Source organism: Choloepus didactylus, chromosome 1 (assembly GCF_015220235.1).
Source record: "Choloepus didactylus isolate mChoDid1 chromosome 1, mChoDid1.pri, whole genome shotgun sequence".
NCBI lineage: Eukaryota > Metazoa > Chordata > Mammalia > Pilosa > Megalonychidae > Choloepus > Choloepus didactylus.
In genome coordinates, this window is record NC_051307.1 from 111877002 (window position 1) to 112021180 (window position 144179).

The 144179-nt window shown below is 36.3% G+C and overlaps 1 protein-coding gene and 1 pseudogene across 4 annotated transcripts; both read right to left on the reverse strand.

Annotated features, from left to right (window-relative positions):
• Positions 1–8598: 8598 nt before the first annotated feature.
• FXR1 (FMR1 autosomal homolog 1) lies at positions 8599–90470 on the reverse strand. Of its 4 annotated transcripts, XM_037839881.1 has the most exons (18): positions 90255–90470; positions 52554–52606; positions 50953–51046; positions 38495–38566; positions 37938–38086; positions 37618–37711; positions 37108–37224; positions 36093–36263; positions 34412–34490; positions 30545–30654; positions 22858–22944; positions 21464–21521; positions 21314–21376; positions 16084–16287; positions 14180–14380; positions 13410–13490; positions 9731–9822; positions 8599–9029 (listed from the first exon to the last, which is right to left on the reverse strand). In XM_037839881.1, the coding sequence occupies exons 1-18, from the start codon at positions 90303–90305 to the stop codon at positions 8859–8861; spliced, it is 1947 nt and encodes a 648-aa protein (XP_037695809.1). In that variant the 5' UTR covers positions 90306–90470; the 3' UTR covers positions 8599–8858. The 4 variants fall into 4 exon arrangements, with proteins under 4 accessions (XP_037695809.1, XP_037695801.1, XP_037695797.1 ...); XM_037839873.1 differs by lacking the exon at positions 13410–13490 and having other exon boundaries at positions 90255–90465; XM_037839869.1 differs by lacking the exon at positions 13410–13490 and having other exon boundaries at positions 21314–21521; positions 90255–90466.
• Positions 90471–132110: 41640 nt separating this feature from the next.
• Positions 132111–133323, reverse strand: LOC119521221 (annotated as a pseudogene).
• Positions 133324–144179: the final 10856 nt, after the last annotated feature.

Consider the following 144179-nt stretch of genomic DNA (forward strand, 5'->3'; position numbering starts at 1 on the left):
GTGGGATACAAGATTAATGCACATAAGTCAGTAATGTTTCTATATGCTAGAAATGAACAAACTGAAGAGACACTCAAGAAAAAGATACCATTTTCAATAGCAACTAAAAAAATGAAGTACCTAGGAATAAACTTAACCAAAGATGTAAAAGACCTATACAAAGAAAACTCCATAACTATACTGAAAGAAATAGAAGGGGACCTTAAAAGATGGAAAAATATTCCATGTTCATGGATAGGAAGGCTAAATGTCATTAAGATGTCAATTCTACCCAAACTCATCTACAGATTCAATGCAATCCCAATCAAAATTCCAACAACCTACTTTGCAGACTTAGAAAAGTTAGTTATCAAATTTATTTGGAAACGGAAGATGCCTTGAATTGCTAAAGACACTCTAAAAAAGAAAAACGAAGTGGGAGGACTTACACTCCCTGACTTGAAAGCTTATTATAAAGCCACAGTTGTCAAAACAGCATGGTAACTGGCACAAAGATAGACATATAGATCAATGGAATTGAATTGAGAATTCGGAGATAGACCCCCAGCTCTATGACTGACTGATCTTTGATAAAGGCCCCCAAAGTCACTGAACTGGGTCATAATGGTATTTTCAACAAATGGGGCTGGGACAGTTGGATATCCATATCCAAAAGAATGAAAGAGGACCCCTACCTCACAACCTACACAAAACTTGACTCAAAATGGACCAAAGATCTCAATGTAAAAGATAATACCATAAAACTCCAAGAAGATAATGTAGGAAAACATGTTCAAGACCTTGTATTAGGCGGCCACTTCCTAGACTTTACACCCAAATCACAAGCAACAAAAGAAAAAGTAGATAAATGGGAACTCCTCAAGCTTAGACGTTTCTGTAACTCAAAGGAATTTCTCAAAAAGGTAAAGAGGCAGCCAACTCAATGGGAAAAAAATTTTGGAAACGATGTATCTGACAAAAGACTGATATCTTGCATATATAAAGAAATCCTACAACTCAATGACGATAGTACAGACAGCCCAACTATAAAATCGGCAAAAGATACGAAAAGACAGTTCTCTGAAGAGGAAATACAAATGGCCAAGAAACACAGAAAAAAAGTTCAGCTTCACTAGCTATTAGAGAGATGCAAATTAAGACCACGATGAGATACCATCTCATGCCAATTAGAATGGCTGCCATTAAACAAACAGGGAACTACAAATGCTGGAGGGGATGTGGAGAAATTGGAACTCTTATTCATTGTTGGTGGGACTGTATAATGGTTCAGCCACTCTGGAAGTCAGTGTGGCAGTTCCTTAGAAAACTAGATATAGTGTTACCGTTCAATCCAGGGATTGCACTTCTCGGTATATACCCGGAAGATCGGAAAGCAGTGACACAAACAGATAACTGCACGCCAATGTTCGTAGCAGCATGATTCAGAATTGCCAAGAGATGGGAACAACCCAAATGTCCTTCAACAGATGAGTGGATAAATAAAATGTATATACACACAATGGAATGCTACACGGCAAAAAGAAGGAACGATTTTGTGAAACATATGACAACATGGATGAACCTTGAAGACATAATGCTAAGTGAAATAAGCCAGGCACAAAAAGACAAATATTAGATGCTACCACTAATGTGAACTTTGAAAAATGTAAAACAAATGGTTTATAATGTAGAATGTAGGGGAACTAGCAATAGAGAGCAATTAAGGAAGGGGGAACAATAATCCAAGAACAGATAAGCTATCATGGGTAAAGTTAACGTTCTGGGAATGCTCAGGAATGACTATGGTCTGTTAACTTCTGATGGGTATAGTAGGAACAAGTTCACAGAAATGTTGCTATATTAGGTAACTTTCTTAGGGTAGAGTAGGAACATGTTGGAAGTAGTTAGGTTAGTTGTCTTTTTCTTACTTCCTTGTTATGGTCTCTTTGAAATGTTCTTTTATTGTATGTTTTTTTCATACAGTTGATTTAAAAAAAAAAAAAAGTTAAAAAAAAAAAAAAAAGGAAAAAAATATGTAGAGCCCCCTTGAGGAGCCTGTGGAGAATGCAGGTGTATTGGCCTACCCCACCTCTATGGTTGCTAACATAACCACAGACATAGGGGACTGGTGGTTTGACGAGTTGAGCCCTCTACCACAGGATTTACCCTCCCCACTGTTGCTGCAAAGGAGAGGCTAGGCCTCCCTATAATTGTGCCTAAGAGCCTCCTCCCGAGTGCCTCTTTGTTGCTCAGATGTGGCCCTCTCTCTCTACCTAAGCCAACTTGAAAGGTGAAATCACTGCCCTCCCCACTACGTGGGATCAGACACCCAGGGAAGTGAATCTCCCTGGCAATGTGGAATATGACTCCCGGGGAGGAATGTAGACCCGGCATCGTGGGATGGAGAGCATTTTCATGACCAAAAGGGGGATGTGAAAGGAAATGAAATAAGCTACAGTGGCAGAGAGATTCCAAAAGGAGCTAAGAGGTCACTCTGGTGGGCACTCGTAAGCACAATTTAGACCACCCTCTTTTTAGGTTCTAAAGTTGGGGTAGCTGGTGGTAGATACCTGAAACTTGAAACTACAACCCAGAACCCATGAATTTCAAAGATAATTGTATAAAAATGTAGCTTATGAGGGGTGACAGTGGGATTGGGAAAGCCATAAGGACCACACTCCCCTTTGTCTAGTTTAAGGATAGATGAGTAGAAAAATAGGGGAAGGAAACAAACAGGCAAAGGTACCCAGTGTTCTTTTTTGCTTTAATTGCTCTTTTTCACTTTATTGTTCTTATTTTTGTGTGTGTGCTAATGACGGTGTCAGAGATTGATTTAGGTGATCAATGTACAACTATGTAACGGTACTATGAACAATCGAATGTACGATTTGGTTTGTATGTGTGGTATGTGAATATATCTCAATAAAATGAAGATTTTTTTTTTTTAAAGGAAAGGACAATGGCTAATTAGACAATTGTGAGGATTCCCCCACGTTTTATGAATAAGGAAACTAAAAGCCAGAGCAAATGGTTTCCTAGGTTACACAGCTAATCAAACTAGAATAAGCCTGAGTGTTTTGTCTAGTTCACTATGTTCATTTGTAACTTGGTTCTGTATGTATTAGTCAATACAAAATAATACCTCAATTGGTACTGTTTTGTAGCATTCCTACACACAGCCTTAATATTTACATACCAGAAGTTTGTATGTTCCTATTTAATCCCCTCCCTTTTGCCCTCCTGAGCCTCTGGACTGACATTGTATGACTCCTCAACTGCTTTAAAACAAAACAAAACAAAAAAAACTTCCATTTGCCTGTAATGAAGATGGGCCTATGATGAGTGGTTCTGGAAGTGAAATATCTTTTCCTACCTTTAGAGCTTTAACCAAATTCTCTTTCAACTACTTTGCAAATGATGAACAATATAGAGAATTTATGCAGATCAATATTACAGGAGACTGAAACCACTCAAACTATTGAGGACCCTTGTATGAAAATAGGTGACACATAAGCCCATACCTATATGGGTTTATTCCAGAAATTTGGTTATATGGTTTCTCCGCCATCCTTAATTTGTTGTACTTTAAAAATTACAACAGAAGCAGGGAGGTTAGACGAAAAAAGCATTGAGAACTGGGAAAAATTTAAGGAACTTTTTAATACAAGGGAAAAGCCCTGAACATGTCACACTGAAAAGTTACCTTGTGTTCAGCATACTGAAAAAATATGCCCTACCTTAGAAAAAACCTTACATCAAAAATATTTAAGAAATTCATTCACACAGAATGAATCATTCAAAAGAATTTAGTAGCATTATGTTTCAACACTTTAGGCTAGAAAACGGAGTTGTTTCAATTACAGAGTTTATAAGGCATCTTTCGGGTGACAGTGACCTATAGTTTGTTTTGCAATTCAGAAGCTAATAGTAGGGCCATATTTTATTAAGCTTAAATGAGCCCCCCGAGCCCCCATGTTAATTTCAATGAAAATGTAATTTCGCTCCCAAAGTTCAAGTAACAGAAGGGGGGGGAGAGGGGGACTACTATAAATTTGAGATTAAAGACACTAGAATGCTATAGTACGTTTCTGGTTATCTAAACAATCCTGGACTGAGTATCAGAAAACATCTATGACCCTAGCTCTGCTTTTTGTTGTTGCACTGTTGTTCAGAGTGCTATATTTCTGCCTAGAGCCAACTGCTGCCTTGGCAACAGGATATAAGAGCTTTTATCCCATTATTTATTATTTTAACCCAATTGTTAAAGTATATAAACTGGAACATTAACACTTGCTACCACTTTAGTGCTGCTTCAATTAATGGAATTTCAAATTAATCTATTTACATGACAGTTTTCTTTACAACATGAAGTTGAAAAATGAAGATCAAAGAGGTGGGGTATAAACTCCAGGCAACAATTAAGTATGAAATGTTTATCTAGAAAAACCAGAGGGGAAAATTTTTTTAATGAAAATGGACTCTAAACTAGAAAATGAGCAGGTACATTTTACAGTTAATCCATTAGGTAAAAAGAGTATAAAACATAATGAAAATATCCATATAATTTCACCCTTAAAAAGAAAATACCAATTAGTAAAATACAAAGAAGTTTCAGGAACTATTGGGTGGCACTTTTAATAGTGGAACTGTTAAAACTGAGCAGAATAAATGAAAAATAATTATTTTGCCCTTGTTTTGTGTATCTTTAGATTACATTCAGCCTAGCTGGAAATGGTATAGATATGTGTTTTTAATAAAACACAATTTTTAGTTTAGCATACTCCTTGAGGATACTTGGGAATATGATTAAAGGTTAACCATACCACATATAACTAGACTGAAGTTATCAGAAGGACCCTCAAGAGATCAACTAGTCCAACTGTCTTCTGGTTAGAAAATGAAATTGAAACCATAGAGACTAAGTTAGCAGAACTAGGATAGTGACTCCCAATTTTCTGTATGGATATCTTTTCAAATTATCAAATGACAAAATCAACAAACCAATGGACTGGAAATCATCTTTATCAAGTTGTAGTTTCTCCAGGAGCATTTTTTATGCATTTTACTTCAGTACTCGAAATATTAATATAGAAGATAACAGATGAATCTAAAGTGATCCACTGATAAATCACTTTAGGAAACAAACTAAAAATATTTTCTTATAGATTATATGTACCACTCTCATCCAGTAATAAGTTTTCTGGATGTATGGATTCTTCCCTGGGTTTTCTACAGTTAATGCACATTAGTTTAACTTCCTTGTATTTAACTTATTTCAGCCAGCAGAAGCATAGTTTCAAGTTAACAGCACCCGTCAAAAATCTGACTATATCAAGTTGTGATTACTGCTTTATAGCAAGACTTCCTGCAATAAAAATCAAATACAGTCCTAGGTTATCCATGGGCCATCTAAGACACCATAATCCCATGAACACCACCACGTAATAAAGAACTAAAATTTTAAAATAAAAGGACAACAAATTTACTTTACCAATAGCAAAGACGGAAAGATGAATAGGAAGACTTCACAACATTCTGTTCTCTTCCTTTAGGCACTTGCCAACTCTTAACACACCCAGAGCAAATCCAAGTTCCTTGAACTTTTCTAGGAAATGCAACTGTTAAAACAATTTTCCTTTACTGTCATTTCCAATAACCACCAATTATCTGACACAGGCTTTACTGCATTAATAGCCATAGTTTTTCTATTTCTCTCTTCTTAGCAGACTACAACTTCATTGTTAGGCATAGACTGTAAGAATACTAACTAGTTGGCTTGAATTCATCAATTAGACCAGAATCGGGGTTTGTCATTTGTTTTTCAAACGTTGTCAGGTTTTCATTAGTTGGTCGTTAGTTAGCAGGAATCCTCGACAGAAGACACGAATGGTGCTCTTTCCCAATGTAAGTGCCACATACACTTAATAATGTACAAACTTTACAGGGAGCCTTCTCAGGTTACTACAAGTAACTACAAAAATACCTGTGACTTTGCATAAAGGTAACAGAACCCTGCCATTTCCCACAAAGGAATGGGCAACATGAACAGGGATCCAGAATACATGAGTTTTTAAAAGACCAGCTGCTTTTGCTTCATCACTACCTTAGTGTTTCCCTGTTCAGTTCTGTTGCCTTATCTGCATTATCATCTGTTCTGTTTTTTTTTTTTGAAAATTACTCCTTTAAGCAACCTCCCTCAGCATAGTCCTAAGTAATGTCCTAGTTAGGTTTCCAGGAACTCAATGGTTTGATGTGATACCCTCAACTCCACATTAAAATATTTAACAATTAAGAAAGATCTGTTTGTATTCCCTACCATTTTACTAATTATGGCTGACCTGTCACCAAGCACAATTTTGCAAAACAATTTTAGATCCACTGAAGGCTTTGAAAAGGTGAAGAACTCCAAGGTTTTCCAAGGTTTCAGAAAAGGTAGATCATATTTGCTCCATGTAATCTCAGCTCTTACTACATAATTAAGCTCAGGTTTCATATGATTTCACATGTATATGCTGGAAAAGCATTTGAGCTGCACAGATCCTTCTGAAATATATATATATTTAAGTTTAGTGTCTTTGTTTAGCAATCCACTTATGGCACATTTTCCCACAGCAACATTTCCTATAACGAGGACAATAGCCAAAACGATGCACCGCTCGAAGTGTGGAAGACTACCAAAATCAACAATGGTTACCTCCAAAGTTGGCCTTTCACCTGTTGACACTTAAAAATTTGAACATGTGTTGCTTCATTTTTCAAAACCTGCCCATCATGATTCTTCAGCTTACATACTTTTAAAAGATTTAACCCAATCTTACATCCTACAGTATGACTATTAAATTATAAAATACTTACCAATACAGGACTAAAATTCTTGATAGCTTACAGGTAATAGCTAATCCAATTATGCAAGAGAACTAAGAATAAAAAGGCTAAAAAGTTTACTTGTTTCTAACTGTCATGGATTAAAAACAATGCATAAAAAACACTTGTGGGTAAAGTTTTTAAAAGTCAGGATATGAAATTACCTGGTATCTTTATGCAAAATGCGAGAAGCACACAATTAACCCCTTATTAAAATTCTCAGTATTCAGTTACCAGGGATCAAACATTAAGAAGTAGATTTCAGGAAAAAAGCATTTAATACCATCATACCCCTTAACCTCAACTAGAATAAATTTGAGCATTAGACTTATAAATGCTGAACTGCTGACTTTACATGTTTACCCCCTTGCTTCTAGTTCAGTTCATATGAATTAAAATCACTTAACATTTTTTAAGTACATAGAAAATTAACACAAATTATGCATGGAAAAAAAACTTTCCACATGCCAAATGACAGAAATAAGAAAGGGCTGTCGTTTTTGCTTTATGATCCATGTAATTTCATGGTGCAAAACCCTCCCATATAATCCTCAATTACTTGACTAGACCTGACAAGTAGCTGCATAAATTACTGTATTGTTACTCTGTAGAACAAATTTCATGTGAAACAATTTATCTTTGTAAAATTATCTATAATAAACTTATATACAGAAAAAATGCCCGATTACTGATTTTTAATGATTATTGGAACGAAAGCCTTCAAAATTAAGAATCAAACGAAAAAGCACATTATTTCCCTATATGCTCCTTATTAAAAAATTTCTCATAGTTCTTTGTAAAAATAATTTTTAATAAAGAATCAAAGGCAAAAATAAAATTCTGGCTTGTACCATATCACTGCCTTTCTCAAAAAGTGCCTTTGAGTTGAATTCTATTTTACAAAGATTTTTTTCACAATAGCCAAAGGTATGTTCAATTCCCTAAGCCATTCTCTTCTAACAGCCTAAATTTTAGTGTTAAGATTCTAAAGGGTTCATTACAAAATGATTAAATAGCCTACAAATATTTTAATGTTTATAAGCAAGTATAAATGCTTTATAAAAATCAATTCAAGGGTACTATTCTAGTCCTCTAAGCTGCTTCAGCTACCTTGCAATAATTGGTGTAAAAAGTAGAAAGTTAAAAATCAGCAAATGGAAGATCAAAGTTTATTTACTACCTGCATACAAAAACATATTGCACATCAAACAACCAAAATTAAAAAAAAAAAAAAAAAAAAAGATATTCTATTGAAGACTAACATGTAGTTTATACAGAATAAACCTTCTGGAAATTGTACTTTTTTCAGTAGTTCAGGTTATGTCTGAATGGACATGACTAATTCAGCTTAGTGTTTTAAGTAAAGCTATGTTTGATTTTTAAATACTGTACACTTTAATAAATAAACCAAACAAAGCTTCAGTGTAGAACAGTCACTGCCATTATCACTCAGTGTCCCTGCAGATGAGTTTAACAAATGTATTCCAGTGGTCTGCAGATTTTCCTCTACATACAGCATTTTAAAAACACATGAAAACAGACCAATTTCCAAGACTAAACTAATAGAGAAATTACAATTCAGTGCAAAATATTTTAGACTGCATTTCATTATAGTTTTCCTCAGGTGAAGAAGTGGTTGCATATTATTAAAAATGTAACAAAAGCAGCTAATGCTTTCATAAAGAATATTAGGTTAGGGATCCCACCCCACCCACCTCCCCCATCTCTGCCATATTTTGAAAACAAAATAACATGTCCTATAGCCAGCAACTTTTTTTAATGTTACATATACTATTCTCAAGGCACATCTGATGATAATATTTTATAACACAGTAGGTGTCAAAGTATGTTTAACATATGATTTCTTCAGGATCCCTCCCCTTTCTGAATTCCAAATGGAGGAACTGAAAGTGCGATGTAAAGACTGGCGATCCATATTCTATCTTTGGCAAGCTTGTACAAGCACTATTGTAAAATGTAATGTAAAAGAACTGTAAACTAGGAACTTCTTCAGTTTATGAAACACCATTCAGGACTGCTGCTTCTTGAGTATTTTCTTCTTTTAAGGTATTAATCTTTTCTTCTCCTGGAGTACGCTGTAGCTTAGAAATTTCATCGCCAGAAGCACTAGTTGGGCCATTTATTGCCTTTTCTGAAGGACCATGCTCTTCAATCACATCTTTTGCCTGCCAAAGGGAGACAACTTTTCAACTTCTTTAATAAATGCAATCTATAACTGAGGAGGAAAATGACTACATAAACATTAAACAGCTAGTAAATAATTTGTTTCATTTACCAGAATGGATCAAAGAATTTAAAGGATCTTAAAATTTAAAACAATACCAACGTACTCCACACCTCTGGGTCCTTCAACTCTATATCCCTAGTACCTAGCAGTGCCCAAACCATGGGAAGCATTTGTACTTGTTTACTGAAACCTGTAACTAATATTTTAAACCACTGGAGAGCTCACCATGTAAAGGATATAAACAGTTAATACCTAAATAAAGCAAATAATCACCTACTTTACTCACCTTTGAAAAAAAATGACATTTACATATAAAATCCCTTCTACCATTTAAAAAAACTGCATCTTAAAGGCCTATCACTGAAAAGTGGTATATATTCTATATATATTCTACTGCTCCCCAAAAAAGTAATAGTTGCTATTTTCAGTTACCTTTGGGCAGACTAAATTTTACAAATGCTATTTGAAGTTTTAATTGAATAGTATTTCAGGCTCAAGCATGCAATGCATATCTTCAGTTACCTGGGGCCAAGAACAAAATCCAGTCTTCTTTAAAATATTCATCAACTTGGGGAAACAAGTGATCATACAATAAGGAGGAAAAAAAAACAAAACACCTACAGGTTAAATTCTCCTTACCATTTCTTTCTTGTTTTTAGCCAAAGTTTCCCTTGGGAGGTTTCTTTGTCTGCTCTGAGACTCAGCTCTAGAAATATAATCTGCAACTGTGACTGTTAAAGATGAAAAAAAAATTACAGGTGTTGAAAAAATATTTCTAAAGTTAATTTATGGATAAAGAGTAATTTCACTATTAAAATAAACTAATGGTGGGTCACCCAATTTCAAACTTTTCTTAAGCTTGGGTACCACACCTCCAACCAAAAACAAGCTTGAAAAATTTGCCTTTAATGCTGACGACAGAAAATTTCTAGCTGGAGATTGGGGAAGCCTAGATTAAAGTCCTCTTTCCCAAGAATCCAGCCTAAGTTGAATCAAAGGTTGTGGGATAAGTTTGGTGTAGAAATCCACAACCAAGAAAAGAATATGCAGTATTCTAAGACCAGACAGCATTTGAAATGATCAATGGGAAAAACTGGGTAAAATCTAGTGCAAATCATGGTGATATACTTTAATTTGAAAATTTCAGAGATATAAAATATTTATTCAAAGTTTTTTTTTTTTCTTAAGGCAGAATTAAATAAAACATCCAAATGTGGCATTTTGTGGTTCCTTTCTAACACTCCACACGAGAAAACCTTCTGAATGCCCAAAAATAAACTTCAAGTAAACTAAAGATGACAGGACACCACCTAAAAATGTGCACATTGATCAGAGTGGGAAAACTAAGAGTGAATTAAGTGGCAGCCTCTCTCCCTTTGCCAATTTTGCCAGAGACCAACTAAAAGGTATGTGTGTGAACATGTCTGCAGAAAAGGGTATGAATAGGAAAGAAGACTAACCCCAACTAGCATCCTACTACCAACCTAAGAGCAACAAATGACCTTGTTCCACAAGTACTCTGGACTGGCTTCACTTAGAACCTAAGAAATCCTCAATCCTTATCCTTCTTCAAGGATCCTCAATTTTTAATTCACTGATTTGGAGAAATTTCAAAATAATCACTCTCTCTCAAAGATAATTCTTTCCTATAACAAATGAAATCCCTGAAACAGTGCATTTTACATTATGGGAGTAAATTAATTCTGTGAAGAATTGAAAACTGAAGTAAATTTTAAATTATTTAGAATCACTAGCAAGTTGGTCTATCAGGTTCAAATTTTATGCAAGTATTTAGATCATTTTGATGTAATTAATAAACTACATAATATTTACATTTTTTATTATGAATTAATGTTATCAGTTTTATAAGATCCAAGATGATTCTAGAAACTATTTAAATGAATTTTAAAATTGTGAACAAATCATTTCAGAACCTACATAATTTTTTATTAGAAACACCACTAAAGATGTTTCATGACCAAAACTGACTACTTTTCCTTCCAAGTTAAAAGAAATTCAGTATGCTCATTTTGAAGGCTTTTAAATTGTTTAACCATTGTTTGTGAATTTATAAATGTGTTTAATAGTTCTAACAAACTATTAATAATCCACTTTTATGACATTCAATTCATTATTATGATACATACATGGTAGCAAAACTCTTCTGAGAATGATTCTAGCCATAATCTTGAGGGCAGTGTAATAAATTCATTCTTTTTCCATGGTTCAGTCCTCAATGAAACCTAGAATAACTCAGCTACTTGGAAACCCTCCTGCCAAGATGGGTATGATGCTAAATTTGAGTAAATGTTGAAACAATTCTTAGCAGCCTTCACCCACTATGTACAGACAGGAATAATATACTTTGGTATAGTTTTTAAATTAAGAGGCACTGAGCTGGAAAGGTGTAGACTTACCAGCCTCCCATTCCCCAACCAAATAAAAGGGAAGGGCTAAAACAAAACACAATCAAGACTGATTCAGGGAAAAACCTGTTTGTAGCCAATCCTTATAACAAAAGCCCCTTATAAGTTCAATACAAAGCCTACGATTAATGTTTTATAATTTCTAGAAAAAATACAGGCAATTTGTGTAGCTTAGTTAGGACTCCAGAATTCTCTCTAAGAGGCCCAGGTTAATCAACTGGACACCAGTGTATATTTTAAAGAACAGGAGAAAATATTCACTGCTTAATTTACACAAAGGGCAGAAATTCTGGACAGATGAAAGTAAACTGAAACAAGTTTAATTTTGGTTTATTTAAGAGAATGCTGACATTAACTTTAGATGAAGGCAACCTCCCTAGAACCACAAGCTAGGAAACAATGTTGTGTAGCATCCCCATACCTTCCTTGTTTTCAAGGGGTGGAGAATAGAAGGGAGAGGCGTTCGTAGAAGAGTTAAAGCAGTTATCCCAAAATACAGCATAAAATAGGAAAAGATACAGTATGGAATACAAATCATTGTCAGATTATTGGAAACTCCAAATGACTCAATTTCCAATTAATGCACCTTCATGTTTTCAAACCCGGGAATATACAGATATCTAGTATTCTGTACTTTATGTCAAAAACTACACTGGCTGCAAGAAACTCCACTACTCTTTTTGTGTCCATTGACTTCATAAATAAAATGCCATCTACCTAGTTTAATAAAATGATATGTTTATTTTATTCCATGTTAAAGCCATATTGATAGCCTAAATTTTCTTATTTATAAAGTAGGCCAGAAAATGTATTCACTGCTATGCCACCTACAAAAAAATGAAATAAATATGATCTCTTGATCTAAAGTATATTTCTAAAATAAAGAGGTAGGGAAAAGAAACAAAGGGAAAACAAGAAAAAATATTTTCTGGATACTAATTTTTGACAATATAACTCCTTTTAAAATTTCCAACTATCTTTAAAACAGGAACTATCTTCTAAAATGGGAACTAATATCCCTTTATCAGTTTTCCCAAATGTCTCTTCAACCATTAACATACTATACATACTAAAGATACCAGAATTTACTTTAACTGGGAAAAACACATAAAAGGATTTGTTTTGGAAAGAATGCAAAATTGATTAGTTTGAAAGGGGTTTATTTCTGGTGCACACAATTTCTTCACTGTGAATATACATATGATTCTCTGTACACAGAAAATGGAATTATGTCCAAATAATAAAGACACAGCAAACAAGTTCCTCTGCAGTTACTAAAAATAATGACTACTTAAATAAATTAACATTCTAAAACTAAGTAAGTACTATTAATTTAAGTAGTTAGTAAGTGTAAGGGAAAAGGCATCACACAATAACCAAACGAAAACATAACATGCATTCCTCTTATTAGGAAAAAGACACAAAGTATTTTTCTCCTTTGTACTTTTTTTTGTTTGTTTAAACTGGGGGCACTGCAATTCTCACAAAAATGAGGTGCTGAATCCAGATATGGGAAGCAGTCACCATGCAAAAGCTGCCCGGGTTTTGCCAATCAACCTTAATCACAATCTACAACATAGTCCCCGGGATGGCAGGCCCCATCTCAAGTATGAAGAATCTGCCAAGTCAACAAAATAATGGTCTTCTCAGAAGTATTTCCATGTAAAAAACTGATATACAACATTAGCTCAATTAGACAGGTTACTAAACACATTGTGAAGGAAGAATGCATTTTTTAAGAGTAGTCATATTAGTTGAGTAAACAATTTATGCAATGTAAATCTTGAATGTATATGCACACGTGTACAAGTATAATATATTTAAAAAGCAGACACATGACATTTTTTTTCATGCTTGTGACCTGATGTTGTCAACAGGCCCACTCAAGTTACCTGGCTGTCTATCTTCTGCCTGACCCCTGAAACGACGCCTGCGGCTACGATTGCGTCGCTGGGGTTTTTTGTCACTATCATCTGTAATTGCAAAGTTCACCATGAACTATTCTGACAAAAAAACTAAAAACAAAAACAAAAAACACCTTCTTTCTTTCAAAGATTTAAAGGAGGGAAAAGAGGAACTTTTAAACAACAAATTAAAAAAAAATACATTACAGAAAATATGTTTGTAGTGTTAGGCATTCCAAATAGATAAAATGAAATATCATCTGGAAATTAAAAGGTTTTTAATTCATAACTAAACACTCAGACAATTTAAATTACCACCATTCAGAGGATAAAGTTTTCCTCTCCAATACAGTTTGGTTTTTACCAAAGTTAACGACACTTGGAAATCAATGTCTACTCTTAATATACACACCTTCACTAGTGACAATTTATAATAATTTTTAAGGAAGCAAGCTGAAAGCCCAATCTTGGTTTAAGAAACAAGAGCATAAGTCCCTCTTAGCATGAATATCTGTAGTAATTTAATGGCATATCAAACAGCACTTTAACAAACCCTCCCAGTTTTAGTCAAATAATTTGGCTATGACCAACCTGAGAACTAGACATTTATTCAGGAGATAAACAAAGCTATTTACACCTGATCTGAAGTAAACACTAAGAAAACTTCAATTTGCAAACTGCATACTTTTTTTTGGAGGGGGGGGTTCATATTAACATTATACAATAATAAATATCTTCTCCCTTAAGTGCTTACATACCTAACCCATTTTCATTAACTGAAGCTGTATCAGATTCAGTCATTCCATCCATCAGAACAGCATCTTCATCAGTCCTTCGTCTACGAGACCGCCTACGACGGTTAGTACTGTGATGAGATTCGCTGGCATCAGTGTCTGCAGTCTGATCTGATTCTGTATTATCAAGTAAGCTGTATGGATTGCTGTCTGGATCTTTGAGCACTATATGCATGTCAGAGGCAAGAAATATTTGTTTAAGAGAGCTGCAGTTACTATGTTTTGATCTAAACTGAAGTACATCAATTAATGGTAAATAAACCTCAATTTCCCCCAATAAAGAACATTTTATCTTCAAATAAAACGTTTCTTGTATCATTATTTTAACTGGAAAATAACAAAGATGATTAAATATGAAAACACTTTAAATGGGATGAAAAATTAAAGCAAAAACAGAGAGGAGACTCCTCAGCTTCCTAACATTTCTCTGACTTGTTTTGAAAATAGGTACTATAAAATTGAGTATTACATGCTAATTTTGACACTGACATTCCTAACTAATCCTAGTCTTGAGGCTAGAGAAATAAATATAAAGCTAATATGAGTTATTCTAAGAAAAAGTTTTTGCCCCCTTTACTGAGCTCAAGGGGACTGCTGCTTCTTTGTGCTGATGTTAAGGGACTATTTCCAAATAATTTTCAACACCTGCACTCCATGACATAACAGAAGTCTGTTACTATGAAATAAAGCCATCAAAACAAGTCCAGACAAAGGAGTAAACTAAAAAAAGGTTGAAATGCCAACGTTACAGAAAAGGAAAATGTTGAAATGAATGTTGATTAGTACTCCATCTCAAGAAACAGTAAAGGCGGGGTAAGGTGGGGTAAGGTGAGGTGAGGGTGGAAAGGGAAAAATTTTAAGATATAATTCATAAGAAAAATACCCATCTTACCTATGTGCATTTATTGCTTCCAACAATCAAATTATAGAAGAAAATTCACCTAATCACGATTTTTCCTAAGTTTCCTTTGGCAACAGCTAGCAAGCTAGCATCTTTGCAAAAGATACTAAGTTTATCCATCCATCATAAACACTAGGTAGAGTAAAGTAAATTTATTTTGCAAGTCAGCATACTATAATCTTATAAACCTTTGTAACAGTACACTGTATTAAAATATAACTATTTCTCTAAAAGCCTGTAAGTTAAACTTTAGGCTCAGAGAGCATCACTGCAGAATTAGAGAGCACTTAAGAAAGTCCCTAAATTTTTTAATTCCTCTGGCAATTCTCCCTGCCCATTATAAGCATAAACATTCTGGCATCTCCTACAATTCCGCTTATCAGCATTAAAAACTTCCTTAAAAAGGCATGAGTAAAAAGACACCTCAAATCTCTAGAGATATTTAAATACCCTTCAGCTCAATTTCTCAACCAAATTTTCTTGAAAAGTTGATTCCACAATTTTTCCCTGTTCCCATAATAATACATCATTTGACAATGACTGCTTTACAGTTCATTTTCAGTATAATATACAAAGGTACAAAGGTACTTAGAGCTCTCTGTGCATCAGGATTCTCTCGGTCTGCCTGGCAAACAGAAATACATAATCCAACAATTCCAGAAAAAAAAATTCCAACTACATAACCCCCCATCCCACCTCCCGAAATTAAAGGAATGACACCTGACCCTTGAAACATATAAAGAACCAGCCAACTAAAGTTTCTGACTTAAAATATTCTAGGTAAAATTTCACTGAGAAACATCCTACAGGGCTTTTCCTTCTACTATTATACGGTCCACTATTTTCTATAGGACAGTTAGTGGAAAGAGAAAGTCCCAAGTATGAGTGGTCCTGGGAGATGAATTAATTCTTATAAGGTTATACTGTTTGCAAAGTAAGAATGCTGACATAGTACATAAAAGACTACCAGAACTGATGGAGGATTTGCCACCACGTGGTCCACCACGACCTCGACCCCCTGAAACACTTCTGCCCCTTCCTCCTGGGCGTCTCCTGCTGTCACGCTGATGCCGGCTTTCTCGATCATCTTCTCCCGCCAATGACCAATCACTCAGCTCGTCTTTTCGCTCAGATTCTGTTTCAGAGGGGTTAGACAGCTCAGAGTTTGTACCTTGGAAAAGAAGAGAGCATAATCTAATCGGATTCCTATAAAGAAAAAAAGGCTTGAAATTTTTCAAAATCATTTCATGTAAATTACTGTTTAAATAAGCATAGTGATTGGCTGCTTCAAAGAAAGTTTTATAAAATTTGAAATGAATTTAATAAGTTTGAAATTTAATAACTAAGGAAAAACCAAATGTTAATTATAAGTTTTATTACTAGTATAATATCTACTAGTCAGAAGATGAAAAGTTGTTTCAATGTAAAGACACAGCTAAGAGAACCATCATAGAAAACACAAAACATTACAAATACAATATAAAAAGGCACTAAATATGAATATTCAAATTTTCACCCATTTTTAGTCTCAAAAACCTAGATTAGTATCACGTGAAAACAAATACCCAACATTTAAAAGTAAATTTAGTCATATTTAGAAAAATGAAGTCTGATTGTATGGTGTAGTAGTCTATCTCCATTTCATTGTGCATTTTTTTCACATTTTAACATCTCTGAAATTAGGACAATTCTTATAACTGATAATGTCTTATAAACGGAGTATTTTTTAGTAGTACATAAATGATAGCAGTTTTACCAGCAATTGTCTTAAAACTTATTTCAAATTACTGAACAAAATTCTTAAAAGGTTTCTCGGAGAAGACAAATTTCACCTGACAACTAATTAAATTGAAGCCATTATCAGTGAGATGAAATTTCAACACACCTTTGTAAGTTTCAAACCATTTCTAACATTTCAACAACCTATTTTAATGGTGATCTTTACAAATTCAGTGAAAGCTGAAAAGATTTTATAAAATAACCACAGTATCATTATTATTATATTCTTAAGTGTCATATCATACTTATTCCAACTTCCGTTACTTAGGGATACTACTTCCTCTCATCATATATCCAAATACACCTCCTTCACATTTAGTTCAATTTCTAGCTTCAAGCACATTTAACTGAAACAGACCTATCCCCTTATTTCTTTAAAAGTGCTGTATATCCATCAAGCAGTGTCATGTGTTGTTTGCTCTATTTTCCCCTTTGGAATTACTTCCAAATTGGCCTATGATAAGCAATAGGATATTCTAAAAGAACCTGCACATTTCTGATACCTCTAAATGCCTCTAGGTACCTAGCAATGTGCATAACATTTAAGGCTCTTGATAAACGAATGTGTCCCTTGAGTTTGAAGTTCATTTGCTAAACTCTCAAACAAGAATGATTCCATGCAATACCTAAAAGTTCCCTACATTTAAATCCCAGCCATTTGGGCATAAAAGCAAAACAGAAGGGCTTTTCAAACACACAATGCTCTAAGCAATCAGGTGCAGGGAACAAAAAGAAATGTCAAGTGCCTACCAACTTACTTTCTTCTTTAAAGAAACTCGTGCATGTTTTCCCTTTTCTCCACATCCTGTTAAACGTGGTTATGACTAAGTCAATTATATAAGAATAGCTTAAGTAGCTGGAAGTATATTTCAGAAAGAACATGGCAAGTTTCCATTATTCATAATAGTTCTTTTTTTGGGAATGAGACTCTCACAAATGGAACTGAATGCCCCAACACTTATTTCTCCAAATGGCAAAAAAAGTACTTTAACTAGATGTCATGGTTTGTAAGAGAGGCATTTATCTTTTGAAATGTTTAAGAGTTTCTGGATTTACTTACAAATATATACCCTGCCTGAAAGACAATATCAAATTTTGAAGGCAGATGGTGAGTATCTCATTTTTAAAGACATTTTTAAAAGTTCCCGCTGAGCTCTCCTTAGAAATCCAATGTAGTATCTAACCTAGAGTCCCAAACAAAGAAATTCTTGCATAAATTTAACCTAAAACTACATTCGAGTGTCTAAATCATAGATTTCAGTAAATGGAACAGGTATTGAGCCAAAAAGAAACAAAAACTAATGAATTGGGTAGTACTTAGATTTAATCATATTGAACATGTTTGTGAAATAGAGCTTCTCTTTGTGGCTCTGTGTGGTAGGCAGAACAATGGTCCCTCCAAAATGCCCATGTCCTAATATGCAGAAATTGTAGGTATGTTACCTTACATGGTAAAAGTGACTTAGCAGGTGTGATTAAGGCAAAGGTCCCTGAGATGGGAAGATTATCCTAGATTATCCAAGATGGACTCAACCTAATCACAAGTCCTTAAAAACGGAGAACCTTTACCAGCCAAAGAGAAATGCGTATGGCAGCGTGAGAAGGACTTGCCGCCATTCCTGGCCCTAAAGATGGTGGAATGGGGCCACATGTTAAGGAATGAATGCAGGATGCTTCTAGAAGCTGGAAAAGTTAAGGAAACAGATTCTATCCCTACAGCCTCCAGAAAGGAATGCTGCCCTGAGACTCAAGCTGGTCTTCTTTCAGACCTCTAAGATAATAAATTTGTGTTGTATAAGCTTCTAAGTTTGTGGTAATTTGTGACAGCAATGACTGAAACTAATTCACTTTTAAAACCACTGCAACCATTCAATCTCTCAATTTTGTAAAAAACTTCATGATTCAAAAATTAGAAAGAACAGCTTTAAAAATGATTCATGACACTGATCCAATTTTTAATGACTCCAACAAATAAAAAACCTGTTTCTTTAACTGAAGTTCACATTAAAAATTTTCCCCTCTAAAATTTCTAAAATTACCTTATTGAGAAGATGGTTCACATCTTTAACAGCTTTAAAAAAAAAAAGCCACATTTTATCAAATCCAAGATGCCACCAACTGTAAGATATATTACTTATGTCATTAAAAAAGAGAAAATGCCAATTAAAGTCATAAGGCATCATCGATTATAAGACAAACCAATTCAGAGATGTTACACTGGAAAAGAGATGTTTCTTACAGAACTGATGATATATATTACCACCTAAAAATCCTTCTGATATTAAATTTACAAGAACATCCAAAACCAAATTCAAATGCTTCTTCTCCTAATCCCATTCAACTTAAACAGCTATTTCAAGAAATACAGTGCTACTAGTTCTTCAAAGATTCAGAGGTAAGGGTGCCATCTACTGAACAATTTAGTTTCAATCCAGACAATGTTTCTTTACCATTTTTATATAAATTTATTTTGTATATTTACTCTTGATAAGCACATTTTGTCAAAGAGTGACCCTCTCATTGACAAGCAGATGTCTCACATGTAATGGAAATGAAATTTTTCAATGGATTGTCATCATCCAAAAACCCAAATTTCATTATTTGTGCTAATAATAGATACGATGCCTTAAAAATCAATCAAAATGTTTAATTTCTATTTAATTACTAGCTAATTGCCTTTTTAATCATATTTTTATTGTGGAATATAACATATGTATTACACAGAAGTGATAACTTTCCAACGGCAATTTAGTAAGTAGTTAAGAGAGCAAATTTCAAAGAATGTCTTGGGTTACAGTTCCAGTTTCAGTTATTTCCTTACTGTGAAATATAACATATACGCAAAAAGGTAATAACTTTCAAAGTACAATTTAACTAGCTATATAGGAAATTTCCAAAATGTTATGAGTTACAGTACCATAGTTTCAGTTATTTCATTCTTGTGAAATATAACGTATATATAAAAGGTGATAACTTTCAAATTATAATTTAACAAGTATCTATAGAGCAAATTTCAAAGAATGCTATGGGTTACAATTCCACAATTTCAACTTTTTCCTTCTAACTATTCCAGTACCCTAGCAACTAAGAAAATTATACAGGGATTCAGTATTCATAATCCTTTGTTAAATTCCATCTTGTCTGTTGCTACCCCTTCCTCTAGTTTAATCATTTTCCCAATCTTCAGGGATATCTAGGCAGTGACCACCCTAACTTGTTAATTGTCTCTTGCTTTAAATAAATTTCCAGGACTACAAACTGTTTGCAATTCTCACCCCACTGCTTTATCTTATTTTGCTTTTCAGTTTTCAATACAGGGTTAACTAAAAGAATAAAAAATATCAAGAAGATGAAAAAAACACAGCTATAAGGATGTGATAATGGGGGAAGCCATAATTAACTTTCTAAGGATAAAACAAATGAAAGACAGCAAAAGTTCAATATAACTCTAGCATCATTAAATGATCCTACAGTAATAACATGCAATTTGGATCTCAAATCTGCACACTATAAACGTTCATGTATTTCTATTTTCCCTTAAATGTTCTAGTTATCTGTATTTTGGAAAAGGTTTATGAAAGATTTTTTTAAACAGATGAACACAGGGAAGTAGAGAAAGAAAGAAAGAAAGAAAAAGGGGCAGAAGGGAATGGGAAGCGAAGAAAACGAAGAAAAATATCAGGTCACTGCTAAGATCCAAGTCCAAACGCAGAAAAATGGAACAATTCCAAGGCTGAAGAAGAATAAGTGAGAATTTTGGATTAGAGAAATATTGACCATCACCACTTCAATGGCCCCTTCCTAACCAGGTTAAGCCCCAATCCCCACAGTGAATTACATTTTAGAAAAATGTCCATTTATAAAACTTTCAACTAAGTTCTATGCTTTTAAAACACTTATTTTAGTGAAATGCTGTATTACACAAAATGATTCTGGATCTGAGCTATTAGTATTCCAAACTGTCGAGTGAGCCAGTAGAGCACAGAAAAGCTAGTAAAGATTTGCTATATGCACTCCTGGCACAGCGATTAGCATAACTTTCATTTTTATGTTTCTTACAGAGTAGGCAAAAGATGAGCCCTAGCAGTACCACCACTAATACTGAGTTTTTATTGGGAAATGTGTAAAATTCTACTAGGAACAATTTGGAAAGTAAATTGCATATATTTATTCTGAATATTTAGAATAAACACAATCATGAACTACCAAATCAGCAAAAACGTTTCATTTCAAGACTGCTTGAGAATCACACACCCTATATTGTCATTAACATAAAGTGTGCTACTACTATTCTTAAGACATAAACCTTGAAACTACATCCTACTCTCAAAGCCAAGAGTGATGAACTAACTAAATAACAGTAAGCAAAAGGTACTGCAGCACCTAAACTAAAATTAAAACAAAAAAATTTTTTTTACCATAACCGGAGGTGTAATTAGGGCCCCGACGACCTCTGCCTCTTCCACTATAAGACCTAGAACCTTGTACAGAAGAGACGGTACTTTCATCAGTGGCATATCCTTTCTCTTTTTCAGGCCCTCTGGTGGAAGAAGGTCTGAAACCCATACCAATCTGTCGCAGTTGTTCATCAATCTGTAGGCGTTCCATTCTTAGCTGCTCTACTTCCTATAATCAAAATGAAAAAGGGTAAGGTAAGTTCTTCTCACGCAACTATCTGTCTTTTTATAACCTTAGACTACACTCCCTTACCCATGAAAGAAGCTGTGACTTTGGGCAATTATTTTGGTAAACAAAGCAGCATCACCCTAGAAAATACATTTTAGAAAGTCATTTGCTGCTTCAATTCAACAAACATTTACTGAATGCCTCAAAGTGTGCAAACCATGCTAAGTGCCATAGGCATACAATATAAAGACATGGACACTTCCCTTCAAGGGAATGTTTATTTTAAACAGAAAAGCTTTAAAATCACTTATTTAATTAAACAGCTAATGTAGATTACATGGTATTATCAGATTTTGCTCTCAAGGAGTTAAAACTGCTAAATGAGGTACCATTAACAAGCTAGGTTCCTTTCAATGTACTGACACCTAAGTTGTGACCCAGATGGACTGGTAGGCCTGATCATAAAAAAATTGAGGTCATAAAAGGATGTGAAGGTAAGGTATCTAGATAAAAGTTCTTGGATGAAAGGGAGTAGAGTACTGGGAGATAAAGCATGAGCTTAGAATTAAGGATGAGTTCAGACTTAATCAAGATGGCTTTCAATGAAAATGAATGACATCAGGATTGCTTTCAAAATATTAGCAAAGCAGAAATGTGTATGAGAGAGAAACAAATATATACTAGAGGCAGAGAGCAACTGAGGATGTTACTATATCCTAGGCAAGAGAAACTATTATAATAGCAGGAACAAAAGGAAGGGAAAGAGTAGCAGTAATAGTAATCAATTCTAATAAAATGTTCACTAGTAATAAAATGTTTAATAATTTATAGGGCATTTGTTTGCTAAAACCTTTGCTCTTTCTGTAAAAATCTGAATAGACTTTTAGGTAGCAATAGTTAAGAGGTATCAAATGTCTATGGGGGTGGTACAGCTGAACAAACGCATGATTACCAAGGAAGCCTAACCTCACTCCTCCAGGTTCTGTACCCTCTTTGCATGTAAAATATGAAAGAGAAAAGCAAAACAGGTCCGCTATAGAGCAAGAAGATGCATAAGTGATGATAGTCCAGTGTCAAATTATATGAATAGAAAGAGTGACTGTTTCTTAAATAAGGAAATAAATGTACAAGCTCAGAGGGAAGGAGAGAACTGAATGAGGACAATCATTTTATTATGGAACAGGGCTTTTTGTTTTAAAATTCTTATATTTAAAAAATAAGGTAAATCTGAAGCTGAATTAAAAATATTTAAAGACTTGAAACTTACTACAAATATAAAAAGTCTAATGTGTAGAGCAAGAATGGTATGAACATGAAATGTGAACAGTATACAAACCTTTAGATAAGCAATATGATACTCTAAAAGAACTTGCACATTTCCGATGCTTTCTTTAGTGCCAACAAATACAAATGGAACCATTCCCTGTAAGAAAACACAATGTCCTCTTGGTATTTAACATTTTAACAAAATTCTAGTCTGTATGTGACATTCCAATATATAATCTAGAAAACTTCTAAAACACGTAGCAGTTGACATCTACTAAACTTGAAGATTTAAAAGAAAAACCTTGCTAAAATCAGTAATTTGAAATACACCAATTTCCAATAACATATTTGTGCCACAATTTTCATCATTTAAGTGTCCTAAAAATTTAAGAATTAAAAATCATTAAAAAAAATCCACCAGGTTTTCTGAGTTCTCAACTTTAAAGAAAATTTCCTTCCAACTGGCATGAACTTTCAGGCTAGATTTGTCAGTTCAGTAGTATCAGCTTTAAAACATAGTGAAACACTTTAACCAACTTATCCTTATGTCATGTGCTTAAATAATATCTTGAGTGCCTGTACATTGGAAGGCGTGCTTCCTGACCATTAAGAAGTACAACCTATAGAGTACAAATATTTACACAATGTAAAATAAAGGAATTACTGATATGGGCAGATACTCAGTCACAGGTATTAAAACAAATTAAAAGATTAATCGAGACATTGTTTACTTTGCTGAGGATTTTCTTTCTTTGAAAAGAGTAACAAAAAAATACTTCCAGCTTCCTACTGAGAAAAATGGATTAAAACCTAAATGAACTCCCCAAATCAGTTTCAATGTCTTGTCATACTTTCTTCATTTTACAAAATTCCTGACAATTATTTCAACAGACTGGCTTAAAAATTCTTGGTTCTAAATATGAACTAAGTGTGGCTTTTAGTTCAATATATGAAACTACTCTCTGATGTGTTTTCAAACACATTTTTAAAAAATGATAACTGATGAATTTTAGGTTTGGGAAGATCAAAAAGTAGACAGGCAACAGGGCAGGTATTAGGGATACAGCACAGAACACAGCTAGCATGGAACTTAAATTTGTAAAGCTATCAAGACTGAAGAAGTAATTAAAAACAAGAAGGCATGAAAACAAGGGAGCTGAAGCTTAGGAAGTGAGGAAGTCTTGGCCTTGTCCTCAGGGATTCAAAGTCAAATTAAGAGGACACTCAAAGTGAATAAAAAACCAAGGTGGGAAAAATGGGATTTAAACATTTTTAAGCATGTACCATTTTTCTGGGACTATATTTTGAATTCTACATCTGTACCTTATTTAATGCTCATTAAAAAGTAACTTTAAGAAATAAATGTTATTCCAATCTTATAACAGGAAGATTAGGGTATCAAAATAATTTGCTTAAAAGTCACAAAATAAGCAACTGACAAATCCAATTCCACACCCAGGCACCTAAATCCAAACATCTATTTATTAATTGCCAGCATCTATGCTATGGAATAGTCAAAGATAATCACGATCTCAGAAAAGATACTAAACATTCTGGTAATAATCTCATTGTATAGCATTAGTGATATGAACAAAAAACACAGGACTATAGCTAGAATGTGAATTATTCTACTACACATGTGAAAAATCACAGGAATTCATATGAATTGTTATTACTTAAAGTGGACATTAAAAACAAATACAATTTGCTAAGTAGATCAAGAAGGGAAAGATAAAGAGGGATCTGCAGGGAATAAGAGAAATACAATGCCATAACTTGAGTGGGAGATGTTATAGCCAATACTTAACCCCAAAGGAGGTGAAAAGAATCCTTAAAGGAACAAATTTTACAGAATATTTAAATGGCTCTTCTAAAGCCTATTAAAGAAAAATATTTAGAGTAAAAAGATTTATTACTGAATACAAGAGTTCAATTCAAACAGTTATTTCAGTGAAATGTTAGAACTTTTTTGAAATGCTAAAAATTGATCCACAAGTACTAAGGCAAAACACTAAAAAATTAAATATAAAATTTTTTTAAACTTCTGCACAAAGAAAAAATTAACTTAAAAGAAATAAGTCAAATTGTCATATGTACTAACAGACAAAGGGCTAACTTCCTTAAAATGAAAAAAGTTCTCATAGCCTAGTAATAATAAAGGAAATTAAAAATGTGCAAAGGAGAAATAGGCCACTGACAGAAAAATAAAAATGTTTCTTACACATATGGAAGAAACGTATACCTTCTGAAATGGCAATAATTAAAGTTTGATAAAACTCAGTATTGACAAATATGTAGGGAAGGAGACATTTCCTACACTGTTGGAGACAATATACGGGAGAATAATTTAAAAGATCTAAAAATTTAAATGACATATACTCTTTGATCTAATGTCCACTTCCAGGAATTTACCCTGCAGTTATACTTGGCCAAGAGTCACAAGGGGTATTCACTGCAGAACTGTTTGTAACAGCAAAACAAAGACATGAAAAGGCATTTAGGGTGACAAAAGTCTAAAATCTGTAAGTCATGATGGAGAGGGAAGGAGAGATGTGGACCGGGTACAAATACATTTATTTTTCATGCTATACCCTTCTGTGCTATTCTAATTTTTACATGGACATATTTCTTTCATAATACAAACTCAAACCTAATTTTTAAAATCTAATTGGTTAAGTGATTTAAAATATATACCAAGTACCCACTGTATAAAATTCTTATGCAAGGAGAAAATGGAGAATGAGAGAATTCAGATTTGACGTCTTGATTTCAAGGAGTTCATAACCTGGTTTGGAGATATAAGATATACCAGAAAACAAAACAATCCAAGACTGAAAGAAAATCATTAAATATCCAATTATACATACAATAACTACTATAGTATACAGGTGGAAAAGATCACCTCAGGCTAGGGTGGATTATCAGAGGCTTCAGAGTACACAAGTTACGAACTGAGTCTCGCCAGAGGATTTGTATAGCTTAAACTGTGAAATGATAGCCCCCCAATAAGCCAAAACCAACCTTCAGATCTGTTTCGTTTAGCAGGCACTATTTTGAAAAACTGAAAAAGTTTGTATAGAAACAACAGTTTTCCAGCTTCTCTTAAAAGTACGATTCCATCTAGCAATATGTAAGGCATGCATTCCCACATGGCAAGCAGACCAGAGCTGAGCAGAATCTGCTCCTTTTATGCAAAGGCACCATCCCCTTCATTCCCATCTTGTATATCCCAAACCTGCTCAACCATTTACATTATCTACTTGGCCTCTGTAAGCATTTAAGGCTAGCAGAGAAAGAGCAGTAATGATGACCAAATCTACAAATATAGGAAAATACACCAAATTCTTATTGATGAAGGAAGATACAGAAGATTTAGCTTACATAATGGCACATACTGGAGAGTAACTGGAGATGATAAGGGAAGACTGGAACAGCAATTAAAATCAACCTTAGAAACTTATATTTCAGCCGTTTAATGGTCCTGGACAGTAAAACATCATGATCATCAGGCCAATTTTTAGGCAGTGGGAGTATGTGAAATGATCGGCATTTTATATCACAAGTAGAGAGGGAAGAATCACTAATTATAATGGGAAGGCACCAATTTTAGGCCTTATCTCAAATGCATCTTAAAATAATGAAAAGCATGAAGGGAAAAAAAGGTTACTTAAGAAGAGGTAAGTTACTTGAGATTTATAGCACTTTCTGAAGGTGTATAGAATGAAATCACTGCAAATCACATCCCAAGCTACAAGTACTCATTTGAATAAGAGTAACATTTGTTTTTCTTATTCATTTTTAAGTGTATATTCATCTGCACATTGTACCTGATCTTTTTTTTTTTACCTGAGCTGCACCTTTATTTTATTTTCAAATAAATTCAAAGTTACATGAATAATTGCAAAACCAATACTAGCCCTATACACAGAATTCCATCATACCCTGATCCCCCTCCCCTGATAGCTCAATCCACCAACTTTAACATGCTGTCACATCACTATTTCTTTCCCTCCCTCCCTCCTCCCTCCCTATCATCCATCATATATTTCTGTCTTCTGAACATGAGTTAGCTGCACACATCCTTGAACATACACTATAATTCACGTATGTACTTCCCATGAACAAGAACATTGTTTTATGTAATTCCATTAAGCACAGCTAAGAAGTATGAGAGATTCAACAATGATACAACGCTTACATTCTATATTTCCTTTTCCTTATGTCTCAACTGTGTCCCTTCGAGCCACCTGTCCTCCACCCTCCAATCCCATCCAAGTTCATCCTTAGCATTCAATTGTCGTCTAGTTAGACTTTTTTTTTTTTTCCTTTTTTCAGTTGTGGAAACATATATACAGCCTAAATCTTCCCATTCCATCCCCTCCCTAGCCTTCCATTAGTGGGATTAATCACATTTAGAATGATGTTATGCTCTTTACCACCATCCATTGCTAGAAATTTCCCTTCACCTCAAACAGCAACCCTACACTCCTTTCTTAACTTCCCATTGCCCCTTCCCCAATTTCTCTTAACCCAAACTCTAATTTCATCTCTATGGTTATATTCTCTGATAATTTCTTTGTGTTTACTGTGGGGCTTAAAATTAATCTCTTAAATCCCTATCAATCTTGTTTTTCTTTGATACCACCTTCACTTCAATAGGACACATAAACTATGTTCCTATACTCCTTCATTCCCCCACCTTTATACAGTTGTCTAAAACTACAAATTTTACATTGAGTTCAAAATCACTGATTTGTCCTCAGTCTGTGTATTTTTTATCATGTAGGAAGTAAATAGTGGAGTTATAGTTCAAAAATTATTGACTTCTATTTGTATTCCATTGTGGTTGGAGAATGTGCTTTGAGTATATTCAATTTTTTTTTTTTTTTTTTAATTTCTTGAGGCTTGTTTTATGTCCCAGTTTATGGTCCCTTCTGGAGAAAGATCTGTGATCACTAAAGAAAAATGAGTGTCCTGGTGATTTGGGATGTAAGGTACTATACATGTCTGTTAAAATTCTCTATATCTCTTTCTCCTTTCTTTGTCTCTCTGTTGGTAGGGCTTCCTTTAGAATCTGAAGTAGGGCAGGTCTTTTATTGGCAAAGTCTCTCAGCATTTGTTTGTGAAAAATTTAAGCTCTCCCTCAAATCTGAAGGAGAGTTTTGCTGGATAAAGTATTCTTGGCTGGAAATTTTTCTCTCTCAAAATTTTAATTATGTCATGCCACTGCCAACTTGCCTCCATAGTGGCCACTGAGTAGTCACTACTTAGTCTTATATTGTTTCCTTTGTATGTGGTGAATTGCTTTTCTCTTGCTGCTTTCAGAACTTGCTCCTTCTCTTCAGTATTTGAGAGTCTGGTCAGAATATGTCTTGGGGTGGGCTTATTTGGATTTATTCTATTTGGAGTTCGCTGGGCATTTATGCTTTGTGTGTTTATATTGTGTAGAAGGTTGGGGAAGCTTTCCCCAACAATTTCTTTGAATCCTCTTTCTAGACCTTTACCCTTCTCTTCCCCTTCTGGGACACCAATGAGTCTTAAGTTTGGACATTTTATTTTACCTATCATATCCCTGAGATCCATTGCGATTTTTTCAATTTTTTTCTCCATTCTTTCTTTTGTTCTTTCATTTTCTGTTCTGTGGATTTCTAGGACACTGAGATGTTGTTCAGCTTCCTCTAGTCTTGTATTGTGAATATCCAGAATCTTTTTAATTTGGCCAACAGTTTATTTCCATAAGACCTTCTATTTTTTTATTTACTCTTGCAATGTCTTCTTTATGCTCTTCTAGGGTCTTTTTTATGGTGCTTATATCCTGGGCCATGGTCCTCTTGATGTCCTTTAAATCCTGTGCCATGTTTTTGTTCTTTGATTGTAGTTCTTTAATTAAATTTGCGAGGCATAATGTTTCTTCTGAAATCTTGATTTGTGTTTGGAGCTGGATTCTCCATATCATCTGGTTTTATCATATGCATTAAGATTTTCTGTTGTTTTTGGCCTCTTGGCATTCGTTTTGCTTGATAGGGCTCTTTCAAGTTGTATTAAAAAAAAAAAAAGGGATATCGATCTAATTTTTCAGAGACACAGTTTGGTGACGTACACTTTCTCTAAGTAAACAGCAGATGGCGTCCGTGAGCCACCTATATCCCTCCAGTCAGTTCTCCCGTAGTGAGGGGAAATGATTCTTGTGTGTTCAGTTGGAGAGCTCAGCCTGGGCGCACCGCTGGAGTCACCTGCCCTGAATGTGGGGTGCACGCACAGGTGGCCAGGGAGGAAGGGCAGCTCTCTCTCGGTGTCCCATAAACCACCGGACTTGGCGTAGTGCCCCGGGGTTCTCCAAGCAGATCCCCCCTCCCAGCCGTGATCCTCCCTCAGCCAAGGCGGATGCCATGCTACGTCATCAGTGTGCGCTGTCCCTCTAGGGAAGCCCTGGGCCGCTTGGCTGTGCTGCGGGGCTCTCAGCTCGTTTCAGAATACAGAGTGTGTGAGGCTGTCTTTACTGCAACGCCTTGTGGGCTGAGAGCAGCTGAGGTTTTCTCCAGAGAAAGTGTGAGAGAGAGAATATTCTCCCCAATTCTCCCAAGGTCAGTTGTCACCAAAAGCCTCTGTCTGCTTGTTGAGGATTCGCTGTCTGTATTGAGCAGTTATTATTAAAACCTCACTTGAAGCTGGGCTGAGAAAGTGCACGGCGCGGCTTCCGTGAGGGAGGGGCTCCCGGCTCTAGGTTCTTGGCTCTCAGCACAGGTCCGCAATTTTAATTACAGATTTTATGCTGTGACCTCGGGCATTCCTCCCAATTCATGTCGGTGGAAGTTGAGTGTACTGTCAGGTTTGTCTCCCCGCTACCATTCCAGGTTATTTACTGGTTTTCTGTTCACTTACGAATTGTTCTGGGGGAGACTAAGTCTTCCACTTCTTTCTATGCTGCCATCTTCCCAGAATCCCTCTAACTGATCTTTAACAGGCTTGCCTACAACAACCAATACTTGGTGTGAGATGATTTATGTGGGCTAAATGTCTACAGCTCTCTTTATCTCTTATTTCAAAAGACTGACTGTATCCAATAGCCTAACTCCCCAAAGCATACTCTAATGTGCAAAACTGAACTTGTGACTGCTCTACTTTCTTGGGATAATTTAGGAGAAATCCTCGCCTTATATACAGGCAACAAGATTTCAATCAGAAATACAGACCTGACCACTGGAGCCACGGATGTGAGTGAGCTCCTTAAAAGTGATGTATAAGTAGGAAGCACAAAATTGTGTATGGTATATTGACATGTTAGAATATAGAGATTGTAAAAAAAACCCTAAAAGTTCAGATTAGAATTACTAACAAGATAAAAGTTTAAAGGAATTTCAATTAAGAAATGGTCAATGCTTTCTGATTCTACAAAAAAAGGTCAAGGAGAGTGTGATGTATCTATCAAGAATTTTCCTGTAACAGTCTTATGAGTATCAAACATAAAGCAGCACTGTCAAACTGAAACCTTTATATCAACAATCAGCTTTTCACTGAAGGACTGAGAAACCAACTAAGAACCCAAGACCCACACAACTGAAAGCTGACTTGTTTTCTAATATTATAAGGCCCAGAAAATAGAAAAAAAAAAGACAACCCCATTATATCAAAGTATAAGTAGCTCACTAGACATAACTTTCTAAAATGATATTCAAAATATAAAATAACATATTAAGTCAGTTGAGAAAGGAACAAGGCAGGGGTAGGCAAAATGACATTGCATTTGAAATACTTACATCTTCCCTGGGTAGTTTATTTTCATTGTCTCCTTCGATTCTCACCCGAACCACACCAGATTTGTCCACTATTTCTTGAATCACTTTGCCATTTTTTCCAATTACTTTTCCTTTAATGAGAGAAAAAAATATAAGTTAAAAACCAATACTGCTATTCTTTCAATACCAACTCAAACAATTTATAACCTGTTATCAAATTACACTAACCAAGCAAAGCTCCATCTTTTTACTTTCAATTAACTCACCCTAAACACTACCAAGGAATTTGTCCTTAATCTGGCACTTCCTTTTCTTCAGTATGTCTAAGGCTATATTAACCGGGACTGACAATGATACTGACATATAAGACATTTTCAAAGTCTAAATATTTTTTAATATGTCATACATCATTTTTTTAAATATATGAAATATTCATAAAGTCTATCTGACTTCAAAAGCTTGGATATATACATAAAGGCTAATAAAACTTAATTTGTCATTAATCATATCAATTTATGTTAATTATATACGATTGTTCACAAAATAAATTCATCAATCTTGCTTTTATTTTCATGTTTATTTGTCCAAAAGATACCTGTAACTTGAAGATACCTTTAAGATGAATAGTCTCTTCAATAAAATTAAAAGTTCACATTGAACAAGTATTACATTTGAAACAAGAAGCCAAGTGTTTAAAGTACTCCACAGTTACATAAATACATACAGCATGATATATGATATGCTGTCTTGCTAGGTATGGAAACACTGTAAAATGACATAAAATTCAAATTATTTACCTTCTCCACATTTAACTTGTGAGTCTGTCAAACAGCAGTTATTGGGTGTTCAATAATTAAATGAGAAACTACAAGGGGGCACGAAACTCTCTTCCTGAGGAACTTACTATCTAGTTATAAAGACAGATACACACATAAAACAAAGCAGTAATGGGTAATGTCACCTAGTAACACAAGTATATATTCAGATAATCTTCACTTTATGGAATAGATGTATCCCTTGTAAACTTAATACCACCATCATATCTGTTAAAAGTTCACACCCCCAACTAATTATTCTACTAGAACAGCAATTCATTTCCACAGAAAAATTCCCACAAAAGCACAAATTTTGTTTCAGAGGAGTTAAAATGGAAGTTCTGTCTACTGCATACTTGAAAGGACAGTTTCCATTAGAGAATGAATAATCAAACAATGGGTACAGTAAACCAGTCAACACAGCAAAGGCATTATCCTACACGGCATTTTCTCACTCTCCTATACCAAACTGCCAAACTTCTTCCCCATTAATAACCTTAAATTTTAAAGAAGCAGCAATTGAACAGGTTAAAAAAAAAAACATGAGTAAAGACAGAGAGAATTCATGAGGTATCTCTTTTCTGAACAACCCTAGAGGCAGCACATAAAATTAATCTTCACTGTCCACATAGTAAAGCGCAAGCAGCAATTCCATCCTTGACCATATTAAAAATATGTAAATATCTTTTCTAAAACACAAAAATCAGGTTGCTATACCATAATCCCTCCCCCAAAATCTCTGTCTCTTCCTTCTTATGAACTATTTCAGCAGTGAGTGAGCATCCATCAGCCTTCTAGGGTCCTTGGCAGGGTCCTACCGGCAAGTTTTATTTAGTTCTACCAGAGACCATCAATACTTTAATTGGTTATTTCCATAGTTTAAATTCTGGGGCACACTGACAAAACGAAGCAGACCTGTAGTATAAATTAAGCATAAATGCTGAAGGAACAGAGAAGGGATTAAGGAAGGCTTCCATGATTTTAAAGGTTTTGATCCATTATCAAATCAATGTTCCCATGGTTTTTTGGTCTGTTTTGCTTTGGTAGGGATGGGAATGGTCAAGTACTGGAACTACTGGAATCTAACTAAAAGGCAATCTTATCTGGGACTTACCCAACAAGTGGTCCTCATTCCCTTTTATTCCTTAGTCCTCTTTTTCTCTTTCACTTCTACTGAGTGCACTATTTATTAAAAGAATACTTCACTCATAAAACATTTTGGAGGGAGATACAGTACTATTATGCATGACAGCCAATGGAAATCTTTACACTACTCAACAGTATTTCTCCAACACGTACAGTTAGTGTTAATGTGTATTCCTTAAAGAGCACAAAAACATCCCAAATAACCAAAGCTAACCAATACACGGTAGAGGAAAAAGTAGACAGAACAGGTACTCATATAAGTGAATAGAGAAGAATCAGAACTACAAATATATCCAATTCCCTTATTTATGAAGTAACAGTAATGTTTACTCACAATTAACACTACTAGAAACTCTGTAAGGCCAAGGCTATTTTCAGTACAATTGTAGGGTTAGAAAGAATCGTAATTCTCCTGCACACACCCACCTATGAATAATTTTTACAAGTGAGAAAATCTAGGAAAGTTAAATTATATTCTGTAGAGCAGCTACCATGTTACTACTACTGAAAGATGTCAATAATTGAGTATAATTTAAAAACAAAAAGGGACATTTTCAAAAGTACCTTTCTTGTTGAAGGTGATCTCATTTGATAATATTTTGTATCTTAATATTTTAAAATTCCTCAAGCTTATATTCAATTTTAACATCTCAACTCATCTCTCTAGTAGATCAGTCTAACTGAATAATGGTATACCAAGAACTGATCAAGTGCAGCTTACGTAACTGGAGTATGTCATACCTATCCAACTGTTTGGGCAGAACTTCAGTAGTTACGTAACTACTTAGCACTGAATTCCAAGAAACTGCTCAAATTCTTATGCTATAAACTATTTTCCCTGGATATACTACTTCTACTGGCTATAACAAACATCTTTTTTTAACAGTGGGTTTTTTTCCTACTGTTTGTTTCACAAGACTTTACAAATAGACCTACAGCTAAGAAATAATTTCCTAAAGACAGAATCAGCCCAATTATACAAAAATGGTGCACAAGGTACTGACTCCTTAAGATCAAAAAACTAATGAGAAACAAAAGAGCATAACCACACATCACCCTCCTAGTAAATCTCACCACATTATGCTGATGCTTCTTTGTACATTAAATTTTTTTAGGACAATCACTGAGTATTTAATATTTAACATCTTTTTTTGAAGTTTTCCCATTTATCTCAAATCACATTTAAAAGGATAGTTACAATAGCAAAGACTTAGGGCATATTAACAGAAATATTAAACAACTCACACCAAGTTATAATGCTCATGTAAGTATAGCTTCAACCTCAAATTTTTGTCACTTAACTTATACCCCATGTCTACAATAGTTTTCATTGATGGTGTTTAAAGCTTAATAGTGAAACCTCCCCTCAAATCATCACCATGCTTCTCTCCTGTCCATGACTTCTTACCTTATTCTATGCCTTTGCAACAACCAATTATTATTTATTCAGGGCCTACTGTGTAGAAGTTTATTACCCTATTGTTAGTCCACTGTTACTTTTTCTTCTGCACTAAACAAAAGAAAAAAATTATCACAAACACCTTCGCAAAAAATACTATCACAATCTGATGGATACATGAATGATAAAAAGACACTTAAGAGAATGAGAATAGTAAGAAAGAGCCCAAAGGACGAAAAGGCTTTAGAAAAACTGGAATGACAAACTGCTGTTATAAAAATCATGAGTCAGTCTTATTATTAATGGGTCACCCTGTACAGAAAAAAAGAAAGTATCTTTACTTTTTAACACAGGACAGTAACTAAGTACAGTCACATACAGTGGTATCGCAAAAAGAAAAGTCTTACTAACCAAATATTCTACATAACTAAGTAGAATCAGTTATCAAACAAAATTAATTTTCAATTCAGTCACTGTATACAACTACATAAATGTTTAACTTATTTAATATTTAGTTGAATTACCTACCAACAAGATTCCTAGGAACCTGAATAAAATCCTCCACAAATTCCAAGAAACCTCTAGCTTTTTTTACGGCATCAGCACTCTGCAGATGAGGGGGGGAAACACACATGAAATCCAACCCTGAAACAATCCACAACCCACAACAGAAACATGAAAGAGAAAAACCTCAATTAGTCTTATGTTCTACTAAAAGATTCTGCTCATCCCAGTGGAGTGACATTTTAAGTAATTCATTAAGTCCTTAAAAAAAAATTCAGAGTAATCATTAAAAAGTAAGGCTAAAAGATAATAAAATTGTCAGCACTATTAGAACTAAAAAAATGTTAGACATCTCTAAGGTCCCTTTAAATTTGCTAAGTATATTACTAACAGATTAAATTACTTACGTTACACAGCTACTGAGTAGCTAAATTTTAACCCTATCTTAAATATCCTGGTCCATACTCCCATGTTATATGTCTACAGATGAATGTTAAATACAAATTGTTCAAATTATCCGAACTGTCTGCACTGTTTTTTATTGATTCTCAACATCAGAAGTTATATAAAAAGATGTTTTTGCCAAGATTTTTTTTTTTAAGTACTTACCAATGAGATCATTAAAATTCATCATCTCTCACATGAACCTGATTTTAAAGCACTGGATGGTAAGAGGGTCTCTAAAGGGAATATATGGTACTCAAGTAATTTAAGCTCTACTTTTAATATTTATGCTTTAATAACCCTGCGTCAAATTTCTTTTCTGTTTCACATGCCACAAGCAATAAATATTTTTAAAAACTTATCCAATCCTCACAAACTGTAAGTTAATAGCTATTACTGTCCTCATCATTTTACAAGGAGGTAAATTAGGCAGGGAGGTTAATTAACTTGCTCCAAAGCCCCCTCAGTGGTAGAGACAGGACTCCAACCAGGCAGTATACTCTAAACCCCTTACTCTTAACTACGATGTTAAAACTGTTCCTTTCTAAAGATTACAGAAACAAAAATAAGGCCTCTAGTTTGATTTACTAAGGCTTCTACTCTACTTTACTATGTGACCTAGGGTTTTCATAAGAAGAGCTATGTTCAAAACATAAGACTTAAAAAACTACCACCTCAAAAAAGAATGCGTGCATCCAGTTTTGAGGTGATTAAAATGCGTTAAAAACAAAACAAAACAAAAACTACTAATCCATTTATTCTAACTGGAAAATGGTGTCAATGAAAACTCTGAATTTTATATATATATATTTTTAAATGACTTATTTTCATGTCCATATAAATGTCAGTTTAACCAGTGATAGAGCATTATCCAAATTCAAATTCTACAAAGCTTTTTGATTATATGCTATTTACTACTGATAGTGCCTGACACATAGTAAGTACTCAAAATATCTGAGTAAATTATTTGTAATGGGCATATATCTGAGTTAAACTCAGAATGAGTTAGTTAAGGAACTTCTGAAAATAATATATACTAATCACTCAGAAAATCTTTCATTCCCCCATATAGTAAAAAATCAACTTTAATCTTCTCATGTAACTAATGATTATTAGCTGACTGATTATAAATGAATAAATTTTACTTCAAGGGTCTTTCACTGGCCAGTTGAAATTCCAAATAAAAGTAAACATAATCAAATAATGGATTGTTAATAAACACTTCAAAGTGCTCTGAGGGAGGAGGCAGATGACAGCTTACCTCTCCGTAGATTCTAAATGTTCCAGTATCTTCATCTAGCTCAATAGCTGTAACTCCAGGAACCTTCCTAGCTTGCTGTATGTTACTACCATGTGTTCCTATTGCCAGGCCCATTAAATCTTCTCTCACAACAAATTCCTCATGAAAAGCTGCTGCAAGTTGTTTTGTGCACTAGTAAAAGAAATAAATTAGAATTGTATTATGAACGATCACAAAAGTGTGATCAGTCTATTTAATCATGGTCACAGAAAACAGCAGTTCAAAGACAACTTTCCACAATTACGGATATAGGCAGTTATCCGATTCAGATGGCTGTTTCGAAATTCATTTGCATGTCTCTTCTTGGAACTTTTAAATTAACTAATAACACTGCCATATATGTCCTAAGAATAAACACACCTCCATTTCTTTAAGTCAAGATAGTATCTGCATGCATGTATGTTATCCTGGGGTGTGGGGTTGGGGGTAGTACCCTAGCAGTGAGAACAGGAAAAAAGCAGAATATCCAAGCACAGGACAGGGAAGCAATGATGAGTGATAGTTTTTTAAAAAATCTACATGCTACCTGATGCCCTACTTGGAGCCCTCCTCTCCTCTTACAAAAGAGTTGTCAGAGTCAACCAGTTACTGATGGAAATGTATTAGATGGACAGGTGATGGGGGAGAAAAAAGGTTAAGGACAGAGTAAAGGCACAAGCACCTCATATCCTCCCAAGAACTAGCAACGCAGTTCTACCAGATATTCCTACTGAGTTTCTAAACTCTTTGGCACCTTTCACTTAGGTCCTATCAAAAGAAATCAACAGACATTTAGCAACAAAAAAAAGGCTATGTTTGAGAAAAGAAACACAGAAAAGCAATTCTGGTAAGGAAACAATGACCCCAGATATTAGCCACAAAATAGGTTTTCAGTTGCCTTAACTGACATAAAGCAGTTTGAACCAAAAAACTTGAAGAACATACTTATGAAATAAATGGAACCCACAAAAAACCCACTAAGGATAAATTCACTCACTTCTAAATGCTTAGTGGCCTCTTCATTTCTGGACATAAGCATCAACTTTGTACGGATACTTCGCAAATGCATGTCACTTAAAATATTTACTCTCTTCACAGTTGCTTCACTGGCAGACTGTACATAAACAAGTTAATCACTCAAAAGTTTAAGCATTTTTAAAGACAACACAAACAAGATTTTCCACTGAAGCCTTCCTTAATTCTCATCTGCTGCCCTTCTCCCTTCACCTAATACCTCCTATCCCAAAAGTAATCTTTTTTTCCTTTCTGAATTCCCATATTATTCAGATCTGCTTTTCAGAATATGTTGGGGGGGGGGGGGAATCCAGGATCCCACATGTTAAAAACATTATGATGTTAAGGATTTTTTCTCTTTAGTTCAGAAGATCAAAAAAGCAATCACTGTGCACCAAGTTTATCTTAGCTTTAATCTTTTTCAAAGATAAAATATCTAATAAAAAAATATGCACAATACTCATCATTATCTAAAATATGGTGTTAATCTTACCAGTATCATTAGCTGTGTGGTTTCTGGATGGTAGAAAATTCTGCATGCTCCTACTGCTTTCTTAAAATCTTTATGTGCATTTTCATTAGCACACCTAGAAAGAAATTTAATTATTGTGTAGGACCTCAATAACAGATTAAATTTAGAGGGCAATTGTAATACAAACTCAATTATTTCTGACATCCTCCATTAAAACCGTTGTTTATTAAAAAGATTTTCTATCAGAAGATTTTTATTGGACATTTGGAGGAAAAAGATTTTATAGCACTGAAAAATCCTCTTAATCTGCAAAGCAATTTATAGTAAATAAAATTACTCACGCCTCTCTCAAATCCTCAGGAACATCCACAGTGCATTTAAAGAAGGTATTTTTTTTGACAGTTTTATTTTGATTGACAGGTCGAAGTCTTTCAAATGTGACTATTTCATTGTAAGTGGCATCACAAGCAGCATATTCAATGACATAAAACTAAAAGACATCAAAATACTTTAAAAATCCCATCTGAACAAAAACAATGAACTTTAAATGACGTTCTAATTACCTTGCTCAGCTTAACGAGCAGACACCCCCCACCCCTCCACCTTGTGACATAAATACTAAACACAGTTTAGTTACATCAATCTGCTCTGCCTAAACCAGGTTCTTCCAGGGCACGTGAGCCTTGGAAGGTACACCTCTGGAAAACAGCTTTAGTGTTTCCAAATAAAGAACACAAGCAGAAATTAATGGTCTAATTAATTTTTAAAATATGTACTCAACTGTGCCTCAAGTAGGCTTTCAGAAACAAAACTAGGAGTTGGAGTAATATTTACAGAAACAAAAAGTTAAGATATTTCCTAACAAACTAGTCACGAAGCCTGTGTTAACATCACTTACTTCTCCTTTCATCATTCGAACTTTAGCCAACCACCATCCACATGGTTCTTGGTCATTTGCTCTAGAATAAACCTGAGAAGAAAAAAAAAGCCTGTATCTATTCATTCCAAAAGGTAGCAACACTGTAAATCAAGACTTGTTATAAATGCCAAATCCCATGAAACTCTAGAAACACAAAAATGTTACTACCCTGAAATTGATATACTGAACACAGTTTTATGAAAGTGGTAAGTACACTTAAAGTTTACTACTTAAAATAAAACTGAAACCTTTTTAGCTGATTGCTTGGAAATCCAAACAACGCATCCCCCTTTATCCCACATTCACAGTGATTTAGCAAACATAAGTAACATTCAGATTTTAAAGAAATGTTTCTTACATAGCATAAGACATGGGTCTTTTTAGTTTCTGTCAACACTGTTCATCAAAATTAACAACTGATTATCAGGAAGTGATAAGCCCCATTTTAAAATTCACCCAAGGGTATACCAACTTAGGTATCTTGCTAAGGAACTTAAACGCACTAAAACTGTTTAGCTGAAAAATTACACACCACATTTTGTCCATAGAGTTGAGTACTTAAGTACCTCGTAAAAATTCACATCTCCAAAAAATTAAGTCTTATATGTTTTGTATCTGTAAATATTAACCAATTTTATTAACATTATAATGGCATAACTGAGTTTATAGTAGGAATTAAAGTTAACGCTTTTGCTACAATTGCTTGTTGGATGTACTTATAATATAGTGAAAATGTGGGGTCAGTGGGGTGGAGAATGAGAAGAGACAACTAAGAGGTATCCTACAAAAACCCTGATTATAGCAACTAAGATTCTTGGAGAGGTAGCCAGGAAAATCTACAGTGGATGTTTACAGCTATCTGCTAGATAAATGCAAACAATTAATAGACGGGAAAATAGGTTTGGAAAACCTAAAGCTTCTATCAAGATGATCTGAGAGTAATCTTGGGAGTGGAGGAATATTGGAACTGTATGTGAATAAGCCAAAACCTAATTATGAACTGTACTGCACACCAAGATTAGTAAAAAGCTGGGGGAGGGGGGAACCCAAGGGCCAATATACCAACGGGGGTCCAGTGGAGCCAATTTTAGCTTTTGAATTTCTTTTCTGAACAGATCTAACTATTCCTAAATGTTAATATTCCGAAATATTCCTCAAGTATTGCATTCTGAACAATCCAAGTGAAAGATCCAGAAATAATAAGCTAGAACTTTTTAGAAATGCATTTTAAATCGGAAACCAGTATTCCTAAGTCGGATATGTTCCAGGTTTGTACATTACAGCTGATAAGCAGTTAGTTAAATTTAGAGGACTTTATCCTTCTGGGATAATATGCAATAAAACACTGGATTTGCCATGTTTAAATTCTTATTAAATTATCTAATAATGATGCACTTCATTACTACCATTTTTCTGTAAAATTATTTGGAAAATGACTTAAAATATATTTTCTGCAGTTCAGTTAAGCAGGAGATGGTGTTGGTGATCTACAGTACGGAGATGGCTCAAAACTTCATTTTCTGAAAGGGGTCTTCTTTTTTTATGCAATTTTATTGAGATATATTCACACATCATATAATCCATCCAAGGAATATAATCAGTGGCTCACAGTATCACCACATAGCTGTGCATTCATCACCACAATCAATTTTAGAACATTTTCATTACTTAAAAAAAATGAAAATAAAAATAAAAAAGAACACCCAAAGCATCCCATACCCCTTACTCCCCATTTATTTATTTATTTACCTATTTACTTAATTTGTCTTTATTACTCATCTGCTCATATACTAGATAACGGTAGTTATCAGTCACAAGTTTTTCACAATCAAGCAGTCACCTCATAAAAGCTATCTAGTTATACTATCATCATCAAGAATCAAGGCTACTGGATTACAGTTCCACTGTTTTACGTATTTCCTTCTATCTAAAAAAGGGTCTTAAAACTAACAAAATCCCTTTGTTGTGATCCTATTTGCACCAAAACAAAAACTTCTAGGAATATGGCTTCCGATGTAGCTTTCCTACAAAACAGAGAATAAACCATTCTGGTTTGCCCGGAGACTTTATTTCTCATTGCACATTACAATGTTGGATTCTATTTTATACTTACATCCACCTCTGCTAAGCTTTGTTAATAACTTTACCACTGAAATGCAAAGTCGCTCTCATAATGCCAACTAAATCCTGAGTCTGGATCAAAATACTAAGAATTCTGGCTCCACTTCAGTGCTGTGGGTCATATAACAGCCTTTACAAAACGTTGTTTGTATCACACACAAACAACACTGCAATAACTCAGCATTAAAACTGGGTCCTAGTGTATTATGTTCCAAATGCTGGATTACTGAATCTATTTATGAATATATCTTTGTAATAAAAGCACCCCACAGGAATCCCCTTTTTTCAGATTTTACTTAAATCTCCACACTATTCCAGGGTAGCAATTTGCACTCTGAAGCACTGACCCTCATTCCTCTACCATGGGCAGCTTCTTAAGATCCCAGAAGAGCCTGAACAGCAAGAGATAAAGGAGTGACCATGAGAAACTTATAGCACTGGGATTGAATAAGGCCACCATTCCATGGTGAAGGATGGAATAAAAAGAATGGAATTTCAAAAGCCTGCTTCAGGATTCTTTCCACCAAATAACCCCAAGTTAAACCCTGTTACAACAGTCTCCAAAGTCTAACCACACAACCAAAATGTGACTTCAACGGAATTCTAAACAGTCTGGATCCTAAAGCTATTAATTATTCATTCACATTAATAAAGTTCAACTACACCTTTAGAAATAACAACTTACTATAGGTAACATGAACATCAAAAGTAGGGTTTTTACCAGTTTTCACCAAATTAACTGTATTTCCACTATTCTCTTCTAAAGAAAACTGCCAAATAATATTAACTTATTAAACTGAAATAATTAATTATAATGACCCATTTTCCCAACCACAGGAGATACATATGGGTTACTGTTCCTATGTATCACCAATTTCATGCCATTAAACAATCTATGGAGAAACTGAAAGAAACATTAGAGAAACAAGCTTAACAGCTGGGATACACTATGACTTCTCTACCTACACAATAGTATTATCTCATTTGTATTTATGTTTCCTACTTTAACAACTAGAAGTTGTAATGGTTGATTTTGCTAACTAAAGACTGCTAAGAAAATATGCTCAGTATATAAAGTTGACTGTGAAAGTTCAGTTTTCTACATTTTCTTAAGCAGGATTTATAATATAACTTACTTTATGATATTCCAAGCCATGGAAATTAGCCAATAACCAAGAGAGAAAAATACAAGTAACAGAATATGGTCCCCTCTCCTTTAATGTGTGAGCACTTCCCAAACAGTAGAGAATAACAATGGAACTAGTATCAGCAAATAGAATAAGAGTGAATACAGACAGCAAAAAACTTCAGATTAGTTGTAAGAGTCTAACCCAAAACCTTCTTAAAGGTAGGGGGTGCAGACTATACACTTTAATCAAATATTTTTTAAAAAAATATAGTTGTAAGATAAGGGACTGTGTTGGTTAACTTCATGTCAACTTCTAGTTTATGGTGTTGTGCTGGTTTGGTCAAGGAATCACTGGCCTGTTACTGTGAGAGTATTTTGTAGATGGATTTAAATCAGTAGTCAGTTGATTGGATCTATTGCTGATCACATCTATAATCAACAAAAGGAGACTGGCTTCAGCAATGAGGAGTCTCCAATCAGTTGCAGATCTTAAAGTAAGAACATTCAGCAGTTAAAAAAAAGAATTTCTATACATCTACTTCAGACAGCTTGCTTCTCCTGGAGAACTCAACATCACCTTTATCAGTTTCCAACTTAGGGGCCATTCTACAGAATTTGGACTTGCCAATCTCCATAGTCACATGAACCAATTCATATAATAAATCACTTAACATTTACATATATATAGTCTCTTTCTCTGGAGAACCCTGAGACTATCCTGTCTCAAATTATTCTTATTCCTATTCTTTATCCAATTTATCTGAAGGCAACTATCATGACACTATAGCCAAAATTTATGAATGTACAATCAAAATGCCTGACAATCCACCACATAAGTCGGAAGGAAGGGCATATATCACATCAACAAAAATGACATGTAAGCTTGACAATTTTTACTTCAACTAGTGATACTAAATCAGAAAATTTCACAATTCAAAAGCAATTTTAGCTTTGCTGTAGATTTTTCCAGATTTTCTCATATAGAATCACATCATCTGCAAAAAAACAAAGTTTTACTTCTTCCTCTCCAATTTGGATGCCTTTTTGTTCTAGTTTGCTAATGCTGCTGGAATGCAAAACACCAGAGATGGATTGGCTTTTATAAAAGGGGGTTTCTTTGGTTACACAGTTACAGTCTTAAGACCATAAAGTGTCCAAGGTAACACATCAGCAATCGGGTACCTTCACTGGAGGATGGCCAGTGGTGTCCAGAAAACCTCTGTTAGCTGGGAAAGCATGTGGCTGGCGCCTGCTCCAAAGTTCTGGTTTCAAAATGGCTTTCTCCCAGGACGTTCCTCTTTAGGCTGCAGTTCCTCAAAAATGTCACTCTTAGTTGCACTTGGGGTATCTGTCCTCTCTTACCTTCTCCGGAGCAAGAGTCTGCTTTCAACAGCCATCTTCTAAATGTCTCTCAACTGCAGCTCCTATGCTTTCTTTAAATTGTCCCTCTTGGCTGTAGCTCCTCTTCAAAAGTTCACTCTCAGCTGCACTGAGTTCCCTCTGCCCGTCAGCTCATTTATATAGCTCCACTGATCAAGGCCCACCCTGAATGGGTGGGGCCACGCCTCCATGGAAATATCTACTCAGTTATCACCTACAGTTGGGTGGGGCACATTCCATGGAAACACTCAAAGAATTCCAATCTAATCAGCACTAAAATGTCTGCCCCACAAGACTGCATCAAAGATAATGGCGTCTGGGGGACATAATACATTCAAACTGGCACACTTTTATTTCTTCTTGAGTGATCGCTCTAGCTAGAACTTGAGCATAATATGTTGAATAACAATGGTGACAGTGGGCATCCCTGTCTTGTGCCTGATCTTAGAGGAAAGCTTTCAGTCTTTCCCCAATAAGTATGATGTTAGCTCTGGGTTTTTCATATACTTAAGTCTCCCCTGAGTACCTCTTGGTTGCTCAGATGTGGCCCTCTCTCTCCAGCTAACCCAACTCTGTAGGTAAACTTGCTGCCCTCAAAGGGGTATAAATCTCCCTGGCAATGCAAAATGACTCCCGGGGATGAATCTGGACCCGGCATCGTGGGACTGAGAACATCTTCTTGATCAAAAGGGGGATGCAAAATAAAACAAAATAAAGCTTCAGTGGCTGAGAGATTTCAAATTGAGTCTAGAGGTCACTATGTTGGACATTCTTATGCACTATATACATAACACTTTTTAGGTTTTAATGTATTGGAATAGCTAGAAGCAAATACCTGGAACTACGAAACTCCAACCCAGTAGCCTTGATTCTTGAAGGCGACTGTGTAACAATGTAGATTACAAGGGGTAACAGTGTGATTGTGAAAACCTTGTGGATTGCACTCCCTTTACCCAGTGTACGGACAGATGAGTAGAAAAATGGGGACATAAACTAAATGAAAAATAGGGTGTGGGAGTGATTTGGGTGTTCTTTCTTACTTTTATTTTTTATTCTTATTTTTACTTTTTCTGGTGTAAGGAAAATGTTCAAAAAACAGGTTGGGGTGATGAATGTGCAACTATATGATGGTACTGTGAACAGCTGACTGTACACCATGGATGACTTGTATGGTATGTAAATATATCTTGCTAAAACTGAATTTTAAAAAAATCACTATGCTAAGTGAAACACACACACACACTATTTTAATTTCAAATATGCTAACCCAAGAGAAAAACTTAAAAAAGCTTCAAAAATTTTATATATGCCTGAAATGTCCTCCCTGTGTGGCACGGATATACATGAAAATACATATGTGTGTATACATATACATTTTAAAGAAAATCTCCTACAACATTTTACTTAGGTATCTATAATGAAAGACAAGGGAAGTCACTAATGTTAAATCATTGGGGGAAAAAAAAAACAGACTTCTACTGCCCCCGAAATAGCCCAGATCATTATTATTATATATCCTGCTTAAGAGAATCTACAAAACTCATTTGCACAGTCAACTTTATAAACTGAGCATATTTTCTTAGCAATCCTTAGTTAGCAAAACCAACCATAAAGCAAATATTTGCAAATAAATTTAATGTATTAAATTTTTTAGATTTAAAAGGTTACACAACCACTTTTTGAAAAAGTCAAATGAAAAGCCATTAATAGGGTTTAAAAAACAAACACCTGAATTTTAAAACTATTCAAACCCAACTTTATACTACAATTCATATAGTGGCTTCCTGAGGCCATCAGTAGACCATGACAATGATTTATGTGCTATAACTTCATCTAAATCTCATAAGCTGGAAGGAAATATGAACCTAGTATTCAAGCAGCCAAACATACTTTGTAAAGTAATAAAATTTTAGGGTAACCATATGAAATTGTGAATATTCAACCATTCCTGACACACAAGAATGAAAAAATCAAGTAATTTAAATAAATGCCTAAAGACCTTAATGGAGAGCTCTCTTGGGTTATTTTTGTTCTGTATTACTGACGGTGAGCTGCAGAAGAAGAGTTGAGATTCCAGCACAAAACTGACCATAACCTGTGAATACAGTATTATGTATTCGAGAATACATTCAGAAGCACAAAACTGAAAACTGGTTATCAGCTTCCCAACCTCAAGTTTATAAGACCTGGACCAGTCAAAGTACTCAGAGTTTAGAAGGAGCTCTCAAGAGACTTAAACTGAGATAATCTGTTTAAAAAACATGTTCGTGCTATATAAGGTCAGCTGTTAACACTGCTACTGTAATATTTGTGACAAGTAGAAAGAAGAATGGCTGATAACTTAAATAAAAACTAATATAATAAAAACAATATACTATGCAATAAATTATCCTGGAAAAAAGAGAGAAGTATCAAATTAGGAAGATTAAAAACCTAAATACTTAAGGAAAAAAGACAGACACACACACCAGTAGAAATAAAATCTTGGAAGATACACACACAAAAAACTGGCAGATGTTAACAGATAAAAATGTAACAACAGTAAAAGCCACCAGTTTTTTCTTAAAAACTACCTGGGAAAAAACACAATATATAACAGATAAGCATTGGTCATAAAATACAGATTTCCTATATCAAAAACTACATGGAAATAAAAGAACAGAAAAGTCACAAAAACAGACTAACAGCCAATCAACTATATTAAAAGAAGATATCACTTGTGATCAAAGAAATGAAAATTTGGAAGACACTGGCTTCCATCTATCAGATGTGCAAAACTTTACAGAATAATCATCCAATCTATAGGGAAAGTGACACTTTCAAAGAATCACTACAATTATGAAGTGGTAATTTTTTTAAGGCATATTTGGAGGGCAAATTTTAAATATGATAGATAAAATAAAACATCCAAATTTAAGACTCATTGGTGTCCCAGAAGGGGAAGAGAAGAGTAAAGGTCTAGAAAGAGTATTCAAAGAAATTGCTGAGGAAAACTTCTCAAACCTTCTACACAATAAATACACAAAGCATAAATGCCCAGCAAACTCCAAATAGAGTAAATCCAAATAAACCCACTCCAAGAGATATTCTGATCAGACTGTCAAATACTGAAGAGAAGGAGCAAGTTCTGAAAGCAGCAAGAGAAAAGCAATTTACCATATACAAAGGAAACAACATAAGATTAAGCAGTGACTACTCAGCGGCCACCATGGAGGCGAGAATGCAGTGGCATGACATAATTAAAATTCTGAGAGAGAAAAATTTCCAACCAAGAATACTTTATCCAGCAAAACTCTCCTTCAAATTTGAGGGAGAGCTTAAATTTTTCACAGACAAACAAATGCTGAGAGATTTTGCTAATAAAAGACCTGCCCTACTCAGATACTAAAGGGAGCCCTACCGACAGAGAAACAAAGAAAGGGGAGAGGGAAAGCGGGAGGGAGGGAGGGAGGGAGAGAGAGAGAGAGAATTTTAACAGACATATATAGAACCTTACATTCCAAATCACCAGGACACACATTTTTCTCTAGAGATCATGGATCTTTCTCCAGAATAGACCATATGCTAGGACATAAAACAAGCTTCGAATTAAAAAAAAAAAAAAAAACAATTGAATATATTCAAAGCACATTCTCTGACCACAATGGAATACAAATAGAAGTCAATAATTTTTGATTTGTAACTCCACTACTTACTTCCTACAGGATATAAAATACACAAACTCTAATGACAAATCAGTGGTTTTGGACTCAATGTAAAATATGTAATTTTTGACAAGAATTATAAAAGGTGGGGGAATGGAGGAATATAGGAACAGTTTAGGTGTCCTATTGAAGTTAAGTTGGTATCAAAGAAAACCAAGATTGTTATGGATTTAAGAGGTTAATTCTAAGCCACACAGTAAATACAAAGAAATTAACTGAGAATATGACCACAGAGATGAAAAGTAGAGTATGGGTTATGAGAAGTGGGTAAAGGCGCAATGGGGAGTTAAGAAATGAGTGTAGGGTTGCTGTTTGAGGTGAAAGGAAATTTCTAGTAATGGATGATGGGAAGGTGATAGCATTACAACATTCTAAATGTGATTAATCCCACTAATGGAATGCTAGAGAGGGGGTGGAATGGGAAGATTTAGGCTGTATATATGTTTCCACAATTGAAAAAATAAAAAAAGACAATCTAAATAGATGACAACTGAATGCCAAGGATGATCCTGGATGGGTTCTGAGGATGGAGGACAGGAGGCTCAAAGGGACACAGTTTGGACATAAGAAAATAAAAAGTAAAAACAGAATGTAAGCTTTGTATCCATGTTGAATTTCTTGAACTTCTTAGCTGTGCTTAATGGAATTGCATAAAAGAATGTTCTTGTTCATGGGAATTGTATAAGTGAATTACAGTGTTTGTTCAAGGATGTGTGCAGCTTGCTCTCATACGTTCAGAAGACAGAGCAATAGATGATGGATGATAGGGAGGGAGGGAAAGAAAGAAATGGCAGTGTGACAGCATGTTAAAGTTGGTGGATTGGGTATCGGGGGGGGTCAGGGTATGCTGTGTATGAGGTTTGTATTGTTTTTACAACTGTTCCTGTAACTTTCAATTTATTTCAAAACAAAATTTAAGACTACCTACAGAATGGGATAAGATATTTGTATCCACATATCCAACAACGGTTTCATATCCAGAATATATACAGAAATCTTACAACTAAACAACAAAAAGACAACACAATTTAAAAATGGGCAAAAGATTTGAACAAACATTTCTCCAAAGAAGATACACAAATGGCAAATCAGCCCACGAAAAGATGTCCACTATCATCTGACATTAGGAAAATGCAAAACAAAACCACAGCAAGATTCCATTTCACACCCACTAGACTGGCAACTACTAAAAAACAACAACAAAAAAAAACAGAAAACAAAACAAAACAAAAACTAGGAAGTGTTGGAAAGGATCTAGAGAAATAAGACAACTCGTTCATTGTTGGTGGGAATATAAAATGGTGCAGTCACAATGGAAAAGTCTGGTGGTTCTTCAGAAAGCTAAGTATGGAATTATCTTATGACCCAGCAATCTCAATTCTAAGTATATACCCAAAAAGAATTGAAAGTAAGGACTCAAGCAGTTATTTACACACAAATGTTCACAGTGGCATTATTCACAATTGCCAAAAAGAAGTAATTCAAGTGTCCATCAACAGATGAATGGATAAAAAAAAATGTGGTATATACACACAATGGAATACCATAGAGCCATAAAAAGGAATAAAGTTCTGATACATGCAACAACATGAATGAACCCTGAACATATGTGAGGTAATAAAAGCCAGCAAAAAAGGATAAATACTGTACGAACTCACTAATATGAAATAACCAGAATAAGCCAATTCAGAGGGTCAGAAACTAAAATACAGGTTATCAGGGGCTGGGGTGGGGGTAGGGAAGGGGTACAGAGTTTGGAGTAATAGAAAAGTTTTGGTGATGGATGGTATTGATGGTAGCACAAACATTGTGAATGTAATTATCACCACTGAATTATGTATTTTAATGTGGTCAAAAGGGGAAATTTTAGGTTGTATGTATGTTGGCAGAATAAATACTTAAAAAAAAAAAAAAGAAAAAAAAGAACTGTATAAGACAATGAACCCTAACGTAAACTATGGACTGTAAGTAGCATAACTACAATATTGTTTCATCATTTGTAACAAAGGTTCCACACTAATGCAAAGTATTAATACGGAATGGGATGTGTATGAGAAGAATATATGGAATTATGTATTTTCTCCAGGAAAATTAACTAAAAAGATAAACAAAACAAAACAAACAAAAAAAACAGGGAGGGTACTTTCAAAAGTTACCTGGTCCAAAAATAAAGCACCAGCAACCAGAATTCTTAAATATTCTAAGTTACAGAATGAATTTTGTAACAAATGGTGGCAAATAATTTAAAAAAAAAAAAAAAATCCACAGGCAGCAAGATTAATCTCTTCCCTAATATGTATTTTCAGTAACATCTTAATTTCAAGGCATCACTCTACAAATCGTAAGAAGCAAATCCAGAAACATTTCCAAACCTAAGTCATTCATTGGTTGACATGACTCATCTCCAGAATCTCAAAGGAAAAAAACTTATCTACAACAGAAATAAATTTTGAAAACATCAAGTTCCTTTCCTCATAGAAAGAAGTTCACTGGAAAAGGATTTAATACTGGAAAAAACATTTCCAATTTAAGTCCAGGTGAACAAAGTACAGTGATCAGCAGTGTCACTCAATAATCAAGTTCCCTTACTTCACACTCTATTACTCAGCAGTCACATTGGAACTTCGTTTCCTGTCTTCTCATACCATCAGTGACAATTCCCTCAAGAACAAAAACACACTTAGACTCTGGTTCTAGGTCTCCTTTACAAAAAAGCTTAGTACCCACTTTTGGTGGAAGTATAAAACAAAAAAGATGAGTAGAGTGAATGCTGTAACATAAAGGGGAGTGGGCTCAAAAAGCCATGACACAACAATTTATAACATGCTCTAATTTAGCAAAAGCAAAATAATACACTGAACCAAGAGCAAGTAATTAAATCCAGGCAAAATTCAAAAATGGAAATCAGTTTATGTTGTCAGGAGTTACAAGTATTACAATTCTTTGGCTTCCTAACATAAAGTCTATGATTAATGGGAGTGCAAAGAAAATTTATCATTAAAAAGTACTAAAAAGGTATCACTGAAATTGGCAGGTAAGTAAATGAGTTCACTTGCAAAGTGCTTACAACGGCATATGGCACAGAGTATGTACCATGTATGTAAAAAAAAAATTAGAGCGGTATTTCACTAGTAAAGTTCCCTCATTCTCCCAATTCCTCTACCCTACTTTCAACTAGGTACAAAAGAGATTTGAAAATCTATCCCTTTCAATACTATCAAGCCAACTTCCTGTGAGAAATATATTTAGGATATTAGAGCACCTTAGAGGAATGGTATTTATTTCCCAAAAACTGAAAATCAAATTTTGTTATCTCTATGAAACTCATTACGCCAAAATAGTGTGACAATTATTTACAAAGTTTCTCTTTATGTAACAGCAAGCATGTTAAAAGTAAAATACTGAAGACAGACATCCAGGATCCACAAAGTATGAAAAAAGCATGCTACAGTGTAGTAGTATAATATGATCCCATCGTATCTTAAAAAGGGGAGGAGGGGGCCAGAGAGAGGAGCTTGGAAAGATGCGCAAGATACGAGTAATGGTTTTTATCTCTGTGTGGGGTAATTACCTTTTCTGTACTTAAAAATTTTTCCACAACCATTTCTAGAATATTCAACAAGGCAGTGCATCATTGATTAAAATATTTCATATTATTACATATGAACTATACTGATAATCAATATACTAAACAGTTATAATTACCAATATTTTCTAGATACTGAAGCAGAAGTCACAAAGCAAATTTTAAAGTAATTAGCAAAAAGGAGAAAAATACCAACTAATACTACATGGTTCTCTGTGCCAGATTCTGTACAAAACATTTCAAACACTTTATCTTTAACTCTAAAATCATTTTCATTTTAGTGATACAGAAATTTGACCAAGGCCACAAAGTTAAAAATTATAGAACTGGGACATGAATCCAGTTCTGACTCCAAAACTAAACACGTCTACATTGATTATATAGCCATTACTGATAGGAAGAATGAGAGAAAAGGAATTAGACTTATTTTCCATCGGCTAAACAGATTTTCCAGCAATAATTATTTATATAATACAAAAAGTAGGCACCACAAAAACATAAACTTAAAAATACATACCTCTACTTCATCTCCTTCACTAATTTCTTTTTTTATATCAGGTGGTGGTGGTAATCTAACTTCATTAAATGGAACCTGGCGTTCTGGTTGCCAACTGAAGGATTGGAAAAGGAATTAACGATTTTAAAATATATTATTCTGTTAGTCCCTAACAAGGAAGCTAAACAGTCTATGCTTATTGTTGTATATTTATCAAGTTAATTTATCATTTAGCTTTCCATAAAAAAAAAGAGCCTTCATATTATGTATTTTTCCAAGTGATTAGCTGTCAAAGTAGAACAGATTCTGCATGATTCTTGATGACATTTACAAATTAACACTGTCGATAATAATTTCATTATCTTCCAAATTACTCATCCTAAACATTCTGAAATGAAATACAATTAGGTTCATAGTAATAACTTACTTAAATTTGAAATAATGCTACATCTACACAGCTGCCAAAATAAACAGCAGTTGGATCAACTTATTAAACTTCCATAAATATAAGACCTGTTAAAAAGGAACAATTTAATAGTACATTACAAAACAATATTAACAGCTTAATTCCTTTTCAATATACACATTCAAATACAGAAAATTAACCACTCATTTTGAATACTTGAATAACAAATTTAATTTTCTCACATTAAAACTATCAGTTCTACAGTGAACACATACATTATAATAAAAAACTAAAAAAAGCTTCCCTTTTAATCTTAGTAACAAGTATAAATGTATTAAAATTCTTATTTAGCTGTTGCTTGACTGGTATTTTTGTATTGTATTTTATGAGCTGAGTTGATAAAAGTTAAACATTCTTCCCTACTCTGTTCTCCTAGGTAATTTACATACCTCGGATATACCAGCACATAAAATGTTCTAAAGCTTCTGTCAATGCTGTGCAATACAGCAGCTGACACGTAAAAGATTTCTGAATGCCTTCTTTTCACCATTACTCTTTAAAGGGCAGCTGCTAAAAGACAAGTCATCTCAGCACTTATTTCTACGTGAAGCAGCTGTTAGGGGAGATTTCAGGCAGATCTAGAAGCAGTTTAGAAAGTAGAAGTTTAACAGTTCTTTTCTAACCTTCAATTAAACAGTGCTTTTCCATTACGCTTACTAACCAAACCAAGCATATTGTATTTTTTCCATTTTTAGAATACCATTTTAAGGTTACCTAGCCCTCATAATATCTATAGAAGTGATATGTGATATTATTCCCTATTAATAATATCAAGTAATTCAAAGATGATCTAATACTTACTCTAAGTCTACCAGTAGCCTTTGGAGAGTTTTCCACACTATTTCAACATTCTGGGTTATTAAAATTAAGCATACTATTATCTCATTTGCACCATCTATTTCTGTATACACTGATTCATGTCCATATAGGTTTTGGCAAAGAAGAGAGTTATGAAAAAAATGATGATTACACTGTGAGCAGAAATATAGGTGAAGGTTTATCAAATAGTTATATGAACTCATAAGATGATCAAACAACGAAAGGCCACCTCCCAAAAGCAAAATCATTTTCTACTGGTAATAGGAATACCCAAAAGCAAGCAGTTCAGTCCTACCAATTTTTAAAATTAAGACTGCTATCAACAAAAACAACTTACTTATTTTCGAAAACAACTGTGAGGGAGTCTTCATGAACATCTTTGATAAATCCCTGCAAGAAACAAAACTTATTAAAAGTGTATCAATATTTAAACATTAAAAGCTGGATTAGAGATACATATCCATATTACATATCCAAAAGACAATACGGAATACTGAAAAAACACAGAGTTTCCAATTACAGATCTGTATTTGACGTCTATTGCCACCATTTCTGAAATGTATACCTTATGAAGTTAACCTCTCTGAACCTCAGTTTATCACCTACCTCAGAAGGGAATGAGAAAAGATTTACAAATCCCTGGATCATAGGAATTAGCTGAAAGTCAAACTGAATGAGGCAGTATTTACTATTGTGACTAAGAGTACAGAATCTAGAGTCAGGGTGCCAGGATTTACATTCAAGCTCTACTACTTATATCATCTTTTAACAGTTTTGACCTAAAGGAGTTAACTATAATGATCTCCTCATGGAACTGTGAGATTTAAATGAAATAATGTTTAGCATAGTGCCTGGCACACACTAAGTACTTGATTTTATTATAAATTAATTAGTTATAAACATTAAATTATAGCCCACTTTCAGTTAATAAAAAGCATTACTATTTTCTGAGTACTAACTTTCCGATAGTCTTATTTTTCCTTAATTTTATTTTACCCTTTCACTAAAAACAAAACAAAGCAAAATAAAACCATCCAGGTGAGTACCTTGCCTAAAAACTATTTTGGAATGAATATAAATAGATTACCAATAAAAATCAGTGGTCATTTTGTAGTTTTAAAATCAATTTTAAAATTAGTCTTCCCTACTCTATTTTTATTTGATTAAAACAGATGAAAGCAGCTGTTTCAAGATCTGACATAATAAAAAGCAAAGGATTTAGGTGCAGAATAACTAGTTCAAATACCTGCTCCACCAATATATGTAATCTTTGGCAAGCAGTCCCTGGCACTTACATAATTACAATTTATTTTAAATGACACTTTATATCACTGTCAATCAGAACTTCAAATTCCTCACCCTTAAGTCAAGTGCTCACACATATATCTTGAACCAGTGAGTACTTCAGAATACTTTTCTGAAACATCATCATGCTAGACTCCACAATGTTCACTAAAAACTAAATATATGCATGCACTGGCATTACTTGGTTAAAACATGGCCAAAATGGACACATCTGTTTACATCATTTCCTTCCCAAAAGACCAATAAATAACAGTAAAGAGATTTTTAAGGCACAAACCCATAAGAAAAAAAAATTATATATATATATATGTATATATATATATATATATAATATGTAACCCTTTGTAATTTTGGTAATTTACAATGAAAATGGGAAAGTAATCACAGTAAAAAAAAAAAAAAAAAGGAACTATTCCTAATTTTTATGTGCTTACTATGTGTCAGACATTATTCTAAGCAAATTAGCAAACCTAAAACAATGAAACAATCTGGCAGTGGGAAAACCCAAAAGCAAGCAGATCAGCACTACAACTCCAAGAAAGTCCATAGAACTGAAGACAAAATCTTGGGAGATAGGGTTGAAAATAAAATCTGTTATAACATAGGATCTCCAACCACAGAATGTAATCAACTCCGTAAATCTAGTCTTTCAACTCCCCCCACCCACCCACATATGCTACACAACTGTGTTATTCTGTAATTTGGTTCCAATCTCTCTTGAGCTCTGACTGCCTATTACGTGATTTGTGGTGCCATGAGACATCTCCAGGCAAATATCCTAATGTGAGACATAAAACTCAAGACACATTCCTTTTCAAGAGTTTTATCCCTATACTTCCTGACTTTCAATTCTGGAGACAATTTTTCTTCCTCTCTGTTCCCTTGAATCTAAAAATTAGTAACAGCCACTCCACTTTGGGTTCTGAATATCTGACCTTACTATATAATACAATGACTTCCTTCCTGTCCAGTTTCTCTATTTCTAGTAGTGTACACCCTGCACATTCACTTTCAGCAATCATTTTGGTCAGTACTTTCCTAGTTATGGTAACAGCATATCTATCTATATAATACTCTAGCAATTTTAAAGAAATATTCCAGAAACATAACTTTCAAATCCATGAATACAATAAAACATATCTTTACATCAGAGGTTAGTTATATTGTCAAATTTCATTAACATTTTCTAGTCCTTGACAAAACTTTCTAAGAGTCTGTAAAGTTTCCAAAATTGTTCTCTTTTATGTATATAATACACAGTGGATTAGTTCAAATGAGAACTCCAAGTTACTGAGAAATTCTGCTTTTCATTACAATAAAAATCCATCTTCTATCTAAAAATTAGTGCTTATATCTCTTTTATTTTCACCACAAACATTAGCACGGTGCACATTTTTCACATTTTTTTTTTTTTAAAGAGAAAAAAACAGCTCCAGACATCTCATTGCTAAATTTCGACCATGAGATTAACTAGATTAAGAACTTCACACCTGGTCCTTAAAAATAAAGTGTATTCAATTGCCAAGAGATGGAAACAACCCAAATGTCCTTCAACAGATGAGTGGATAAACAAAATGTGGTATATACACACAATGGAATACTACACGGCAGTAAGAAGGAACGATATCGTGAAACCTGACAACATGGATGAACTTTGAAGATATAATGCCGAGCGAAATAAGCAAGGCACAAAAAGAGAAATATTATATGCTACCACTAATGTGAACGTTGAAAAATATAAAACAAATGGTTTATAATGTAGAATGTAGGGGAACTAGTGACAGACAGCAATTAAGGAAGGAGGAATGATAATCCAATAAGAACAGATAAACTATCGTGGGTAAATTTAACATTCTGGGAATGCCCAGGAATGACTATGGTCGTTAATTTCTGATGGGTATAGTAGGAACAAGTTCACAGAAATGTTGCTATATTAGGTTATTTTCTTAGGGTAGAGTAGGAACATGTTGGAAGTAAAGTAGTTTTCTTAGATTGTCTTTTTCTTACTCCCTTCTTATGGTCTCTTTGAAATGTTTTTTTATTGTATGTTTTTTAAATTAATTTATTTTTACTTTTTATATAGTTGATTTAAAAAAAAAAATTCAAAAAAAAAAAAAAAAAAGAAAAAAATATGCCAAGCCCCCTTGAAGAGCTGGTGGAGAATGCAGGGGTATTGGGCTTCCCCACCTTGATGGTTGCTAATGTGCTCAAAGATGTAGAGAACTGGTAGTTTGATGGGTTGAGCCCTCTACCACAGGACTTGAGACTGTTGCTGCAAAGGAGAAGCTAGGCCTCCCTACAATTGTGTCTAAGAGCCTCCTCCCAAATACCTCTTTGTTGCTCAGATGTGGCCCTCTCTCTCTAACTAAGTCAACTTGGCAGGTGAAATCACTGCCTTCCCCACTACATGGGATCAGACACCCAGAGGAATGAATCTCCCTGGCACTGTGGAATATGACTCCCAGGGAGGAATGTAGACCTGGCATCGTGGGATGGAGAGCATCTTCATGACCAAAAGGGGGATGTGAAAGGAAATGAAATAAGCTACAGTGGCAGAGAGATTCCAAAAAGAGCCGAGAGGTCACTCTGGTGGGCACTCTTACGCACAATATAGACAACCCTTTTTAGGTTCTAGTGAATTGGAGTAGCTGGCAGTCAATACCTGAAACTATCAAACTACAACCCAGAACCCATGAATCTTGAAGATGATTGTATAAAAATGTAGCTCATAAGGGGTGACAATGTGATTCGGAAAGCCATATGGACCACACTGCCCTTTGTCTAGTTCATGGATGGATGAGTAGAAAAAATGGAAGAAGGAAAAAAACAAAGGCACCCAGTGTTCTTTTTTACTTTAATTACTATTCTTGTTAGTTTTGTGTGTGTGGTAATGAAGGTGTCAGGGATTGATTTTGGTGATGAATGCACAACTATGTAATGGTACTATGAACAATCGAACGTTCGCTTTGTTTTGTATGACTGCATGGTATGTTTATATATCTCAATAAAATGAATTTAAAAAAAGAGAAAAGAAAAAGAAAAAAATAAAGTGTATCTAAACTGTAGTGAACAATTAGGAAAATATGTTCTAATCCCCAAACCGTACATTCTAGGAATAAGGTGTTTCCAAATCCCAGATTCTAGGGACAAGTAATTCTCGTTGCCAGATCTCAATAAAATTTGAGTCCATTTGCTGCAGGACACAGTTAATACTAAGGGTTTTATTCCTTTTTAAGTCTCTATAACTTCTATTCTCCATGTGTTCAAGGACTTTTGTCTCTCTTCCTATTCACATTCATATTCCTCTGGCCCAGGCCCCTTATTTCTCAGAACAAGACCTTTGACAGTTCTTTATCTTCTTCCCATACATATGGCAAACATGAAAGACTCCAAGGCATAATTATAAAATAGTGATGTCACTAATATGTTCATTCAGAGTCCAATATATGCTTACATTCAAAACTCTTAATTTAAAATAATCATCAGCAAATAACAAGGCATATATCTGAAGAGTGATTAAATATCCTAAAATTTTATCCCCATAACCCTGACAAAATATGACATCATGCATTAAAAAAAAAAAAAAAACAGAAATGCCACAAAATAAGTGTAAATGTGGGTGGGGGCAGAGAGAAGGCTGGGGGGAGTAGCAAGAATCAGAGCACTCTAAGCAATATCTGAAGAACTAATTTTTCAAAAGCAATCTAACCGAAATAAGGCTTTTTTTTTTTAAACTCCTAGTCAAAAATTCAGTAAGGTGGCCAGCTGACATACAACAATCAATTTAGTTTTCTAGATATAAATAATAAGCAGCTGACAAACAAAACGGATGCAAAATACTCTACTTAAAACAATAAAAAAATAAAATCCTAGAAATGCACTCAACAAATGAGTTATGTGAAATCTACGAATGAACATAAGAAAACGCAGAACACCATCATGCTCTTAGATAGATCTTGATATTGCAAAATTTTTCAATTTGCCTCTAAAATTAATCTTTAATTTCAATGGAATCCCACTAAAATAGCAAGGAAGTGTGCTTTATTTATACGAAACTACCTCAAAAAAACATAGCATAGCACCCAAAAAGGAAACTTTTAAGATAGGGGAAGGGGATAATAACAAAACACAGCTCTACCAAATTAGAGCTTTTTTTTTTTAAAGCTACCACAATGAAAACATACAGAAAAGTCACTCATTTAAAGGAATAGAACAGATCCCAAAATAAGCCTATGTCATTGAAGAATTTATAAACTGAGGATTGGATTATTTTAGAATGCTATTGGAATATTTGGATAATTAATGGGGAAAAGTATAAAAATGGATGCCTTCATCAAAATAAAATCAGTGAACAGAAGATTTAGAGTTCTTTGAACCAATAAAGTTTCTGGGAGAAAGCCATGAGGTAAATAATTTATAACTTTGGAGTGAGGAAAACCTTTCTAACCAACCCCCCCCACAAAAAAAAATAAAGTTTGATAAAATTACATACCTAAAAACTAAAATATGATAGGCAAGCAATACCACATCAAGTTAAAAAAAAAAAAAAAGGAAAATGGGTTAAACAACACTCAAAGGATTAAAAACCTGATTTACAATATTCTGTTAGTAAAGACAAGCCAAACAAGCTGATAAAAAAGGTTAACAATGAATACATGAACTATGTGAATAGGTGGGCAAGTCATGAAAAAAAAGTTGTAATTTAAAACATATAAATCCTCTTTAAAAATTTACTGCAATTTGTTCTGAACACAGCTTTTTTCCTCCCACTTTATATCTTGAAGATTTTTCCTTATCAGGATATAAATATTAACCTCTACTTTTTGAGTATAACCTCTACTTTTTGAGTACCTGCCTAAAGCGCTTAGCAACTCTAAGGTGAGAACTTAAATGGCCTGTGGAAAGAATAAAATTGCATAGGATATCTGCCTAACTTAAGGATACGGTTTTTGAGACTAAAGAAAAATACATCTGAAAAAGTTTGACAGTTTGATGGGAGTAGTCATGGAAAAAAAAAATTCTACAGGGTTTTAGGTTATAAATATTGAATTTAAAACCTCATTTCTCTAGGGCACTTTTCATTAAATCATAATGAGCCAGATGATAAATGTTTTTGTGAATTTGTATAATTTTAAACTCTAAAAGATTAAGTCTGTTGGCAATACTAATTCAGAGAAATAAGACACCTTTCATAATAAGCTATTTGAAGCAAGGTTCTAGAACGAAATAGCAAAATCAAATTCACAACTGGAAAGGCTAAGGTTAACTTGTCCAAAACATGGGCTCCTGTCAAAATAAAATTTTAATGTCTCCAATACTGATAAATTGCTTGAGCTTAGTTCTGAAACCTAAAGATGCATAAAGCCCTTTCAGAACATTGCCAGAGTGACATCATCAACATGGCAACGTAAAAAAACTACTAAAAACTTCTCTCCAGAGATTCAATGAAAAAAAGGACAATTTTGAATTGTTTGAAACTCTGGAGGAAGATATAGAATGGAAATAGACCCTACAAATGCAGAATTGAAGAAAGAAGAAATATCCGGTAGGAATCTTCCGTCCTCTCCCCCTCATTTGGTCTCTTGAGGCACAGAATCAGCAGACAAAACCCCTCCCAACAGGGACACTGATTTTAAAATCTCTCACACCGTGAAAAAATACCCTCAGTTTGAAGACCTGGTGGACAGGGGAGGACATTTCAAGGTCCAAATCTGTGAGGGACAAAGACACTGAGAAAACGTGGACAGAGAGAGACTGTTTTCAGCCCTGGAGCTGAAAGCCCTTCCCCCACCCTTGAGGGAAGCAGCAGCCAGTGGCTGTTTCCTTGCCGTGGAGATAACTGGAGCGCTGAGTCAGGTGAGGGAGTACTTTGCCACAGGTGGAGCCCCACATGAGCCAGATTTTGGGCGGCAAAATGAGGGCACAGGAACCCCCCAGTTTCAGCCCTGCTGGGTCAGTCTGTGCTAGGAGGCAAAGCAGCCTCTGAGGACGATTAACTTACCAAACAGCACCATCTGCTGGACAGTCAGAAAGTGCAAATACTTTTAAAATACTTTTTAAAAGATGCTAAAGACCCTTTCTTAGGAGCACAGGAGCTGGTCTCATGCCCTGCACAGAAATCCAGCCCTGTTTTGGCTGAGAAATAGGGAAGATCCAACTGTTAAAGGAGGACTCCAAAACAAACCCAGGTCTTGCTAGGGGGTGGGAAACAGAACACCACTGGCAGCCAGCAGATTTGTATTACCACACAGTGAACTTGCTGGGGTGCCCAGGGCTTACCTCCCATCCCTGTGGCAGGCCACAGTGGTTGCCTGATTTTGGGGGAAGACTGGGGGGCAGAGTCAATCTGACAACTGGCCAGGGAGAGAAACAAAGAAAAGATATAGATCAAAGCCAACCAACAAGAAGACCTTAGGCAAAAGAGAGAAACAACCTCCAGAACAAACCAGTCAAGACAATCAGATGCCTAGGCAGCAGAAAAATTAAGCCAAATCAGGAAACAAGAAGATACTGCCCAGTCAAAGGAGAAATTAACACCTCACCGGGACTCGCGAGTTGAAACAACTAATTACAGATGTTCAAACAAACCTTTTAAATCAAATAAACAAGGTGAGAGAATATGACAAAAGAGATGAAGGATATAAAGATGACACTGGGTGATCATAAGGAAGAATTCATAAGCTTGAAAAAAAATGGCAGCACTTATGGGAATGAAAGGCACAACAGAAGAGATGAAAAACACAATGGAGACACAACAGCAGACTTGGAGAGGCAGAAGAAAGGATCAGTGAGCTGGAGGACAGGTCATTTGAAATCCTGCACACAGAGGAACAAATAGGGAAAAGAATGGAAAATGTTAGCAGGGTCTCTGAGAACTGAATGACAACATGAAGTGCACAAATATGACTGTTATAAGTGTTCCAGAAGGAGAAGGAAAAAGGGACAGAAAGAATAATGGAAGAAATAATCAATGAAAATTTCCCAACTCTTGTGAAAGATATAAAATTACAGGTCCAAGAAGCACAGAGTACCCAACCAGAATTGATCAAAATATACCTATTCCAAGACACTTACTAATCAGACGGTCAAATGTCAAAGACAGAGAGAATTCTGAAAGCAGCAAGAGAAAAGCAATTCATCACATACAAGGGAAGCTCGATAAGACTAAGGGTAGATCTCTCAGCAGAAACCATGGAGACAAGGAGGCAGTGGTATGATACATTCAAGATACTGGAAGAGAAAAACTGACAACCAAGAATCCTATATCTAGCAAAACTGTCCTTCAAACATGAGGGAAAGTTTAAAATGTTTACAGATAGACACTGAGAGTGTGTGAACAAGGGAACTCCTCTACAAGAAATACTAAATGGTGTGCTACAGAGAGAGGTTTGGAGAAGAGTGTAGAAATGAAAATATCAGGAGATAGAAAAAGGATAGAGATTGGACATTTGATGTTGAACTGAGTATAAAACATTCTAGTGGACTGACTGTTGTGCTGGTTTGAATGTATTATGTCCCCCAGAAAAAGCCATATTCTTTGATGCAATCTTGTGGGGTAGATATATTAGTGGGGATTAAATTGGAACATTTGGATTAGGTTGTTTGCATGGAAAGGTGCCCCACCCAACTGTAGGTGATAACTCTGATGAGATATTTCCATGGAGGCGTGGCCCCACCCATTCAGGGTGGGCCTTGATCAGTGGAGCTATATAAATGAGCTGACATAACAGAAGGAACTCAGTGCAGCTGTGAGTGACATTTTGAAGAGGAGCTACAACCAAGAGGGACACTTTGAAGAAAGCACAGAAGCTGCAGATGAGAGACAACTGGAAGACAGCCGCTGAAAGCAGACTTGTGCTCTGGAGAAGCTGAGAGAAGACAAATATCCGCAGTGGAACCAAGAGTGACATTTCTGAGGAACTGCAGTCTAGAGAGGAGCATCCTGGGAGAAAGCCATTTTGAAACCAGAACTTTGGAGCAGATGCCAGCCACGTGCTTTCCCAGCTAACAGAGGTTTTCTGGACACCACTGGCCATCCTCCAGTGAAGGTAACCGATTGCTGATGTGTTACCTTGGACACTTTATGGCCTTAAGACTGTAACTGTGTAACAAATAAACCCCCTTTTATAAAAGCCAATCCATCTCTGGTGTTTTGCATTCTGGCAGCACTGGCAAACTAGAACAATTGTATGGGTACAGAAATGGATAACACAATACTTTGTGATAGTAGCACAATACTGTAAGTACACTGAAAAAAAAGATGACTGTGAAAACAGCTGAAAGAGGAAGGTTAGGGGTTTGTATGACACCAGAAAGAAAGATAGAAGATCAAGACTGGGACTGCATAACTTAGTGAAACCTCGAGGGGTCAATGATTGTGATTAAATGTACAAATACAAGAATGCTTTTACATGAGGGAGCAGCAAAAAGGAATGAAGTTGTGAGGTATGCAACTAGGTGAATAGACCATAAGGACAGTAGGTTGAGTGAAATAAGCCAGAAATGAAGACAAACATAACGCCTCACTAATATGGACTAATAATAATGTGCAAACTCAGAACAGATTCTGAGAGCATGGGTTATCAGGGGAAGGCTTGTGTAAAGGTTCCTAGATTGTAAGTTCTTACAGCAGTCAAATCTATTCATGAGTTGGAAGTTATTTCTAAATTTTGAGATGCTGAGCTGTTTTGTGTGTGACATAGTTGGTTCCTGGAGCTCTGGGTGTCTGTGTAGCACCTGCAACTTGGAGCCAAAGTTTGGCAGCTGTAAGTGTCAGCACTGCACCATGAAACAACTGCTGAAGAGGCTGAAAAGGAGATCAGACTTCGATTGGAGATATGAATGAAATGGACTTGGTTGAGATTGGAGTAGATCAGACAAAAGGCAGAGGATGATACTGACTGTTTTAAAACTGTGGCTTCTGTAAAGGACCAAAGGAAGAGATATTTATTTGGTGCAAAATCTGTACTTTCTGTAGCATACTATATAATTTAACTTGTATAGTCAGTTTACTCAAATACCATAATTACATGGAACCTTGACGAGGGAGTGAGAGCTTACTGGGTTTGTACAGGATAGCATGAAGCCCTGCTACAACCCAGAGTAATTTGGGAAGAGAATAAAAAGTATTTGCAAAGCCCCCTTGAGAGACTGGGAGAAAATGTGGAATTATTAAATTTCCCCAGCTAGGGAGTTCTGCTGTTCTTGTAAGCACTGGGGACTGCCAGCTTGGTGGGCCGAGACCTCGATCCTGGGGCTTGCCCTTATGAAGCTTGTTACTTCAAAGGAGAGACTAAGCCTCCTTATAACTGTGCCTAAGAGTCACCCCCAGAGAACCTCTTTTGTTGCTCAATTGTGGCCTCTCTCTCTAAGCCAACTCAGCAGGTAATTCACTGCCCTCCCCACTATGTGGGACATGACTCTGGGGGATGAGACTGGACCCTGCGTCACGTGATTGAGAAAATCTTCTGGATCAAAAGGGAGAAGAGAAATGTAACAAAGTCAAGTTCCAGTGGCTGATAGATTTCAAATGAAGTCCAGAGGTCATTCTGGAGGTAACTCTTATGCATTACATGGATATCCCTTTTTAGTTTTTAGTTTATTAGAATAGTTAGAAGGAAACATCTGAAACTATTGAACTGCAATGCAATCCAGTATCCTCGATTCTTGAAGGTGAGCATATAACTATATAGCTTATATAGTGTGACCGTGTGATTGTGAAATCACAATGAGTAGAAAACTGGGGAAAAAAAGTAAATGAATATTACGGGGGAGGAGGGGTATGGGATTATTTGGGTGTTCTTTTTACTTTTATCCTTAATTTTATTTTTTGGAGTAATGAAAATGTTCAAAAATTGGTTTTGGTGATAAATGCACAATTATATGATGATACTGTGAACAATTATTTTACACTTTGCATGACCGCATGGTATATTTCAATAAAATTAAAAAAAAAAAAAATCCCATTAAGCTCATTAAAAACATATGCTAGTCTAAAAAAATTTCTTTCACTGGAAGTAAATATCCTTTCAAATTTACTTACCAAAAGTGTCCCCAAATACCTAGGTCCCTACCTGAGACTCCATAAAAGATTCACTAAGTTTTACCTCTCAGATTTACTTAAATCCACGAGAGTGTTCCTATGCCAGACAAGTACTACAACCCAGAGGCAACAGCACCTTTAAGAACAATCAGATGCAGCATCCTTCCCCACAATGTCAATAACCCCTTTCAATATGAACAAGTTAGGATGCTCACTGCCTAGGCACCCCTGAAGATGGAGAAAGAGATTAAGTGAGAGGAAGGGGTAGCAACAAACAAGATAAGATTTAACAAAGGTCTAAGAATACTGAAATTTTATATAAATATATAGCTATATTTTGGATGCTGGGGTGTTGGAATAGCTGGAGGGAGGTAGATGACCTGGTGGAAATGTGGCCTATGGTATCCTTTGAGGTTTGCTCTCTGGCTGCTCATTGAATTGTGCTTTGAGGGTCTTCACCTTTCTGTATATGCCCTATGTTGCATAACAAGTAAATAACTGAAACTGTGGGAACCGTGACCATGGCATTTTTTGGGATTGCCTATGTAACTGTTGACCTGTACATCCAAAGTTAACAACTTTCTGTTTGTATATTATACTTTACAACAATGGAAATGGCTGAAGTTGTGGAACTGTGACCCATAACATTCTTTGAGATTTTCTCTCTACTTGTTGGGTCGTTCTTTGAAAGTTATCACTCTTGTGTATATATGTTGAAGTTCACAATTTAAAAAATGCATTAAAAAATGAAAAGAAAAAATACACTATTGACTTCCTTTTATTGCAATTCTTTAGTCATTATAAATTAAAGCCTGGAAACACTAAATTTACATTCCTCATAAAGGGGAAACAGGAACTTAAAACCCTTAATGCTCAGCAAACTATCAACCAAAAAATCAAAAACTAGACAGCTTGAATCCTCAAAGCAAGGTTTAGAATAGAAACCTAGATCGAAAAATCTAAGCTTTACACTAAAATCACGTTAACTGTTACACAGATATCAAAAGTTTTGTTAAAAGAGTTTACTAATCGGCAATAGGTTAAACAAAAGAACCAGCAAAAAAAAAAAAAGTAATCTTTCCAAGTGGAGGTTAGAAACTATCCTTAGCTCACTAAGCTAACTTTCTAATAACTCCAATCTCAAAATTCTAACCTATAAAAATTTTCATGATGAAAGCAGTGAACCCATCAGGTATCAAGCTACTAGTTCACATTCATTCTGGTAAGCAAGCAAAAGGAAGTATCAGAAACATAATTTCCTTCTTCAAATCTGACCATGTCCTTTGACATCAACGGACCATTGTTTTCATAAGATTCACTCTAGCCTTAATACTTTTCTGAAAGTTTTTCTTTTTAACCTCTTTTCTTATGGATCATTGGCATAAAATTTATAGGAAAGATCTTCCCAGGTTTATTTAATGCAACAGTCAAAAATAACTTTATTACATTGTTTATGCCTTTTCAAATCTGTTAAATCATTGCAGTTGATAGTTTAATTACTAAAGCAAAGTTGTGGTAAACTAATGTTTCTAAAAATATTGAGAGATGAAAAACAATTAAGTGCTTCACTTAATATTAAAGGCACTGGGCTCAGGTTGTTAAATGCTGTAGGGCCTTTTCTTTAGGTTAACTACATTTTCCCCAATTACCTCAATTAAACACTACTGCTGTCGATAAACCTGCCTACAAAAATTTAACCCATGGAAAAAGTTACTAGCATAATTTATGCAAAATTCACCATAGGCTTTTATTTTTCAAGAACTGCTACAATGGATTTATCATCTGCTATGCCCTGATCAATTACCAATTTATTTATTAAATCATTTTCTGGCCCCAGTCTACCTTCCCAACCCATCAAAATTTAACATCTCTACAATCAGCATACCTCTAACAACTGATGGTACCTTAGAATAGCTGATAGAAATACAGCAGCCAGGAAATAAACGTTACTGCTTAGGCATGCTCAAACTTGGTGTGCCACTTTGAATGTATTATGCCCCCCAAAACACCATTATCTTTGATACAATCTTGTGTGGGCAGACATATAAGTGTTGATTAGATTATAATTCTTTGAGTGTTTCCATGGAGATGTGACCCACCCAACTGTAGGTGACAATTCTGACTGGATAAGGATAATTTACATGGAGGTGCAGCCCTGCCTTTTCAGCATGGGCCTGGATTAGTTTACTAGGGCACTATGCAAGCTCAGACAGAAGGAGTGAGCTTGCTACAGCCAAGAGGGACACTCTGAAGAATACACAGGAGCTGAGAATGGAGCTGCAGTTTACAGAGACATTTTGGAGACAGCCTTTGAAAGCAGACTTTTGCTGCGGAAAAGTTAAGAGAGAAATAGGCGGGGCAAGATGGCAGACTGGTGAGCTGTATGTTTTAGTTACTCCTCCAGGAAAGTAGGTAGAAAGCTAGGAACTGCGTGGACTGGACACCACAGAGCAATCTGACTTTGGGCATACTTCATACAACACTCATGAAAACGTGGAACTGCTGAGATCAGCGAAATCTGTAAGTTTCTGCGGCCAGGGGACCCGCGCCCCTCCCTGCCAGGCTCAGTCCCGTGGGAGGAAGGGCTGTCAGCTCCGGGAAGGAGAAGGGAGAACTGCAGTGGCTGCTCTTATCGGAAATTCATTCTGCTGATTCAAACTCAAACCATAGATAGATGGAGACCAGACACCAGAGAATCTGAGAGCAGCCAGCCCAGCAGAGAGGAGACAGGCATAGAAAACAAACAACACGAAAAACTCCAAAATAAAAGCGGAGGATTTTTGGAGTTCTGGTGAACACACAAAGGGGAAGGGCAGAGCTCAGGCTGGAGCTCAGGCCCTGAGGCGCATATGCAAATCCCGAAGAAAAGCTGACCTCTCTGCCCTGTGGACCTTTCCTTAATGGCCCTGGTTGCTTTGTCTCTTAGCATTTCAATAACCCATTAGATCTCTGAGGAGGGCCTTTTTTTTTTTTTTTTTAATCCTTTTTTCTTTTTCTAAAACAATTACTCTAAGAAGCCCAATACAGAAAGCTTCAAAGACTTGCTATTTGGGCAGGTCAAGACAAGAGCAGAACTAGGAGAGCTCTGAGACAAAACGCAATAATCCAGTGGCTGAGAAAATTCACTAAACACCACAACTTCCCAAGAAAAGGGGGGTGTCCGCTCACAGCCATCATCCTGGTGGACAGGAAACACTCCTGCCCATCGCCAGCCCCATAGCCCAGAACTGCTCCAGACAACCCAGTGTGACGGAAGTGCTTCAAGTAACAGGCACACACCACAAAACTGGGTGTGGACATTAGCCTTCCCTGCAACCTCAGCTGATAGTCCCAGAGTTGGGAAGGTAGAGCAGTGTGAATTCACAAAGCCCCATTCAGCCATCATTTCAGCAGACTGGGAGCCTCCCTACACAGCCCAGCAGCCCAGAACTGCCCTGGGGGGGACGGCACTCACCTGTGACATAGCACAGTCATCCCTCAACAGAGGACCCGGGGTGCACGGCCTGGAAGAGGGACCCACTTGCAGGTCTCAGGAGCCATACGCCAATACCAAGGACTTGTGGGTCACTGGCAGAGACAAACTGTGCCAGGACTGAACTGAAGGATTAGACTATTGCAGCAGCTTTAAAACTCTAGGATCACCAGGGAGATTTGATTGTTAGAGCCACCCTCCCCTCCCTGACTGCCCAGAAACACGCCCCATATACAGGGCAGGCAACACCAACTACACACGCAAGCTTGGTACACCAATTGGACCCCACAAGACTCACTCCCCCACTCACCAAAAAGGCTAAGCAGGGGAGAACTGGCTTGTGGAGAACAGGTGGCTCGTGGACGCCCACTGCTGGTTAGTTAGAGAAAGTGTACTCCACGAAGCAGTAGATCTGATAAATTAGAGATAAGGACTTCAATTGGTCTACAAATCCTAAAAGAACCCTATCAAGTTCAGCAAATGCCACGAGGCCAAAAACAGCAGAAAATTATAAAGCATATGAAAAAACTAGACGATATGGATAACCCAAGCCCAAGCACCCAAATCAAAAGATCGGAAGAGACACAGCACCTAGAGCAGCTACACAAAGAACTAAAGATGAACAATGAGACCATAGTACAGGAGACAAAGGAAATCAAGAAGACCCTAGAAGAGCATAAAGAAGACATTGCAAGACTAAATAAAAAAATGGACGATCTTATGGAAATTAAAGAAACTGTTGACCAAATTAAAAAGATTCTGGACACTCATAGTACAACACTAGAGGAAGTTGAACAACGAATCAGTGACCTCGAAGATGACAGAATGGAAAATGAAAGCATAAAAGAAAGAATGGGGAAAAAAATTGAAAAAATCGAAATGGACCTCAGGGATATGATAGATAATATGAAACATCCAAATATAAGACTCACTGGTGTCCCAGAAGGGGAAGAAAAGGGTAAAGGTCTAGGAAGAGTATTCAAAGAAATTGTTGGGGAAAACTTCCCAAATCTTCTAAACAACATAAATACACAAATCATAAATGCTCAGCGAACCCCAAATAGAATAAATCCAAATAAACCCACTCCGAGACATATACTGATCACACTGTCAAACACAGAAGAGAAGGAGCAACTTCTGAAAGCAGCAAGAGAAAAGCAATTCACCACATACAAAGGAAACAGCATAAGACTAAGTAGTGACTACTCAGCAGCCACCATGGAGGTGAGAAGGCAGTGGCACGATATATTTAAAATTCTGAGTGAGAAAAATTTCCAGCCAAGAATACTTTATCCAGCAAAGCTCTCCTTCAAATTGGAGGGAGAGCTTAAATTTTTCACAGACAAACAAATGCTGAGAGAATTTGCTAACAAGAGACCTGCCCTACTGAAGATACTCAAGGGAGCCCTACAGACAGAGAAACAAAGAAAGGACAGAGAGACTTGGAGAAAGGTTCAGTACTAAAGAGATTCGGTATGGGTACAATAAAAGATATTAATAGACAGAGGGGAAAAATATGACAAACATAAACCAAAGGATAAGATGGCCGATTCAAGAAATGCCTTCACGGTTATAACGTTGAATGTAAATGGATTAAACTCCCCAATTAAAAGATATAGATTCGCAGAATGGATCAAAAAAAATGAACCATCAATATGTTGCATACAAGAGACTCATCTTAGACACAGGGACACAAAGAAACTGAAAGTGAAAGGATGGAAAAAAATATTTCATGCAAGCTACAGCCAAAAGAAAGCAGGTGTAGCAATATTAATCTCAGATAAAATAGACTTCAAATGCAGGGATGTTTTGAAAGACAAAGAAGGCCACTACATACTAATAAAAGGGGCAATTCAGCAAGAAGAAATAACAATCGTAAATGTCTATGCACCCAATCAAGGTGCCACAAAATACATGAGAGAAACACTGGCAAAACTAAAGGAAGCAATTGATGTTTCCACAATAATTGTGGGAGACTTCAACACATCACTCTCACCTATAGATAGATCAACCAGACAGAAGACCAATAAGGAAATTGAAAACCTAAACAATCTGATAAATGAATTAGATTTAACAGACATATACAGGACATTACATCCCAAATCACCAGGATACACATACTTTTCTAGTGCTCATGGAACTTTCTCCAGAATAGATCATATGCTGGGACATAAAACAAGCCTCAATAAATTTAAAAAGATTGAAATTATTCAAAGCACATTCTCTGACCACAATGGAATACAATTAGAAGTCAATAACCATCAGAGTCTTAGAAAATTCACAAATACCTGGAGGTTAAACAACACACTCCTAAACAATCAGTGGGTTAAAGAAGAAACAGCAAGAGAAATTGCTAAATATATAGAGACGAATGAAAATGAGAACACAACATACCAAAACCTATGGGATGCAGCAAAAGCAGTGCTAAGGGGGAAATTTATAGCACTAAATTAAAAAGGAAGAAAGAGCCAAAATCAAAGAACTAATGGATCAACTGAAGAAGCTAGAAAATGAACAGCAAACCAATCCTAAACCAAGTACAAGAAAAGAAATAACAAGGATTAAAACAGAAATAAATGACATAGAGAACAAAAAAACAATAGAGAGGATAAATATCACAAGTTGGTTCTTTGAGAAGATCAACAAGATTGACAAGCCCCTAGCTAGACTGACAAAATCAAAAAGAGAGAAGACCCATATAAACAAAATAATGAATGAAAAAGGTGACATAACTGCAGATCCTGAAGAAATTAAGAAAATTATAAGAGGATACTATGAACAACTGTATGGCAACAAAGTGGATAATGTAGAAGAAATGGACAATTTCCTGGAAACATATGAACAACCTAGACTGACCAGCGAAGAAACAGAAGACCTCAGTCAACCCATCACAAGCAAAGAGATCCAATCAGTCATCAAAAATCTTCCCACAAATAAATGCCCAGGGCCAGATGGCTTCACAGGGGAATTCTACCAAACTTTCCAGAAAGAACTGACACCAATCTTACTCAAACTCTTTCAAAACATTGAAAAAAATGGAACACTACCTAACTCATTTTATGAAGCTAACATCAATCTAATACCAAAACCAGGCAAAGATGCTACAAAAAAGGAAAACTACCGGCCAATCTCCCTAATGAATATAGATGCAAAAATCCTCAACAAAATACTTGCAATTCGAATCCAAAGACACATTAAAAAAATCATACACCATGACCAAGTGGGGTTCATTCCAGGCATGCAAGGATGGTTCACCATAAGAAAAACAATCAATGTATTACAACACATTAAAAACTCGAAAGGGAAAAATCAATTGATCATCTCAATAGATGCTGAAAAAGCATTTGACAAAATCCAATATCCCTTTTTGATAAAAACACTTCAAAAGGTAGGAATTGAAGGAAACTTCCTCAACATGATAAAGAGCATACATGAAAAACCCACAGCCAGCATAGTACTCAATGGTGAGAGACTGAAAGCCTTCCCTCTAAGATCAGGAACAAGACAAGGATGCCCGCTGTCACCACTGTTATTCAACATTGTGCTGGAAGTGCTAGCCAGGGCAATCCGGCAAGACAAAGAAATAAAAGGCATCCAAATTGGAAAAGAAGAAGTAAAACTGTCATTGTTTGCAGATGATATGATCTTATATCTAGAAAACCCTGAGAAATCGACGATACAGCTACTAGAGCTCATAAACAAATTTAGCAAAGTAGCGGGATACAAGATTAATGCACATAAGTCAGTAATGTTTCTATATGCTAGAAATGAACAAACTGAAGAGACACTCAAGAAAAAGATACCATTTTCAATAGCAACTAAAAAAATCAAGTACCTAGGAATAAACTTAACCAAAGATGTAAAAGACCTATACAAAGAAAACTATATAACTCTACTAAAAGAAATAGAAGGGGACCTTAAAAGATGGAAAAATATTCCATGTTCATGCATAGGAAGACTAAATGTCATTAAGATGTCAATTCTACCCAAACTCATCTACAGATTCAATGCAATCCCAATCAAAATTCCAACAACCTACTTTGCAGACTTGGAAAAGCTAGTTATCAAATTTATTTGGAAAGGGAAGATGCCTCGAATTGCTAAAGACACTCTAAAAAAGAAAAACGAAGTGGGAGGACTTACACTCCCTGACTTTGAAGCTTATTATAAAGCCACAGTTGCCAAAACAGCATGGTACTGGCACAAAGACAGACATATAGATCAATGGAATCGAATTGAGAATTCAGAGATAGACCCTCAGATCTATGGCTGACTGATCTTTGATAAGGCCCCCAAAGTCACTGAATTGGGTCATAATGGTCTTTTCAACAAATGGGGCTGGGAGAGTTGGATATCCATATCCAAAAGAATGAAAGAGGACCCCTACCTCACCCCCTACACAAAAATTAACTCAAAATGGACCAAAGATCTCCATATAAAAGAAAGTACCATAAAACTCCTAGAAGATAATGTAGGAAAACATCTTCAAGACCTTGTATTAGGCAGCCACTTCCTAGACTTTACACCCAAAGCACAAGCAACAAAAGAGAAAATAGATAAATGGGAACTCCTCAAGCTTAGAAGTTTCTGCACCTCAAAGGAATTTCTCAAAAAGGTAAAGAGGCAGCCAACTCAATGGGAAAAAATTTTTGGAAACCATGTATCTGACAAAAGACTGATATCTTGCATATATAAAGAAATCCTACAACTCAATGACAATAGTACAGTCGGCCCAATTATAAAATGGGCAAAAGATATGAAAAGACAGTTCTCTGAAGAGGAAATACAAATGGCCAAGAAACACATGAAAAAATGTTCAGCTTCACTAGCTATTAGAGAGATGCAAATTAAGACCACAATGAGATACCATCTAACACCGGTTAGAATGGCTGCCATTAAACAAACAGGAAACTACAAATGCTGGAGGGGATGTGGAGAAATTGGAACTCTTATTCACTGTTGGTGGGACTGTATAATGATTCAGCCACTCTGGAAGTCAGTCTGGCAGTTCCTTAGAAAACTAGATACAGAGTTACCATTTGATCCAGCGATTGCACTTCTCGGTATATACCCGGAAGGTCGGAAAGCAGTGACACGAACAGATATCTGCACGCCAATGTTCATAGCAGCATTATTCACAATTGCCAAGAGATGGAAACAACCCAAATGTCCTTCAACAGATGAGTGGATAAATAAAATGTGGTATATACACACGATGGAATACTACGCGGCAGTAAGAAGGAACGATCTCGTGAAACATATGACAACATGGATGAACCTTGAAGACATAATGCTGAGCAAAATAAGCCAGGCACAAAAAGAGAAATATTATATGCTACCACTAATGTGAACTTTGAAAAATGTAAAACAAATGGTTTATAATGCAGAATGTAGGGGAACTAGCAATAGAGAGCAATTAAGGAAGGGGGAACAATAATCCAAAAAGAACAGATAAGCTATTTAACGTTCTGGGGATGCCCAGGAATGACTATGGTCTCTTAATTTCTGATGGATATAGTAGGAGCAAGTTCACAGAAATGTTGCTATATTAGGTAACTTTCTTGCGGTAAAGTAGGAACATGTTGGAAGTTAAGCAGTTATCTTAGGTTAGTTGTCTTTTTCTTACTCCCTTGTTATGGTCTCTTTGAAATGTTCTTTTATTGTATGTTTGTTTTCTTTTTAACTTTTTTTTCATACAGTTGATTTAAAAAAGAAGGGAAAGTTAAAAAAAAAAAAAAAAAAAAGAAAAACAAGGAAAAAAAAAAGATGTAGTGCCCCCTTGAGGAGCCTGTGGAGAATGCAGGGGTATTCGCCTACCCCACCTCCATGGTTGCTAACATGACCACAGACATAGGGGACTGGTGGTTTGATGGGTTGAGCCCTCTACCACAGGTTTTACCCTTGGGAAGACGGTTGCTGCAAAGGAGAGGCTAGGCCTCCCTATGGTTGTGCCTGAGAGCCTCCTCCCGAATGCCTCTTTGTTTCTCAGATGTGGCCCTGTCTGTCTAGCTAAGCCAACTTCAAAGGTGAAATCACTGCCCTCCCCCCTACGTGGGATCAGACACCCAGGGGAGTGAATCTCCCTGGCAACGTGGAATATGACTCCCGGAGAGGAATGTAGACCCGGCATCGTGGGACGGAGAACATCTTCTTGACCAAAAGGGGGATGTGAAAGGAAATGAAATAAGCTTCAGTGGCAGAGAGATTCCAAAAGGAGCCGAGAGGTCACTCTGGTGGGCACTCTTACGCACACTTTAGACAACCCTTTTTAGGTTCTAAAGAATTGGGGTAGCTGGTGGTGGATACCTGAAACTATCAAACTGCTACCCAGAACCCATGAATCTCGAAGACAGTTGTATAAAAATGTAGCTTATGAGGGGTGACAATGGGATTGGGAAAGCCATAAGGACCACACTCCACTTTGTCTAGTTTATGGATGGATGAGTAGAAAAACAGGGGAAGGAAACAGACAAAGGTACCCAGTGTTCTTTTTTACTTCAATTGCTCTTTTTCACTGTAATTATTATTCTTGTTATTTTTGTGTGTGTGCTAATGAAGGTGTCAGGGATTGATTTGGGGGATGAATGTACCACTATGTAATGGTACTGTAAACAATCGAAAGTACGATTTGTTTTGTATGACTGCGTGGTATGTAAATATATCTCAATAAAATGAAGATTAAAAAAAAAAAAAAAAAGTTAAGAGAGGACAAACATCCCAAGAGCAACGAAGAGTGACATTTTTGAGGAACTACAGCCTAGAGAGGAACATCCTGGGAGAAAGCCATTTTGAAACCGGAACTCTGGAGCATACACCAGCCATGTGCTTTCCCAGCTAACAGAGGTTTTCCAGACACCACTGGCCATCCTCCAGTGAAGGTACCCTATTGTTGATGACTTACCTTGGACACTTTATGACCTTAAGACTGTAACTTTGTAACCAAATAAACCCCTTTTTATAAAAGCCAATCCATTTCTGGTATTTTGCAAAAACGCAGCATTAGCAAACTGGAACACTTCGTTTACTTGCAATATCCATGGTACTTGTCTATAACTACTTGACTTTCCAATCAGCAAACCAATGAAGGACTATTTTAGGAAGAAGTGAGGTTTCTTATCAGAAGGTTGGTCTGCTGACACCTTTGGATAAAAGTTAAGAATGCACCAGCCTCCAAACTTGCAGAATGCTTGAGAAATTTTGGAAGAAAATCCTGGAGATAATAGGTGAGTCCTTTAAAAGTGTGCTGACATCATCAATGCACCCCATGGTACCAAGAAGATATTGTGAGAACTTTCTGAATGGGAAGATGTTTTGACCAATTTATTTTTATTATATTTCCCATTGTTCTGGTTTGCTAATGCTGCTGCTATGTAAACACCAGAAATGGACTGGCTTTATAAAGGGGGTTTATTTGGTTACAAAGTTAACAGTCTGAGTGCCATGAAAATGTCTAAATGAAGGTATCAACACAAGTATAAATACATTCACTCAAGGAAAGCCAGGGGCACCTGGAAAACCTCTGTTAGCTGGGAAGACATGTGGCTGGCTGGAGTCGGCTAATCTCAGGTTGCGTTCCAGCTCCACTCAACTCCTGTGCGTTCTTCTAAGTGCATCTCTTGGCTGCAGCACCTCCTTCTGTCTGTGAACACTTTTATAGGACACCAGTGATTCAATTAAGATCCATCCTTAATGGGTGGAGGAACACCTCCATGGAAATCATCCAATCAAAAGTCTCGCCCACAGATGATCGAGTCACATCTCCATGGAAACAAAAGATTCCAAACTAATCAACACTAATATGTCTGCCCCCCCCCAAGATTGCATCAAAGAACATGGCATTTTGGTGGACACAATACATCCAAACCGGAACATCCACTTTATATATGCAAGTGTTTAAAACAGATCTTTCAATAAGTACATTAAAAGAACTCTAAAAGATAAAGAAAACCGTGATAGCTTAATTGGCAACATTTCCTCTTAGTAGTGTCTTTTACAATTGATGCCAGTTCAGATACAATGAAATTGTATTATCTTCCACTAACTTTCCAAATCTTTATATGGAAGCATAACCTATTCCCTGGACTCTAACTCTAATTTCCAACCATAAAGATATCTTTATCCAGGTCTCACTCAAATTCAGTATGTACTAATATATAACATGTCCAACAGACAGAATCATCTGTTGGATGACTTTGCTCCTATACTATTAAGGTATTCCAGGCTCAAAATCTCAGTTATCCTTTTTCTGGATCATCAAATCCAGTAATCTTGTCAATTCCACCATTACAATGTATTGTAATCCTTGTCTACTCCTTTCATCCCCACTGTTTCTAAGCTTTTCAAGGCTTCTCATGGCTGGGTCTATACAAACCAAAAGGTTTCCTCAATCTTGTTGTACTTGAAAATTCCCACCATTTTCAAGTACAACAACTTCTTTTTAACTTCAAAAATGTTGAATTTCACAGACATGACTGATACACATAATTATTCACAGATCTCCTGCTTGCAATAACTTTGAGATCTTAGTTGCTAGCAGATCCCCGAAGACTGGGAATCACTGCTGTGGTCACTATACTTTCAGAAGGGAATTAAAGTGATTCCCAAACTACTATTCCCAGCTAGCCTTCAACGAGGTATGAAAAGACATGAAACATCAAAACTACCACCACCCGTGAACTTTTTTCTCAGGAAGTCCTTGAGAATGTGCTCCAAAGTAATAAGGCAGGTAAAACACACGCAAAAAAAAGAAAACAGGAGATACTATAAAAAAATTTAAACAGGATGAGCAGCCTGATAGTAAAGGAATTTCTCAGGATCACAAATGTACAAACAAGCTTGGAAAGCAGCTAGTACGTATTGGAGTAGGACAACAGAAGGTTCAAGAAGAGAGTATCACCACCACCACACTCCAAAAAGAAAACTAACTGTGGTGGTGCTCAAACATTCTATCTGCTCCTCCTTAGTTTCAGAGGGTCCAAATACAAGAAAGGAGCTTCCATTCATGTGTGTCCCTGAGTGCCTGCATAGAATGCAACCTCATACTAATAAGTATGGGACATATAATAGGAGCACAATATAAAATTGTGCTGTTTGAAGCAACAGATTTTAGGTTAGACTGCTATAATTTTAGGATAGACTGCTACAACATAATCCAATCTAACCTAACTAACTTACTGGCAGCATAAGTAACTTACTGGCAGCGTACCTAACATGTTTGCACTGAGACAAGTTTTATGGTTTTTTGGAGAGCTGAAAGATAGGGTTTTTTGGAGAGCTGAAAGATAGATTATTGATAGCTACTTTAAAAATTAACCAAAGAGAAAGAAAAACAAGATAAGTTACTCCAGGAAAACAAAAAATTGTACCAGAAAGTAGCTCGAAGTAGCTGTGTCAAAGTACATTGTGTGGCTCAAATAAGAATGCTTGTAGTCATAATAAAAAGGTTTACAGATTTTATTTTAAAATATGGTAATTATATGGGGGGGTGCAGAGGTGGAGATATTTGTATGCGGGAAAAAGGAAGGAAAGTCAAATTCTCATTTTCCAAAATAGGAAGGCAAGCAACAACTAAAATTAGCTTGCTGGGGAGGGGAGGACATCAAAAACTGGCAGTGCAAGCATTTTACTTAGACATCAAAATAAACAAGAAATAGCTAAATAAATTAATGATCACCTTTAAGGAATTGGAAACTGATAAATGTGGCTGTTATTATAAATATCCACTAAAAGAACCACCTGCCATATTAACCTATAAACATATTACTTGGATAAACATAAAATTTGAACTTAAAGATATAGAAACAGAATTTGAGTTCAAATGTTAGCTCCTCCACTTAAGAGCTGAATATCCTTTATTTATGCCGTTTTCTCATCTCTAAGAGATGAAGCCTAGACCCCCAAAATTGTGAAAATGACAAACTTCTAAGAATTTTGTTCAAACAGCTAAAGGGCTAAAGAGTTGCTATTTACAGGGAAACATCCTAAGGACAATTAATTTTTTCTGGAGTTGCAAGAGAAAGCAGATTTCCTTGCAAAGGGAAAACACTGATAGAAGAGACTGAGTGAGGAGATACTAAAATGGTCTAAAATAAGTTGAAGTCTTGTAGCTCAATATACCAAGGTACAAAAATAGCATGCACTGAGCTTCCAGAACTGTTGGTCAGACACTTAAAGCAATTTTAGACACTGGGAAATGAGAGTCTGACAAACTTAAGCTCACTTACCATCCCTGACAGAAATCTAGATCAGATTGTTAAAATCTGCTTCTGAGCTCTTCAAACAAAGTAATAATCACCAGGAGCCAGCAGGTCAGATAAGATTTGTTTTCCTTTTTGGCAGGATTACCAAACTAGCAGGTAAGGGAAACTCAGCAGACTATCCTATATCTGGACTTGAAAGACCACTGACAAGCTCTTCTTCCCTAAGACTCTTCATATACTAGCCGGGATATTTAGTAACAATAATCACCGAAAGATCAAACCCAAAGAACACTAAATTAATACATTTCTATTGGTTTACATGGATTTTTTTTAAGGTAAACTACAAGTCTCTACCCTTAAGACCTGACTTGTATTATTAATTACTTTTGGTCCTAACTCGAGCAAAACATATTCACCTTGGTTAAAATTCCAGCTCAGCTATGTAAAATCTCGGGCAAAAACTAGTATATATAACTGGAATACCACTGCCTACTCCCAATGCAGGGGTTGCTGCAATTAAACAAGATTAAGTATCAACATCAAGCACAGTGCCGCAAACTTAGAAGTGTTCATAAATGATAGTGTTCCAGTTTGCTAAAGCTGCCATTATGCAAATGGTTGGCTTTTATTAAGAGAATTTATTAGGTTATAAACTTAAGTTCCAAGGCCATAAAAGTGTCAAACCTAAGGCATCAACAAGAGGATACCTTCACTGTAGGAAGGCCAATGGTGTCGGAACACCTCTGTCAGCTGGGAAGGCACGTGGCTGGCGTCTGCTGGTCCTCTGCTCCTGGGTTGTGTTTCAAAATGGCTTTCTCCAAAATGTCTCTGGGCTTCTGTCTCTTAGCTTCTCTCAGCTCTCTGCCTGGTTCTCCTGGGGCATATCTCTCTAAGCATCTGTTGAGTCGTTTCTTAGCTTCTCCATAGCAAACTCTGGGCTTCATCTCTTAGCTTAGCATCTCCAAACGTCCTTCTGTCTGCATCTCCCAGCATCTCCAAACGTACAGGTCTGGGTTGGCTCTTAGCTTCTCCTGGTAACAAACTGGATTACATACCTTAGCTTCTCTCCAAAATGTCTCTCTCAGCGTCTCTGAAAGAACTCCAGTAATCTACTTAAGACCCACCCTGAATGGATGGGGTAACACCTCCACAGAAATGATCAAATCAAAAGATCTCACCCACAGTTGGGTGGGTCACATCTCCAGGGAAACATTCAATCAAAAAAGGTTTCACCCAACAAGACTGGATTAAAAGATCTTGGCTCTTCTGGGGTCCATAACAGTTTCAAACTGGCAGTCAGTCAACTAATACTACTGTTACTATTAAACTGGACTGCTGAGTCAATCTAACAAAATCAAACTGGGCATGGATTAAGTACTGAATATTAGCTGCTCAACATTATATATAGATTAAATTCCCTTATATGTGAAAATATATATACACACACACATATTGATAGATTATATTCCCTTATACGTGTCTATATATACAAACATATTTATTATATTCCCTTGTTAAACAAAACCTGAAACTACTTTCAGTACCTTTCTCAATAACCAGAAAAAAACAGTCATGGCTATTAAATTTTATCACACTTACTCTTAGACCCAGCAATTCCACTTCCAGGAATTTATGTTGACAACAGATACACTCACACGAGGGCAAAGATGTTCACTAAAGCAAGGTTTGATTCTAAATGTCCAAAACAATGAAAGAAACAAATCATGTAACAGTCATAGAATGAGATACTAGGCAGTCATTAAAAAGAATGAAGTAGATATATAAATGACAATGTGGACCATATTCCAAGATATTACAATTTTTTAAAAAAGGATCTAGTTTTTAAAGGATAAACAGTATGTTTAAATATACATTAAAATTTTCTGGAACAATCCAACAGATTCTACTCAGGGGAAAAAGGGCTTGAAGACTTAATAACCTTTACTATAAAATCCACTAGCAATGTTTCAGTTATTTTACAATTATTGAAATCACTACACAAAGAGAAAACAGGGAAAAGGACTAAAAAAATTAATGGTATGAGCAACAACAGACCACTTTCCAATGTCAAAATTGTATTATATTCTAGGATCTAAGAGCTTTTCAAACTAACACTGTCATATGAGACATATAAGTAGAATTCAAAAATTAAAAAGAACTAAATATTTCCAATTCTATGTAGATCAAGAGCACCTTCTGCCTTCCCCTCCTCCGTCCTTCAAGCTGCTGCTTTGTGACTTTTTTCTTTCATGGCTTTAACAGATGGGATAAACTCTGCTAGGATGAGAGTTGTATTCAAGTATTCATACCAGTTACAATACCAAAACAGAGGGAAAGGAGGGACATGTTCAGTCACAAGAAATCACACGGGCATAAGGTGTAAATTGCCATAATGTTCATAGAACATCACTCTACATGGCTCTAGTGTGGGAGGAACAGCAGGAGTTAAGACTAAAAACACAGACTAAGACTTGAAACTCAAATGAGAGTGGGAAGAATGAATGATTCTTATCACCTATGTTTACTAAGAGTTTTATTGAGAAAAAAGTTGCTTCCCTAAAAGTTCTTATAAATTCTAAAATGGCATATGAAATTAAATATATAACAAATATATATAACATATTTATGATGGCTGGTGATCACTTTGCAAAACAGAATTCTTGACAGAATGTGTGCCAAAGATACATTTTATAGTATAATGAAGTACCTTTTATAGTTAAATAAGTACACATAAATGTACATGTATGATGTGTTTTACAGGATTATAGGAAGAGAAAACTGAATATAGCAAGCAGTCTTTCTTAAGCAAGGTTCTAAGAATGCAGCCCAGTGCCCTAACACATCTACTGCATGTGATTAAAATTACTCTCCCATGCATCTGGAATGGTACTAGCTATATGCCATTCTGGGAGAAATGAGAAAATAATGTTTCTGTGTTCTTTAGAAATGATGAGGAACTCTAGTTGAGAAAGGTGCATTTAGTGGCTCCTAGAGCTGGAGGATCATCATTACATAAGCAACTTTATATGAAAAAATTTCTCAAGCTGCAAACTGAAAATACTGAAGTTTCTTAAACTAGGGTACTCCCAGGCACTCAAAGGTGCACCAGGATTACTAAAGATACCCTCCAACCCTCAAAAGTATCAAGGTACAACTCTTCCAGTAGCTTTATGACAAGTAATTTTAAAAGACTCATAAAAATATTTATTTTTCTGAACTGTCTATATATAGTTAACAGATTTAGGAAGACCTATCAGAGAAAGAAATAAAAAACCTCACTGACTGAAGACACTACAGTAATGCAGCAGAACCACAATTAAGACAGGTCTCAGATCTACAACTATGTAGTAGTAAAATGAGAGGGCACAAAGCAACAATGTGAGGAAAAAAACTCTTGAAGCACTAAATATTTAAATGTAAAAATAAATTAAAACGCTCAGAGAAAACCTAAGAAACTGTATGTACAATCTGGACACAGGTATCTTAACAAGGATTGGATACCCCAAGCCGTAAGGAAAAAAAAAATTTACAAACAAAACTTCTGTATGGCCAGGGATACCATAAAGTCAAAATAACAGATTGGGGAGCCGGGGAGAGGAGGACATTTATAACACAGACTTCAAAGGGCTAATATCCATAATATACAGAAATTTCATGAATTCACAAATAAATGACCACCCCGTAGAAAAATGAGAAGACAGATATTTTATGAAAGAGTAAAAAATCCAAAGAGTCAACAAACATGAAAATTCATGAGTGAGGATCTGCAAGTCAAATTTCTACACCCAAGAGACTGGAAAATATTAAAGGTTATAAAAGGCATTTCTGGGAGAGGTATTTAAAAAAAGGTTGCCATTCATTTTTGGAAGAAATAGCAAATGTTAAGCCTTTTTGGAAAGCAATCTGTTAATATTTAATTATTAGAGTTGATAAAAAAAAGTCTCCCTTCCACCAAACTATCCCATTCTTTGAAACTTATCCAGTAGAAACACAGATACGCAGAGTGGTTAAAATAACTGGTAACAAAGTGAGTGTCTATTGAGAAATGGCAAATTTTATATAATCTTGTCATGAAATACTATGGAGCAATTAAGAAATAAACTACATTTCAAGTGAGAACAGCCAAGATATAGATGATCCTATTTTTATACAGAGCATCATGCAAAACACCTACATTTGATGAGAATGTTATCTAAGTACAATTCTAGCAGCATGGAGAAAAATCTGGAATAATGTCTATCTGGCACAGACAGGGGTTACTTTATACATATTTATATACATAGATGCATATATTTTTAAAAAAGACAGCTGGGATGAACCTTAAATACACTTCGTCAACAGGTACTTATTTCCATACAGCATATATAATCACCACTATTCCCCGCCCCCCATTGCCACTGTGCCATCTCCAGCGGAGATCTACATTCTAAATAACAAACTTGTTTGTTAGATGTTCTCAACACCTGAAAGAGCAAGTAGTGATTAGATTGTAACAAGAGGCACCAAATACTAAAGAGTGCTAACTGCCATCTAAAATTAAACTTCAAACAATACATATTGTTTTAAAATAGACCTACATAACCAAATCTCAAGTGAAAACAATTTCAAACTCATGAATACATGACTACAAATAAAAAAGTCTGCAAATGCACTAACTACTGTGTATTACATAAATTACCGTATCATTATCAAATAACTTCTCTTAGGGAAAAAACACTCAAAATAAGCTTTCAGCTTTCATTAATACTAAGTGTTCTGAATAAAAAAATAGAAGACAATAACGATGTAAAAGTTCCTAATAATACATAAGCATCAACTACTGCTTGCATACCAGTCATGTTCATAATCTGTTAATTTCACAAACTACCATGCTCAAGAGCCCTCCTTGAAATGGAATTGACTCAGCGGTTCCAAGCAGCCACCCAAAACTATTATGACTTCCCTGTTTCAGAGATGAAAGATATAGCTTTTTTAGTTCCCTCCACATATGCATAAAATCCTGTGTGAATATCTGAAACTTGGTCAGGATCAAGAGCTAACCCCTAAAAGAAAAATTAAAAATCATTTTAATTCTGAGTCTGAACCCAAATCAGAAATGATGAAGTTAGTTTTATAAATAGGCTATTATTTGCTAAAATTACACAACAAATTAAAGAGTGCCACAAAGCCAAGACTGATACATTTGTTCATTCAACAAATATGTACTGAAGACCTACTATGTACTAAGTGCACATACCAAGTAACTGAATATTTTAAGATTTGAAAATAATCTGCAAACCACAGAAGTAAAAAAGTTATATAATGTACAGGAAAGAAGACAAGTCCTACCATAGTTAGCCAAAATAAAAAAGTGGGGATGGGAGCCAGAGATGAAGGTCCTGATCTCGAAGAAACCTTGACAAAGGAACACATGCTTCTTTGCCAACAGTAACTCTAAACTTCACACGGTATTACTGGGGTAGATTTCTATTTACCCTCCCAAGAAAAGAAAAGTCAAGCTAGAGAATGGGAGACAAGTTAAATGCTACCACAAACGACTGATACCAAAAATAATCTTGTTTTAAAGAAGGAGCTTTGGGGACAGAAACTTGCTATTAAGTTAAATATGAGATTTAACATTGGTCAATTTTGCCATGGTTTGCAGTCTCTTTACTGTGAGGACAAGTTGTGAAGAGATTGTTATGCACATAAATATATGTGTTCAGTTAAACAAAAGCAAGGCTTTGCACTGGTTAATCTTGTTAGCTATCCTTTAGGAAGATTTGGTCTCAGAAAATTTAATAGGGCCATCACAGCACAGTTCCTTCCTATTTATTAGCTAAGCATCTGCCAAAGAATCTTCCACAGCCTTCTGATACCAAAAAATACTGTGTGCCAAGAAGACTAAGAGACACTACATAAGAAAATTATTCGAATGAGAAGTTTCATAATAAATAATACATGCATTTACAACATCATTATAAAGTTAATAACTGCAGATGGTATAAATCAACACTAATCAATAGAAATAAAATGTGAGCCATGTACGTAATTTAAATTTTGTGGCAGCCACATTAAAATGAAACAGGTGAAATTAATTTTAATAATTTAACCCAATATATTCAAAATATAATCAATCTTTATCAGATTCCATATCTGCAAATTCACCAACTCACTATAATTTATTTGTAATCACCAAATCATTACTTCAAGCACTTTCACAATCATTAGTTGAAAGCACAAGTGTCGAAAAATTGGAGTGACCCCATTCACATTTCCAGCTGAAGCTGAACAAGACCATGCTCTTCATCTTGTTGCAGCTCTCACGCTACATAAACAAGTGGTCTTTTTGAGGAAAAAAACAACTGCCAGTTTTTTGCATTTCTGTGTTTCTAGTTGGCAAGTTCACTATTTAAAATGGTACAGCAGGGAATTTTTTTTTCCTTTCCTTTCTGGAGTAATAAAAATGTTCTAAAATTGATCATGGGGATGTATGCACAACTGTGTGATGATACTGTGAGCCACTGATTGTATACCTTAGATGGTTTATACGGTATGTGAATGTATCTCAACAAAGTTGCACTTTTAAAAAACAGTACAGCAGTGCTGAGTTAAGAGCAAGAAAGTTGTGATGTGCCTTATGGAGAAAATTCCTGTTAGATAAGCTTCATTCAGGCACGAGTCATAGTGCTGTTGTCCTTGAATTCAATGTTAATGAATCAATATATATTAAACAAGATGTCTTTCAACATATACCAAGTTATGTATTGAACAGCTGACCAGAGGCTGCAGGAGCGTAACCCTGTATTTCTCCTGGGAGCACTGACTCAGTATTCGCTAATTCACCGTTTGCAATGACTTCATAGGACATAACTATCCCAAGTAACGAGAACTGTAGTTTTTCAACATGTAATCAATATAAAAAATCAGACATGTTTACATTCTTTTTGCAAACTAAGTCTTTGAAATTCAGCATTTATTTTATACTTTAAGAATATCTCAATTCAGACAAGCACATCTCAGCCATGTACCTGGTGGTAACCTTATTATAAAGAGCACATTTTTGTAAAATCAAATCACAGCTCAAATCACTTCTCCAAGAATTCTCCAATCCAGTCCTCTCAACTCCCATTGTATTAATTAGCCATAATTTGTGATTAATAATTTGGAACTTCAAAAAAAAAAAAAATCATACCATAATGGTTAAGAGATCACGCTCTCTGAAGTCTAAGAGATCAGGGTTTGAATGTTCAATCAGCCTCCTGGTAATTTCATGGATCTGGGATCGCTTGGCCCTAGTTTTCCCCAGATAGTGATGACAGTTATCTGCTTCATTGTGACTGAGGTGTAAAACAGAAATTTCCATAAAGTACTTACACAATCTGTAAGGTGTTGTGATGGTTTGGAGGTTTTATGGACCCCTGAAAAGATCACATTCTTAAAGCTAACCCATTCCTGTGGGTGTAGACCTATTGTGGGTGGGATTTTTGGTTAGGTTATATCAGTTGAGGCATGCCCCAGGTGGGTCTTAATCCTCTTACTGGAATCCTTTATAAGAGGATGAAAGAAAGAAACACAAAAATTCAGAGAGGACACAGAAGTCAAGAGAGAAGGCCATAGAAACAGAAAGAAAGCTACAGATGGAGCAGTCAGAAACTGAAAGCAAGGAAACCCCGAAGGAAGGGAAAGACCAGCAAGCACTGCCATGTGACTTGCCATGTGACACATAAGCCCAGGATTGCCAGTAGCCAGGTAGAAAACATCACCTGTTGATGCCTTGATTTGGACATTTTCATGGCCTCAAAGCTGTAAGTCTGTAAGTTACTAAATCCTTGTTGTAAGAGTCAACCCATTTCTGGTATACTGCATTTCATCAACTTTGGTAAACTAAAACAGGTGGTTTAAATGTTCAACAAATATTAGCTGTTATTGCTAGATGAGATCTTAACAGAACCTATCACAGATTCCACCACTTGATAAATACCCTTTAGAAGAAATCAACTCCCTTATATCACAAATTTAAAATACCAAGGTCTCACAACTAGTTAGTACAAGTAGGTCTCAAAAAAAATGGAACACATACAGCTCTTTTTTCTACAAAAAAAACTAATCTGCTACATCCTCAACACAGTGATAAGAGAATTTACCTTCTGAATGATAATCCAGTCAAGTGATTGTACTGTCTTCCTAACTAAAACATATGTTCACTGCCCTGAGATTTCATTTGAAGAATTTCTGATGTAGGCAATTGGAAGTGAGAAGCTCTAGACTTAAATTCCATCTCAGCTACAGTGTAATCTTGGACAATTTACTTAACCACTATCGTCAATTTCCTAATACGTAAAAAAAGGGGATAAAAATACATATCTTAGAAGAAAATCAGGAAATACATGGAAAAGCTTAATAGAACATCTAGTAAATAACAGGTGCTCATACTAAACTATTATCTTTCAGAAGGCTCACAAATATTTGATCAAGAAAATTTAGAGGTGAACAAAAATGAAAATATGGAACAAGTATGTTTCCTGGAAGTAAATAAAGCCAAAGTCTTTCAACACATCTCTGGGTAGACAAGATTATGGTTTTTTTTTTTTTGTTTTTTTTTTTTTGGCTTTGTTGATTTTGGATTTGTCATTATTGTGTATGGTTAGTATAATACACAAAACTTTACAAGAAAAATACATACTTTAATTTTTAAAAATTGTTAACAGTGACCATTTATTCTTAAGAGCATTAGTTAAAACTTGGTTCTTCACTGGGTGTGAGAGGGATATATGGGAACTCTACTTTCAGCATGATTTTTCTGTAAACCTACAACTTCTAAAAAAACTTAGTTCTTTCACATTTTAAAAAAATCATTTAAAAATATGTACAACTTAAAAAATCTGGAAATATATACCTGTTTTACATTAATACTCCCTTAGAGTCCTTGGCTAAGGAACTGCATATTGTTAATTTAAGCAAGTGCCCCTGATGCGATTAAGACAACCATCATCTTTCTCTCAATTACTCACGAACACAAAGAAATCAACTAAAAAATTCTGTACTAACTTTGAAATGTCAGTATACACTTAAAATTCAACCTCCTTTACTACAACCGTAAAGATCATTATCACTTTGTGACACTATACCTACCTATAATTAAGATTATTCTAAATTTTCATTTTAATATTAAATTAAGCCAGTGATAAGGAAATTATGAAAACATAGTACCCTGAACTTGAGATTTTGTAGTGTATCACTCAACCACATAATTAAAGCAAAAATACTAAACTAAAAGTAATGAATTCTATCTTCTATAGAGAGTCTGAAACTTATTCAACTATCTTAGAAATTACACACTTCACAGGAACACCAAGGAAGCTTTCCTCCACATAAACTAGAAATTGAGCAATTACTTTCAAGTTCTATTGAATTATATTCTACCCACAACTATGCAAGTTGCAATGCTACTATGAAGTTTAGTATCACATGCATCAGATAAAAAGTACTTTAATGATAGCAAATGGACAGAGATTTCTTTTTAGGTGATGGAAATGTTCTAAAATAAGATTCTGGTAATGGTTACACAAGTCTGTAAACACACTAACAAGGATTTTTTTTTTTTTTTTTAAGCACTTTCAATAGCTAACAGTACGAATCCTATGATGCTGCTGCAGGTATAAAAGGGCACAAAAAGCAAATATTTTCTATATAAAATTACACCTCACTAACAAGTGCTTAATTAAACCACTTTCCATTCTGTCCCATCCCCACAGATTTTTAGGGCTGCAAAAGGCACATACCAATTTTTTGCCTTTAACAACTACTGATTCTACTGTTGAGAAAAAAAAAAAGTTGCAGACGTGTTTAGTATACTATCATTTGTGTACATAATTTTGGGGGAAAAAAAGACTCTCCTAATTTTAGGTAAAATTTTCAATCTCTGATTCTTCATTGGTTCCAATTAATTTGTGAAATGGATGTTTCAGTTCCACTAGCAACACTTTTAACTATGTTTACTGAGAACCTGTGTCAAACATGAAGATTCTGGCTACTAATTCCAGGACTTTTGAAATCCTTCAATGGCAAATCACACTTGTAGCCACATGCAGTGTATGTCTGCATATACTGGGGAATGGGAAGTGGAGGGTAAGTGAAATCACAATCACCTGGTTCACTGAAAAAAAAAAACCACTGAAAAGAAAAAAACAGACCAAAATATTAACAGCTGTTATCTCAAGAAAACTTTTAGCTTTCTTCAAGTTTCCAAAATTCCCTCACTGACCAGGTATGACTATCAAAATTAGAAAACAAAAGTAATTAAAATTAAATTAAATTGCTCCTATGCTAAGAAGTCAGACTCATAACACTACAAAGTATATCATGATTCCATTTATCTGACATTCTATGAAAGGCAAAACTATGGGGACAGAAAACACCCCAGGTGCTGTGTTGGGAGAGGGTGATTACAAAGGGACTTGAGGGAAATCTGACCAATATTTGAAACATGGTGGAACTATTCTCTATCTTCATTGTGGTGGTAATTACACAACTCTATCTGTCAAAACTCATAGAAATGTACACCAAGAAAACTGAATTCCATTCCATGCAAATTACACCTCGGTTAAAAAAATAATAAATTGCTTGTGCAGAAACAGATTTCTTCCAAGTGGACAGTTTTCTGGTATATAAAATGCTGGGGACCACTGATCAAACCCTTCATTTTAAATGAGAGAAAACAGACTCAAAGAAATTTGCTTAGGGGTCCACTGCTAGGTAACGGAACTTAAGTGCATACCTAGAATTCCCATTAGCTTACTTCAAATCCAGGGCTCTTTCCACCTCACTATTCTTATTCTTCCAGAGTTCTAAATACACTTTCCATAAAGGTGCCATGTACAAGTGAATTACAATAGGACATAAAATTCCAAACGTTCAAGGGAAAATGTTTAACACATACAGTGTGCTACTATGGTCCCTCCCTTTTAATCATACTACTCTTAACCTTTGTGGAAAAGCCACCTTATTTTGTTAGGTAAAATGGATAATGGAGTCAGTCTAAGTAGAACCAAGCAGTAAATTCGCAAAGTACAGACAGGGATCAACAACAAATTCTTCAAAGTTCCAGAAAGGGTACATTTGATTTCTTGTGAATTCATAGGAGAAAAAAAACCTTGAGAAACCAAAGTACCATCTGTAAACAACCTTTACTAAAACATTCAAACTGATGCCCTTAACTGATCTTACAAAATGAAAAAACAAAAGATGAAATGAAGACCATCTTGCATAGCAGGCCATCAACATAAATAAAATATACATGGTGTTCCCGCTACCGTCTACATGCTGCAAAATAATCTGTTAGAGTAATTCGATCATTTTCTATTTTTAAATATGCAGAAAGAATGCATACCTGCATTACACAGAACTCTATAACCAAATTAGTGATAACCTGAAGCTTTTCCATGGGAAAAAGTGTTGCAACAAATGCTCTAACCTTCACAGGAGAAGTATGGTAAGCCCAACTAACCATACAGCCGGTCCGTCAAGGAAGGCAACCACTAGGTTTCAGTAAGAACAGAAGTCAGTGAAATATCTACTCAAATTTCACCTAAGACCTTTGTCTGACACCAAGTTTTAATCCTAGTGTGCTAATGTAACCACGCTAAAGACTCCTTTCCACGAGGCAGTCGCTGTTTTTACTTTATAATGACCACTTTAAGTTTGTAAAAAACTCAGGGGAATCCCGTATATACCACCGTAATTCCCCACAATGCTACTACCACGTGACCGTTAAACAACTCCAAAGAATCAGTAAACTAGGAAAAAAAAATAAAACGCTGAAAATAAGAAATTATGAACAACAAATAAATAAAATCCCATGATCTACACAGTATGCTGAAAAGAAACCCAGAGATAATTAATTCTGCATCGCACAATACTGCATTAGGAGAAGGCCCTTCATAAAAATAGCCAGGACTCTCAAACATTTGAGATGCTGGCTTACTCAGATTGACTGACAGATAACAGCTGGGAAGATTCTGTATTGATCTTGTAACATCCTGGCATACTTTGGGAAAAAGGGAGAATCGGGAAAAGGGGACGTTATAATAACAAAAATAAATTAAGATTTCATTTCCACTTCTCTGGAAATGGTATGTAAATCCATACCAAATTCTTCTGCTCTACAATCTCGTTTTCCAGCCCCAATCCCACAGCAATGCATCTCCTTCCTCCCGAAGGAAACCAATTTAAAAAACGCCTCGTGGAAAATAAACAACACCCTATCCCCAAAATACGGGGTAACGGAAATAAAGAAGTTAGTCACCTCCCAACCGGTCTCCCCTACCCATTTCATATTTTAAATCTTACTTTAAATCCCCAAACTCTCGCCTTTTCTTCTGTAACAGAGGGGCTAAGGCGCCGCCCAATTTCCCAGGCCGCAAAAATATTTCCCCGCCACAATTCAAGGTTTTCTAGTTCTCATTCTTCAATCCTCACCCTCAATCTGGCAGCCCTTCTTCCCCTTCAGACACTAAAGATGTTTGCCCAAATCCTAGTAAAAAAAGTGAATTCCTAAGATTCCGCGACAAACCCCCAAGGGGGTGGGGAAGGGTCGAAGAAGCAGGCAGACTCTCTCGCTCGCCCAGGCCGAGGGGGGGGCGGGGGAGCGGGTGTGACCACACAAGCCCACCGCCTCCTTTCACAACTCCCCCACTTCCCGGCGTCTCAGGCCTGCTCCCAGGGAGCTCACCGCCGCCAAGCAGCTGTTTCGCTTCTTACAGCCAGCCTGCCAAGGGCCACACTAGCATCAAAGAAAAAGGTTCATAAGTAGAAAATAGAAAAAGGTGTCCGATGTGTTGTTTGAAAACATAACGGAGCCCGGGCCCCCAAGACCGTTAAACCGCGGGTGGAGGGGGACGAAGCGAGGAGCCTAGCGGCCTTGGGCTTAGGCCTACCTACTCTTTTCGACCCCAAACCTCACTCTTGGGAACAGCCAACCCTCCCCCAATCCCGCTCCAGACCCCAGGAGACCCGACCAAGCCGCAAAAGTGCTAGTACCTTGTAGAAAGCCCCGTTGGAGCCGCGAACCTCCACCGTCAGCTCCGCCATGTTGGAACCGCAAAGGCCGCTGGGAAGAGATTCTAGAAACTTTCCAACAAGAGGGGCGGAGGGGGGGGCGGGGAAAATAGGGCGGGGATTGGGATCCCCCGCCCCGCACCCCTGGGGTCTCACCGCGCCCTCCCGACTCTCCCAGTGGGACCCCTCGGCTCCCTACATCACCCGCGGTGAGGCTCCGCCCGCCTCCCGACACAATCGCCGCGACCTTCGCTGACCCGCCCTTGCGCCCGCGCCCGCGCCCGCGCCCGCGCCCCCGCCCCTCAGGGTCCGCAGCTTGCACAGCTCGAGCCTGTTGGTTCCTTCCGCTGTTCCGGAATGAATCGCCCAGGCACTTCGGTGCCCGGTACCTCTACATTTCGTTTCCCTGGAGCAGGTTGCCCTTAAACTTCTCTAAGTGCTGGTCCGCCTGGATTAAGTTCCTCACCCAGGGAAGAGCAACTTTTGACGCTCCATATGCCACGGGTACAACCTTTCTGAGGCAGGGGGAGTTAAAAATGTGCATAGTATTGTGCACCAAATTCTTCCCCTACCCCGACTCTTTTTTTTAATACAAGGGGCTTTCTCTTCAGACTCAAATTCCACAGTTCCACATCCCCTCACAAACGTCTGCCAAGCCCTCTCCCCACCTGTTACCACTTAAGCTGTTTCAAAGTCATACCAAGTATATTCAGTGCAATTTAGATGTCGTGGCAACCAGGAGCAGAGTTTAGGTTAATATCCATTATCAGTAGTGAGGGTCGCCTGATGGACCGGGAGACCACGTTTTCCCCGGCTACAAAGGCATGCAAGTTCCACAAATAGGATCAAGGCAGAACCATCCAGAATTAATTATCTAATAGAAACTGCCCCAACACGGTAAACATGAGAGAGATATTTTGAATATTTGTTGGCAATATCATAGCTTTTTCCCAAAGCAAGCCCTTTGGAAACAATACTAGAAGAGCCCCTTTTAATGTATTATACTTGAACTACTGCTTTAACAGAAAACCCTACCTTTGAAAACAGGATGCTTTAACTGGTATTCATACAGGGAAATGCTCTCTGGCAAGCCTTTCTGGGGGGGATAGGGGCCTAAAAAATGTACATATACTAATGCCCTTTTTTGTCTCTGAAGGTTTCTAAAGGAAATGGTGGCTACAAAGAGTACCCATGCGGTATTATTATATACAGGATTTTTTTTTTTAATATTGATTATAGTGGGAAAAACCTAAATACTCAGTGCGTAATAGCCACCATTTGTTGAGGGCTACTTAACAGGATCTTGTTATGATCCTGCAGAATTATAATGACCTATTTGGCACTTTTTTAAGCAGCTAGTTGAGATAGAATTCACATGCCATGAAATTCCCCCATCTAAAGTATACAATGTAATAGTTTTTAATATATTCACAGTTGTGCAACCAACACTGCAATCAGTTATAGAACATTTTGATTACTCCAAAAAGAAACTCCATACCAGTTAGCAATCACTCTCCTTATTCCCCTAATTCCAAGTCCCAGGTAACCACTAGTATACTTCCTTTCTCTATGAATTTGCCTAGTCTGGACATTTCATATGAATGAAATCCTACTATATGCGGTCGTTTGTGGCTTCTTTCACTTAGCATAATGTTTTCAAAATTCATCCGTATTGTGGCATGTATCACTACTTTACTCTTTTTTTGTTGTCGAGTATACCATTTAGTGGATATACCACATTTATTTTTCCATTCACCAGTTGATAGACATTTGGATTGTTTTCACTTTTTGCCTATTAGGAATAGTGCTGCTATGAGCATTCCTGTACAAGTCTTTTATAAGCAAATGTTTCCATTTCTCTTAGGTATATACCTAGGAGTGGAATTGCTGGGTCATGTGACAACTCCATGCTTAATCTTCTGAGAAGCTGTCAGGCTCTTTTTCAAAGAGGCTGTGCCATTTTTCATTCCCACCAGCAATGTATGACCATCCTAGTTTGCTTTTTAGGTTTCTTTTTTTGTTTCTTTATTTTTTTCCTTTTTCCTTTCCTTTTCTTTTCTTTTCTTTTCTTTCTTTTTTTTTTTTTTTTTTTTTTTTTTTGTTGTTGTTGTTGTTGTTGTTGTTGGTTTGTTTGTTTTGGCCCTCAAGCCATTGTCTTGTTTTGTTTCTCAGTGTGAGAGACTTTTGAGTAGGCCTGTAAAAACTCCACCTGTACACAGGCCAAAGCATTCCGTATTGTCTGAACAATAAAGAACAGGGATTGGTCCTCTTCAGGCCTTGCATGCTGAAAGCATTTGCTGTTTGAACCCCCTCCTGACACGTTACTATCGCTGCTAGGTAGACTTCATTATTTCGTCCTCCCTATCTGTCTCCAAAGCCCACATCTTAATCAATGACTGTTTGCTGCCCCCAAGTGATATTCATAATGGAACATTATACAATCTTTAAAATTTTGATATAGATCTATTTTTATCATCTAATGAAAAGATGTCTTATTAAAAGGGAAAAAAGTCACAAAACCATGTGAGTAATCACATTTAAAGAACTTTAGTGGATATTTCCAGAAAGTGAACTTATGGATGACATAAATTGTAGAACATCTATCTTTTTGGCATTATCTGAAATTTTTACAATGAAGATATTATTTTTTATCATCAGAAAAAAAAAAGTTCTTTTCATTTTTTAAATGCCACATCCTGGATAATTTTGTAGCCATTAAAAATGAAATTATAGAAGACTACTCACTAATATAAGATAAAGTTCAAAATACAACTGAAAAAAGCAGACTGTCAAACACTATTTATGGAATCAATTTTGTACAGAAAATACACACATATTGCACAAAAAAGTATTAGAAATACTTTTACCAAAATGTTAACAGTTGTGTTAGAATAGTAGCCTTATGAGTGATTATATTTTTTGTGCTCTTCTGTTTTTCAAGTTTTATACATTCACTTTAGCACCACTTTCAATTGAAAAACATTACACATTAAATAGAAAAATGTACTTTAAAGGTAGAATTAAACACACACACAGTGAAACCCTGTACACGAAGCTTTTGGGACACTAAATAAGAACTTAATAATTTGATTAATTTTGCAAGCCATCTTTAGTTTGTGTTGTCTTAATGAATTGTGGGATTGGAAACATTCTACCACCATTTTATAGCTTCTCAAATAATTGTGCACTTGAAAATCATTTTAACCTGTCTAAATTGATACTAAGGGTGTTTTCCCCTCATAAAACAAAGAATTAGGAAGTTTAAAATGCCTTTTAATCATCAACCAACACTTTATAAAAGAAATTGTGCCTGATCTTATAAATACGTAATGAATGACTCAGGAGTAATAACAAAGAATATTTCAACTTTTGTTGTACAAGTATCTTTGATGTCATTCTCACAATATATTATCATATATTGAAAATGTGAATTAATGTTAACTAAAATTACGTCAAATCCAACTATCGAATTCAGTTGAATCTTGATGTAGGTGATATTGCCCTGGTTTGGGAAAAAGCTCCTTGATCTGTTTACTCTGACATAGGCAACTTGAAGAAGAAAGAAACCATACTGGTTTCATTTTGCAGCTTGGAAACTGCACTTCTTTTCTCCCCAAGCCCTGACTTAATGCAAAGTTGAACATAAAGCAAAAATGACTTCAACACATGTCCACTCAAAGAATAATAAGTAAGAGCATGGGCTCTGGACCCAGATTGCATATGTGAAGTCCAGCTTTGCACTTTTCTAGCTTTGATTATGTAAGAGCTAGAAATTAATTCTTATTAATGTTAAGTCACAAAGATTTGAGGGTTAACATAGCATTTAGATTTAATTATTCCCAGAAATGCATATCCCTGCCTTACTACTTCTATCAAAATAAACTCAAGTTTGAACAAAGATTTAAGTGTAAAAAATAATCAAGAAAATAGTAGAAGAAAATATGGGTAAATTTTAAACTATCAAATTGGGGAAGCTTTTCCACCGTAACAAATAACCCGAAGCTGTTGGGGAAAATACTTATAAATTTGAATATGTAGATATTTAAAACTTCTCGAAGGAAAAAAAATACTATAAACAAATTCAAAAGATGGCCTGGGGGAAAAATACAGCACATATGGAAGAAAAATGGCTAAGTTCCTTACTAAACAAAGCTCTCTTGAAAATCAATAAGAACACAAAAATAATTCCTTAGAAAAATGGACAAAGGACGTGAGCAGTTGACATAAAACTAAATATAAATGGTCAATAAACATATTATTCACTGAAACTCTCCATAAAGGAAATACATATTAAAACATCATTTAGAAACCATTTTCCCCTCTCTTAATGATAAAGATTTAAAAGTTTAATGAAGCCAGTCATAGAAAAAGTTGGGAAATAGTGGTATTGATTAAAAAATATATAAATTAGTGCAATCTCTTTGGAGATGTATTTTTCAAATTAATCAAAATTTAACTTGATTATACTATTTAAGCCAGCAATTCAATTATAGGAATTTATTCTGAAGATATACTCCATAAGTTTGCAAGTTTATTTAAAAGGATTTTTCATCAACAGAAGGAAATTGCAGTTACAGTTATATTAAAAAAAAAAGTAAAAAAGTAAAAGAAAAATAAAACCCAGCTAAACTAATCCCTAATAGAACACTATTTAAACAAGCTTATCCCTACAATTGAATAATATACACCCATTAAAAGGGATGAGGAGGAACCTAAGATGGTGGCTACGAGAGACAGGTCAAAAAAACACCTCCATGAAAAACACTAGATAGAAGCCAGAAAGTGACCCAGAACATCAGTTCCAGCGATGCACCAGCTGGACAAGGTCTGCTAAACCCACAGAGACTGTGCCCTTGGTGAAACCGGGAGTCTGCGTTCTGAAATGAGTAAGCCTGCTGATTATCCAGCAGCCACACTGCGGTGTGGGGAAACTGTAGGTTGGCGTTTGGAGGCAAACTAGTTCTTGTATAATAAACCCAAAAGTGGCTGCGGGTGTGGCAGTAAGAACTGCACAGTGAAGCATGGCAGGAATGGGCTGTGTGAGCACCTCAACATCTGGCATGGAAGATAGCCTTTCACACGCCCGCTGCTAATTGTCTCGGAGCAAGGAAGGCAGAGGTGAGCCAAAAGGGGAAAATAACCATGCCCCTTGCAGCCATCTTCCAGGTGGGCTGGGAACTCTCCTGCCCGGTGCCAGAGCTACAGCCCAGAGCCACACCAAAAAAAATAAAAAAAAAAAAAAAAAAAACCCAGCGTGACAGGAAGTGTTTCCAGCATCACGCGCACATGCCACAATATCAGGCGTGGACATTAGCCTTTCATGCACCCACAGCTAATTGTCCCAGAGCTGGAAAGGCGGAGCTGTGTGAAAAGGGGGAAATTAACATTCCCCATACAGCCATCCTTACAGCAGGCTGGGAACGCACCTATACCGCCCGGTGGCCAAGAACTTCCCTTGAGGGATGGTGCACACTTGTGACATAACACAACCTTCCCTCAGCAGAGGCTCTAGAAGGGCACAGCTTGGAAGAGGGACACATTCAGAAATCCCAGTGACCATACACCAACACCAAGGACTTGTGGGTCAGCAGCAGAGACAATCTGTGGCGAGACTGAAATGAAGATTTTGATTCTTGCAACAGCCTTAAATCTCCAGGAACACCTGGGAGGTTTGATTATTAAAGCTGCCCTCCCTCCCTATCCACTCAGACACACGCCCCACATTCAGGGTGGACAACACCAACAACACACCCAAACTTGGTGCACCAATTGGAGCCCACAAGAATCAGATCCCCACACACCACAAAGACAAAATTGGAGAGAACTGACTTGAGGGGAATAGGTGACTCTCAGATGCCATCTGCTGGTTAGAGCAAGTGTACTCCACCAAGCTGTAGATCTGACAAATTAGAGATTAGTCTTTGAATAATCCTACATATCCTAAAAGAATCCTATCAAGTAAAGCAAATGCCAAGAGGCCAAAACAACAGAAACTTTTAAAGCATATGATAAAACCAGATGATATGGATAACCCAAACCCAAATACCCAAATCAAAAGATCAGAGGAGACACAGTACTTGGAGCAATTAATCAAAGAACTAAAGACAAACAACGAAAGCATGGCACAGGATATAAAGGACATGAAGGAGACCCTAGAAGAGCATAAAGAAGAAATCGCAAGAGTAAATAAAAAAATACGTGATCTTATGGAAATAAAAGAAACTGTTGACCAAATTAAAAAGATTCTGGATACTCATAGTACAAGACTTGTGGAAGCTGAACAATGAATCAGTGACCTCGAGGGCCACAGAACGGAAGATGAAAGAACAAAAGAAAGAATGAGGAAAAAAATCGAAATGGACCTCAGGGATATGACAGACAAAATAAAACATCCAAATATAAGACTCTTTGGTGTCCCAGAAGGGGAAGAGAAAGGTAAAGGTCTAGAAAGAATATTCTAAGAAATTATTGGGGAAAACTTCCGAAACCTTCTACACAATATAAATACACAAAGTATAAATGCCCAATGAACTCCAAATACAATAAATCCAAATAAAGCTAAACAATTGGATAAATGAATTTGATTTAACAGGCATATATAGAACATTATATCCCAAATCACCAGGATACACATTCTTCTCTAGTGATCACGGAACTTTCTCCAGAATAGACCATAAGCTGGGGCACAAAACAAGCCTCAATAAATTTAAAATTTGAAATTATTCAAAGCACAGTCTCTGACCACAATGGAATACAATTAGTAGTCAATAACTATCAGAGACTTAGAAAAGTCACAAACACCTGGAGGTTAAACAACACACTCCTAAAATTAATGGTTTATAATGTAGAATGTGGGGGAACTAGCGATAGAGAGCAATTAATGAAGGGGGAATGATAACCCAATAAGCACAGATAAGCTATCGTGGGTAAATTTAACATTCTGGGAATGCCCAGGAAAGACTATGGTTTATTAATTTCTGAAGGTTATTGTAGAAACAATTTCACAGAAATGTTGCAATATTTGGTTATTTTCTTGGGGTAGAGTAGGAACATGTTAGACTCCTTTGTTATGGTTTGTTTGAGTTGTTTTTTTATTGTACTTTTTTAATTTTAATTTTTATTTTTGGTATAGTTGATTTAAAAAGAGAGGAGTTAATTTTAAAAAAATGAAAAAATATGCAGATCCCCCTTGAAGAGCTGGTGGAGAATGCAGGGGTGTTGGGCTCCCACCTTGATGGTTGCTGATGTGCTCACAGACATGGGGTACTGGTGGTTTGATGGGCTGAGCCCTCTACCACAGGACTTGCCCTTGGGAATACTGTTGCTGCAAAGGAAAGGCTAGGCCTCCCTATAATTGTCCATAAGAGCCTCCTCCTGAATGCCTCTTTGTTGCTCAGATGTGGCCCTCTCTCTCTAGCTAAGCCAACTTGGCAGGTGAAATCACTGTCCTCCCTGCTACCTGGATCTGACACCCAGGGGAGTGAATCTCCCTGGCCACGTGGAATATGACTCCCAGGGAGGAATCTAGACCCAACATCGTGGAATGGAGAACATCTTCTTGACCAAAAGGGGGATGTGAAAGGGAATGAAATAGCTTCAATGGCAGAGAGATTCCAAAAGGAGCTGATAGGTCACTCTGTTGGGAACTCTTATGCACAATATAGACAACCCCTTTTAGGTTCTAATGAATTGGAATAGCTAGCAGTAAATACCTGAAACTATCAAACTACAACCCAGAACCCATGAATCCCATGAATCTTGAAGACGATTGTACAAAAATGTAGCTTACGAGGGGTGACAATGTGATTGGGAAAGCCATGTGGTCCACACTCCCCTTTGTCTCATTTATGGATGGATGAGTAGAAAAATGGGGGGGAGAAAAAAAAAAGGCACCCAGTGTTCTTTTTTACTTTAATTGTTCTTTTTCACTTTAATTTTTATTCTTATTATTTTTGTGTGTGTGGTAATGAAAATGTCAAAAATTGATTTTGGTGATGAATGCACAACTATATAATGATATTGTAAACAATTGAATGTACGCTTTGTTTTGTAGGACTGCGTGGTATGTAAATATATCTCAACAAATATGAATAAAAAAAAAAAGGAATGACAGAGGCACCACAGTTCCCAAACTGTGAACCAACAGGCTCAAGGACATGCAGTGAAATCACAAGGGTGCCACTGGCTCTTTTAAATTTTTATGAGAAACACAGAAATTGCATGAACTATTTCAAGGTAGTTTACAGTTTCAATATTATATCATACTACCTTCTATTCGATGATTTCATTTCTTTGCAAGCATGAGTTTTCAATGTGGAACAGAAAATGAAAGTGGCAATGTCCAATGAGATTCCAAATGAGGTTGTGAAATGACCAATGTGTGCACACATTCCATTAGTAAGTAATTGGGTTACTTAAGAAAGAGATTAAAATCTCTGTATTCAGTTTTTCACATATCTACTAAGTCATTAGGATATCAGTACTTCTTAAATTTTTTAGACCTCAGCATGGTACTGACATAAAGATAGACATATTTATCAATGGGATCTAATTGAGACTTCAGAAAGAGACCCTCAGATCTATGGTCAACTGATTTTTGACAAGGGATAGAAAAGTCTCTTCAATAAATGGTGGTGGGAGAACTGGATATAAAAGGGATCAAAGACCTAAATATAAGAACCAGTACCATAAAACTCCTAGAAGAAAATCTTAGGAAACATCTCCAAGATCTAATGATAGACATTACACCCAAAGTGCAAGCAACAAAATTAAAAATAGATAAATGGGACCTCCTCAAAATACAATACTTCAGTGCTTCAAAGGACTTTGTCAAAAGGGTAAAAGGGCAACTGACTCAATGGGAGAAAATATTTGGAAACCACATATCTGATAAGGGTTTGACATTTAGAAATATATAAAGAAATCCTACAACTCAACAATAAAAAGACAAACAACCCAATTTTAAAATGGGTGGAAGACATGAATAGACATTTTTCTAAAGAGGAAATACAGATGGCTAAAGAGCACATGAAAAGATGCTCAGCTCTGCTAGCTGTTAGGGAAATGCAAATGAAAACCACAATGAGATAGCATCTCACACCTACTAAACAACAAAGAAACTACAAGTGTTGGAGTGGATGTGAAGAAATTGGAACACTTACTCACTGCTGGTGGGAATGTAAAACGGTACAAGTGCTGTGGAGGATGTTTTGGCAGTTCCTCAGGAAGCAAAGTATTGAGTTGCCCTTCTAACCGGCAGTCCCGCTACTTGGGATATACCCAGAAGATCTGAAGCAGGGATGCAAACAGACAATGCACACTGATGCTCACAGCAGCATTATTCATAATTACCAAAAGATGGAAGCAACCCAAGTATCTATTAACAGATGAATGGATAAACAAACTGTGGCATATATATACATATATGTGGCGTGGCCTGAGCAAAACAGGCCTGTAGATCTTGGTGCACAGCAGTCTGCATGACCTAGACAGCTAATGTTTAACCTATTGTCTTTGTAAGCCAGTAAAGAGAAAAAGGGTAAATTGACCTTAAAATGTAACTTTAAAATGTGAAACAGGAAGGAGACAGGAAGTGAGAGGCTTCTGGTCTCACAAAAGGGCAACAATGTTAATCTAGTCTACCTGCTTCCTGGCCCCCAGGTGTTATCACTCTTGTGGTTATTTACAAAGCCCCATCCTATAATTTTTCCCTTCCTGTGCCACCCCCCAGGTCACAGTGACCTGTTCCTGCATCTATGCTCCCTCACCCTTAGGAATGCCTTTATCTTAAACTCTTATAAATGGCTTGCTGTCCTCTTTGCATTGCACAGTTGACTTCCCTGTGAATGTGATGCCCACCCAGCCTGAGAGAGCCATCATGATCTCTCCGTGACTTCTCAACCTGTAAGTAATCCCTGAATAAAAGTTCATATATCAGAAAATGTTCGTTGTCTTCTTTGGCCTCTGGACTAGCAACAATATACGACGGAATATTAGTCAGCAGTAAGAAGAAATGAAGTTCTGAAGCAGGCAAAAACATGGATGAAACTTGACAACATAGAATGAGGCTAAAGAAGGTAGAGTGGTTGCTTAATATGTGCAGAATGTTTAACTAGGTTGAACTTAAAACGTTTGGAAATGGACAGAGGTGATAGTAGCATGTTATTGTGAAAATAATTAACAGTGCTGAATGGTGTATGAATGTGGTGGGAAGGGGAAGTTTAGAGTCATGTATGTCACCAGGAGAAAACTTGAAGGTTAAAGCATGGGAATATGTAACTGTGGGGACCTAGGGCCCAGCCCCACCCCCCTTAGTGAAAGTGATCTGTTGCAAGTAGCCACCTACTTGACCAGGACTGACTGTTAAAGGTCATCAGACCTCCCCAGGGAAGGAAAGAATGTGCAAAAACTACCATAAACAAAGTATTAAAACTCTCCTCCCCGATCATGGTTGAAAACAAATCTCCACACCCCTGTGTCACAAGACACTGCCAAAACTCTGTTCTCACACTCTGTGGAATGTCTTTGTCCTAACCCTTATAAGCCACCCTTGGCCCTTCCCCTGCCCCACCCCTGCTCTTTGTGGAGCGCTAACTTCCAACTTTTTCGGCTGACCGCCACCAGGAAGAACTCTCTCCTGTCTGTAGGTCCTAATAAACCCGTGTCTCACTCTGTGCCTGGCATATTCATTCTTCAGTCTTAGGGCTGTGCCAACCCAAGCCCTTCAAGAGCTGGATTGGAACAATAACACAATAAATCTTGGGTTAGATAATGTCTGTGATTAGCTGTACAAATGTAAAAAAGTTACTTCATGAACTAAAACAAATGTATGTCACTATTACAAGGAGTTAATGATAGAGGGGTAGATGGGGAAAAAATGGACTATAGTTAACAGTAATATTTTAATACTCTTTCAACAGTGGTAAGGTACTCACCAATATTATGGGCCAATATGGGGGGAAGGATAAGGGTATGGGAGGATTTGGGTTTTCTTTTTTATTTTTATTTCTTTTCTGGAGTAATGAAAATGTTCTAAAATTGACTATGGGGATGCATGCACAGCTATGTGATGATACTGTGAGCCAGTAATTGTAAACTTTGGATGGTTTGTATTGTGTGGAAATATATTTCAATAAAACTGCATTTAAAAAAAAATTGTTTAGACCTAACTATTTAATAAACAGAACCATTAAGCATTTCTTTTGGCCTAGGTGTAGTGTATCAAGGATTCAGATACTAAGGACCCTATGGACCACGAAAGGTTCGGAAACTCTGGAGTAGAGTAGATCTATATGTGCAAATATGAAGAGCTCTTCCACATATATTGTTAGGTGAAATAAACTTCAGAACAATTTATTTATTGAGGATAGTAGGAATAAGTAGTTTATTTTTATATTATAAATACATATGTATATATTTTATATATGTTACTGTATACTAAGGAATTTGGCCTCCAAAAAGAGGTCTGGCCTTTGTCCATCCTCCTAGGGAGTAACCTCTAAACCTTTGGTAAAGCCCCTAATAGGTATGTTTTTTGTTACCTGTGGTGGGCCCAGAACCACACCTGGTGGTTCATATGTTAATGAGATGACTGGGTAAGGATTTTAGGGTGTGGATTGGCCACACCAGATAGTTTTAGGGTGTGGATTGGCCACACCAGATAGACCAATTATGTGATTAGGGGGTTGAGGCTTGGAGCCAGGTCACAGTCTGAACTTCCAGACCTCTGGAAGGGCAGGGGGCTGGAGGCTGAGCTCAACCACATAGGCATTGATTCCTCCAATCATTCCTATGTGATGAAACCCAACATAAATCCTGGACAGTTGGGTGAGCTTCCAAGACAGATAAAAATACATCTCTGTGTGGGAGGGTGACAGGCTTCTGACTCCAGTGGAGAGGACAAAGATGCTTGCGTTTGAGACCCTCCCAGACTCTGCCCTATGCATCTTGAAAAAACTGTCATTTTTCATGTAGTCTCTGAAGAAAGCATTTCAAACACAGAAAACAACATGAAACATAACTACAAGTGTGATAGAGGAATATTCAACAGTCAAAGCTTTTCACTCTATTTCAATAGAATTTGGGAATATTTCTATTTCACTGTATTTATACTACGTAATTGTAGGTAATGTTTTATGCCAATATTCTTTTCCACCAGTCCATAAGCTCTTTGAATGAAATATTTTGTACCCAAATATACTTAGTATTTAATAAATAATTAATGATTGGATGGTGGATTATAGTCCAGTTAGGAAGAGTACTGCAAGCCATGATGGGAATCAACGTATTTCTGAAAGGCAGTTGTAGTGTTAAGAGCTAGGGCTCTAGAGTCAGAGTGCCTGGCCCTGCCACTTTCTAGCTGTAATCTTGGGCAAATTATTTAACCTCTCTGTGCCCTGGTTTCCTCATTTGTAAAATTGGGATGAAAATAGTGGCTACTTCAACAGGGCTGATCTGAGGATTAAACGAAATAATCTTCATAAAGTACTTAGAAGAATGTCTGGTATACATCAGGTGCTCAGTAAATGTTAAATAGGATGATGGTGCTTGTTTAGTTTGCTAGAGCTGACAAAATGCAATATACCAGAAATGGGTTGGTTTTTACAACGGGGATTTATTAATTTACAAGATTGCCATTCTGAGGCCATGAAAATGTCCGAATCAAGGCATCAAAGGTGATGCTTTCTCCCAGAAGACCAGCTACCAGGGATCCTCAGCTCCTCTGTCACATGCCCAGACACATGGCGATGTCTGCTGGTCTCTCCCTTCTCTCCTGGGTTTTATTGCTTCCAGCTGCTGGCTTCAGTGGCTTCCTCTCTGTTTTCTGTGGGTCATGTCTCAGCTTCTCTAGCTTTTCTCTCTGAGCTTCTTTGGCTTTTTCTGCCAGCTCTTTTTCTTAGCTTCTCTGTGTCTTTTATCCTCTTATAAAGGACTCCAGCAAGAGGATTAAGATCCACTGAATGAGGTGAGTCACATCTCAATTTAAGTTAAGATCCTGCCACAATGGGTCTACACCCACGTGAATGCATTATCTCGAAGAACATGATCTTTTCTGGGGTCCATATAGCTTCAAACTATCACTGTAGTGATGGTGATGGTGTTAGATAATGGACAAACTTTCCCAACTTTAGAAGTAGAGGGATTACTTGATCAAGTTTGGGTTTTAGAAAGAGAATTCTTATCAGTAGAGGGAAGAAGGATTAACAAATCAGAATAGAGAAGGCAGAAACCAGTTAAAAAGTTGTTGCAAGCATAGCAAAGAGATGAGGAGAACATAAATGAAAGCAATAAAAGTGGAGAGAGAGGGAGATAATATTGGGATATGTAACAGGTTAAAGCATTAGGACTGAGTAACTAGAGATGTGATGAGAAATGATGAGAGGTTCAAGGATAAATTTAAAATTTTAGTTGGGCAACTAGGGAGATAATGATGCCATTAATTAATATAGAACATAGAGGAAGATGTGTTTATTTGTGGAGACAGAGAGGAGTTCTGTTTGAAAAATTGTGCATTTGACGTGTCTTTAAGATATTCAGTGAAGATTTTAGTAGTGGTATAGGGTGGAGATTAAGTTTTGATGAATATTTAGCATTTTAAGACCTAGGGAAAGTTTATAAGAGGAAAGAGTAGAATAAGTAATAGCAATTTATATGGTTATTATAATAGAAATATTTGGGAATATTTGAAGAAAGAGGTGGCATAGTGTAATTTACAGAACACAGGAGAATATATTATCTTATTAATGTAAGCTATAAGATTTAAAAATAATGATATTAACAAAAACATAAAGCAAAGTATCTGCTTAATGTAGACCAGGTAGACTAAATATAAACACTCCTAGAACAAAGATTTATTTCTGCTCCTGCATAACATTTTGTGAATGAATGCATAAGATAGGAAAAATAAAAATGAATATGAAACCTATTTAACAACATGGAAAATGCAAAACACTACATGAATATAAAAGCAGACTGAATATAAAAGCTGATCTGCACTGATTATAACTATGTAAAGACTATATATGCAAATAGATAAGAATCAGACAAGAACTCAAGTGAAAATAATTTAATTTTTTAGGGTGATTGAAATGCTGGTGGACTTTTCCCCCATTTATTTGGAGTTTCATTCATATTATATTTAATAAGAAAGAAAACTGCTGAAGAGTATTTGATGGGAAGGCAAGAGAATGGACTGCTATGGAAGGACCAAGTCTATTGTAGTTACCTTAGGCTAGTCAGTTCACTTCTCTGAGAAAGTGTCACTTTGCTGAAATTGGAAAAGATGATTCCAGATTTAATCAGGTGGAATAGGGACAGTGCTAAATGGGATAGTTTTCTAGTCAGAGAAGAAAGATTGTGTGAAGGCTCCCAAAGGGTTATAGTCTAGATCATAGAGCATAAGGGAGATGTGGCAAGAGATGAACTTAGGCTAGAAGTTTCTGGAAAACTAAAGGGTTTCAATTTTATCCTAATGACAATGGGAACCTGTTAAAGGTAGAAAAAAGCAAAGCTGTGGCTCACGCAAGACCAGAAGCTCATGCTAGAAAGCATATGGTTTCATCAAAACTTAGTGCTTAGAGCAAAAACTATCACATGCTAGCTCACCTGACTTGACTGGCCCAGTGACCTTAGTAATTCTCAACCTCTCTAGAGAGGATGGACTGAAAATAGATTATCACAAATTCTAATAATCTGGGAACTGTAATTGGGAGCTTCCTAAAACTTTGCCCACTTCCATGTTGTTCTGAATATTTTCCATAGTTTACATGGAAAATTAGGGGCCTCCTTATTCTTGAGTTCTTTACTTTCAATTATTTATTAATGTTATTTTTGTTAAGCTGTATTTGCTTCATATTTTTCATAAACCTTTTTTGGAATAATTTTAGATTTACAGAAAAGTTGCAGAGGTAATACAGAGAATTTCTGTATACTCTTCACGTAGTTTCCTCTGACATTGCCATTTTATATTGCTATGGTACATATGTTTAAACCAAGAAACCGACGTTGACATGTTGCTGTTAAATGAACTCTAGACTTCATTCAGATTTTTCCAGTTTCCCCACTAATGCTCTTTTACTGTTCCAGGATCCAATTAAAGATACCAAATTATATTTAGTTGTCATGCCTCATTAGTCTCCTCTGCTCTGTGAAGATTTCTCAGTCTCTTGTTTTTCATGACCTTGACAATTTTGAGGAATACTGCTCAAGTGTTTTGTAGAATGTCCCTCATTTTGTTTTTTTCTGATTGTTTTCTCATGATTCCATTATATTTTGGAGGAAAATACCACAGAGGTGAAGTGTCCTTCTCATCACATCACATTGGGAAGGGGAGATATATGCTATCAACATGACTTATCACTGGTGATATTAACTTTCATCACTTGGACAAGGTAGTGTTTTCCAGGCTTCTCCACTGTAAAGTCATTGTTATTCCCTATCTGTACTCTATTCTTCGGAAGTCACTAAGTCCAACCCACATTCAAGGAGAGCATTGGAAAGGAAGTGGGGTGGAAGAGGGATTAAATTCCATCTCCTGGAGGGGGAAGTATCTTCATATAGTATTTGGAATTCTTCTATAAGTAAAATTTGTCCTTTCACTCCCATTTATCAATCATTTATTTATGTCACTATGAGCTCATGATTATTCTATACTTTGGGTTATACTCCAGTACCATTTTATTTATTTTGTTGTTCAAATTCTTTCAGCTCTTGCCATCAGGACCTTTTTCAGTTTGACTCTATGCCCTATGACATACCCCCATCCTTTTGTTTTTCAGAATGTCCTTGCTTTCTGTTATGGAGAGATGTTTCAGACTTATCTCGTATTTTTCTTGCCCCTGCCCTAGAAGTAGCTATTTCCTCAAATACTCTTTTGATTTGTAATTTGTCCCAGATTTAGCCAGTGGGAACTTTTTCAAACTGGCTTCTGGTTCTTTTAAAATGGCCAATCAATTTGTGAGCGATATTTACTTTCTAGCACAACAAAATGTTCCAGGTTCATCTTATACTTTGCTTTCCCTAAGGAGAAATCAGCCTTTTACTGGGGAATCTTATTTAGAAACCAAGGTATGCGGGATGGGTATATATCACCTTTTAAAAAACAAAATTTTATCACAGAGATTTTTACAAACTAAACTAATTTTAGAAGACCTCAAATTTTTACTTTTAGACATGTGAGATGAGCTAAGATGTCATGGACTCAAAAGTAACTTTTTGGACTTTGGTAGTCTATAAACATTGAAAACTAGGAGATACCTCATTGTAAACATGAGCTTGACCTTAGACTCTCATAAATAGCAGAATTTATTATTGTAGCAAAGATTTTGAAAAACACATACAATTATTTATGCCATCTCCATCTGTCTTTCCATACCCATGCTTTCATTTAAAGGGAGAGAACCACCATTACCTTCAAATAACATGCTTTCCTGTATTCATTACTTAGGCCAATAGCTCTCAAACTTTTAAATATACCTTTATTAGTGCAAAGTACTCTAGTCGATTCATTACTATTCTATTTCATTTTTTAAATGCTCATAATGATCCACTAAATTGATTTTTTGATTCAACAATGAATAAAGACTAACAGTTTAAAAAAGCACAAAGTGCTTGGGCTGGTTTGAATGTATTATGTCCCCCAAAACACTATGTTCTTTGATGAAATCTTGTAGGGGCAGACATTATTAGTGTTGATTAGATTCTAAGCCTTTGATTGAGTGTTTCCATGGAGATGTGACCCACCCAACTGTAGGTGATAACTCTGATGAGATAATTTCCATGGAGGTGCGGCTCTGCCCATTCAGCATGGGCTTGATTAGTTCACTGGAGCACTACATAAGCTCAGACAGCAGGACCGAGCTTACTACAGCCAAGAGGGACACTTTGAAGAATGCACAGAAGCTGAGAGAGTAGCTGAAGATGAGAGACAGTTTGAAGACAGCTGGTTGAGGGCAGACTCTTGCTCCAGAGAAGCTAAGAGAGGACAAACACCCCAAGAGCAACTGGGAGTAACATTCTGAACAGGAGCTGCAGCCTAGAAAGGAACGTCCTGGGAGAAAGCAGATTTTGCTCTGGAGAAGCTAAGAGAGGAAAAACACCCCAAGAGCAACTAAGAGTGACATTTTGGAGGAACTGCAGCCTAAAGAGGAACGTCCTGGGAGAAAGCCATTTTGAAACCAGAATTCTGAAGCAGACACCAGCCACATGCCTTCCCAGCTAACAGAGGTTCTCTGGACACCATTGGCCATCCTCCAGTGAAGGTTAACACTGTAACTGTGTAACCAAATAAACCCCCTTTTATAAAAGCCAATCCATTTCAGGTGTTTAGCATTCCGGCAGCATTAGCATACAAGAACACTTTTTATATCTTGTTTTTGTCTCAAATATTCTGTAATTCTTGAAGTACTTTATTGTGTGTCTGTTAATGTCAGTGTGTTGGGCACTAGACTGGCACCATGTATCCTTCTTTTCTGGGAAATATTCCTGAATTATTTCAATGATGATTTCTCCCCTCCTTTTCTGTTTAGAATGCTTACTATTCCAATATTTCATCTTCTAAACTGATCTTCTAATTTTCCTATATTTTCTCTCCTAGTGTCCATTTAATTAATCATTTTGCTCTATTTTCTGAGAGAGTTCCTCAAGTTAGTCTTTTAATTCCTTTACTGTTTTTCATTTTTGCCATTTTTAATTTCCAGAAGCTCTTTTTAATTCTCTAAAATGAGTAAATATATATGTATGCATTATATGTATTATTTCAAAGGATTCTATATATATATATATATATATATGTGCATGTATATATATGATTCTGTTTTGTTTTATGGAGGCTGTATTATTATTGAGTAATGATCTTTAATAAGTTTTCCTCCTTGTTTTATCTCTGTCTTCTCCACATTGACCCACGTTACCATCCTGACTGATACTTTCCTATTCACTTAGGACTTTGTTCATTGGCTTCTTAAGAAAGGGTTCTTAAACTCTCAGAGAAGCTGAGGCAAGACTATGATATACATAGTCTCCTTGGAGTATATATCTAGCAGTGGCAATATAGCCCTTTCTGTATACATCTCGGTTTGGGTTTGTTACTCAGGTTTCAAAACTAAACAATAAACAAATTGCTTAGGGATAGGTGATATAAAATCCAAAGAAAAGCAAGGGAATAATTAACACAGAAGTTGAGATAGCAGTTACCTTTTGGGTGACTTTCAATAAGGGAGGGGTTTAAAAAGGACTTCTAAGACACTGGTAATGTTTGATTTCTTATGCTGATGGATCTTTGCATGTTAATTTTATTATTATTTATTCTCTATACAACTTATTGATTCTTATATATTTTTATGAATATGTGATACATTTCAAAAATTTTTAGATGATTTGCAAACAAAAGATAGGCATTTTCAATTTTACTATAGAAATTCTTGTATTTTGGACATAAATTGCTTTTGCTAATTTTGACTATACCATTTCTACTAGGCATTTTGAAAGATAATTACAGATGTTGCATATTTTGCAATACTTGCTTAACATATTTGGGATAAGAAACAAAACTACTTAGAAACACAGGTAAAATGTGTTTTTTCTAATTTCCAATATGAGAGTAATTTCAAAACCAAAAAGGGAAATAATTTTCAAATATTTTACTCTCCAATACTCTCAAGAGTTAATAAGGCAGGAGAGGGAATTGGTTTTAAAAAAACATATTTTTAAACAGGCCATATCATTTCATAAAGATATGAAATGTGCATCAAAGAAAATTATTCTAAAACTCTATAAAGCATGGCAGTACCACAGTTCTGGTCAATTATGATAAGAGGAATTGGCAGGAGCCCATATAATCTGCATGTGAATTTGATTAAAATTGTTTTGCTTTAAATCTATATTTGGTGATGTTGAGAAGAAGATACCTCTGTATAAAGAACTTCAAACCACACAGATGCATTTGGGCAAAAATGGGAAAGAAGATGTCTCCTCTGATTGAGGGTATATAAATAATATTTTGTTCTTTGTTTGCTTAGACTTGAAACATTTGACCTGATTTAACTTTTTGTTTGCTTGTTTGTTTGCTTTGTTTTTGTGATTTTTTTCATTCTGTTCCCTATGAATAAACTGGGAAAAAAAAAAAAAGGCATTGCAGTAATGATAATGGCACACTGCTATCAAGAAACCCTAAGAGAAGAAGATGGGGGGGGGGAGACTATATTGGACCCAATCTACTGAATAAAGCTAGGGGTTCTTACACATAAATGTTTCTTTTTCATCTGCCAGACTTTATTAGATGTATTGGTTAACATAATAAACGTAAGCAAATACACACTTGTATGGAAACTAAGATAGAAAAGGTTTACAACTCATTAGAGTTCGGAAAAATTGTGTGAGCTTTTAAATTTAACATTAACTAATTCTTTTGCAATTTTTCATTTGTTTATTAAATAGACATTTCTGGAATAAATACAATATGTTAAGCACTTGCTAAGTGCTCAGGATATAAAGAACAAAAGAAACATGGTCAATTTTTTTGAACTTCATATTCTTTAGAAGGATATGTCTTGAGTAAAATTTTTAAAATCTTGTGGATTACTCATTTCCTCCCTAGGGAGTAATATAGAAAGAAAAGCAGAGAAAAAAGAAATAATGCTTGAGTTCGCATTTTTCCTTTAAATCCTCCAGTTTTACTAATTAAATTGTGCAAAAGATTTCATATCAAGATGGCAATCGTAATTCTCTTATTCATGGGTCATTGTTTGTTTCACTTGGTTAAACAAGTTAAATCAAGGATTGAGGATTGATTTGGTATTTCTCATGAGAAAGACCAAATAATATATGACTACACTTGGGAAATGGTTTCAGGATTTAAAAAAATTAATACACTCAAGCTGTTTAGATATTTTATTGCAATTTTGTTTTTCTAAGAGTCCCTTATAGATCTTTTATTTCTTCTTCTGATCTTGACTTGAAAATTCTTTTTCTACCTTGGCTGAAATTAGAAACATTTCTCTTTCTCTACTAAGAATTATCTTCTTAAGGAAAAGGGTGTCCTTGGTAAGATGACATTTTTTTGGAGAATAATATGTAATTAATTCACAGCAATTCAACAAGTGATAACTCTGAATTTCACCAATTTTCTAGGCAAACAAATATATTGTGAAGATGTTTTAATGTTGTTGTTTTGTTTTTGTTCCTACAATTATAATTGCATTTTTCAAAGCAAAAATGTTCATATTAACAGATTAGAGGAAGAATGGAATGATCAGAACCTTAGGGGATTGCATTACTAACAAAATTATTTTTTAAGAAATAATCCTAAATACTGAAAGTAAAATGTTATGAAACAAACAAAACACTCCAACTTTGATTCTTCATTTCATCCCACAAGTATTTATTAGACTTCTACTAGAAGCTAGGCACATGTGGGATATAACGGTGAGGACGATGGATAGAGTCCCTGTTCTCTTAGAGAGTTCAGTATATCAGGCAAGTAAAGGACTGAACAAAGCATTAAAATGAAGTGATATATGTTCTGGAAGAGGAAAGGGCTGGGTTCTATTAGAACTCAGAGCAGGGAAAAATAACATAATCATGGAGGAGGTGTTTTTGGGCGAAGGTAATACACCATTTCCTGGTGGAAGTGAGGTTTAAATCTTACAAAAAGAAATTGTGCTGTACATTTACATTTGGAAAATATGGGAACTATTGATAATACACATTCATAAACCTTCATAAACTTGAAATTTGGCAGAGAATTAATTTTATAAACTAGTTTCACTAACAAATGATCATGAGTTGGGCATCGTTATTCCCACTGTAAAGAAGAGAAAAACATGTTTAGAGATGTTAAGTTATAATTGGGATTTTAACCCGCTGAAATCAAGGAATATGGAGATTAGATTTATTTAAAAAAAAAAGGCATGAATACATAAAGTTTGACTTAAACAGTTTAAACTTTCCTTGAATGTCAATTTAAGTAGAAGAGAACCAAGAATGGAAACAAGAAAATGTTAAAGCACACTGTGTAAGGCTATGAAAAATATAGATTTGTTACACCCTCACTAATTGAATACAATATTATTCCCTGACAAAAGCAAAGTTTTTTTGGTGTTGTCAAGGAACCCCTTATTTTGAAATGTTTTCTTGATTTCAACATTATTTTAAGAACATGTTTATAAAGCCACTTGTATGTGGACCCTTGAACTCTTGAAGGAAAAGCCAAAGTTTTTGTAAAATAGGTTGGAGCTCCACAGCCTTGGGCAATTTATCACACATCCAGGCCAGAACCTAGCACACAGGTCCATTGTGAGAAAACAAATAATCTATTTAAGTTTACTCTCCTTCTCCAACTTTGTCTTGCTTCCTGAGGGCTGAGATCACATTTTGTTCACCTTTTTGCTCCCAGTGCCTAGTAAATAATAAAGGTAATCAAGTAATACCTGCTTATTGAATTGCTACCAATCATATAACCATCAGGAAACTATTGGGCAAAGAGGGAGTTTTCTCTATATCACTACTTTTCTCTCTGTGATTAGCTCTGCATTTATGTCTTCCACATTTTAGACTTCATTGTAACCTGGTCACAGAGGAAACTCTTCATTTTATAAACTTTTAATGCATTAAACCATAGTTACTTGACACTGATATTTATAGTCATTTTAGGTCAAATTTATACATTTTAGAGTCAATCAGGGAAAGAGGCATATGAGCAGAATAGTTAAGAGCTATTCCATTTTTGTGTTCTGGCATGAAAGCCACAGTTTTTAGAAATGCTTTATCTAACCAGACTTAACTTGAACTGATCGTCAATCTGATTTCTGTAGTGGTTTTCTAAAAGTCTGTTCTTCTGGCAATTGATTTTGTCAACCTTTAAATTCAATGGTTAATTTCTGGACTAGGTTTTCATGTGTATTTAGTAGTTGTCAAAGAATAACTATTGATTAATTGATAAATTAAATGTCACAATGCTATGGTTCTCCATATTCTGAGATTTGGCAAAGCAAGCCATATAAAAACCTTGTGCCTAATATAGCAGATACAGTTGAAATGTCATGAGCTTTGGATTCAAACTGTTAGAATCCCAATTGTACCTTAACATCTTTAAACATGTTTCCTTTTCTTTAAATTGAGGGTAATGAAGTCCACCTCAGTAGGTGCTGTGAGACAAAAGCAGCCTTTAATACTCATAATCCAATCCCTTCTCATCAAAACATATATCCTTTATAGACGATGAACTCTTTGGGAGCAGGCACCATATTTTAATCGCATGTGTATCTTAAGCACCTAGCAAAATGCCTGGTTTAGTAAATAATATATGGCCAATTTTTTCATTTAATTGAATGGCATTGAACTAATGGTAGTGGGTCTCCTGTAAATAACAAGATAAATTAGAGATCTGAATCTCCTGAATATTTAATTACAGACTTCTTTTCAGCTGCACACATTTATTTTTCCTTTAGTTATATAAATGCCAAGATGGTCAATATTTCTTGGACACTTACTTAGTGTATTTTATGTTTTAAGGCTATCAGTAGTGTTCGGTAGATTGAATTGTGGGGCTGTTATACAAAAGGTAAATGAGAAATACTCCCTTCCCTTAAGCAGCTTACAATATAATTGCAAATGTAGAAGTGTCATTATGGGAAGGACTGTGATGGTTAGCTTCATGTGTCAACTTGGCCAGGTGATGGTGCCCAGTTGTCTGGTCAAGCAAGCACTGGCTTAACCATTATTGCAAGGACATTTCATGGTTGGTTAGTAAACCAGAAGGCTGGTTTATTAAATCATCAGTCAACTGACTGCATCTGTGATTGATTATGACTAAGGGAGTGTCTTCCTCAATGAGTTGAATTTAATCCAATCAGTTGACTTTTAAGGGCGAAGAGAGAACTTTCATTTTTTCTTCAGCCAGCCAGCCTCTCCTGGGGAGTACATCAAAGACCTTCACCAGAGTTGCTAGCTTGCTGCCTGACCAAAGGAATTTGGAATTGTGTGTCCTGCCCTACAGAATGTGGACTCATGCATCTCCACAGTTGCATGAGACACTTTTTCATAAATCTCATATTTGCAGATATCTCCTGTTGGTTCTGTTTCCCTAGTGAACCCTGACTAATGCAAGGAGAAAGAGCATTTTCAAAGCAATGAATAAGTAAGTGTGATATGTTACAGTGGCTTTCAATTTTTTTTTATCATGAGCCAGATACATGGAGACCAAGCATACAAATACCCATATATTATTGAAACAAAAGTTTCATGAAACAAAACACATTCTTATCTTCTGATTATATTCTGAGTTTTTTAATCCATCCTATTTTATTGTATTTAATTTTTTTAATTCTGGAATCCACCAACTAAACTTAGTTTGTGATCCATAATGGATCACGACTTGCAGTTTGAATAATACTGATCTTGTTATATTACTAATGTTCTTTCTTTTATCTATGATAACATACCTACTACCCCTTCACTTTTCTTGTCTCATAAAAGTTATAAATAATATATAAAATAAATATTAAAAGACAATCATTTTGTATAGGGCAGAAATTGATAGACAGGAATAAAGTTGATATAGTTACAGATATCTAGTAACTCAAGAATTGTGGAACAAGAATGGCAAAAAAAGTATTTGCCCTAGGAACAGAGAAAATGTAGTGGTATTAAACAAGGACAGACCTGGAGACTTAAAGAGAAAGAGGCTGGTTTAGGACATTTGAGATGTGAGATCTATGAACAGGAGCCAGGGAGACAGCAATTTGACCTAAGCTGTGGCTAAACTTGGAATAATCCAAAAATAATTGGTAAAATATTGTGGAATGAGGGAAATACAACAATCAAGTAAACATCATGCAAATTTGATGTAATACCCCAAATACAATACAATACAATAGTTTTGGAATTACTGTTTGCCTGTAAATTGCTTTCTTAGAAGTAGTTTCTGCCCTGATACGTCCATTGAAATGGTCTTAAAGCTACTTTGAGTTGCTTTTTTGATTTTTTTGAGGTAATAATAATAAAAGCTAATATTTATTCCATGCTTATTATGTCAGACATTGCTCTAATCACTGCATTTATGAATTTTTTGACATTTTTAATGCAATTTTATTGAGATATTTTCACATAACATACATCCTTCAAAGTGTGCCATCAGTTGCTCATAGCTGTGCATTGATCACCACAATCTTTGAACATTTTCTTTACTCCAAAAAATAAAATAAAAATTAGAATAAAAAAGAACATCCAAAACATTCTATTCCCCTCCTCCCCCCATTGTTCATTTACCTTTTCTTCAGTCATTCATTGTTTTTTTAACTTCATCAAAAAAAAAAAAAAAAAACAATAAATAAAACAACATTTCAAACAAAACCAAAACAAAGGTGTGTATATAAGAATTTATCTAAACCTCAGAACAACCCTTGGAGGTAGATATCATTACTCTCTATTTTACAAATAGGTAACAAATATAGAGATAAGTGAAATAATTTGGACAGTATCATACAACTTGTAAGTAGCAGAGGCTGGCTTTAGAGCCCTTATTCTTAAGTGTGCCAGTTTGGATGTATTATGTCCCTGAAAATGCCACATTCTTTGATTCAACCTTGTGGGGGAAGACATATTAGCGTTGATCAGATTGGAATTCTTTGACTGAGTGTTTCCATGGAGATGTGACTCAATCAACTGTGAGTGAAACGTTTGATTGGATAATTTCCATGGAGTTGTTACCCTGCACATTCGGGGTGGTTGTTAATCGGATCACTGGAGTTGTATAAAGGAGTTCACAGACAGAGGGACCTCAGAGCAACTGAGAGTGACATTTTGGAGAAGCTGCAGCTTACGGAGACATTTTGGAGAACACATCCCAGGAGCAAGCAGAACCTAGGGAGGCACATTGTGGGAGAAAGCCATTTGAAACCAGAAATCCAGAGCAGACAAGAGCCACATGCCTTCCCAGCTAACAGAGGTTTCTGGACACCATTGGCCATCCTTCAGAGAAGGTACCCTATTGTTGATGCCTTACCTTGGACACTTTATGGCCTTAAGACTGTAACTTTGTAACCAAATAAACCCCCTTTAGAAAAGCCAATCCATTTATTGTGTTTTGCAAAACAGCAGCATTAGCAAACCAGAACATTAAGCATTGTGCGTTACTGGCTGTCTGAAGCTAGCAATATAGACTGGGGACTATAACATCCCTCGTCATTGTGTTCTCTACCACCAAGACCTAGCCATCTGACCTAGGAAGCCATAGGCCTGCCTGTTTCAATAATTCAGCAGCAGCATAGATAATATACACACATTACAAAAACTTAGAAACAATAGTAATCAGCATAAAAGAAATGAATTAATCGGGTGCAGATAAAATACTTAAGGTTATTGCAATATGTGTGAAGAAATTCACTGAATTATGATGGGATTAATCAGAGAGAGCTATTCCTGATATTAGTAAAATTGAAAGCTTTGGGAAGACAAGTGTTCAGGTTTGCTAATGCTGCCATTATGTAAAACACCAGAAATGGATTGGCTTTTATAAAGGGGATTTAATTTGGTTACAAAGTTACAGTCTGAAGGCCAAGAAAATGCCTAAGATAAGGCATCAACAATAGGGCACCTTCACTGGAGAAAGGCCATTGGCATCTAGAAAACCTCTGTTAGCTGAGAGGCACGTGGCTGACATCTGCTGATCTGAGGTTGTGTTCCAGCTCCACTCTCAGTTGCTCCTGTGCATTCTTCAAAGTATCTATTTTGGCTGCAGCTCCTCTCCAAAATGTCACTCTTAGCTACTCTGATGTCCTTCTGTCTGTGAACTCCTTTATACAACTCCAGTGATCCAATTAACAACCACCCTGAATGTAAAGGGTAACACCTCCATGGAAACTATCCAATCAAACATTTTACTCACAGTTGATTGAGTCACATCTCCATGGAAACACTCAAAGAATTCCAGTCTAATCAACATCAATACATCTGCCCCACAAGATTGCCTCAAACAGCATGGCGTTTTAGGGGACATAATACATCCAAACTGGCACAACAAGGAAATACCATCCAGTTAGAGTAGCTGCACAACCTCTTTTCACTACAATTTGGACTTGTGCTGGATGGATATCTTCTGTTTGCCCCCACTAAGTCCACTCTCTGCTCTTCTTGAGCCTGCTCTGTGCCCTGGGAGGCTGAGTTGCGTGGCCTGCATTAGCAGGCTTTTTTTGTCTTCTGGACATTGGTGAGTCCAGCCAATGGAGAGCCCCTGAAGGAGACAGGATGGAGTGTAGAGAGTTCTGGGAACTGGTTCCACAGCTCACATCCATTTGCAACCCTTGACTGAAGACTGGAGTATCCGTCAGATGGCCATATCCACAGAGCTATCTGTGTCTCCCCGGTTCTGGGGGCTGTCATTTCCCCACCCTCTTCAGGCCTAGCAGTGGCAAGAGAGGACTGACTCCCACTGCACTATCTCATATGGGTTCCCTGTATCCTCATCATACTTTTAAAATATCCTCTCTTTAAAACTCTCCTCAAATTATCAAGTTTGAATATGCCTTCTATTTCCTACCAGTCCCTAACTGAAAAGACCTTTTAGGACTCTGCTGCTTTGACCCCTGTGATAGTTTGAAACTGTTGTGTACCCCATAAAAGATCATGTTCTTTTAATCCATTCCTGTGGGTGTAGATTTATTGTGGGTGGGACTCTGATTATGTTATTTCAATTGAGATGTGACCCACCTCACCCAAGATAAGATAGGTCTTAATCCTCTTACTGGAGTCCTGTATAAGAAGATTAAAGAGATGAAACTAAGAGAAGCTGACAGACAAGGACACACCCACAGAAGCTCAGAGAGGAGGCCACTGAATCTGGAAGCTGAAAGCAACAAAACCTGGGAGAGAAGGACCAGCAGATGTTGTCATGTGCCTTGCTATCTGACAGAGGAGTCCAAGCTCACTGGTAACCAGTCTTCACTTGGGCATTTTCACAACCTTAGAATTGTAAACTTGTAAGATAATAAATCCCCATTGTAAAAATCAACCCATTTCTTGTATATTGCATTTCATCAGTTTTAGCAAACCTAAACAGACCCTCTTCGTAAAGAATTTGAAATTAAATAAGGGAAAACATTTAGTATTTTCATGATGTATCCCCTCCCCCAAACGAAGCAATATTTCTTGTTTTCTCATGTTTTCCATTCACATGAGAATGAGAAAGAAGGAAGCGGACAAGGAAAAAGAAGGGAGAAAATAGAAATGAACAGTAATATAGACGACAAAAGGAAATTAAAATCAGTCAGAGAACTTCCAGGGAAGATTGCAGAGTAGGGAGCTCCAGAACTTAGTCCTTCCACCAAAGCACCTATTAAACAGGCAGGGATTGTCTGAAACAATGGTTCTGGGGCTCCAGAGGCCAAAAGAACACTGTACAACACCAAGGGAAGGAGGAGGAGGAAGAGACCAACAAACTACAGTAAAGAAGACTGAGTAGCTCTCTCCATATGGGGGCTGCTGGCACCCACACCCCACTCTCACAGTGGGCTGCCCTGGCTGGCTGCTGCTGTCTGAAAGGGACACAAAAATTCTCTTCCTTAAGGACAGGGGTGGGCATGATTGTGCACTGATCATGGCTTTTGATTAGTGAATTGGATCGCTGGGTCCAGGCTCTGAGATACTATTTTGACTCACACTGGACAAAGGCAGTGGCAGCTATTGTTTCAACCCTGCTCTGGCAGGAGCAGAGGTGGTGGAGATTTAAAGACATGGTGCATCCTTAGGGCTGTGGGGAACAGTTTTCTGAAGGGTGGCCTCGGCTGGAATCTTTCGGAGTCCTTTCCAATCCCTGTCCCAGGGCCCTTTGGAGCAAGTCCCCCTTCATGGGTCTCTGGCACTGTTTTATCTGAAAAATAGTAACAACTGACTTTCAGAGTAAATTCTTCAAGATAATTAGATGCCTAGATATCAGTAAAAAATTATAAGTCCTATTAAGAAATAAAAAAAATATGGCCCAGTCAATTTTCCTCCTCCATGTTCAGAGGAGACATGGAATTTGGAACAACTAATCAAATTATTCAAACAAATTTCTTAAATCAATTCAAGGAGATGAAGGAATATGGATAAAGAGATAAAGGATATTAAGAAGACACTGGGTGAGTGTACCAGTTTGGATATATTATGTCCCCCAGAAAAAGCCATGATCTTTTAATCAAATCTTGTGTGGACAGATGTATTAGTGTTGATTAGACTGGAAACTTTGGATTAGGTTGTTTCCACACAGATGTGATCCTCCCAATTGTAAGTGGCAACTTTGATTAAGGTGTAACCTCTTGATTGAATGTTTCTGTGGAAATGTGGCCCCAACTATTCAGGGTGGGTCTTGATTAGTTCACTGGGGTTCTATAAAAAGAGCTCACAAACAGAGGGACCTCAGAGCAACTGAGAGTGACATTTTGGAGAGGAGCTGCAGCCTAGAGAGGAACGTCCTGGGAGAAAGCCATTTTGAAACCAGAACTCTGGAGCAGATGCTGGCCACATGCCTTCCCAGGTAACAGGTTTTCTGGATGCCATTGGCCATCCTCCAGTGAATGTAACCAATTGTTGATGCCTTACCTTGGACACTTTATGGCCTTAAGACTGTAACTGTGTAACCAAATAAACCCCCTTTATAAAAGCCTATCCATTTCTGGTATTTTTGCATAATGGCAGCATTAGCAAACCAGAACAGTGAGCATAAAGAAGAATTTGAAAAATAAAAAGAAATGTAACAAAAGTGATGGGAATGAAAGACAAAATAGGAGAGATTGAAATACACTAGAGGTATGCAACGGCAGATTTGAACAGGCAGAAGAAAGGATCAGTGAACTAGAACATGGGACAGTTGAAGTCTTACAGACTGAAGAATAAATAGAGAAAAGAATGGAAAAAATTGAGCAGGGTCTCAGGGATTTCAATGATAGCACAAAGCACAGAAACATGTTTCATGGGTGTCCCAGGAGAAGAGAAGGGAAGAGAGACAGAAAGAATATTTGAGGAAATAATGGTCAAAAATTTCCCAACTCTTATGAAGAACATAAATATACATGTCCAAGAAGTATGTATATTCCAAGCAGAATAAATCCTAATTTAAGACACATACTAATCAGAATGTCAAATAACAAAGATAAAGATAGAATTCTGAAAGTAGGAGAAAAGCAATTCATCAAATTCAAGGGATCACCAATAAGACTAAGTTCCAATTTCCCATCAGAAATCATGGAGGTGAGAATGCAGTGGAATGAAATATTTAAGGTACTGAAAGAGGCAAACTGCCAACCAAAAATTCTTTACCTGGCAAAATTGTCCTTCAAGAATGAGGGAGAGCTTAAATTATTCACAGATAAACAGAAACTGAGAGAGTTCATCAACGTGAGACTTACCCTACAAAAAATACTACAGGGAGTACTGCAGGCTGAAAGGAAAAAACAGGAGAGAAAGGCTTGGAGTATAGTGAAGAAATGAAGATTATCAGTAAGGGTAACTAAAGGGTAAAAAGAGAGACAAAAAACAAACAAACAAACAAAACGATGTGACCTATGTACCAGTTTGTATATATTATGTCCCCCAGATAAAGCCATATTCTTAAACGCAATCTTGTGGGGAAAGATGTATTAGTGTTGATTAAGTTGGAGAATTTGGATTAGGTTGCTTCCATGGAGATGTGACCCACACAACTGTAGGTGATAGCTCTGATTAAATAATTTTCATGGAGGTGTGGCCCCACCCATTCAGCATGGGCCTTGATTAGTTCACTGGAGCCCTATAAAAGCTCAGACAGAAGGAGCTCACAGCTAGCTGCAACTGAGAGACACATTTTGAAGATGGCCATTGGAAGCTGACACTGACATTTCGGAGAACACCATTTTGAAATGCCACCTGGGAGCAAGCAGACACCAGCCACGTGCCTCCCGAGCTAACAGAGGTTTTCTGGACACCATTGGCCATCCTCCAGTGAAGGTACCTGATTGCTGATGTGTTACCTTGGGCACTTTATGGCCTTAAGACTCTAACTTTGTAACCAAATAAACTCTCTTTAGAAAAGAAGTCAAATCCATTCTGGTTTTGTATAACACAGCATTAGCAAACTGGAACAACCAATAAAAACCAAAAGATGAAATGGCTGATGCAAGTACTGCCCTTACAATAATAACACTGGATGTTAATGGATTAAACTCCCCAATCAAGGGACACAGATTGACAGAATGGATGAAAAAGCACAATTCAACTATATGCTGTTTTATATAAGAGACTCACCTCAGACCCAAACACACAAATAGGTTGAAAGTGAAAGGTTAGAAAAAGATACTCCACACAAACAGTAACCAAAAAAGGGTTGGGGTAGCTATACTAATATTGGACAAAATAGACTTTAAATGTACAACTGTTAAAAGAGTCAAAGAAGAACATTATACATGAATAAAAGGGACAATTCACCAAGAGATAATAATAATCATAAATATTTATGCACCTAACCTTGTGCCCCCAAAATACATGAGGCAAACACTGGAAAACTGAAGGGAGAAGTAGGCAACTCTACAATAATAGTTGGAGACTTCAATATGCCACACTCATCATAGATAGAACATTTAGAAAGAAGATCAATAAAGAAAGAGAGAACTTGAATAATATGACACATGAACTAGACCTAACAGATATATACAGAACATTGCATCCCAAACAGTAGGATATGCTTTTTCTCAAGTGCACATGAAACATTCTCCAGGATAGGCCGCATACTGGGTCACAAAGCAAATCTAAATAAATATTAAAAGATTAAAATTATGTAAAGCACTTTCTCTGACCACAGTGGAATTAAGCTGGAAATCAATGACAGGCAAAGAACTGGATAATTCCAAAATATATGGAAGTTAAACATCACACTCTTAAATAATCAGTGGGTCAAAGAAAAACTTGCAAGAGAAATCAGTAAATATCTCGAGATGAATGAAAACAAGAACATAACATGCAAATATTTATGGGACGTAGTGAAGGCAGTGTTGAGAGGGAAATTTATAGCCCTAAATGTCTACATTAAAAAAATAAGAAAAAGCTAAAACCAAAGATCTTGCTACACATCTGGGTGACCTGAGAAAAGAACAGCAAACTAATCCCAAAGCAAGCAGAAGGAAAGAAATAATAAATATTAGAGCAGAAATCAATGAAATTGAGAATTGAAAAAAAAATCAAGAATCAACAAAACCAATTTTGGTAATTTTTAAAGGTCAATAAAATTGACAAATCATTAGCAAGACTATTAAAAAGAGAAAAGAAGAGAAGATCCAAATAAAGAAAATCAGAAATGAGAGGGAAGACATTACTACTGACCCCACAGAAATAAAAAGGATCATATGAGGTTATTATGAACAACAGTATCCCAACAAATTAGACAAATTAGATAAAATGGAAAAATTCCTAGAAACACACAAACAACCTACACTGACTGTAGAAGAAATAAAAGACCTCAACAGACCAATTACAAGTAAAGAGATTGAACCAGTCATCCAAAACCTGCCAAGAAATAAAGCCCAGGACCAGATGGCTTTACAGATGAATTATACCAATCATTCCAGAAGAATTAATACCAATCCTGCTCAAACTCTTCCAACAAAAAAAAAAAAAAAAAAAAAAAATGAAGAGGAGGGAACACTACCTAACTCATTCTCTGAGGCCAACATCACTCTAATACCAAAGCCAGATAAAGATTCTACAAGAAAAGTACAGACCAATTTCTCTAGTGAAATAGATGCAAAAATCCTCAAGAAAATAATTGCAAGTTGAATCCAACAACACATTAAAAGAATTTCAATGTGGTTCAACATAAGGAAATCAATTAACATAATATACTACGTGAACAATACAAAGGGGAAACACATGATCATCTTGACTGATGCAGAAGGGGCATTTGACAGAATACAGCATGCTTTCTTCATAAAAACACTTTGAAAGGTATGAATAGAAGGAAATTTCCTTAACATGATAAAGGACATATATGAAAAACCCACAACTAACATCACACTCAATGATGAAAGACTGAATGCTTACCCTCTAAGATCAGGAACAAGGCACCAGTGTTATTCAGTCTTGTACTAGAAATTCTAGCCAGAGCAGTTAGGCAAGTAAAAGAAATAAAAGGCATCTGAATTGGAAAGGAAGAAGTAAAACTTTCACTCTCTGTAGATGACATGATCCTATATATATAGAAAAACCTGAAAAATCTACAACAAAGCTACTAGAGCTAATAAACAAGTTCAGCAAAGTGAGAGGATGAAAGATTAACATGCAATATTCAGTAGTGTTTGTATACACGAATAATGAGCAATTTGAGGAGGAAATCAAGAAAAATTTTCATTTACAATGGCAACTAAAATAAATATCTAGGAATAAACTTAACCAAGGATATAAAAAACTTGTGCACAGAAAACTATAAAACATTGCTAAAAGAAATCAAGGAAGACTTAAATAAATGGAAGAACATTCTGTGTTCATGGATTGGAAGACTAAATATTGTTAAAATGTCAATTCTACCCAAAGTGACTTACAGATTCAATGCAATCCCAATCAAAATTCTAAGAACATTCTTTGCAGAAATGGAAAAGCCAATCATCAAATTTTTATGGAAGAGTAACCCAAAAACATTTTGAAAAGGAAGAATGAAGTGGGAGGTCTCACTTAGCATGATACTGGCACAAGGATAGATAGTTAGAGCAATGAAATCAAATTGAGAATTCAGAAATAGATCCTCTGTGATTAATTGATTCCCCCCCCATGGCCAATTGATTTTTTTTAATGCAGTTTTATTGAGATATATTCACACACCATACAAACCATCTGAAGAATACAATTGGTGGCTCACAGTATCATCATATAGTTGTGCTTACATCCCCAAGATCAATTTTAGAACATTTTCATTACTCCAGAAAAGAAATAAAAGTAAAAAAGAAAACCCAAATCTTCCTATACCCTTTATCACCCCTTATTCTCCCACCCGTTCTTGGCCAATAGTATTGGTGTAGTACAATTTTTACTGTTGATGAGAGAATATTAAAATATTACTGTTAACTATAGTCCATAGTTTTCAATAGGTGCTATTTTCCCCATATGCCCTTCTATAATTAACTTCCAGTAGTGTTGTACATTTGCTCTAGTTCATGAAAAATATTATATTTGTAAAATTAATCATAGACATTGTCCACCACAAGATTCTCTGTTATACATTCCCATGTTTTAACCTCCAACTTTCCTTCTGGTAACATATATGATTCTAAACTTCCCCTTTCCACTGTATTCACACACCATTCAGTACTGTTAATCATTCTCACAATAATGTGCTACTGTCACTTCTATCCATTTCCAAACATTTACGTTCAACCTAGTTAAACATTCTGCACATATTAAGCAACTGTTCTCTATTCTTTTTTTTAATTGCTGCTGTTTTAAAATTTTTATTTTGAAAAACTTTCAAATTTACAGGACAATTACAAAAATAACATAAACTCCATACAGAGAACTCCAACACAGCCCTCCTCCCTCAAATACCAAGTCTACTAATTTGAAGATTTTGACTCATTTGCTTTTTCATTCCATCTATCCATCTTCCTGCCTGTCTGCCTATCTGTTTACCAATCCATTTTATCAGCACTTGAGTGTAGGTTGTTGTTCTAGTTTGCTAATGCTGCCAGAATGCAAAACACCAGAGATGGACTGGCTTTTATAAAAGGGGGTTATTTGGTTACACAGTTACAGTCTTAAGGCCATAAAGTTTCCAAGGCAACACATCTGCAATTGGGTACCTTCACTGGAGGATGGCCAATGGTGTCTGGAAAACCTGTTAGCTGGGAAGGCACGTGGCTGGTGTCTGCTCCAAAGTTCTGGGTTCAAAATGGCTTTCTCCCAGGACGTTTCTCTCTAGGCTGCAGTTCCTCAAAAATTTCACTCTTAGTTGCTCTTAGGGCATTTTTCCTCTCTTAGCTTCTCCAGAACAAAATCTGCTTTCAGCGGCCATCTTCAAACTCTCTCTCATCTGCAGCTCTTCTCTCAGCTCCTGTGTGTTCTTCAAAGTGTCCCTCTTGGCTGTAGCTCCTCTTCAAAATGTCACTCTCAGCTGCACTGGGTTCCTTCTGTTTGTCAGCTCATTTATATGGCTCAAGTGATTTAATTTAGACCCACTCTGAATGGGTGGGGTAACAAGTCCATGGAAATTATCCAATCAGAGTCATCACCCACAGTTGGGTGGGGCACATCTCCATGGAAACACTCAAAAATTACAATCTAATCAACACTGATACCTCTGCCCACACAAGATTACATCAAAGATAATGGAGTTTTAAGGGACATAATACATTCAAACCGGCACAATTGTATACATCATGCTCCTTGAATATTTTCTAAGAACATGTTTTTAACTTAGGGCACCAACCATGTTAAATGCAGTTATCAAGTTGGAGAAATTTAATATTTTTATTAAGCTTACAGTCTCTTTTCCTATTTGGGTTTATCTTGCTCACAGTTTGTTGAGCATATTGGGGATGTGTATATTGATGTCTTTCATTAAATTTGGGAAATTCAGCCATTATTTCTTTGACTACTCTCCCTACCCCTTTCTCTCTTTTCCTTTTGGGACTTCCACAGTATGTATATGGGTTAGCTTAATGGTGCCCCAAAAGTTCCTCAGGCTCAGTTCACTTTTCTTTATTCTTTCTTGTTCTGCTCCTCAGACTGAATGACTTCAATTATCTTATCTTCAAGTTCACTGATTCTTTCTTTTGCCAGCTCCAATCTGCTTATGATACCCTCCAGGGAATTTTAAATCTTCTCTTTCGTTTGGGCCATTATTTCCAGTTTCTTTGTGTGTTTTGTGACCTTTTTTTGTTGTTGTTGTTGAGATTGTTCACAATCCATACAATTATCCAAAGATCCAAAGTGTACAATCAATTGCCCCTGGTACCATCTTATAGCTGTGCATCCATCACCACAATTTTTATTTTCAATTTTTAGAACATTTTCATTACTCAAGAAAACAAATAAAGACAAAAAAGAAAAAAAAAAAAAACTCAAATCTTCCCATACCCCTAACCACCCCTTTTGTAATTGATTCATAGTATTGTTATAGTATATTTATTACTGTTGATGAAAGAATGTTAAAATGCTACTAACTCTAGTATATAGTTTGCAATAGGTATATTTTTTTCTATATGCCCCTCTATTATTAACTTCTAATTATAGTGTCATGCATTTGTTCTAATTCATGACAGAGATTTCTAATATTTGTACAGTTAATGAAGGACACTGTCCCCCATAAGATTCACTGTTTTATACATTCCCATCTTTTAAACTCCAGCTTCCCTTCTGGTGACATATGTGACTCTGAGCTTACCCTTTCCACCACATTCACAGATCATTCAGCACTGTTAGTTATTCTCACAATGTGCTAACATCACCTCTGTCCATTTTCAAACATTTAAGATCACCTTAGTTGAACATTCTGCTCATAAAGCAACCGATCTCCATTCTTTACCTTAGTTCTATATCCTGGTAACTTATATTTCATGTCTATGAGTTTAAATATTATAATTAGTTCATATCAGTGAGATATTTGTTCTTATGTGTCTGTCTTATTTCATTCAATACAGTGCCCTCAAGGTTTCTTCATTAACCCATTTTTTTTTAAGACAGTTTTGTTCACACACCATACATTCTGTCCTAAGTAAACAATCGATGGTCCCCTGTATAGTCATGTATTTATGTATTCATCACCATCACCACTATCTATATAAGGACATCTCCATTTCTTCCACAAAGAAGGAGGAAGAGTCCAAGAAGGTAGAGAGACCAAAGAAAAAGAAGAAAAAAGAGGAAAAAAAAAACCATATCAGCTAGGAAGCAACAAAATGAAAGATAGCATTAACCTAAACTAGAATAAAGAGTCAGACAACATTACCAATGCCAAGAGTCCTGTTCTGGTTTGCTAATGCTGTCTTTTCACAAATCACCTTCACTAGAGGATGGCCAATGGCATCCAGAAAACCTCTGTTAGCTAGGAGGGCACATGGCTGGTGTTTGCTCCAGAGTTCTGGTTTTGAAATGGCTTTTCTCCCAGGGTGTTCCTCTCTAGGCTCCAGCTCCTCCAAAATGCCACTCTTAGTTGCTTTTGGGGTGTTTGTCCTCTCTCAGCTTCTCCAGAGCAAAAGTCTGCTTTCAAAGGCTGTCTGCAAAATGTCTCTGTAAGCTGCAGCTCCTCTTGCAGCTCCAGTGTATTCTTCAAAGTGTCCCTCTTGGCTGTAGCAAGCTCACTACTTCTGTCTGAGCTTATATAGTGCTCTAGTGAACTGATCAAGGCCCATGCTGAATGGGCAGGGCTGCACCTCTATGGAAATTATCCAGTGAAAGATCTCACCCACAGTTGAGTGATCACATCTCCACAGAAACATCCAACCAAAAGTCTCCAACCCAATCAACACCAACACATTTCCTGCCCACACAAGACTGCATCAAAGATAATGACATTTTGGGGGATATAATAAAACCAAACCAGCACAAGTCCCATACCCTTCCCTTATGTCCCCCCCATATGCATTTAGCTTTGGCATATTGCCTTTGTTAAATTAGAGGAAGCATAATACAATGTTTCTGTTAATTATAGTCTCTAGTTTGCATTGATTATATTTTTCCCCAAATTGCACCCTATTTTTAACACCTTGCAATGTTGACATTCATTTGTTCTCCCTCATGTAAAAACATATTTGTGCCTTTTATTACAATTGTTGAGCACCCTGGGTTTCACTGAGTTATATAGTCCCAGTCTTTATCTTTCCTCTTTTCTTCTGGTGTCCCACATGCTCCTAACCTTCCTCTTTCAACCATACTCACGATCATCTTTGTTCAGTGTACTTACATTGTTGTGCTACCATCACCCAAAATTGTGTTCCAAAGCTCTCACTCCTGTCTTTTCCTTTCTGTCTGTAGTGCTCCTATTATTGTTTCTTGTAGAGCAGGTATCTTGTTCACAAACTCTGTCATCGTCTGTTTGTCAGAGAACATTTTAAGCTCTCCTTCATATTTGAAGGACAGTTTTGCTGGATATAGGATTCCTGATTGGTGGTTTTTTCTCTTTCAGTATCTTAAATATATCATCCCACTTCCTTCTTGTGTCCATGGTCTCTATTGAGAAATCTTCACATAGTATTATCAAGCTTCTTTTGTATATGATGGATCACTTTTCTCTTGCTGATTTCAGGATTCTCTCTGTCTTTGATGTTTGGTAATCTGATTATTAAGTGCCTTTGCATAGGCCTATTCAGATCTATGCTGTTTGGGGTATGCTGCACTTCTTGGATCTGTAATTTTATGTCTTTCATAAGAGATGGGAAATTCTCATTGATTACTTCCTCTATTATTGCTTCTGCCCCTTTTCCCTTCTCTTCTCCTTCTGGGACACCCATGACACATACATTCCTGAATTTCATGTTGTCATTCAATTCCCAGAGACATTGCTCATATTTTTCCATTCTTTTCTCTATCTGTTCTTTTGTGTGTAGGCTTTCAGATGTCTTGTTCTCCAGTTCCAAGTGTTTTCTTCTGCCTCTTGAGATTTGCTGTTGTATGCATTGTGTCTTTCATCTCTTGTGTTGTCCCTTTCATTCCCATAGATTCTGACAGTTGTTTTTTCGAACTTTTGATTTCTACATTATGTATGACCAGTGTTTTCATTATATGCTTCATCTCTTTTGCCATATCTTCCTTAAACTTTTTGAATTGATTTAGCATTAGTTGTTTCAATTCCTGTATCTCAGTTGAAGTGTACTTTGACTGGGCCATAACTTTGTTTTTCTTAGTGTAGATTGTAGTTTTCTGTTGTCCAGGCATCTGTTTTCCTTGGTTACCCCAATCAGGTTTTTCTAGACCAGAATGTGATTAGGTCTCAGAAGAAGGCTATAGTATCAGGTTTCCCTGAGAGTCTGTCTTAGAAGATTGATACACCCTGTGAGGCCTCAAGCCACTGTGCTTTCTGCCCAGCAGGTGGTGCCTGTCAGCCTATCACTCCCAACTGGTATAAAGAGGTGTGGCCCCAGGCTCTGGGTTCTCGTTCTGAATGGAAAGTGGGTAGTAGAGCTTGGCACCACCTCTTTCCTCTTAGGGAAGATATACCCCTAGGGCAACATCATTTGCATTTGAATAGTCTCTCTGACTCTGCTGTCTCCACCCTTGACTGAGTCAGAGTGATGGGAACTGAAAATGGCTGAGAATTTCTCCCCTGAGCTGAAAAAAGGGACAGAAATCCCCCCTTCAGGACCAAGTCTGTGGCCACCCTCAGTTTTACCCATCAGCCAGAGATAGCCCCTGGTCCTGTGGGTTCCCCCTCCCTCCCAGAGAAGTCCTCTGGCTCTCCGAGGTCAGTCTTCACCAAAAGCCTCCATCTGCTTGTTGGGGATTCATAGCTTGTATTGAGCAGTCAACATTTCTTCATTAAAGCCCCAGTCGGAGCTTAGCTGAGGAATATTCACTTGTTCATAGAGTGCTGCTCTCTAGCACAGCAAGGCTTTGCAGTTCAGGCTACCATGGGGGAGGGGCTCTCAACACAGGTCCACAGGTTTTGTTACAGATTTTATGCTGCAGTCTTGGACATTCCTCCTAATCCAGGTTGGTGTATGATGTGTGGACAGTCATGTTTGTCCCAGAGCAGTTATTCTAGATTAGTTGTTCCTGGTTGTTTATTAGCTGTTCAAAGGGGGCTAACTAGCTTCCACTCCTCTCTATGCCCTGTTTTGTGACCTTTTGTGGAAACATTCACATTTCATATCTTAATGTGTTATTGTTAAATTTAGACGCTAAGGCATCTGTTCCTTAATTTTGCATCCAGCGAGTACTATGACAGAGCTCTGCTTGATTATCAAGAGCTAACAAAAACAGAAGAAAAAAAGAAAACACCTTTCCCAGTCTTTGCAGAATGACCTGTGCCAGTGCTCACCTTCAGGGCTTATCCATACAATCAGTTTAGAGTACAGCCCTAGGTCAAAGGGTAGGGGCCTCCCTGATCCCTTCTGCACATCTTGTCTTGGGCATGCACTTGTGGCTCTAGGAATTCCCACATTTACATGGCCACAAATCTCCTTTTCTTCCCTAGGAAACAGTCTCCTCAAGGTTCTGGGCCCTGCAGTCCATATCCTACAGTCAGCAATCCCTTGCCCCAGGCAGCACAACTTGGCTGTTCTCCCACATCATTCTCTAAGAGAGTTCCATCAACTACCTTCTACACACAGGGCAAGTTCTGGGATGGCATGTCCCTCAGGCCACCACCAGAGAGATTGGGCCAGACATACATGCTCCAAGTATGTGAGTGAGGGTTACTCTGCCCCTTCTGGCACCGGAACCAGGGATCTGCTCTGGGAGCATGGGCTTCTCTGCACCAAGTCGATGAGGGTGGGGAAACTGGGCCATCCAGGTGTTAGGGGAGCCTACTGCTTTATTTATTTATTTATTTATTTATTTATAATTTATTTATTTATTTTTTATATTCATTTTATTGAGATATATTCACATACCACGCAGTCATACAAAACAAATCATACATTCAGTTGTTCACAGTACCATTACATAGTTGTGCATTCATCATCAAAATCAATCCCTAATACCTTCATTACCACACACACAAAAATAACAAGAATAATAATTAAAGTGAAAAAGAGCAATTAAAGTAAAAAAGAACACTGGGTGCCATTGTTTGTTTTTTTCCTTCCCCCATTTTTCTACTCATCCATCCATAAACTAGACAAAGGGGAGTGTGGTCCTTATGGCTTTCCCAATCCCATTGTCACCTCTCATAAGCTACATTTTTATGCAATTGTCTTCAAGATTCATGGGTTCTGGGTTGTAGTTTGATAGTTTCAGGTATCTATCACCAGCTACCCCAATTCATTAGAACCTAAAAAGAGTTGTCTATATTGTATGTAAGGGTGCCCACCAGAGTGACCTCTTGGCTCCTTTTGGAATCTCTCTGCCACTGAAACTTATGTCATTTCCTTTCATTTCCCCTTTTTGGTCAAGAAGATATTCTCCATCCCACGATGCCGGATCTACATTCTTCCCCTGGAGTCATATTCCACGTTGCCAAGGAGATTCACTCCCCTGGCTGGCTGATCCCAGTAGGGGGGAGGGCAGTGATTTCACCTGCCAAGTTGGCTTAGCCAGAGAGACAGAGCCACATCTGAGCAACAAAGAGGCATTTGGGAGGAGGCTCGTAGGCACAATTACAGGGAGGCCTAGCCTCTCCTTTTCAGCAACAGAGTCTACTGCTTTTAAGTGGCCTTTTTCTTTATTTGGTGTTTGCCCTATCACTGCAGTCCTTTAACTTTGTTTGTTTGTTTGTTTATTTGTTTGTTTTGGAACTTTGAGAAAGATGTTTCTGCCAGTGCATGGTGGTTGTTCAAAGCTTCTGTGGGGGGACAGAACCCTGAAGCATTTCATTCCACCATCTTGAGCCAGTGATCATTATTGTATTTTTGCTTTTTTAGGCACCATGAGCCTCAGGGGAGTCAATCAGGTGTTAAACAGGTAGGACTTTACATTCAATTTAGCCACAATGCTCATAAAATTAGGAGTAAATGGGGAAGACTGGGCTCTGTTACACAACAGTTCATGCCAAAGGGAAGATGATTCAAAATAGAGTGGATGGCTGTAGCTACTAAAAGAAAAAAGACACAGGAAGGCAGTATGGCAAAGTGGGAAGAATGCCCAGTTTCCATCAAGGTCTGAGACCCTGGCAGGCTGCAAGAATTTTGCCTGGGCCAGAGAAGTGGCCCTGGTGGCTCAACAACCAAAAGACCTATATAATATATCAGACAGAAGTATTTTATGTTGCTGCTCCTACCCCTTTGCCTTTATCATATTCCCTTCCTTAAACATCCAATCAGAGCCCATCTCTGCCATAAAACCCTTCCAGATCATTCTAATTTAGGGTGATTTGCCACTCCTTGGAACCCTATAGTAACTGGTCTGTATCATTCATTTGGTGCTAACATGTTTCTTATTACTGAATATAAGGGTGGCTTTGCTGCAAACTTTGCCAAACTACCAATTGCCAACCCACCAATTGCCATAGTTGATTGGGCTGATCTGGGTGCCTAGGAAATTGTTCCCTTCCTTCCCACCTGCCACATTTACACTGCACTCCAAAATCTGTTGATAAGCACGACCTCATTAAACAGGTGCTCTTTGGTCAGCAGAGCACAGTGACTGTGCATCCCTACTAGAATCTCTCTGCTTAGTATAAGATTTTTATAGCCAGGTTCTACTTGAATAAGACTTAAATATACAATATGACAAGGCTCCTCTTCTGAGGGGTTTACAACCATGTAAGGCAGGCCTCAGCCCAGGGCCCCAAACACAGGAAGTGTTTAATATGTTTGCCTCCAATGCCTATACAAGATTCTACCTTATGGAAACTCACTGGTGTAATTCACAGTTTTAAAATAATTTGTTAGTAAAATTATTATGTATCTGAGCTTCTTCACTAACAGCACCATTTTGTTATATGGCACACTGATGCAGAGAAGGCAGTAATTTCCCTAGCTTTTCAACAGCTTTCTATTCAAAGTCTAGGCATCCACATGCTGGTTTTAAAGATGACTAATGGTCAAGCATCTCCTAGAGCAGAAGTCCAAGTTTTTGTCAAAATTCCAGAAATAGAGCCCTGCAGTCTTATTGGTCAAGCATCTCCTAGAGCAGAAGTCCAAATTTTTGTCAAAATTCCAGAAATAGAGCCCTGTAGTCTTCAACCCCCAATGGCAAACTCAGCCTGGACCTGAGCCCTGCTGAGGGCCAAGAGAGGAACTAGGACAAGCAGGATTAGGGTTCCTTTACCTGGAGTGGAATGATGATTAGGAAGATCTTTTTGTCCTTATCAGAAAGGACGTGCTTAATGAAAGCTCAGCCAGTGCCAATAAGTGCAATGGTGATAAAGAGCAGTGCATCTTTCAATTGCATGGAACACCAAGGAAAGAGACCTGGTGAAAGGAAGAGCTGACATCAACCAGTGAATTTTAAATACATCATTCCGTCTTTTTCAAAGGATGTGAATCCAGATGGTCCCACAAAGGAAGAAGAAAAAGGCCACAGAAATGTATAATTTGGGAAGAGGAATTTCTCCTGCTGAGGGTTAACTGTAAGAATTCTTCTCTGTGATCTCAATATCAAGCCTAAATGAAAACTTGTCACTAGACTGTATTTCATTTCCAAGGCATTTATGAAAATAAAGACTATAGAGGCCTTCTTGGTCATCAGTGCTGATGTTAAAGAAAAATTGAAATTGTCCCATCATCATTGTGAACAGAAAAGGATTTCTCTCCCATTGCCTTTGAATCCACTGTACTTCTTTTAGATTTTTCACTGTCTTGTTTTTTCTGTATCTGGTTGACTGATGAAACAGGATCAACACTAACCTCCTGGCTGGGTCCAAGGATTTTCTCATCCTTGCTGAAGATGATCTTTGGTAACCAGCTTCTGTTGGAGACTTTATTTGTACTCTTCAATATTATTCATCTCAGATCTATCTACTCCTGGTCTGCTAGTAGTCTCCTCTGAAGAGCAAGTCTGAGTACACCATCTCTGGCTTAAAACCCTTCAAGGGCTCCCAGAAAAATTACACACAGGGGACTTCTGGAGATGTCTAGGATTAGAAGGGTGACAGAAACAAACTGTTTCTTTAAAATACAGTAATTCACATCTTCATCCTGGTAAGAAGAAGATCCATCATTCTTTGTATTGTCTAGGCTGAATCCAATACTTGCATCTTTGTCTGTGGCTCCTTCAGGCTCATTTACCAAAAGGCTACTGACATTAACCACCATATAGTCATCCTTGAAGAAGCCAAAGGTATTCTGATGAAACTTATGCCTCACATCATCCTTGAGAGCCAGGTGGTGGACACAGCCCAGGCTTGGCTTGGCCAGCAGCTGCGTATCCCCAGCAGTGGGAGCAGCCAGAGGCCCACGGCCAGCAGTGGACAGCCGGAGCTGCAGGGGCCACAAGGTGCCAAGTGCTCTTTATTCTTAAGTCTCATTCTAAATCCTGTTAACCAATATTCTATATTTTATGTCTATGAGTTTATAATATTATAATTAGTCCACATCAGTGAGATCACACAATATTTGCCCTTTTGTGTCTGACTTATGTCACTTAACATAATGTCCTTCAAGTTTCATCCATATCATTGCATGCATTAGGACTTCATTCCTTCCTACTGCTGAATAATATTCCATCATATATATATGTATATATAGATACATCACATTTTGTTTATCCATTCATCTGTTAATGGACACTTGCATTGTTTCCATCTTTTGGCAATTGTGAATTATGTCACTATGAACATTGGTATGCAATGTCAGTTCACATCCCTGCTTTCACATCTTCTGGGTATGTCCCAAGTAGCAGGATTCCTGGGTCATAGGTAACTCTATGCTTAGCTTCCTGAGAAATAGCCAAATTGTCCTCCATGGTGGCTGTACCATTTTACATTCCCAACAGCAATGAAAAAGTGTTCTGATTTCTCCACATTCTCTCCAACACTTGTGGTTTCTTATTTGTTTAATAGTAACCATTCTAATAGGTGTGAGATGATAACTCATTGTAGTTTTCATCTGCGTTTCCCTAATAGCTAGTTAAGCTGAGCATCTTTTCATGTGCTTTTTAGCCATCTGTATTTCCTATTTGGAAAAATGTCTATTCGTTTCTTCTATCCATTTTTAAACAGGGTTGTTTGTCTTTTTGTTGTTGAGTTGTGTATTTATTTATTCTGGATATCAAACCCTTATCAGATCTGTGGTTTCCAAAAATTTTCTCCCATTGAGTTGATTGCCTTTTCGTGCTTTTGATAAACTCCTTTGAAGCACTTAAGTATTTGATTTTGAGGAGTTCCCATTTATTTATTTTTTCTCTTGTTGCTTGTGCTTTGGGGGTAAGGTGTAATAAACTATAACCTATCCGTAGCTCTTAAAGATGTTTCCCTACATTTTCTTCAAGGAGTTTTATGGTATTGGTTCTTATATTTAGGTCTTTGATCCATTTTGAGTTAATTTTTGTATAGGGTGTGAGATGGGGTCCTCTTTCACTCTTTTGGTTATGGATATCCAGTTCTCCCAACACCATTTATTCCAGAGACTTTCTGTCCCAGTTGTGTGTACTTGGGAGCCTTGCCAAAAATCAGTTGACCATAGATCTGAGGGTCTCTTTCTGAGCTCTCAATTTGATCCTATTGATCAATATGTCTATCTTTATGCCAGTACCATGATGTTTTGACCACTGTGGCTTATAATATACTTTGAAGATGGAAAGCATGATACCTTCTACTTCGTTCTTTCTCAAGATGTTTTTATGCTATTTGAGACCCCTAACTCTTCCAAATAAAACTGATAATTGGCTTTTCCATTTCTGCAAAGCAGTCTGTTGGAATTTTGATTGGTATTCCTTTGAATCTGTAGTGGTCAACTGATTTTTGACAAGGTTACCAAGTCCACTCAACTAGGAAAGAATAGACTCCTCAACAAATGGTGCTGGGAGAACTGAAAATCCACATGCAAAAGAATGAAAGAGGACCCCTATCTCATACCATATAAAAAATTAACTCAAAATGGATCAAAGACCTAAATATAAGAACCCAAACCATAAAGATCCTAGAGAAAACAAGGGGAAGCATCTTTAAGATCTTCTGTTAGGCAATGGTTTTTCGGACTTTATACCCAAAGCACAAGCCATAAAAGAAAAAACAGACAAATGGGACCTCCTCAAAATTAAAAACGTTTGTGTATCAAAGGGCTTTGTCACAAAAGTGAAAAGACAACCCACTCAATGGGAGAAAATATTTGGAAACCACATATGTGATAAGGGCTTAATATCCAGAATATATAAAGAAATCCTACAACTCAACAATAAAAAGACAAGCAACCCAATTTTTAAAATGGACAAAAGGCTTTCCAAAGGGGAAATACAAGTGCTTCAAAGCACATGAAAAGGTGCTCAACATCACTAACTATTAGGAAAATAAAAATCAAAACCACAATGAGAAATCATTTCATACTTACTAGAATGGCCACTACTAAAGAAACAGAAAACTGCAAGTGTTGGAGAGGATGTGGCAATATAGGAACACTCATTCATTGCTGGTGGGAATATAAAATGGGCAGCCACTGTGGAAAAGAGTTTGGCAGTTCCTCAGGAAGCCAAGTATAGAATAGCCATATGATCCTACAATCCTGCTACTAGGTATATACCTAGAAAAACTGAAAGCAGGGAGTCAGTTATTTGCACACCAATGTTTACAGTGGCATTACTCACAATTGGCAAAAAATGGAAGAAACTCACTTGTCCATCATCCAGTGAATTGGAATAAGAAAATGTGGTTGTCGCAGCCCATGAGGGCCATGCCAGTCCAGAGGCCAAAGAAGACAATGAGCATTTTTTGATACATAAACTTTTATTCAGGGCTTACTTACAGGGTGAGAAGTTGTGGAGAGATCACGATGGCTCTCTCAGGCTGGGCAGGCATCGCATTCATAGGGAAGTGGACCGTGTGATGCAAAGAGGACAGAAAGCCCTTTATAAGGGTTTAAGACAAAGGCTTTCCTAAGGGTGGGGGGAGCATAGATGTAGGAACAGGTCACACTGACCTGAGAGGTGGTGCAGGAAGGACTAGAATAACACTTGAACAATTACATTTTGCTCTTTTTGTGAGACTAAGAGCCTCTCACCTCCTGCCTGCTTCCCATAAAGTTACATTTTAAGGTCAATTTACCCTTTTTCTCTTTACTGGTTTAGAAAGACAATAGATTAAACATTTAGCTGTCTGGGTCATGCAGACTGCTGTGCACCAGAGATCTGCAGGCCTGTTTTGCTCAGGCCACGGGTTGCCACCATGGTATGTATATACAATGGAGTATTTTTCGGCTATAAGAAGAAATGAAGTCCTGGTGGATGTGACAACATGGATGAACCCTGAGGACATGTTGAGTGAAATAGACCAGACACAAAAGAACAAATATTGTATGATTCCACTGTTATAAACTAATTATAGTAAGTAAACACATAGGGTTAGAATCTAGACTATAGGTTACCAGAAGATAGATTGGGGTTAGAGAATGGGGATTGATGCTTAAATTGTGCAGAATCTCTATTTAGGCGGATATTAGGTTTGAAAATGAGGGGTGGTGATGGTAGCACATTATTGAACATGTAATCAATAACACTGAACTGTATAGGTGAATGTGGTTTAAAGAGGAAAATTTAGGAAATATATATTACTAGTATAAAAATTAAAAGGTAAAATAAAGAGCTGTATATAGACCGTGAGTAGCAACTTTAGTACTTCCCACCCTCCTTCCCACCCTTCATAAGTATGTGTTGACTCATCTAACACGTATTGTATTATGTATCTATGCTTCTAGCTACAAAGCATATGCTTAAATGCAGGGAATCTGGCACAGATGAAAATTCAAATATCTTTGACTCCAGATCAATTTGTGTTTTCCCTTCATATCTCAGAATATTTGTGAAGTTGTGGAAACTTTGTGTAGGAATGCTGATATAAAGTCCTATCAGCAGTGGCTGAGGCAGGATTGAAACTCAGAATCTCTGTTCTTCACTTATACACAAAACAACAACAACAACAAAAATCAGTCAGATGAGCAACAGAGTATAGTCATTAAGGACTCGAGACAGAAAGATCTGGAGACAGAAAGATCCTGGACTGGATCACACAGCCACTTACTAATTGTGTGACATTGTGAAAGTTACTTTTCCTCATCTCTAAAATGTTGAAAATAATATTTTCTATGTCAAAGACCTATTGTAAAGATTAATGAGAACATACATTTAGGGTCCTAGCAAAAGTAGGTCTTTGGTAATTGTTACTTATTTCTTTTTTCCTTTCTCCCAAGCCTTTACTGAAAACTACAAAACAACATAACTGTTTTGTTTGTGTATTTTCATCGACATTGGATGAATTTAGAATTTGAATGAGAACCAAAGCATATCCTTTCTGATCCCCAACACTGCACAAAAGTTAACTGTTCCACTCTGCTCCAATTATCTTGGGATTCGTGAATTTAGAGTTTTAGGTGTTAATTCAGGATTTTCAGTATTAGTTTAATTTATATTCCATAAAATAAAATGTATGGCTTGAGAAGGTAAAAACAATAGAGCTTAACAATAAAATGTTATAAAGAGTTCCCAAAAACCTGTCCACCAACTCTCAGATGATAATTTGATTTTATTTTAGAAGACTCATCATGTATAAAAGAATCAGAGGTATTTGGATTCAATTTCTAATGTATTATTTTCCTCACTTACAGGAAAATTTGATGAAAAGATATGGAAGGCTTAACTGGTAAGCAGCATCGAATTTGAAATATAGGTAACAATATAAAATACACCAAAAATACCTATTGCTTTCTTTATTACTGAGAAATTATTCTCCACTAGTGTTATTTTGGATTTTTTCATTTTTTAGTTAAATAAATTAATAAAAGAAATCAAACATGCAATATACAAAGAGCATCTGTACATACAAATATAATTTTAAAATCCAAATGAACAGTGAAAGTTGAATGAGTATATGATACAGAATTTACCGTCATATGTGCAATAGCTCTCTATAGCATAATTCTTTCATTCAATAGGAATTATATGTTAATTATAGGTACATACTTAGGAGTTAGTGTTTTCTTCAATATACTGACAAAGTACAAAGTATGTAAAGCACTTTTGAAAATTTTTAGCCTGTTGCAGCATCCAAAATTAAATTTATGTAAAATATATCCTGTAATACAGAGAATTTTCAAGTATAAATTTAGCAATGTTGTAAAACAAAACTTTACACTGAAACTATGCCTTTTACACTGAATACCTTATGGTAAGGTGTTTGTATATATGTGTCAAAGACTTTTGAAAAACATTCATGTGATCATAAATAAAAATTAGTATCTTCTAAGAGTGGGACAAAATAAATCACCTTTTTGATAATGGAAAATATTGAATCTGAGATATGAGTCACCCCCTTAAGAAGGAAATCACATTTTAATTAAAGGGAGATTTTGAAGCAATCTTTTGGTTTATTCAGCTGCAGCGCAGTAAATGCCCATGTTCTGGAATACTTACAATACCTTGTTCAGCAAAGTAACTGAACCAGTTGGGCTAAGATTCAAAACCCCAATTTACATTGTATTTTGTTATACTCTCATTTCCCTTATAGGTTTCTTCCTCCTGTCATCTGACACCAAGCCACAGAAAGACAAGAGCTCTCTTAAATGTGCTACAGAAATCATATTCTATTACAAATATTCTTGGTCTATTTTGTTTTGTGATTTTTGCTTTAGATGATTTCATGAAATCATAAAACATCGCTAGTACTGGAGATAAAGATCATTTACCTGTTGTGATATTATCTGTCACCGAATTCTCCTTTTGTTTGTTAGTTTGTTTGTGTCTTTTTCTGCCTTAACCTGGGTCTTTTATTTTTCCAGTCATTAAAATAAAACAAAAAACTCATTGTAACTTCTGTTGCTTAAGAAAGCAGTTCCAGCTTATTGATTTTTCTGCTGCAGTTTGAACTAAGCTGGAATTAAACGTGCCTCTGCTCTTTTTTGAGCTCCAGTGTAACAGAAGCTGAGTCTAAGTTCCATGGCAACATGAATTTTTGTTTTGTTCACTAATGTATTCCAAATGCCTAGAACAGTGCTGCTTGGCACACTGTAGAAGTTCAATTAACATTTGTTGACTATCATACTTATTGGTTGTGACAAATATAAACGATACAAAAATGCTTACATTTAAAAATCAAACTCTTCTCTTCCACAATCCTGAATCCCAGAAGTAGCTACTATTAACTCGTGTATCTCCCAGACATTTTTCTATGTATATCTACTTTTCTTCATTTCTCACTGAGAGTATATATATTTTTATATCTTATTTGGCCATTGGTATTCTTTTTCTGCTCAGACACTTTGATCTTTTCTTCCTCTTAGGTACAGGCATTTAAAAAAATGTTAAATAGAAGTCCCTGTATCAGTGCTTTATAGGGTCAGCACCATTCATTCCTATCTTCAGTCACTATGTTCGTATTCTAAGATCATTTGATTGGTTAAGTCACAACTTGACCTGTTGATTTGTTATTAAAATGTCATGTGATCTTGGGCAAGTTATTAACATCTCCAGGCCTTAGATTTCTTGTCTATAAAACGGAGGCAGCCAAGGGATTAGAGGTGAATATTTGGCAAACCTTGGTCACAGAATATGAGTAATGATGGAACTTCCATTCTCAGAATCTTATGTCACCAGTAAGCAGGAACCACATAAGTTGCATGTGCTAGAAAATTAAGAGCCAATAATAATCATGTATTTTTTCATATGTGATGAATAAAGTCATTTTAAATACACACTTCAAAAACTTGAATAGTATTGGAACACTACATCATATGGTCAAAATTTGAGAAAGTCTTTGAGATTTAGAAATCAAAATATTTGTGATAGTTACCTAAGATTATTTAGAATGAATTAGAATCAGAATGAGAATCTCTTCAGGATTTACTAACGCATATTAAAAATTCACAAGTGTCTTGCAGATAAAAAAGTTAAACTTGATTCTAAACCATTGCTTTTTTTTTCTCCTGGCCATGTTTTATTTGTCCTTTTTCTTTAAACAGGATAACCAAAGATAACAGACACTATTCAGTAAGATAAAATAGATGAAACAAATTTCTAAGGGACTGCGATATCACATGCTACATTTAACTTAATTTTATTCATGCTTGCCTTGGGACAGGAAATAGTTCAATCAGTAAAAACATATAATGAAAACAAAATATGTCTTTTTATGTACAGCTTTTTAAACTGCAATAATGATGTACCTCAATTACTTCCATGAACATAAGCCTAACATTACAGTTTGTTTTAAAAAATAAACACAATTAAGACTTCTAGGAGCATTTTATAATAAAGTTATTCCTAATTTGTTTTTTGTAGATAGATCAAGCACCTCCAAAATACAAATTCCTGTACACAGTGAGTGCTTTACTTAAAATGAACACTTAAGTAAATTCAGATGTGGACAACCTTAGAATAAGCTGACATTATGTATTCAGCTAGATAGGCAACAAACCATAGTGCCAAATGGGAAAAAGTGTATTTGCAAAAAAATTTTAAAAACTAAGTTAACTTTCTATAATTAAATACAGAAAATACAGTGATTTGCTAAAATAAATAAGATGTCATGCATTAACACTTCACTATAAAGAATGCGTACCAGAACATTTATAAACAGTGAATGAATCTTGAGAATAGTTTACTGTAATAAAAGCTGGCTAAATAGAAGTGCATATTGTGAAGCACTATGGGTGGTATCCATTACTTTTTAAAACAATCTCCAGTCAAACAAAGTATGAAGTGGTTGCCCTGGATGTTAGAATGAAAATTCCGAGAGTATAATTAACTTAAAGTTTTTTGTTTTTTTTTTTTTTTAAAAAAAAGATTCAACTGGAAGATTTAAGCCAGTTTTATAATCTAAGAAGTCTATTTACAAAGTTTCTGTAAATTTCCTTTATTTGTTGTGGCTAAATTAAATTCAATCTAGCAGGAAATTTTAACAAAAGTTTCTCAGACACACAGAAGGAATGTTATCTATTGCTACACTTAACTGATATCTAATCTGACATTTCTGCTAATTGGAAATGAAGAACTTCATTCCTTTATGGGCTCATACACTGCCAAATCACAGAAGCCTTTTAAACTAGTTGCCTAGAAAGACCCAGGGCCCAACAGTAAACAAGTTGAATAACATCTGAAAACAATATGGGAATTAAAATTAAAATATATTCTTTGTTACTATTTGGGACCCCAAAGCATTTTTCATTATGCTTTTTGCCTTAAGGGCATTATGCTTTGGAAGACTAGTTACTGAATTTTAATACATGAAATCCACACCTAAAATGAACAGATCATGACCTCACAGGAGTCTAAAAATACTCTCTGTTGCCTTCAGACCTTGATTCTGTTACAATATTCTTCTTAGGTTGCCAAACTAAGAATTACTGCTAATGCAGACTATATTAAGTGAGGGAGATTTGATGATGTTGGTTATGTCCACCCACGAACCACAGGAATATTTGATACGTTATGTAAAACTTATGAAATTTCTGCTTTTTTTCTGCTGAATGAGAGAATCTATTTATAAACCACATGATAACATTAAAAGTGTGCTAGGGTTTTCTTTCAGGCAAATGTAATATAAGTCTTCCCTAGTAATAAAAACCAAACAGCTTGGCAAATATAAATCTGTAACTGCTTAAAAGACAACTACTTTTCAAAACTGATTTCTTGGTCTTCTAATGGGTTGTGGAAATTAGAAACACTTAGTGGCTATGCATATATAACAATAATAATTACACAGTTTGCCTGAGTGAATAATGGGAGTACCAAGACTTTAAAGGTATACTCTAAAATATTTTAAATGGGAAAAGGAAGAAGGAGGGAAAGAGGGAAGCAAGGAAAGAAGGGAGTGGGGGGGGGGGGGTAGGGTGGGAGGGGAGGATGAAAGAAAATCTGGTCTAATAAACCATGCCTTAAGTCAGCTTGCATTACTGTTTAGATTAGTCAGCTCATGAACTTGGATGTTGCAGTTCCATTTTGAGACACAAGCACTTATTAAGCATACTATTTTAGGTAAAGTCCATGTAGGCAGTGAACTATTTGTTTAAATGATATGCTATTACCAATCTCTTAGACAATTCTCTGTATGTAATTAAAGAAAGAATTTTATGCAAACATATTGGAGTGATTCAAAGGATATTTTGTTGTTCCAGTTATATACTGTTTTGATTGATTTATTAAAATGCTAAACAGAGATAAGGAGCCCTCCTAGTGCAGATAAAATTGCTGCAGTTACAGCAGTTATGAAAGGCATGTTGTTTCATATATAAGATAGCGAGAAATGAATAAGGGAATGTCTATTGTTCACTGCAGCATTGTAATAATTACAAATTGGAAGGAAACTAAATGTCTATTAAAAGATATCATTGAATAAATTATATGCACACCACAATTGAATAGTATGCAGTTGTTAAAATGTACTCTGTACACTGACTTTGGAAATTTTTCAAAACAAATTATTAACTAAAAACTTACAGAACTATATTGACTGTGACCCCATTTATGTAAAACATTTCAAGTTCTATGTACTACATATGCAAATACTTATAAAATGGAAAGGAACTTAGAGATCCTTTGAATCTTTCATAATAAAATGTGTTATTTAAGAAATTAAACAGATATCTGACAATAGCAGTTATAATTGGTTCAGATTGGTTCATTGTGTTTAGTTTAGCATGCAGCTGGGTACAAAATTAGTGGGCTTTGTTCTAGTTCTTTTGTCAGTTTTTTTTAAATTCAGTTTTATTGAGATATAGTCATATACCATACAATCATCCATGGTGTACAATCAGCTGTTCACAGTACCATCATATAGTTGTGCATTCATCACCCCAATCTATTTTTGAACATTTTCCTTACACCAGGAAGAATCAGAATAAAATAATAAAATAAGAATAAAAAATGAAAGTAAAAAAGAACATCTAAATCATCCCCCCAATCCCACCCTATTTTTCATTTAGTTTTTGTCCCCATTTCTCTACTCATCCATCCATACACTGGATAAAGGGCGTGCAATCCACAAGGTTTTCACAATCACACTGTCACCCCTTGTAATCTACATTGTTATACAATCATCTTCAAGAGTCAAGGCTACTGGGTTGCAGTTCAGTAGTTTCAGCTTCTAGCTATTCCAATACATTAAAACCTAAAAAGCATTATCTATATAGTGCATAAGAATGTCCACCAGAGTGACCTCTCAACTCCATTTGAAATCTCTCAGCTACTGAAGCTTTATTTTGTTTCATTTCGCATCCCATTCTTGGTCAAGAAAATGTTCTCAATCCATGATGCTGGGTCCAATTCATCCCTAGGAGTCACATCCTGTGTTGCCAGGCAGATTTGCACCCCTGTGAGTCATGTCCCACATAGGGGGGAGGGCAGTGAGAGCACCTGCCGAGGTGGCTTAGTTAGAGAGGGCTACATCTGAGCAACAAAGAGGCACACAGGGGGAGACTCTTAGGCCCAATTATAAGCATGTTTAGCCTCTATTTTGCAGTAACAAGCTTCACAGGAGCAAGCAGAGGGCTCAGCATATCAAGCCGTCAGTCCCCAATGTTTGTGAGAACATCAGAAGGTGAGGAAGTCCAACACCTCTGCATCCTCCCCCAGCTCCTTAGGGGGTTTCCGAATATATATTTTTATTCTCCACCCAAATTATTTTGGGATGTGTTGCTATTTCACTCTAACCTATACAGACCTACCATATCTCACTTCCTATTCAAAGTTCCATGTAATTGTGGTGTTTGAACCAGCTGACTGTAGAAGTTATCTTCTTTAGAAAATATAGATCCTACACTAAAAATATCTCTTCCCTAGGTCTCCTACGGAAGTTGAAGTTTTAACACACAGTCAATTTCAACCTGTACCCTTTGGCCCGACTTGCCCTAGTCTCAACCAGATCTGCTTTATTCATATCTCTAATTGAAGTCTGGGCTCTTTTTCAGCTTTTTTCTTTTTTTTTTTTTTAAAGTTGCTGTATGCATTAGTACTGACATTCATATCTGCTGAGCTCTAGCTCTGAGTTTCAGATGTCACACAGATACCCAGTGTTCCAGGGATCAATCAGGTTGTACACAAAGAGATCAGCATCTCAGAGTTTGGAGACAGCCATTACAATTCAGGAATAGATTTGACTGCTGTAAGAGCCTACAATCTAGGGGCAATTACAATAACCATTTCCCTGTTAGACTGTGCTCTAAGATTCAATTCTGAGTTTACACA

Coding starts and splice junctions, on each gene's coding strand:
- FXR1 (XM_037839869.1), bottom strand. CDS start 90,305: ATGGCGGAGCTGACGGTGGAGGTTCGCGGCTCCAACGGGGCTTTCTAC. Junction 37,712..37,937: donor CCTGAGGATTTGAGAGAGGC/GTGAGTAATTTT, acceptor ATTTCTTTCTAG/GTGTGCTAATGAAAATGCAC. Junction 9,823..14,179: donor AGTTAATGAAAATGGGTTAG/GTATGTAAGCAC, acceptor CATCTTTAACAG/TCACAGTTGCAGATTATATT.